Genomic DNA, 138,112 nt, shown 5'->3' with positions numbered 1-138,112 from the left:
CCACAGCCGTTTTAGGGCTGCTCTCACCATGCAAAGCCCTGGGGATCCCAGAAGGAATTTGGACCAGCTCCATTCATCCCAAAGCTGCTCCTTCAGCACCTTCACCCACCAGCATCTCCCAGACCCCCACTGCTCCATCAGCTGGGGCTGCCTGGTCCTCAGGGATCCACTGCCTGTGAGCAGCAATTAACACCCTAATCCAGGCTCAAGCCGCATCACAAGTATTAGAAGTGGGATTTTCCACATGGGATGGACGGGGGCCACGGGGCCAGGGCTCGGGCAGCACTTTCAGCAAAGCTGCTTACATGTTAAGCTTTATTAAATGAGTCAGGCTCAGTGACAGGATCTGGGGGCTCAGCACCATGAATCCAAAGCTGGTTTGTGTGGTGCGACCGCTCCTTACGGAGCAAAGCCAAGGGAGCATCTCCAGAGGCTTCCCATTGCCCTGTTGCAACACAGAACGTGATGATTGGGGTTGAAGCCATGAGGGGAGGGACTCGTGAGTGGGAATAACCCCAAAATTGAGTTGTTGGAAGCAATGAGCCCTGGAAAAGAGCTGAGCCCCAGTGGTGGCTTCAGAAAGCATCCATCAGAGGTTAGTGTGGATGGATAAAGGGGTGGATGATGGATGAATGGGTGCTATGGGTGCCATCAGTGGACAGAAAGGAGCTGATGTCTCTGGGAGATGATTCTGATACCATAGATGGATAAAGGGGTAGATGATGGATGAATGGGTTCTATAGGTACCATCAATGAACAGAAAGGAGCTGATGTCTCTGGGACACGAATCGGAGCTCAGCCCCTAATGCCCCCACCACATTGGGTGACTCTTCCACTTCAATTCCTTAACACCCCCTTGTCCCTCTGTTGCAGAGACCAGGGATGACCAAACCTTATGCCAAGGCCAAAGAGATGGCAGAGCTCGTGAGCACCCAACCCTGGGTGAGTGAAGCTTTGGGCCCCAAGGACGAGCTGAAGGCAGAGGACAACAGGCAAGGTCCTTTTGCATTGATGTCCACCGTGAACGAAGAGCACAACAGCATCGAGGAGGAAGAGGAGGAAGAGGATGATGGGGAAAAGCCCAAGAGGAGAGGACCAAAGAAGAAGAAGATGACCAAGGCGAGGCTGGAGCGGTTCAGGGCCCGGAGAGTGAAGGCCAATGCCCGGGAGCGCACACGGATGCACGGCCTCAATGATGCTCTGGACAACCTGAGGAGGGTGATGCCCTGTTATTCCAAGACCCAAAAGCTGTCCAAGATCGAGACCCTGAGGCTGGCCAGGAATTACATCTGGGCTCTGTCCGAGGTGCTGGAGACAGGGCAGACTCCCGAAGGGAAGAGCTTTGTGGAGATGCTCTGCAAGGGCTTGTCCCAGCCCACCAGTAACCTGGTGGCCGGATGCCTGCAGCTGGGACCACAGAGCCTGTTCCTGGAGAAGCATGAGGAGAAGGTCCCTCTGTGTGAATCGGCCGTCTCCAGCCATCCCTTCAGCTACCAGACCCCGGGGCTCCCAAGCCCACCCTATGGGACCATGGAAAGCCATGTGCTGCATTTAAAGCCCCCCACCTTCAAGAGCTTGGTGGATGCTTCCTTTGGGAACCATCCCTCTGAGTGCACCACTCCTCCCTATGAGGGTCCTCTGACGCCACCCCTGAGCATCAGTGGGAACTTCTCCTTGAAGCAAGATGGGTCTCCAGACCTGGATAAATCCTACCCCTTCATGGCCCACTACCCCTCGGTCAGCCTGGCCGGAGCCCATGGACATGCATCCCACTTCCAAAGCACCATGCCCCGCTACGAGATCCCCATAGACATGGCTTACGAGTCCTACCCACACCACGTAGCTGCTCCCCAGCTCAATGCCATCTTCAATGAGTAGCAAAGCAGAGGTATTCCCAAGTCCTTGCTGCAGAGGGAAGTTGTGGAGCTGGTTCTAAAATGGACACAACTGGGAGGTCACCACTATGGGGTGAGAGACTTCGGAGCATCTCTGTAGGATGTGGCTGGGAAGGCTCAGTGGTCCTCCTGTCCTATCCCAGTAGGTGCCACTGTGATGATCTCCTTCCCCCCCAGAGATGCTCATGAAGGTGGCTTCACCCTGCAGGACTTGATGCACTCCAGCACTTGGGATCATCCATTGCCAAGGCATTATGGCTCCTTTCCCTCCCTCCTTGGGGTTGTGGGTCTCACAGAGGTGGAGACAAGCCCATTCTGCCCCTCGGGATGACCAGTTCCCATTCCACATGCTCTGATGGGGCCATGGCTTTCCCATTTCAGGGAATGATCTGGACCGCTTGCAGACCAACGCGGTTGCTCCTCCTTGAAGCTTTATGATAGCTGCCACTGCACCATCCATGCTCAGTGTGGTCCAGCAGGCTCAGAGCCTCTCCATGACGGTCCCTTGACCATGCTGAGCCCCAGACCTCGCCTGTGACCTACAACCAGCATGAGATGCTCAGCACATGGATCCTGAAACCTCTTTATGGGACTCCTGATGGCTCAGAGCACAAAGATCCCGGCTGGAAGAGGAGCTCTCCCTGACCCCTTCCTCCTGCTCCACATCTCCTTATGGTTTGTAGCATCCTCCATCCTGATCCGTGTCCCGACCACATCCTGCCAATGGGAACATGTCTGTTTTCCTGGATCATTGGTGATTTCTCTGAGGGGGGTTCCATTTAGTTCCTCCCATCCCACATGGAATAGGGAGCGTGTTAAGCAGCCTCCTGCTTTCCTGGTTGGCTCCCAGGTGCGTAGCTGCCGTTAGCATTGTGGTCATGTCCCCTTTGCTCCAGGGTTATTTATTAGCCATTATTTATTTAATTTATTCTTTTCCTGCCCATTTTCCAAGGGTGAAACCAAGAATTCCACCGACTTTAAGGTCAAATCCCGTCTTTAGGATGGTCGTCGGGTGGATTTGGGGAGCCCTCCCGTTCCCAACTCATCCCTTGTATTCCCAGATGAGCAATAACTTCCAAAGCCTATGCAACTATTTTTGTCTCCAAGAAATCCCAGGCCCCTATTTTTGATGTCCCATTGGCCCAGCGGGCAGAGCTCCTTGGATTTGTATGGAGTTGGGAATTCGGAGATGATCCGAGCTCCGGAATTCCCTGCCTGGCCCCTGGGTCCCCTCCGGGCCCTGCTTCCCTTTTGTACTGAGAGCAAACGTTTATCCTTTTGTAAAGAAAGCAGATTTGGGGGTTTTAGCTTAAATAAAGTTGTGGTTTTGTTTCAAGCAGCATCGGCCCTGGGTTGGTGTCTCCTTGTCTGGGGTCTTCAGTGCGGTGCTGGTTGGGGGCTGCTTGGGGGGACCAGAGCATCCAAACCCCCATAGTGGGCTCCATCTGGGATCCCTGACCTTGGAGCTGGGCTCCATGGGCTGCTGGTGGCTGGTGCTGGCCATGGGACACAGTGGGAAGGGCTCTGCCTGTCCGGTGCCTGCATTCATGGGATGCACGTCATGAACACGCGCTCACACGCGTGTAAAGGCACATGAACACAAGCACAGACACACACGTGTTGCTGCAGCACATGGACATCCCCCACACATGGCACAGACAGGATGGTTTGGGGAGCAGGATGGGGATGTACCTATGGGGGGATGCATCTGTATGGGGATGCCCCCAAATGGGGATGCACCTGTATGGGGATGCACCTGTATGGGGATGCATGTACATGGGGATGCATCTATATGGGGATGCACCTATGTAGGTATGCACCTATATGGGGATGCACCTACATGGGGATGCACCTACATAGGGATACACCTATATGGGGATGCACCTATGTGGGGATGCATCTATGTAGGGATGCACCTATATGGGGATGCACCTACATGAAGAAGCCCCTTCCTGGGTCTGCACTTACATGGGGATGAGTCCCATCCTGCCCTGCTCTGTACCATGGGCCGGGGATTACTGCAGCCTATGGAAGACCCTTCCCACCACCTCCACACTACACCCCCATGCACCCCGGTCCTACACACCTCACACACAGAGGGGGCTGTGTGGTACCCACGCACCCCGGTCAATGTGACTCCACAGTGATGCTCGGGATGCAGTGGGACAAGGACAGCGGCTGCTGCTCACTGGTGCTGGGGCTCCAGCTGTGTCCTGGCCCCTCTCCCCCTGGTCGGTGGCCAAATCCTGCTCGGTGCCAGCTCCCCGGGGCCCGTGTGTGCCCAACAGCCGGGAATGGGCTGTTCCAGCAGCTCCAGCCCGTGCCAAGAGAGCCGGGAGGCACAGCTGGCGAGGGAATACCCCTGTGTGCGTGCATGGGGCCGGCTCCATGTGGAGGAAATCCCACATGGATCTGCAGGACACGGAGCCTGGAGCCAAGGGGATGGGCTGAGGACCCGAGGGCTCTGTGTTCCTATGGGATCAGCTTGGAAAGGAGCTTCCAGGTCTGCAAATCCAGCAATGCCAAGGCCACCACTGACCCATGGCACTGAGGCTTCCACACCAGGGCAGAGGGGGATTGGGGGGAAGGATGTAGTGCTACGTGTGGCATCCTCCTAATAGAGCCCATGCTCCTTCCTCACCTGTATATATATATGTAGGGCTGGGAAGGCTGCAGTTGGGAGCAGCTCTTCCCTGTCCTGGTTTCCAGAGCAGGGAGGGGGTTTCCAGAGCTCGGGAATTGCTGAGCCTGGTTAAAGCCTGGATTTAGAGCTGTAATTCTCCTGTTGGTGGTAATCCCATAACCCCGAGAGCTGCTGAGCTCCCAACGCGCCCAGCTCGGGAACCCTCCAGCCTTTTCCCACTAAGCCGCAGTGTCCGGCTCTTCATTCCCGACTTAATCGTCTTTGTCCCCCTTTGGGCAATGAGCTTCCCGGTCCCATAGGGGTCCCAATGGGATCAATGTGATGGCACCGTGCTTGAACCCTTGGGATGCGCCAGGATGCAGCTTGTCCGCATCAGGGGTTAAACTGGGCTTGATCAAAGCCTTTGGGGTAACCAAGCCATCATCTGCACATCCGCACCCTCAGGACCAGCCTCTTCTTTCCATGCTTCCCAGCTCCCGGACATGGATGCGTGAATGGGTAACACCTATGGATGGGGTGTCCTCATCCCTGCAGCATCCGGTATCTTCCAGTGCATCCAACCAGCATCCCACCGAGCCATGCTGCAGCACCGGAGATGGATCCTAAAGGGGTTACAAGGTACCACCATAGCCGGGTGTGCAGGAGTCAGGATTGGACCATGGGCTGTGCTCCGAGGATGCCGTATGCACCACTTCATCCTTCTGCCCCAATCCCACTCTTTGTCCTGGTCGGGAAGCCTCAGCCATCCCATTTGGCTCATATGGGATGCTCCCGAGATGTCCCTTGGATGGATCCTGGTGCTCCAGCACAATGGGATGGGAAATCCCAGGCCAACAGCAGAGCCTATGGGGACAGAACTGCTCATCCCAGAGCTACGAGCAGGGCCAGACCTCGGGAATATCATCCCCCCCTTCCCTAGGAGCCATGGGAGAGGGTGGCAGGGATTGACCACACACAGCTTGGGAATGGGGGGGATTTATCCCTCCTAATACAAGTTCAGGCCCCCCCAATGTTAATCCCCAGCAGATAAACCAACAGCGGGGAGATTTGGAGCTATTGATGGAGCCTGGCTGCTGGGGCGAGATTAGAGCTGGGCCTGGGGGCTCCAGGGTGCTTTAATCAGAATTTGAACAGGAATAATCCCATCCTTAAACCCATCCCGAAGCCAATCCCTCCCCGGCCATAAGCAGGGGGGAGCCCATTGGAGAAGGAGGCTTCCGGGGCTTGTTTCCAGCCCAAATGGTCCAGGAGATGTGAGGCCAGGGATGCTCAGGGCAGCAGCAGGATGCTGGGGGGACCGGGATGATGGGGATGGGGCATTGGGATGTCACCAAGAGGCAGGGATGGGCACTGGAAGGCAAAGTGGGAGCAGGAGCAGCCCAGCACTGAGGACTGGTCCCAGTGAAGGAGATCCAGCTTGGAACAGGCTTCCTAAGGGAAGGGATGGAGTCACCATCCCTGGAAGTGGTCCCAAACTGGGTAGCTGAGGCCTTCAGTGCCATGGGAGCCCAGCAGCAGTGCTGGGCTGTGGGCAGGATGGAGCTCAGTACTGGTCAGGATGGATCCCAGCACTGGTCAGGATGGATCCCAGCACTGGGCTGTGGGCAGGATGGATCCCAGCACTGGGCAGGATGGATCCCAGCACTGGACAGGATGGATCCCAGCACTGGGCTGTGGACAGGATGGATCCCAGCACTGGGCAGGATGGATCCCAGCACTGGGCAGGATGGATCCCAGCACTGGGCTGTGGTCAGGATGGATCCCAGCACTGGACAGGATGGATCCCAGCACTGGGCAGGATGGATCCCAGCACTGGTCAGGATGGATCCCAGCACTGGACAGGATGGATCCCAGCACTGGGCAGGATGGATCCCAACAGCCGCAGCCCCACGTGAACCGCAGACACAAAGCACCCCCAGCCTGACCCATGGGCCCCCGGGAGCATCACTGGCAGCTGGGCTGGGATCCAGCCGGGAGCAGGGGTTAATGAGGCAGCGGCCGTTATTCCATATGGACACTGTGCCGGGGGGGGGCTGGGATCGGCACGTGCCGGAGCCCGGCCTGGCGTCTGGGGGTCTGAGCCCCCTCTCGTGGGACACAAGTGCAGGGTGAGGTCATTGATGCCCCAGCCTGGAGCTGGTCCCTCCCTGCACCCCTCTTGCATCCCCCCTTTATCCCCCCACATCCCTCTTGCATCCTTTGGCATCCCTCCCTTATCCCTCCTGCATCCACCCCACATCCCTTCCACATCCCTCTTGCATCCCTCTTGCATCCCCCTTTATCCCCTCACATCCCTCCTGCATCCCTTTTGCATGCCTCCCTTATCCCTCCTGCATCCACCCCACATCCCTTCCACATCCCTCTTGCACCCCTCTTGCATCCCCCCTTTATCCCCCCACATCCCTCTTGCATCCTTTCAGCATCCCTCCCCACATCCCTCTTGCACCCCTTTTGCATCCCTCCCCTTACCCCTCCTGCATCCATCCCCCATCCCTCCCTCATCCCTTTTACATCCTTCCAGCCTCCCTCCTGCATCCCAATAGATGCTCCTGTATCCCCAAATAAACACCCCTGGGGTAACCCAGGACCCCATCGTGTCCCTTTGAGGTCTCCAGCACCCCCCAAGGCTGTGCCCATGGTATGGGGCTGGACCGCAGCTGGGTCCGGTGGCCGTTGGGCCCCTTCCCCATCCCTCTGTGCTGCCCATGGGGCCGCGGAGCAGCCAAGTGCTCCCGGCGAGGCTGGCGCAGGCTGATCCATCCATCAGGGGGGTAATGAGCTATGAAAGTGTGGATTCAATTCAAGGGATGGCGACGGAGGCAGGAGCTGCTTCCCCCTGAAAGGCTCCATCTGTGCCGCCGGCTTCCCCTTTGTGCTGCCTCAAAGAGCCCGAGCGGCACAAAGGAGGCTGCGTCCCCTGCGTGGTGCATGGGGAAAGGGGAAACTGAGGCACGGAGTGATGCTCATAGCACCCATGGGGCTCAGAGCGCTCGGGGCTGGTGGAATCCCAATGGAGATCAGGGAGGGTGGGAAAGGCCTTTAGGGTCGTTGAGTGCTGCCATGAAACTATCCCATGAAACTATCCCATGAAACCATTGCATTAAACCATCCCATAAACCATCCCATAAACCATCCCATGAAACCATCCCATGAAACCATCCCATAAACCATCCCATTAAACCATCCCATGCCGCCAGCTCGGATGTGGGATCACGGTGGATAAAGGAGGGTTTAGGGCATCTTCCCCTCTGCATCCTCATCCTCTTAGCTAAGGCAGAGCTGGGTTTCTCCTACCAGCTGTGGCCAGAGTCCCATCGGGGTAGTTAGGACCGTATCGCTTACGGAGGGGATTAGAGCCACACTCCCCAAGGCCTCTCGGATTAGGATCTAATGCAGCAGGCGCTGCCTTGTGGGGCCTCCTCATCCTCCCTCTGCAGAGGCTCTGGTGATGCTGGTACCCAGGGCCTGGGCTGTGCCAGGGGGTATCCTGGAGGGATCCCTTCAGAAAGCTCAGCTCTTTCCAAGGGTGAGACCCAGTGGGTGAGCTGGGGTAAGGAGCTGCATCCTCCCTGCATCCCTCCAGCATCCCTGTTGCATCCTGCCTGCATCCCACTTGCATCCCTCCTGCATCCCTTCAGCATCCCTCACACATCCCTCCTGCATCCCTCCTGCATCCCATTTGCATCCCTCCTGCATCCCTTCAGCATCCCTCACACATCCCTGTTGCATCTCTCCTGCATCCCTTCAGCATCCATACGTCACAGAGATGCTGCAGGGGCTGGAGCAGCTCTGCTCTGGAGCCAGGCTGAGAGCTGGGCTGGGGCAGCCTGGACAAGAGAAGGCTCCTGAAGGGGAGAGCTGAGAGCAGCTCCAGTGCCTGAAGGGGCTGCAGGAAAGCTGAAGAGGGGCTTGGGACAAGGGATGTAGGGACAGGCCAAGGGGAATGGCTTGAACCTGCCCGAGGGGTGCTGGGATACTGGCACACACGATGGGGGGGACAGGATGGGACCCATCACACCCATTCTGAGTCCATCTCAGGGCATGCCCCAACCTCCCCTCCACCCAATGAGTGTGGGGCAGCATCCCCATGAGCCCCCCCATAGCTCAGCTGTGCCAGAGACCCCCAGGCAGCCCCATGGAGGGAGGACCAGGGCCGAGCATCCCCAATGGGGATGCGCTCAGGTGGGGGACAACGTGTCCCTGTGCCCCCCTCGAGAGCCAGCCCTGTCCCCATCAGACACGGAGCTGGGGGGCCCCGGGGGCCCCGTGCTGGCAGCAGATGGCTGGAGGCAGCTTGCTGACACCTGCCCCTCCTCTCCACCCCTCTCCTTGCCCTTCCCTTTCTTCTCCGCTTGTTTTGTTCCCATTCCCAATGCTGGAAGCAGAGGGTCCCAAAGTGCTGCTCCCTTTGGCTGCTCCCTGGGAGTGGGATGGGATCCCGAGGGATGCGCTGGCCCCAGGGAGGAGCAGGAGGTGGTTGGGATGAGGGGGATGCTGTGGAGGATGCTGCAGTGGCTCTGACAGGGGGTTTGGGGTATTTGGGGTACAGGGAGCCCCATTGATGGTGATTCCTCTGCTCTGCTCCTGCCGCATGACCGGGAGCATCCTGGCATCAGGAGGCTGCTCCCTCGTGTCCAAAGTGATGCAGGGAGAGGTCCCATTGGAGCAGCAGCAATGGGGTCTCCTCAGTCCTCCCTGCTCCAAGGGGGTTCCTTTGGGATGCAAAGTGCAGGGCAGCTCCCCAGCATCACCTGAGCACTTCCAAGTGCTCCCAGCCCTAAACCCACCACCACAGCAGCATCCTGGGCCCTCTGTGAGGGTTTATCCCCATTCATCCCAGGAATGGGAGCTGGAAAAGCATCTTCCCAACAGGCAGTGAATGTGGAGCGGGCATCACCTGGGGACACCGGAGTCCTCCAGTGCAGAGCGGTTTGGTACCAAGGATGCTGGGAGCGATGGGGGCAGGAATGGGAATGGGTTGAGGGATACAGGACCAGGAGGAGGATGTGGGTCCTGTGCCAGGGCAGCCCCACAGGCAGCAGCAGCAGCCACCAGCTGCCTCTTGCTGGCTCCGGTGCTGTTGGGCTGCAGGAGGATGAAGGCTCCTGGAGCATCCTCATCCCACAGCCCCATGCAAGGCACCCAATGGCACCCACAGCGGCACGAGCCCCACGGCTCCAGGGCATGGGAGAGGAGCGATGCTCCCATTGTGGGATGGGACCATCCCCATTCCCCCTCTTTCCCATGGAGTTCCCATAAATCAAGCTCTGGCATCATCCCCCCCCCCCCTTCTCCTTCCCCTGCGGCGGGTTTGGGGGTCACCGGTGACCCCTGGCAGATGGCAGGGGGATCTCCCACCCCTTCCCAAGGAACCGACCATCTGTCAGGGAGCTCGAATCCCCCTGCTCCTGCTATGGGAGCAGCATCCGCACCCTGGGACCCTGCTGCTGGCAGCACAGACAGGAGGGGATGGAGGGGGGGCAGAGAAGTGTGTGTGTGTGGGGGGGGGGGTGCCCTGCACTCTGCCCCCCACCCCAAATCCATGGGGTGAGCAGGAGATGGGGAAGGATTATAAGGGAGAATCCCAATGCATCCAATGGGATGCAGGGATCTTGTCCCATGCGTGGAGCATCCTTCCCCTGGACCTGGGGGCAGTGGATGGGGTTGGGGCAACCTGGGGGTGTCCCCATCACATTGGCCTTCCCACTGTCCCCAAGGGGGGTTTGGGTTTGTCCCCAAGAGCATGGTGCTGAGGCAAACACCTGAGCTCTGGGTGTGGGGCTGGGGGCTCTGGGGACCCACGGACCCCAGAGAGGGAGGAGGGAGGAGGCACCCACCATAGACCCACATCTCCTTGGGATGGGCCCCAGGGAGAGGCCACCTCTGGGATGGAGACCTGGGGGACCCGGTTTGGTCCCCAAGTGGGGCAATGCAATGGGGCAGGACCCATAAGCAGCTCCCAAAGCTCAGGGTCCGCATGGAGCATCCAGATAAAGCAGGAGCAGGGTTCCTGCCTGGCAGGAGCTTCCTTTTCCCAGCGTCCTCATCCCCACATCCCATCCCAGCAGATCCATGGCAATGAGGGGCTGCTCCCTGGGAGCACCGGTGATAAACGAGGGTTTATTTCACTCCTGGATCCCACTTTGCATCCCAAACCCCTCCTGTTCCTCTGCTGCAACCAAGGGATGCAGCGCTCCATGGCACCAGGGGTTGTCTCCATCCTCCTGCTCGGCCACCGCCGCCCTGCCCAGCAGCACCAGCACTGGTCCTGTCCCCGTCCCAGTGCTGCCCAGTGCCATGGACACTGGTGTGGGGCAGCCCCTGGCTCCGGAGTGGGGCTGCAGCTGTGCCCTCCCCACAGCATCAGGGTGAGACCACGTACGCGGTGGCAATGAACTTCCTGCCATTGCCATAGGTGGACTTGGTCCAGGGGTAGGTCTGGATGCTGAGGCTGTGGCCACCCAGGCTCAGGTGACATCTGTGGGGACATGGCTTCAGTTATAGCCCTGATCCCATCCTGAGCCCCATCCACATCCCCAGGATGCTCTCAGTGACCCCACACCATCCCTGACCCCATTCACACCCTCAGGATGCTCTCAGTGACCCCACATCATCCCTGAGCCCCATTCACATCCCCAGGATGCTCTCAGTGACCCCACACCATCCCTGAGCCCCATTCACATCCCCAGGATGGTCTGGGTGACCCCACACCATCCCTGACCCCATTCACACCCCCAGGATCCTCCCGGTGCCGGATGCAGATGCTCACGGATGCCCCTGGTACTCACTCCCTGCCTGGCCTCGCGATGAAGCACAAGGTGTAGAGGCCCAGCTCGAACTCGGGGCTGCAGCCGATGAAGGCAGCCCCCACCTCCTTGTAGAAGCCATCCCAGCTGAACTGGAGCCCCAGCACATCGGGGTACGTGTCCCACTGCGGAACGGGGGGGCCAGGGCTCAGAGCCTGCCCTGGGGCAGCCAAGCCCCATGTCCCCTTCCCACTGGTGTCAGGGGCTCCAGGTAGAGCCCCCCAGCTCCATGCCTCCCTTCTGCATTGCGCTGTCATCCCATGCCCTTCCCACCCTTCCTGCCCCCCATCCCATGGAAGCAGAGGGGATGCGGCCGGTCCGGGATGCTGCCCTGCATCCCATGGCATCACTCACGGGCCCATTGAAGTTGTGGCTGAAGTAGTTGACCATTCCCTGCTTTTCCAGGAGGTAGAAACGAATCCAGTTGTGGAATCCGGATACTTTCCCCTTCTTCACCTCCCCTGGGCACATGTTTGGGATATGGGAGCATGGGGTGAGCCCCAGCCTGGTGCTGTCCAACCCCAACCCCAATCCCATTGGTGCTGGTGCTACCTGAGAAGATGTGCTCGAAGCCGCTGGAATCCTGCTCCCCATCCCCTCGGGAGTAGAGCCCGAACCACATCTCCTGCAGATCCGCAAGGAATTCCTGCTCCGACCCATAGCGATCTGTGCGGAATGGTGGGGGCAGCATTCCGGATGGGAGCCATGGGAGAAGCATCCTGACCCAGGGCTCTTCCTGATCCATCATCCCTGACCCAGTCCTATCCCTGATCCATCATCCCTGACCTCTCCCTGATCCATCCCTTTCCCAATCCTCTCCCTAATCCATCCCTTTCCCAGTCTTCTCCCTGACTCATCCCTGTCCCACTTCCCTTAGGAGCTTTACCCTGCTCCATTCCCCCCATCCTGCCATCCCTGAGACCCCACTCCCTGCTCCTCCATCCCAATCCTCCCATCCCACCTCCCACCAACAGGACCTTTCCTTTGGGACACCCAGCACCCGGACCCCCCATTCCCCTGCTCCCCACTCACTTTTGCTATGGAGGAAGGTGAAGAGTTTCTTCATGAGCTCTGTCTTCATCACTTCCCGAAGGAAGTTTTCCTGCTCCCGCAGCTCCTCCTCCGTCACCTCCTCCTCCTTCCCGGTGGATCTCCGGTAGTTATCCAGCAGTTTAATGAAGCTGGAATAGGTGGGTTTGGAGAAGAGCTTCTCATTGACGTATCCATAGAGCCTAGGAGACAGCAGAGGGGTTCAGACCAGCCCAGACCCCTCTTTGGTCCCTGGGTGGCCAATGGCCACCCCATGCGGACCACTCACGGCTGCGGGGACCGGTCCTGCTGGTCCCCAGTCTCCTCGGGGGATGCCTGGTACTGGGGGTTGATGGTGATGTCGCTCGGTTGGGCTTTGTTGTGGTCGGCCCCATAGAGCTGCTCTGAGATGTGCAGGAGCTCCTGGTCCGTGATGGAATCCCGACTCCTGGAGAAACCCTCTGGAAGAGAGATGGAAGCGCCTGGGATGTGGGATCACTGCTGGCTCCGTGGCAGGACACTGAGGTTGAGGGGGGCAGGAGGGTCCCAACCCCACACTCTGGGGCTAAAAGGAACCTTCTGTTAAGCACTGGGTGAACTGGGAAGCATCAGCCCCATCTCCCTGCTCCGTGGGGCTGGAATCGGCTCCATCTCCCATGGGTTTAGGTTCAGGGAAGCCCCATCCTCTGCTTCACCCAGCTCTGGGGAAGGGACCTCGTGGTGCTGGTGAGCAGGCAGGAGGTGCTGGCACACATGGGGTGACCCCATAGAGGTGGTTGGATCCCCCACTACTCACCATGGGTGTGAGCTGCCTCCTCGGCCCATTCTCCACCTGCACGGAGCCAAAGGAAAGGATGCTCAGGGTGATGGAGATGCAGGACCCCAACGCACATCAATACGGGAGAGCACATGGTGCTAACCAGCCCCTCTGCACCCCATGGGCCCAGAGCCCCATGTCCATCCCATGTCCATCCCATATCCAGGGATGCTCACCGGGTTGGCAGTGCCTGTAGTAATCCTCACAGCAGCTGTGGTCCCTCTCGCATTCGGGGCTGCAGTGGCACTCATCCTTCTCGTTGTAGGGCTCCTCACAGCGTCCATAGCAGGAGTCAGGGGCTGTGTACAGGGCTTTGGGGGACACAAACACCACTGTGGTCCTCAGCATGGACCAAGCCTCCTGCCCCAGCCTGCCCATGGCCTGGAGCATCCTTCCTTCCCCTCATATCCACCTCCTAGCAGAGCCTGAAGCTCCTATGTGGGGCAGTTTGGGATGCTCTGCCAGCACTGAGGGGGGTGTTGGGATGGGTGAGTCCTCAGGATGCACATTCCCCATGGACACTCCTCTTTGGACGTGGATTTCCACCACATCGGGGCCACTTCACACCAGGAAACACGTTCTTGCCTCCCCACCTTTCATTCCTGCTCCTGATTCACCTTTTTAATGCCAGGATTAGCAGGAATGCCCCAGGTCCCACCACTTCCAGGCTGGAAAAGTGCCACATTCCAAGCACCTTTATGTGTGGGATCTCCTTCCAGAGCTCTGGATGGGATGAATGTGTCACTGAGCATCTGCTGCATTACACACAGGGGCACAGCTAAAGGTGACCCTGGGCTCTGGATACGGGATGCTCCATCCTGTATCCATCATCGGGTGGGTGATGGACACGGGGCATCAAGCAAAGAGGGGCTGTAGGAGACCAGGATGTTGGGTTTGGGCTTGGGGACAGCCACATAATGTGTGTTTGGGGAAGGTGCTTTATCCTCTATGCAGCTCCTGAGGGCAGGAATGGCAGCCCAAGCACGGCTTCCTTGGCATCCCCATGCTCCAGCCAGGAAGGTGGATGGAGACACATGGAACCATGGAATGGTTTGGGTTGGAAACGACCTTAGAGGTCTTCCAGCTCCATCCCTTTCCATCGGCAGGGATGTCTCACCCCAACCCATGCACCCAACGCCTTGTCCGACCTCATCTCCCATCCCCAACCCCATGAGAGATCCCAAGGCAGCTGCAGAGGGATCCCTGCAGGAAAGGGCTCTGCTTCCCCATGCCAACCTGCAGCAACACCTCTGGTTCACCTGCCCTGAACTGCAGGAGGTGAAAGATGCCCTAAGGACAAACCCTGATGCAAGCACCGGGGCCACGTCATGTGCGTTGGCTCCAGTCCTGCTCCCATCTCACCCAAGGCCCCATCCACGTGAGGATGGGAAAGGAAGAGCCTCTTTACCCCACCAGGTAACCCAGCCCAGGCTGACTGTGCTGCAAGGACTCACTGCTGACTCCTGTGCTTCCCATCACCGCATCCTGCCTCCAAACCCACCCTATGGCAAAGGGGGTTAGGGGGAAGGGGTTGCTTGGGATGCTCCTGGAGACTGTCCCCCCTTGGTGAGTATGGAATGGTTTGGGTTGGATGGGAGCTTAAAGCTCATCCGGTTCCAACCCTCCTGCCATGGGCAGCTCCCTCCCATCCCATCCCATTCCATTGGGATTCTATGATCCCCATCCCCAGGACAACATCCCTCTCGCTCCCGAAGCGTCACTCGGGATAATTCATCCTGAATCATCCATCCAGGCTCATTTTCCAGCAGCAATCCCGGTGGGATTGTGCAAGGCAGGAACTGCCCACGTGTAAATCACTGCTGAGACATTCCAGGTGCTGGGGCACGTGTGGCAATGGGACAGGAGCCCCATGGAGCCCATGGAGCTCAGCATCACCCCATGGGTCACTTGTGGGTGCTGAGGCAATGGGGGCTGCAGGGGCATTCCCTGCTCCTCACACATGGACCATAGAGCATCCGGCCACCCAGGATGGTTGAGTTTAATGGGGCTTCCTGGGAGCTGCAGCAAAGGGATGGGGCTGGAGCAGGAGGACATGGGATCATGGAATGCTTTGGGTTGGAAGGGACCTTAAAGCTCATCCAGTTCAATGGGCAGGGATACCTCCCACTGGAGCAGGGTGCTCCAAGCCCCATCCAACCTGGCCTTGTTGGGATGGAGCATCCCAACCTTCTCCATTGAACCCATCCCAGTGTCCCAGCATCCTCACAGGGAAGAACTTCCTTATGTCCAACCTGAACTCCCCCTGTTCCAGTCTGAACCCATCACCCCTTGTCCCATCGCTCCAGTCCCTCTCCAGCATCCTTGTAACCCCTTCAGCCACTGGAAGCTGCTCTGCTCCAGCCCCAGTGTTCCCAGTCTGGCTCCTATGGGAACTGCATCCCTTCGGCCTCCTCTGGACCAGCTCCAGCTCCTCCTTGTGCTGCCGGATGCAGCTCCAAGCAGTGCCTCAGCAGAGCAGCACAGACGTGGCTCAGCTCAGCACATCCACACTCAGCCCCTGCCTGCTCCAGCCTGTTTTTCCTGCTCCGGGAAGCAAGGCCACTATTCCCATCTCATTTGCATGTCCAGCCCTCCCCAGAGCAGCTTTTGGGACCAAAGCAAACTCCTTTTCCTTCCTTCCATCCAGGATCTGACAGGGGAACAGGGGCTGTTTCCATGCACCAGCATCCCAGTGCCTCCCACTTTGGCTTCAGTGGGGAATGGACCTCGCTGCAAACACAGCCCATGGACCAACCCTAGCCAAGGGCCCATTGGAAGGCCAAATAAACTCGGGAGCAAGGAGCTATGGATGCTCTGAGCTCCCCAGGCACTTAATGGCATCCTCCACTCGCCACCCCATGGATGAGGTACCAGGATACAGCTCCCTCCTCCCGCAGTGCTGGGGATGCAGGAGGCAGAGGAAGGTGGGATTGCAGGGCAAAGGCACCCCAGGATGCAGCAGGAAGCAAGGGGTGGCCAAGGATAATCCCTTGGGACATCTCAACCCATCCTCATCATCATGGAGCTGGAGCATGAGACCATCCCTGACCCTGTCCCCGTGAAGCTCCAATGGATCCAACCCCCCCCGGAGCTCCTGGTTTCTGGCATCACCTTCTGCTTCCAGCCCATCCCCATCCTTCCCATGGGATGCTCTGGCTGCTTTTGCCCCTCTGCCAAAGCACAGCTCCATTACTCACTGCCAGCCAAGCAGCCCAGGGCTATTCCTGCCCGGACAAGGAGGATCCAGGTCTTCATTATCCCGTCGACACCAGGCTGGATGCTTGGGAGCGTCCTGGAGAGCAGGCTGGGAATGACGGTGCTCCCTGGCGCTCCCTGCTATATGTGGGTCCCCTGGAGGCACGGAGGGGAAGGAGGAGCTTGGTGTCACTGAGGCCTTCACCCAAACCCCATTATGTGCATGGCTCAATCACAGCCTTCCCACAGTGGGAGCAGGGCTGGATAATCCGGTATCCCGGTATTGCTCCATCCTGGGCTCCATCAACACCAGCAATGGCATCGCCTTCCTCGGATGCTGTTTATGGAGGCTGGAGTCCCTCATGGAGGCCTCCGGGTCCTCCAGCAGCACCGGGAGACACCAGGACACAGCTTACAGCCTATCCATAGGGATGGGATCCATAGGGATGGGATCCATGGGGATGGGATCCATAGAGATGGGATCAATGAGAATGGGATCTGTGGGGATGGGATCCACGGGGATGGGATCCATAGAGATGGGATCCAAGGGGATGGGATCAATGAGAACGGGATCTGTGGGGATGGGATCCATAGAGATGGGATCCATCGGTAGCGGGTTTTGTGGGGATCCCATTGTGGTCTCATCCAGGGGACAAGCAGGGAGATGGTCCCTACCTTGCCAGGGGCTGCTCTTCCCCATGGAGCATCCTAGGGAGCACCAATGGGAAGCTCAGCCCATGCTTGATGTGGTCACCAGGCTCTCCCCTGCCCACAGCAGGCTCAATTCAGCGCATCCCAATGGGAGACGGTCCCAGATGCTGGGTGCTGTGGGTTATCCATAAGGAAATACAGCTCCCAGTCCTATAGCACATCCTGTGTGCCACCTAAAGGTGCCTATATTGGACCAGCTCATTGCCCATCCTGCCTCCAAGAGCATCTCCAAGCTGCCTTTGGACCAGTGCTCCCTGCTTGCAAAGGGGCAGGCCCCATGGACCCATTTGTTGGGGTAGGACCACAGCTGGGACCATGCATGGGGATGGGGCTGGAAACCTCCAGCCCCATGGAGCACAAGCACCCAAACCAAAGCTTTGCACTGGGCTGGAGCTGCAGGGAACCCACATCCCACCCCATAAGTGACTGCTTGAAGCCTCCTTTAGGTGTGATGGGACCTTTATTGTCATCGACCCATTGATGTGCATGGCCTGAAGAGCAACCAATGCTCTGGTCCCGGTAGCCCTTGGGGCAAGGCTGGCGAGGGTTTGGCTTGTGGTGTCCTGGCCATGGCACAGAGCATCCCTTGTGGTGGGTCCCTTTATGGGCTGTGATGTGCCCCCAGCCCCACAGCTTCATCCAGGGCCATTGTCAAAGGGCTCCCTGTGCATCGAGATGCTCTGAGGTCCTGGCCCCCTGCATCCTCCAAAGGCATCTCCCCCTAAGCCCTGCTTGTGGGTTGGGAATGGCTGGAGCAGGTCCCCATCTCCATCATGAGGCCATCACGGCTTCCTTCCCTCCAGGCCTGATGCTGTCCCATGGCTATTCCTGCTCCCATCCATGTGGGGAAACTGAGGCACGGAGGAGGCTGCTTTAACCCCAACAGTTCTGGGGGATCGAGGTTCTTCCCCCCATGGTTCTGGGATCGCGCTGCTCCCATAGGCTGGGATGGGAGCCAGCATCTCCCATGGCACACACCAGAGGGAAGGGCAGATCCATGGGGCAGCAGGACCAGACCCTGATGGAGGCAGATGTGGTCCCTATGAAGGATGCTCCAGCATCTCCCAGTGGTACCCGCAGGATGCTCAGCAATGGGGGCATCCAGGCTCCTTCCTCCTTCCCGGCCGGAATCCAAGGCTGCTGCATGGAGAGGAGAGGGGAACGCAGCACCTCCAGTGCTCACCCCACTGCCCATGGCCCAATCCTGCCCCTTGGCCAAGCAGGAGCAGCTCTTGGCTGGCTCCAGCCCAGCCCCGTGCCCAGTGCTCCTGGGAGCAGAGCTATGGGGCTGCCCCATTGCCACATCCCTGCTCCGGCTGTGTCAGGGTTCCAGGGCTCTGGAAAGCCGCAGCAGCTCCTTCTGGCTGTCAATGGCTCTCAGGTGCTGTAGATAGGCCCAGGTAGAGACAGGGCTGCGCACGCTGAGGGACTGCTCTGAGCCTGCAGGACAGGATGGGATCAGGAATGGGATCAGGAATGGGGTCTCCCCAGTGCCCATCCATCACCTCCGCTGATCCCCATGGATCCGCATCCCATGGGGCCCTCCATCGCTTCACCCTTGCACATCCCATAGGGATCCGGGTGTCCCAGCACAGGGGGCATGGATGAACACACTTACACGTGGACATCCTGACTGCCTTGGGGTCCTCAGGCCGGTGCTGGGAGCGGGTTCGCAGTGGAGAGAGTGGAGCTGGATGTGGACAGAGAGCAGGAGCTCAGCCCCGTTCCCACTGGAGCTCAGCCCCATCCCAGCCCTCTTCCTATTGGAGCTCAGCCCCATCCTGCATGACCTCAACCCCATCCCATAGGAGCTCAGCCCCATTGTTATAGGAGCTCAGTTCTATCCTGCATGAGCTCAACCCCACCCCTTTGGAGCTCAGCCCCATTCCTATGGGAGCTCAGCCCCATTCCCAGTCCCATTCTGATAGGAGCTCAGCCCCATTCCCAGCCCCATTCCCACAGGATCCCAGCCTCATTCCCATAGGAGCTCAGCCCCATTCGTATAGGAGCTTAACCCCCTTCCCAGCCCCATTCCCACAGCAGCTCAGCCCCATTCCCAGCCCCATTCCCATAGGATGTCAGCCCCATTCCCACAGGAGCTCATCCCATCCCATCCCTCTCACCATGCGCGTTGCCGCGGCAGCGCTGCAGGACACGCAGGGTCTTGGCCATCATGTGCTGTGGGCAATGCACGAGCATCACTGGCCTGGCCTGCCCCACATCCCATCCATGGGGATGGATCCGCATCCCATCCATAGGGATGGATCCGCATCCCATCCATGGGGATGGATCCGCATCCCATCCATAGGGATGGATCCGCATCCCATCCATGGGGATGGATCCGCATCCCATCCATGGGGATGGATCCGCATCCCAAGGGATGGGTCCCCACTCACCATCTTCTCAAAGTTGATGAGGTTCTCGGCCAGCGTGTGGTTGCCCTCGTGGATGAAGGTCATGTCTGCAAAGGGGGATTGAGGGATCAGCTCTGCCTTCCTGGCGCATGGATGCATCCAAAGGGATCCCCGGCACCCATCCCGAGCCGAGGCACCCACCTTTGAGGAGAAGGGGCACAAAGGGGATGATGGGGGGGCTCAGCTTGGCGACGGCCAGGCGATAGACCCTGTGGTTCCAGGATGGATCCTGGGGATGGAGCAGGGCACAGGGAAGAGGGGAGGAAGAGGAGGGCAGTGCCTTCATGGCACCCTTGTGCCTATTGGGAAGCAGGGATAAACCCTGCTGGGAAAGGGAAGGGGGGATATGGGGAGGGATGGAGGATACAGGGCAGGAAGGGGGATACAGGGAAGGGGGAATGCAAGGTGGGAAGGAGGATATGGGATGAGAAGGGGGATACAGGGATACAGGCTTGGAAAGGGGATATGGAGTGGCAAGAAGGATATGGGATGGAATGGGGGATACAGGGTGCGAAGTGGGATATGGGGTGAGAAGGGAGATACGGGATAGGAAGGGGGATACAGGGAAGAAGGATACAGGGTTGGAAGGGGGATATGGAGTGGCAAGAAGGATATGGGATGGAAAGGGGGATATAGGATGGGAAGGGGGATACAGGGTGTGAAGTGGGATATGGGGTGGGAAGGGGGATACAGGGAAGGGGGATATGGGATGGAAAGGGGGATATGGGATGGGAAGAGGGATATGGGATGGGAAGGGGGATACAGGGAATGGGCTGCGCTCACCAGCATCCGCTCCAGCACCGAGTGCAGCTTCCGGATCTTATGGGGCAGCCTCTGTGCAGGGAGAGGGTCATGGTCACCAGCACCTGGAATTCCCAGCCCTGGAGACCCCCCAGCACCTCCCGCACCCCACATCCACCCCACAGCATCACTGTGGGTCTGCAGCATCCCCTGCATCCTGCTGCCACCCTGGGGCAGGGGGTTGGTACCCAGATGGGTCCATGGGGAAGAGCAGCTCCAGGAAACCTTGGGAAAGGCTTTGGGTAAAGGATGCAGGGATGGGACAAGAGTGACTGGGGCCAGAGGAGCTTTAGGATGGCTTCATCCCAACCCATGCTCCCGGCTGCGGGTGGGATGCTCCCAGCTGCGGGTGGGATGTTCCCGGCTGCAGGTGGGATGTTCCCAGATGCAGGTGGGATGCTCCCGGCTGCAGTTAGGATGCTCCCGGCTGCAGGTGGGATGCTCCCAGATGCAGGTGGGATGTTCCCAGATGCAGGTGGGATGTTCCCAGATGCAGGTGGGATGCTCCCGGCTGCAGTTAGGATGCTCCCGGATGCAGGTGGGATGCTCCCGGATGCAGGTGGGATGCTCCCAGATGCAGGGGGGATGCTCCCAGCTGCGGGTGGGATGCTCCCGGATGCAGTTGGGATGCTCCCGGATGCAGGTGGGATGCTCCCGGCTGCGGGTGGGATGTTCCCAGATGCAGGTGGGATGCTCCCAGATGCAGGTGGGATGCTCCCGGCTGCGGGTGGGATGCTCCCGGATGCGGGTGGGATGCTCCCGGATGCAGTTGGGATGCTCCCAGGTGCAGTTGGGATGCTCCCGGATGCAGTTGGGATGCTCCCAGGTGCAGTTGGGATGCTCCCAGATGCAGTTGGGATGTTCCCAGATGCAGGTGGGATGCTCCCGGCTGCGGGTGGGATGCTCCCGGATGCAGGTGGGATGCTCCCAGATGCAGTTGGGATGCTCCCGGATGCAGGTGGGATGCTCCCAGATGCAGGTGGGATGCTCCCAGATGCAGGTGGGATGCTCCCAGATGCAGGTGGGATGCTCCCAGATGCAGTTGGGATGCTCCCAGATGCAGGTGGGATGCTCCCAGATGCAGTTGGGATGCTCCCAGATGCAGGTGGGATGCTCCCAGATGCAGTTGGGATGCTCCCGGATGCAGGTGGGATGCTCCCGGATGCAGGTGGGATGCTCCCGGTGCCACGCACCTCCCATGTCCGCGCCAGGCGGCTGACAGCCGTGTGGCTCACACCGAACATCACCGCGAAGAAGGAGTTGAGGTTCTTCTGCTCCTTGAGGCTGCATGATAGGGGAGGGGGGGAGGTCTGGAAGGTGCCGTGGGGATGGGGTCCGTGGGGGTAGGATTCATGGGGATGGGATCCATAGGGATGGAAATCATGGGGATGGGATTCATAGGGATGGGATTCATAGGGACAGAATCCATGGGGATGGGATTCATAGGGATGGGATCCATAGGGATGGAAATCATGGGGATGGGATTCATAGGGATGGGATTCATAGGGATGGGATCCATGGGGATGGGATCCATGGGGATGGGATCCATGGGGATGGGATTCATAGGGATGGGATCCATAGGGATGGAAATCATGGGGATAGGGTCTGTGGGGATGGGATCCATGGGGATGGGATTCATAGGGATGGGATCCATAGGGATGGGATCCCTGGGGATAGGATCCATAGGGATGGGCTCCATGGGGATGGGCTCCCCAGGGCTGGGATGTGTCCGAGCACTCACTGTGCCGCCAGCTTGATGAACTTGCGCAGGAGCTGTGCTCTCCGTCCCACGTCGGAGCAGAGGCAGAGCTCAGTGACCACCCAGTGCTGCAGCTCATTGAAGCGCCGCATCACCCGCTCCAGGTTGGCCGTGGTGACCGCATGGAACCGCGGCGGGCGCGTGATGTAGTGCAGCATCTCCACCTGCAGCGGGAGCCTGAGCCCTGCAGCACCCAGGGGGTCACCTCCATCACCCCCCCCAAGGGATGGTCCTTACCTGGTGGATGCTCTTGAAGAGGCTCCAGTCGTAGTCAGTGATGTGGCTGGCGAGGTCCTTGGAGCTGATGAGGTCCAAGGTGTCTGAGGAGCCAACCTGGGGGCCCAACTGCTCGGGATGGGGGGTCTGCACACAGGGGGTGATGCTCGAGCCCTCCTGCCATGGGTACCGCAGCAGGAGAGGAGCAGCAAGGGATGGACCCCCCCAACCCGGAGCTGCTATGGGGCCAGCACAGCCCCAGACCCCACCCCAGGACCCCAGTCTGTGCTCACCAAGCTGCTGAGCTCCTCCATGCTCACAGCAAAGAGCCTCTCATTGAGCCCCAGCGCTGTGAAGACCCCGACAGCATCCAGCTGCAGCCCCACTTTGTCTATGGGGAGAGAGCAGGGAGAAAGGGCCTGATCCTGGCTGGGCACGGGATAACCCTTTCCATATGGGAACACCGGGAGCATCCCACTCACCTCCAGCCGAGTTCACCTTGACCAGGATGTGTTCCCCATCCCGGCCCAGCCGTGGGGCCAGGGACCGCAGCACATCCCGCACCGAGGCATTGATGGGCAGCACCGTGACCAGGCAGGAATGGTCGGCTCTGTAGATCTCATAGGGCACTATAGGGGGGGGGAAAGGGCTTCAGTGTCCCACCCCCGGGGGGGAACAGACCCTAATGTGGGGCACTACCTTTGTCCTGGGCTCTCAAGGCACAAGTGCTGCTCACAGTCGCCTCCTCCTGGCTCCCCATCCAGGTCACCGAGCCCTGAGCCTATGGCCAAGGTAGGGAGGATGCTGCAGCCCATCAGATGCCCTACAGGGCACCCAAAGGGCCCCAAAGCACCCCAAGGGTTTCCCCTACCTTGGGCTGGGGTGAAACACTCCCATCTCCATTCTCCAGCCTGTAGAGAGGGGGTAAAGGGGGTGTTAGAGCCCTAAAGCCTGCACTAGGGACAACTGAGTCCTGCAGGCCCCAGGATCCAGGTCAAACCAAGCCCCATGAGCATCCCCATAAGGATAACCAGGTCCTGCATCCCCCAGCATCCAGGTCACCACCAAGCCCCACAAGCATCCCTATGGGACACCCTTCCTGTCACTGGGAAACCCCAAACCTATGGACACGATGACCCAAGAGCTGCTGGCATCCCCCCAATCCGCAGTCAATGCTCTGCTGGCCATTCCCATGGGCAGTCCAACACCTCAGGCACAAGGGATGCAGCCCCAGGGCCATGGGCACCGGCTCTAAGTGTCTCTAAGCTCCAAGCCCCTTCCCTCTGGAATGGCTCCGGATGCTGTTATTCCAATGGGACTCACGCTCGGGGCCGTCGCCGTTCCGGTGCTGGCTCCTGGACCATCCCACCCAGGCGGGGGTCCTGGCTCGCCAGGTCCGCCAGGTTCTGCAGGGGGGAGATGCCCATGGTCCATATGGGGCCCTATGGAGACACCCCCATGTCCCGTCCCCCCCCACTGTGGTGCTGGTACCTGCAGCAGGGATGTGGTGCTGCGGTCGCCCTGCAGCAGCCGCCCATAGAGCAGCACCCACTGGCTCACCAGGCGCAGGATCTTGCGGCGCTTGTGCAGGGAATAGGTGGCCTTATCCTGCTCCGAGCCCTCCATTGGCTCCGCACGGAAACTGGGACCAGTCAAGGGTGCTGGGGAGCAGGCAGGGAATGCCCTTGTGTGTGGGGAGGGAGATGGGGACGTGTTTGGGATGCTGGAGCGGAGGAGCAGCTTCCAGTGGCTGAAGGGGCTATGAGGATGCTGCAGAGGGACCTGCATTGGGGCTGGAGTGATGGGACAAGGGGTGATGGGTTCAGACTGGAACAGGGGGAGCTCAGGGTGGAGATAAGGGAGAAGAGGGTGCTGGGATGCTGGAATGGGTTGAAAGGAGAAGGTTTGGATGCTCCATCCCATCAAGGCCAGGTTGGACACGGGCTTGGAGCACCTTGCTCTGGTGAATGGGTCCCTGCCTGTGAGGATTGGATGAGCTTTAAGGTCCCTTCACCCCAACCCATTCCATGATTCCATGATCGGGGTCCCGCTGGGTGAAGCAGGATGGGGCCCAGCTCCAGCACAGAAGGATACTGGTGCAGCAGAGCCCTGCAGAGCTGCGAGGTCGGCATGAACACGGTGTAGGTGAGCAGGAAATCCCCCAGCAGCGTGTCTGGAAGAGAGCAGGGCATCAGTGCCCATCCTTCCCTGTGCCCAGTGGCCCTAGGGAAGGGTCCCCACCACGGTGACCAGGCTCAAGTTCAGCTCCTAAAGGCCATGGAATGGGTTGGGGCTGCAGGATGTGGGAAGAGGCTGGAGCCAAGGAGCAGCATCCGCAGCGCATCCCGGATCCAGCTCCATTCTTTACCCACTGGGGACATCTCCTGGCTCCCTCCTGGACCAGTTTTGCTCCTCTCCAAAGGCAGGAGATGCAGGGATGCTCTCGGGCCTGGTGCTGCCTCCTTTTCCCAGCTCAATGTGGGGGTTAGGGTGGGAGGAGCAGGTTTTGGGGTTGGACACCGGGAATGAGGTGCTCCTGCTCGGTCTGGTCCCCCTCCAGCCCCATGTCCATCAAGGTGGCTTTGGGACATGGGACATGGACCCCCCCCCAACCTACCCACGGGGTCATAGAGCGTGGCATCGAGCCTCATGAACTCCAGGAGATGCTCCAGGATCTTCTCCGGTGTCCCGGCCATCACCAGGTACCTGGTGGGAAGAACCAGGGTACAGCAGGGAAGGATGCGGCACCATCGGGGACAAGCAGGGGATGCACAGGGACAAGCAGAGGATGCAGAGGGACAAGCAGAGGATGCAGAGGGACAAGCAGGGGATGCACAGGGACAAAGGATGCAGAGGGACAAGCAGGGGATGCAGAGGGACAAGCAGGGGATGCACAGGGATAAGCAGAGGATGCAGAGGGACAAGCAGGGGATGCACAGGGACAAGCAGGGGATGCAGAGGGACAAGCAGGGGATGCACAGGCACAAGCAGAGGATGCAGAGGCACAAGCAGAGATGCACAGGGATAAGCAGGGGATGCAGAGGGACAAGCAGGGGATGCACAGGGACAAGCAGGGGATGCACAGGGACAAGCAGAGGATGCAGAGGGACAAAGAGGATGCACAGTGACAAGCAGGGGATGCAGAGGCACAAGCAGGGGATGCACAGGGACAAGCAGAGGATGCAGAGGGACAAGCAGAGGATGCACAGGAGCAAGCAGGGGATGCAGAGGCACAAGCAGGGGATGCAGAGGGACAAGCAGAGATGCACAGGGACAAGCAAGGATGCAGAGGCACAAGTGGCCCCGCGGTGGCCACAAGGAGGGCTGGCACAAGCCATCACCTGCTGCTCCGTGCTGTGGCTGCCTGGCTGCTGCCAGCCTGCAGGTTCTTCTGCAGCACCAGCACCACCTTCCCGTGCTCCTTCAGGCGCATGGTGTTGGCCTCCACGTCCTGCAGAGCGGACCCAGCAGCTCTGCCCCTTCAGGCCCCCCCAGCACCCATAGGGACAGGCAGGGATGAGCCCCCCCATGCTGCCCATGGGGCTCTGCTCACCTTGAGGATGCGGTTGAAGTCCTGCTTGTCCACCCGCAGGAAGTGGCAGTTGTCCTCCCGCAGGATGATGGTGGCTGCTCGAGGAGCATCGTTCACCAGAGCCAGCTGCCCAAAGTCATCCCCCTCGTGCAGTGTGGCCACCAGGCCCTATGGGGAGGGGGGACATGCAAAGGGTGAAGGGCAGCACTTGGGGGGGGGGCAGTGACAGGATGGGGCTGGATGGGGATGGACCTACCTTGCCGTGGGTGACCACGTTCACTGAGCCCTTCCAGATGATGTACCAGGAGGTGCCTTTGTCTCCTTGGCTGAACACTGCGGGTCAAGGACAGCGGACAGAGGTTGAAGAAGGGGAGTCCCAAAGCATCCCTCAGCATCCACCTCATCCTGAGCCCTGAGCATCCCTCAGCATCCTCCTCATCCTGAGCCCCTGAGCATCCCTCAGCATCCTCCTCATCCTGAGCCCCTGAGCATCCCTCAGCATCCTCCTCATCCTGAGCCCTCGAGCATCCCTCAGCATCCTCCTCATCCTGAGCCCCTGAGCATCCCTCAGCATCCTCCTCATCCTGAGCCCTGAGCATCTCTCAGCATCCTCCCCATCCTGAGCCCTGAGCATCCCTCAGCATCCTCCTCATCCTGAGCCCTGAGCATCTCTCAGCATCCTCCCCATCCTGAGCCCTGAGCATCCCTCAGCATCCACCTCATCCTGAGCCCTGAGCATCTCTCAGCATCCTCCCCATCCTGAGCCCTGAGCATCCCTCAGCATCCTCCTCATCCTGAGCCCCTGAGCATCCCTCAGCATCCTCCTCATCCTGAGCCCCTGAGCATCCCTCAGCATCCTCCCATCCTAAGCATCCCTCATCATCATCCCCATCCTGACCCCATGCAGTGATTTCTCTGGTCCCCTTCATCCCGTGTCCACAAGGAGACATCAGGAGCACCCACACTGATGCCCAAGGCTCCAGGTGTCCCCCCCTTCAGGCTGGAGACCCTTCCTTGGGGCCCATCCAGCCCTGGGTATCCTATGGGACACACGACACTTACACACGGTGCCTGCTCTCTGGTGCGACTCGAACATCAGCACGGACGCCAGCTCCCGCTTCACCTGCAGCAAGAGGCACTTCCATTGGGATCATCCCAGCCTGGAGCTCAGCGAGGCTGGGACACACACGGGCAGGGGGACGGGATGCTCAGAGAGGGCCAGGAGAGGATGCTCGGATGGGAAGCGATGGGATGCAGGAGGAGGTGGGGACCCACACTGGGCACTCACCGAGCGGGAGAGATGAGCCACGGCTTTGATGTGGAGCAGCTCCTCAAATATGAGCTCCAGCTCATCCTCCGTGCGCTGGGCAGGCCTGGGAGGGGAGCAGGGGGGTGAGCAGCATCCATGGCCCCTCTGCAGCCACAATCCCTGACCATGCAAGGAAGGAATCCCAAGCCGCGGAAAGGATGCTCTGGTCCCCCCGTTACCCACAGGAGCTCCTTTGGTACCCAAGATCCCCATGGGATGAGCTCCATCACCTTCCACATCCCTCTACACCCCCTCGGCCACTCACGGCTTGCGCAGGGCCATGGTGAGCAGCGCATCAGGACCCAGCTGAGCCAGGAATGCCAAAGCTTCCAGCAGCTCCTCCGCATCCCGGAGCCCAGCGCCGGGATCAGGGCTCAGCTCCAGCTCAGCAAAGCGATAGAACTGGGTGTCCTTGTCCTGGAAATGCCACTCCTGCTTCACTGCGGGGGGACAGCACCCATCAGCTCATCCGGGCACCCATAGGGCACCCAATGGGTGCCATGGGGCACCTATGGGAGAGGTGCAGGAGCCTCACCGTGTGTCAGGACGCCTCCATCCACCAGGACCTGGCAGATGCCAATGGCTTGGCTGCGGCTCTGCAGGGCCAGCCCAGTGCTCAGCAGCCAATCCACCAGCTCCCGGCCAGAGCAGCACTGCCTGCAGGGCACAAAGGGCAGATCCAGCCTGGAATGGGGCTGCAGCTCCCAGCACCATGGGAACCCTGCATGGGATGGGGCAGGAGGAGCGGAGCAGCCGGAGGAGCATTTGGGGGTGTTGGACAATGGGATGCTCAGAACCCCCCTAACCCCATGTGCATCCCCCAGGGCAAGAAGCGGCTCAGGGAGGGGATCCTGCCCCTCTGCTGTGCTCTGGGGAGACCCCACTTGGATGCTGCATCCGATTGTGGTGTCCTCAAGGATATGGAGCTGCTGGAGCTGGTCCAGAGGAGGCCACGAGGATGCTCAGGGCCTGGAGCAGCTCCCATAGGAGCCAGGCTGGGAACACTGGGGCTGGAGCAGAGCAGCTTCCAGTGTCTGAAGGGGGCTACAGGGATGCTGGAGAGGGACTGGAGCAATGGGACAAGGGGTGATGGGTTCAGAGTGGGACAGGGGAAGTTCAGGTTGGAGATAAGGAAAAAGAGGGTGCTGGGATGCTGGAATGGGCTCAATGGAGAGGGTTTGGCTGCCCCATCCCTGGCAGTGTTCACAGCCAGCTTGGAACACCCTGCTCCAGTGGAAAGGGTCCCTGCCCATGGCAGGGGCTGGATCTGGATGAGCTTTAAGGTCCTTTCCAACCCAACCCATTCCATGATCCTATGTTGGGGTCCCCATCCTGGCCTGGTGCCTCCAGTACAATGGGTACCGATGCTCCTACCTGTGGTGCCGCAGGTGATGCTTGTGGTCCCGGATGAGGCCGGGCCGGGTGCTGGTGAGGTGGATGTAAAGGAGCTTCCCCGCTCGCCAGATCCTATCCGAGGATGCCTGTGGGTGGGAAGGGATCATGGGAAGCAGGATATGGGTGGTGAATCCTCGCTGTGCTGACACCTCCATGCCCCCCCACCGCCAGCATCCCGGGATCTCCATCTCCCACCCTCAGGAATGGCTGATCCCGAGGGATTGACCAGCCCAAAGGCAGGCTGAGGACTCCACAACTCATGTCCCTCTGGGTTTTCCCACCTGGGTGAGGCTGTGTCCATAGTCCAGGCTGGATTCATTATCCAAGAGTGGAGTCTGGAAAACCAAAGGGAAGAGGGTTGGTGGCAGTGTGGGCTCCTTCCTTCCTTCCTTCCTTCCTTCCTTCCTTCCTTCCTTCCTTCCTTCCTTCCTTCCTTCCTTCCTTCCTTCCTTCCTTCCTTCCTTCCTTCCTTCCTTCCTTCCTTCCTTCCTTCCTTCCTTCCTTCCTTCCTTCCTTTCCCTTCTTTCATCAAAGGACCTGTACTGATTGAAGGCTTTTGAATCCTTCATTTCCCTCCCAGCTTTTCCCTTCCAAGAGCAGCTCCTGGAATCCTGGAAGGGCTCAGGTCGGAAAACCTGGAAGCTCATCCCTGTTCCTGGGGCTGCCCAGTGGGATGAGGGCCACAGCCCTGAACAAACAGCTCTGCTGTGGTGCACACGGGCTCGTCAGACCTGTTCTGCCTGTGCTGCCCTGGCCAAGGCAGCTCCTGCGCCCTGAGCATTAACCCCAGGGCAAGGTGAGGACCATCCCTCCCTTCCTCCCTCCTCGGGTGCCTTCATCTTCATGGGGGCACCTTAAGGGGAAGGGTTCGTGGTCGCCGTTGTCCCCCCCGGTTTAATTCAGGCTCTAAAGGCTCTTGAGGTGATGGGTGCTTGGAAAGCAGCATCCTCAGGGCCACATCCGCCTGGGATCTGCTGGCTGGGACAGAAGGAGCAAGCTCATAGAGGGATGGGTGGAAGCCTCGGTTAAGGAAGTCGGGAGTCATTGGGTGCAGAAGCTCCTTTGCAGCTGAATCCAAGGACAAACCCATCCAGCTAAGGGGAAACCACATCCACCTCCGATGGATGCTGGGATGGATGCTGGGATGGATGCTGGGATGGATGCTGGGATGGGTTTGTCCTTGGATTCAGCTTACTCCAGCCCTTTCCATACCCCCAAGGCTTCCCCATCCTCTGGAGCAGCCACCGACCACACTGCAATGGGCTTAGGAGAGACGCAGGGAGCGGATGGGGCAGCGGCTCCTTAGGGATGCTCCGATGCTGTCCCCGAGCCTGGCACACGGTGACTTATTCCCTGGGCAAACGTTCCGGAGCCTCGTGACCCTCCCATGGAGCAGGAAACGTGCCGGAGATTGCAAGAGCAAATGTTTGCTCCTATTGAGGAGCATGGAGCTGCCTCCTGCTCCGGGCCCCGTACATCAGCCCCTAAGTGAGGCTTTGTCCTTGGGGCACGGAGCCAGGGGGCATGGAATGGTTTGGGTTGGAAAGGGCCTTAAAGCATCCGGTTGCAACCCGCATTATGGGCCCGATCCTGTTCCCAAGGACACCGGAGGAGCCTTGCGCAAGCCAGGGATGGGGGCTCCCTCCTGGCCTTTTCCTGGTGCTCCCATGCAGGTTCTCACTCCTGGTCCCCCCCAATCCCCCTTCCCAAAGCATCCCAGATGCCACGTGCGGAGCCGCAGGATGCTCTCCCCACCCTCACCCCCTGCCTCATTCCAAACAGCTTCCTAAGGAGTCGCCGCTTCCCATGTTCCTGCTGCGGGCGCTGGGATCCTGCCTGTCTCCAGAAATCCGGCAGCAGCAGGCAGCCGGCCAAGGCTCCTGGGCTGCTTTTGTTTGGGATCCCAAGGAAAACAACAGGAGTTATTTCAGGCTTTACGGCTCCGGAGAAAGTCCTCGCCCATCCGCAGGCTCAAAGGGCAGGGCAGTGAGCCAGGGCCTTGAGGATCCCTTGGGATCCTCCTTGGGAATGGGGCTGAGCGACTTGCCCCCCCCCCCCCGTCCCATCCAGGGATGCAGTGCAGTGGCACTTGGATGCTGGCACTGAAGCTGCTTGGGGATTCCGGGTTGTGATGTCCCACTGATGCCAGGGAATGGGAGCCTCGCAGCAGGAAAGAGCTGGGAGGGATTGTGCACTGGGATCAGGGAAGCAGGTTCCCAAGGGGGACGAGACGGAGCCAGGATGCGAGGAGGAGTTTCCAGGTGCTCCGGTGATGGGGACAAGGGACAATGGTGCTGCTGCAAGGCACAGCCAGCTCATTCCCTGCCCTTCCCCTCTGCTGTACCTATAGGAAGTGGGGAGAAATCCCCTTTCCCTGCACAGATCCATCCCAGAGCCAGGAGCCATCCCTGCCACACTGGTGCCTGCTCCCACATCCCTGCCTCCTGCCACTCCAAACCCATCCCAAAACGGAGTTCCTCAAAGTTCCAAAGAGGGAAAACGAGACAAAAACAGGGAAAACCAGAGGGAAAACGTCTCATTTGTGGTGGGAGCTGCACGGGAATGCTGACGGGGGCTGCTTCCTTCAAGGAATTCCACTGTCTTCCTTAAAGCCCTGTCTTGGGTCAAGCATGAGGGAAGGGGAAGGTTGTGATGGGGTCACATCCCAGCCCCAAAGGGACAAAAGCCCAAGGGTAGGGACCTTTAAGGCCAGGTTGGACACAGGGATTGGAGCATCCTGCTCCAGTGAAGGGGTCCCTGTCCATGGCAGGGGTTGGAGCTGAAGGAGCTTTAAGGCCTCTTCAAGCCCCAAACCAGGCTGGGGTTCTAAGACCCAGGGACCCCCAGCACCTCCAGGACCCGATGCTGAGCATCCCCCCGCTTCCAAGGGATGAATCCCTCCTATGGGAACAGCCTGAGCTTGCCCAGGCCTGGATGTGCTGCACCCGGGTACCGCAGGGAGCACACGGGGGCTGGGGGGGGGATGCTACCGGTCACCCTGCATCGAGTCTGGCTGCGGGCTCCTTGCGGGCTCCCTAACCCTAACCCTAACCCATCCCAAACCGAGCTCAAGGACAAGGGGATAGGAGGGGGGGGACCCCAAAACCCCATCTCCGGGCAGCCGAGGGGTCCCCATGCGCCTTGCACTCACCCAGCGGATGCCCTGGATGCGGGGCGAGCCGCCCCCCTCGCCCTCCAGCCGGATCTCGTAGCTGGAGCTCCGGAACAAGTGCATCTTCAACCGGTAACGGGCCCCCCCCCCGCGGCTCCACCGGCTCCAGCCCCGGTACCGTGCGCGCTGCCGGCTCCGGGCCCCCCCCCCGGTCCCACCCCCGGGGCCCCTTTAAGCGGTGGCGGTGGTTGGGGGGGGGGACGGAGCCATCGTGGCCGCGGCTCCGTTCGGGACCGGCCGGGATCGGCTCCGCCGCCGGGATGGGAGAGCTCCGCCCCCCGGAGGGCTGGGACCGGGAACGGGAGCGGGGCTGGGAACGGAACGGGAGCGGAACCGGGATCGGGACACGGCGCTCCCCAACCTCCGCACCGGGGCATCCCCCCCCCCATCTAATGGGGACCCCCCCAGTGCTAGGGATGGTGTTTGGGGGGGGACACCCATCCTGGATCCCCACCTGCGGAAGCCCCCACCCATCCCGAGCCCCACGCATCCCCCCCTGGGACCCCAGGTCCTGGGATTGGGGTGACTCCAGGAGCCCCTGTGCACCCCACAGAGACCCCAGGAATGGGGGAACCATAGGGCTGATGGGATGGGGAGAAGAGGGCCCCTTGGTGCTGGGATGTGGGGTGTGATTTGTACTGGGGAGGATGGAGGAGCAGAGCTGGAGCATGGCCCAGCAGACCTGGGAGTGCTTCTGGCTGCAGGGAGGGGGGTTCCTGCCAAAAAGGAGCTTTTCCTTTGGAAATAAACCCTGGTTTTGACTAAAAAAGTCAGATTTCAACCCATTCTTTAAAGCAGCCCCCACCCCAATGTGCCTGCTCTATTGGAGCATCCTCGATGCTCTCCTTGCTCAGGCACCCCCAAGGGTGACACCAGCCCCCCCCAGCACTGTCACTGCTTGGGGGGGTGGGAGATGGGATGTCTCAGCATGGCCTTGGGTGAATCCTTGGGCAGGAAAAGGAGGATGAGGAGAAGCTTCCTCCCATTGCCTGCCCCGAGACCTTGAGGCTGCGCTTGCGGCGAGCCGGGATCACAACAACCTCCCACATGGAATTCCAGGGCTGAGGAGTCTTGCACTGTGCTCTGGCCCTGCTGACAGCATGGCTGGAACCCAGTCATGTGTGTGGTTGTTTGCTCTCGGGTCCCCAAGACACAGGGGGGTGCAGGATCCTCCTGCTCCTTTAATGGAGCGAGTTCTGTGTTTGCAGCAGCCAATGATGCTGCTGCAGGGAGAGACCTTTGGAGCCTTCTCTGCATGCACCATCACATCCCATCCATCCCATCACATCCATCCCATCCCATCCATCCCATCCCATTCCATTCCATTCCATCCCACCTATCCCATCCTATCCCACCCCACCCATCCCATCCCACCCATCCCATTCCATCCTATCCCACCCCATCCAGGGATGTGGAGCTGCTGGAGTGAGTCCACAGGAGGCCATAGGGATGCTGTTGCTCTGGAGCCAGGCTGAGAAAGCTGGGCTGGGGCAGCCTGGACAAGAGAAGGCTCCTGAAGGGGAGACCTGAGAGCAGCTCCAGTGCCTAAAGGGGCTGCAGGAAACCTGGAGAGGGGCTTGGGATGAGGGATGCAGGGACAGGCCAAGGGGAATGGCTTGAACCATGGAATGGTTTGGGTTGGAAAGCACCTTAAGCTCACCCCGTTCCAACCCCCCTGCCATGGAATGCCAGAGCATTGCTCCCGGGTGGCATCGTGCCGGGTCACCAGCTCCGGCCATAGGGCCACGTTTCCAGCCGGCTGCACCAGCTGGTTTAGCTGGGAGCTCCTGCAATGCAACCAGAGCAGCTCTGCTCTATCTGGCTCCTTATCTCGGTGTTTAACCGGCTCCTTCCATCAGCACTTGGATAATGATTAATCTCCCGGAGCACGCTCCGGCTCCCTGGAATCCCAGCTTCCAATGGGAGCTGCTGGAGGCTTGGCAGAGGGAGGGTTTTCAGCTGCTGCTCCCAGGTATCCCACAGGGAAACTGGTACCAACGGCTCTTTGACCCCTCACATCCCACCAGTGGGATTTGGCCATCAGCGGATGGGCTGGGAGCCATGGACATCCCTTCCCAGATCCTTCAGGTTTGGTGTTGCTGGATGGGATCATGCCCATTCATGGCTGTTACCGCTCAAGTTTGGGGTGAAATGGGGTAAAACTCCCATTTCCATGGGCACAAATGGTGTGTTTCTCACCTCTCATGGTACCTCAGCCCATGCAACCCCATTGACCCCCTGATGCTCATTACACACATCACTAACTACAGGCCTGCTCTATCTCCTCCATCACCAAGGGACCATGGTGGCAGTCACCAGGAGCTGAGTCCCCAGCAGGATGTGCCTGTTCCCTAGGAAATGGGAATGTCCCCTTGGTGTGGGATGCTCCTGCTCCGTATCCATCCATCCAATGTTCCTGACCACTTCCCAGGGCTGTAAATCAGAGCAGAGCTTGCAGGGTGATGGTGTTTGATGGTGTTTGTTCCTCAGGGGTCACTGCAGCCCTGGCTCCCCATCAGCAGCAGTGTCCTGCAGTGGTGGGGCTGCAGTGGGGCAGTGTCTGTGTTTTCATGGAATCATGGAATGGGTTGGGGTGGAAGGGAACTTAAAGCTCATGCAGTTCTATGGGACAGGGACAGCTCCACTAGAGCAGGGTGCTCCAAGCCCCGTCCAGCTGGGATGGAGCATCCAAACCCTCTCCATTGAGCCCATCCCAGTGTCCACCACCTTCCTCTTCCTTATCTCCAACCTGAACTCCCCCTGTTCCACTCTGAACCCATCACCCCTTGTCCCATCACTCCAGTCCCTCTCCAGCATCCCTGTAGCCCCTTCAGCCACTGGAAGCTGCTCTGCTCCAGCCCCAGTGTTCCCAGCCTGGCTCCTATGGGAGCTGCTCCAGGCCCTGAGCATCCTCGTGGCCTCCTCTGGACCAGCTCCAGCAGCTCCATATCCAATCACTTTGTGGGCATTTCCCTGGCTGGGGCACTCGGCATTCCCAGGACGAGAGCCCAGACGTCGCCTCCAGCTTGGAGCTTTAAATAGCTGAGCACAAATAAAGGTGGCAGCAGAAGCAGCCTCTATCCTGGGGTGATGCTGAGGCCTGGGAGAAAGCAATGGATAACGGGGGGGGGGAAGCAGGAGGTGCTGCCATAGGGGTGGGCACTTCTATGGGGACCCCAAAAACCTCACCAGCCGTTTCCTAAGGTGTTTTCCCACCTTTTCCCTTGTCCCTACAAGAGCTACGAGGTCAATTTCAAGCCCCCTCCATCCTCTTGGGCCCTTCCATAAATCAAAGTGGGGCTGAAGCAGCATTCCAGGGAGGCAGGGGCCTTTTCTGTGGGAAAAGCAGCCAGGGTTGGATGTCAGCACCGAATAAAGCTCCTGAGATGCAGGATAAATCCCTTGGTAGCTCCAGGGCTGCCCTTTCCCAGTGAGGAACAGTGATTCCCAATGGATAATCCCCATGTGCCACGTGTGTTCATGGCAGCGAGGTGATGGGTTTGCATGTGCGGTGGGGTTGGGTTAGGGATCATCTAGTCCCAACCCCTTGGAGAAGGCTCCTTCAAGCAGGGTGCCTGGAGAAGCTGTGGCTGCCCCATCCCTAACGGTGCCCAAGGCCGAACCCTGATGTTCCCATTAAACCACCTCCTTTGGTGGATATCAGCAATGGGCTCTTGTGTCTTTGCACTCTTTGTGGTGCTGATGGATGCGTTTGCCTGCAGATGGTTGGAGAAATCCATCCTATTCATCATCTCTTTGGCTTCCCGGGATAAGATAACAAATCAGGCTTGCAAAGAGGATGCTGGGGGAGAGGGCTTTAAATCACAGCACTCCAATCCGGGTGGTTTATTCCTTAACGCAGCTACTTTATGCGTTCCTTTTCCTCCAGCTGTATATATTCCCACTTTATTGGCTAAGCCTTTCCTAATTTATATTGGCATTACTTTGATTAATGCTCCTTTCCCCCTGACATTATTATTCCAACACAGCTTTGCAAGTGTCTCACTTGGTGTTAAATAACCTTGGCATGCAGGCTGCATGGGATTGAAGAAGCGCTTCTGCTCCTAAGTGCATGGAATTAGCATCTCCTCTGCCATGAACACCCTCATGCTTGTCGAGGGGAAGGAAACAGCTCCAGGTGTCGTTTTAGCCATAACCGGAGCCATTTGGGAGCATGGATGGGATAGGAGCAGGAACCTGGGGCCATGGAAGTGGTGCTGCTTTCCGAGGAAGGAAGGTTCCAGTCTCTCAAGCAGTTGCATTAGCATTAGGGGAGCATGATGTGTCTTGTTCTGCTATTTCCATACCCTGTTTGCTCCTTCCAGTTCTTCCTGGAATGTGATTCCCGGATTCCCGAGGCAGGAGCTCCTCAGATCTGAAGCCAGTGATGGTTTATCAACAACCCTCCAGGAAATGATGTTTTCTCCTCCCTCTGCAGACCGAGTATCTCTAAACCTGCCCATCCCTACCCCTAACCCTAACCCATCCATCACACATGGATGTCAGCACCACTGCACCAGGATGGTCCTCCAACCTAAGGAGGAAAGCCAGCCTCCAAGGGCAGTTTTCCTTGCTGCAAACACCATCCCATCACCTCTCAGCCCAGCCACAGCTGTAATCCATTGGGAATGTTGAGCTTAAGAGGCTTTCCCTTACAAGGTGCTATTGATCCATGGAGGAGACACCAAGACAGGGATGCTGAGACACCAAATCACCGGGAGACAGGGAGATGCTGAGGGATGGCAGCATCCCATGGACCACATCCCTGAGAGCCAGCAGCAGCAAAGGGAATCACACCAGAGTCCATCGGGAGCCCATGAGGAGCTGCCTGGCTTGGGTTAAGGAAGGATTGATGGGAGAAGAAGGCAAACCAATGGCTTTTTCCCAAGGGACCATGAAACAGGAACCAGGAAGAGCTGGAACTTCCCCATTTCCTTAACTTTTCCTTCTTCCTTTTGCCTCTGAGGCTTGAACATCCATGGGGTCTAAATCCTTCTGTTTTCCTGTTCTCCCCTATACCAAACGTTCAAGGAGACAAAGCCTCAGGACCAATCCCTCCCTCTGCAGGAGGGAATGGGATGGTTCCAGGAGGATTCACCAGCCTGTTCCCAGCCCGCTGAAAACAACTCAGGCTCCCCCCATCGCGAGTGGGTTTCCTGCTTTTGTTCCCAGATCCAGGCAGGATCCAGCTTTCCCACCTCCATCGTGCAGGGAGGAGGAGGAGGAGGAGGAAGGCGATCCCGCATCCGGTCGATCCGGCTGTTTCCCAGCTCTGAAGCAGGAGGAAGAGGCAGGAGGAAGGCTCTGCTCTGGGCAACCGGCTCAATGGGTGCTGGTGGTGGAGCAAAGTGAAGATGCTATCCAGGGTTTCCCACTCGTGGCACTGCCAAGGCACTGGGAATCCCGGTTTGGGGTGGGAAGTGGAAAAGATTGGGATGCGAAACATCCAAGCTGTGGAACAGGAGTGTCTGTTCCCAGCTGAAGTGGTTCCTCCTCCTTTCCCTACTGCTCATTTCCATCTCATTGCCTTTGCCTGCCAGAAGGTTCCACCCCTTGGAGCAGGACCACACATGGCTGCTTGGGATGGGGATGTCCCAGGGTGGGGATGCTCTGGAATGGGGATGTTCTGGGATGCAGATGTTCCAGGGTGGGGATGCTCTGAGATGGGGATGTCCCAGGGTGGGGATGCTCTGGGATGGGGATGTCCCAGGGTGGGGATGCTCTGGGATGGGGATGCTCTGGGATAGGGATGTCCCAGGGTTGGGATGCTCTGGGATGATGATGTTCCCGCTGTTGTGGGCTCCTGCTAATGCAGAGCATCCACAAACTGCTTGGAGAAGGTCTCTGCTGGCTGCCAAGGGGCTGGCATCCATCCCTGGCTCCAGCTCTCCTGTGGTCAGCCAGGACACGGAGCTGGGTTTAACTCAGCCTCAGGCTGCTGGCAAGGCCAAGTGAGCAGCTCTGCAGCCAAAAGGGCATCAAAGCACCCTTGTCCAGGGCCGTCATCCTGTCCCCGTGTGCCTGGAGGATGCAGCTCCCACCCGGTCCAATGGGAGCAGGGATTTCCATGTGTTCTGGTGTGAATCTTGCTCCATCTCACTGTGTCTGCTCACTGAATCCTTACCCGCTTGTCCATGGCACTCCTGGCTAAAGGTGATGCAGGGGGTCAGGGAATTGTGGAAAACACCTCTCCAGCTCATCCCTCTGGATCCCATCCCTTCGTTCCAGCTCCCATCACACAGACCTGCTCATCTGCACACCCCCACCCCATTCCCAACACCTCCTGCAGGAATTCCATGTACCCGACAGCAACAAGCGGCGTCAGCAAGCGCCAGTCAGCAATTCCATGCTCCATTCCCTCCTCATCCCGACCTCCTGCCAATTGCCAGCAGGAATTTGGAGGCAGCTTCCATGGAGTCATCCCAGCTCTGCTGAGTCTGCCCGAACACATGGGGCTGAGAGCAAAAGGGTTTGTGGGGCAGAGCTGGAGGTAGGAACCTCCCCGAGCTGGTTGGAACAAGGGGAGCAAGGTCCAAAGGGAGCAGGGAGTCATCCAGAAGGATTTGGGGATGCAGAGTAAGGATCTAGGGAGCAGGATGAACCCTGAGGCCAACATCAGAGGTGGGCAATGGGTCTGTTCAAAGGGTGCAAGGGGGATCCGGAGGTGGGTGATGGAGACCTTGGGCTGACAACAGGGCATCAATGTGGGGAAAACCCTGGGAAGGAGTAAATGTTGCTTTGGGAAGTGGGTTGAAGTGGCCTCATGGATGTAATGGACAGAGGGGATGGAGGTGGATGTGATTTAAGGTCACTTCCAACCCGAACCATTCCATGAGCGTGGATCTTTGCAGCATCCATCCCAAGGGCCTTTGGGTGTTTTAGTGCTGTCTCAGGGCTGTGCTCAGCTTGGGATGAGTCAGGCTGGGACTCGGCATTGCTGAATCCAGACAAGCTCCAAGATGATCCATGTTTTCCCCAGTGACCGTGACCGATGCCCATTCAGCAGCTCAGGAGCGAGGAGCACATGGAATAACATGGCAAGATCCGAGGAATGCTGCTTCTCCTGCTGGGAATGCAGCCATGGACATGATGAGGCTTCATGGGTCACATCCCATGAGCTGCTCTTGAGCTGGAGGAGCCAAATCCGCAGCCACATGGCACAGCCTCAGTTAACATGGATACACGTGGATGTCCCATGAGTGTCCTCATCATCGTGTCCAGCACAAATGAGGATGCTCCACACCATCCCCATGCTCTCCCATGGTTTCTCCCTTGTTCCCCTCCACTCAGCACTCATTGCACCACATCTGGATGCCACCCAGATGAGATAGGCATCAAGGAACTTGGATGAGCTCCCAGCAACCTGCTCTACTGGAAGGTGGGTTGGAACTGGTCCCTTCAGCCCCAACCATTCCATGATTCCAGGAGTGAATCCCACCAAGACGGTTGAGGATGGAGCATTGTCCATAAGGAGAAACCAAGGAAATGGGGCCCTAAAGAAAAGTCTTGGTGTCCCCTAACAGCATCCTGAGCACCAACAAGGTTCTTGGGAAGATGGAGCCAGGCTCTCCATGGAGGTTCCCTGGAATCAGAGGCATTCACATGGGATACAGGGAGCAGCTCCATCCCTGGTGCTTTCCAAGGGAGGGAGGGAAGGGGAGATGGTGTTTTAGGGATGTCTCAGGCTGCAGGGGAAGGAGGCTGCTGCCATCTAGAGCAGAGACTCCTCTGTGTGCGCTCACAGCAGTCAGGATGCGCTTCCCCAGTGCTGGAATGATCATCTAAAGAGCCCAAACCTGGGAAGTGAGGGAAAACCCATTAGGAACCGGATTCCAGGCTCCGGGCAGAGCATCCGTCCCTGCGGCACCGCTCACAGTTGATCCAAAGGAGATCGGGATAAGCCCTTTCCTGCCTCCATCCCACAGCACATTCCCACTCTACATTCCCGAGAGCTTGGATATGGAAGAAATAGGGGAAAAGAGGGGGAAAGGGAACGGGAAAGCCATTTGGAATGAGGTGGCCCCAAAGCACAGCCCTGCAGCTGAGCAGGGAGGTGTCCCGACGTTCCATGTCCTTCGGATACCACTATGTCCCCCATGTCCCATTGTCCCCTATGTCCCCTCCATGTCCCCAAGTCCTCCCCATATCCCTGCATCCCCCCCGTGTCCAATTGTCCCCTATGTCCCCCATGCCCCCCTGTGTCCCCGTGTCCTCAAGTCCTCCCCATATCCCCCCATATCCAACTGTCCCCTATATCCTCTTATCCCCCCATGTTGCCCTGTGTCCCCGTGTCCCCTATATCCCCCCATGTCCCCTATGTGCCACTGTCCCCATATCCCCATATCCCCCATGTCTCCCCCTATATCCTCATGTCCCCCCATGTCCAATTGTCCCCTATGTCCCCCCATGTCCCATTGTCCCCATATCCCCCCATGTCCCCCCATATCCCCATATCCTCCATGTCCCTCCCGTATCTCCATGTCCCCCCATGTCCAATTGTCCCCTATGTCCCCCCATGTCCCCCCATGTCCCATTGTCCCCTATATCCCCACATCCCCCCATATCCCATTGTCCCTATATCCCCCTATCCCCCCATATCCCCCCTATATCCCCATACCCCCCATACCCTCCCCCGTCCCCCCCGCGCCCCCATCTCCCCTCCCTTCTCCCTCTCCCCGCCCCTCCCCTGTATCCTCCCGGCCGCCAGGGGGCGCCGTGGCTCGGGGGCGGGGCCGGCTGTGCTCCGATGGCGGTGAGCCGGGCGCTCGGCCTGCGCTTGGCCTACGCGGCGGCCGGGGCCGTGGCCGGGCTGTCGGTGTTCGGCTGCTGGAGCCTGGCCCCGGGGCTGAGGCAGCCGGCGACGGCCGCGGCCGGAGGCCTCTCGGGTACGGACGGGGACGGGGGGGTCTCGGGTACGGGAGGGGACGGGGGCAATGGGGGGCAATGGGGGGGCCTTGGCCTCTCGGTGCGCCGGGAGCTGGAGGGGGGTCTGTGTGGGGCTTGGAGCAGGCGGAGGGGGAAGGGGCCCGAGGCTGTGGCAGCGGTTGGAGCTGGGGGGGGGTTGGGGGCTGCTAAGGCGAGGGGGGGTGTGGGGCAGGGATATGGGGGGGTGTGGGTCAGGGATGTGGGGCAGGGATATGGGGGGGGTGGGTCAGGGATGTGGGGCAGGGATATGGGGGGGGTATGGGTCAGGGATGTGGGTCAGGGATGCTCTGCTGTGGGGGAGGCTTTCGTGGTCCATACGGGAGCAGGATTCCTTGTGCTTAGGGATAAGGTGTATTGAGAGGCATTGGGGTGCAGCTGTGGGTACTGGGGTGCAGCTGCGGGTATTGGGGTACAGCTGCGGGTATTGGGGTGCAGCTGTGGGTACTGGGGTGCAGCTGTGGGTATTGGGGTGCAGCTGTGAGTACTGGGGTGCAGCTGTGGGTACTGGGGTGCAGCTGTGGGTATTGGGGTGCAGCTGCGGGTACTGGGGTGCAGCTGTGGGTATTGGGGTACAGCTGTGGGTACTGGGGTGCAGCTGTGGGTATTGGGGTGCAGCTGTGGGTACTGGGGTGCAGCTGTGGGTACTGGGGTACAGCTGCGGGTATTGGGGTGCAGCTGTGGGTATTGGGGTACAGCTGTGGGTACTGGGGTACAGCTGCGGGTATTGGGGTACAGCTGTGGGTACTGGGGTGCTGTGGGACCCAGGAATGTGATGCTCATCCCATTGGGAAAAGGGAACGGGCGCCTGCAGGGGGTAAGCGTGCAGCTGGTGGAGCTGGAATCGTTTGGTCCTCTCCTTGCTCCCAGGGAGCTTGGTTCTGAAGTGAGAGCTAAAGGGGGAAACCTCAGCGTGGAGGAGGTTTGTGTGCTGGGATAGTGCATTGTTATCCTGGGATAGTGTGCTGTTATACTGGGATACTGCACTGTTACCCTAGGTTACTTCCCTGTTATACTGGGTTACTTCCCTGTTATCCTGGGATAACCCTGATGTGTGGTAGGAAACCCACCCCCTGTGCTGGGTGCACTGATGCCTGCAGCACACAGAGGGGTTATTTGGGCTCCTGGGTGCCTTTTGCATGCAGAAGCTTCCAGAAGTGACCCGAGAGCCTTGCAGGTTGAAGGCAGAAGAGAGCTTGGGCTGGTGAACCAGCCCCTCTGTTCCATGTTAACCCATCTCTGATGGTGCCAGCCTCCTCTGGGAGTGCTCATCCCATGGGAAGGCTGTTCCTGCTGTACCCATCACCTGGGAGGGATTGCAGCTCCGGTTGCCTTGCCTTTAGGTTGCCAGGGCTGTGTGTTCCAGGCTGTTTACCCATTGGATTTCCTGCTGACTCCTGTTGCCTTAGGAGGATGGGTCTTCCTCTGCAATCAGTTCCATCTCTTGCTTATCTTCTAGAGAGCCCTTCCTGCCATGGCTGCAGTGAGATCTGCCCTCCTGTGCTGCTTGCACTGACTTTACCCTTGCTCTGCCACATTTCCTGGCCTTTCAAGTAAGGACTTAGCTCAGGATTAAAGGGGAAACAGCCACAGAGGAGGCTGGAAGTGAAACCCTCAGTTAGGAGCCTGTGATTTAAGGTGCTGAGCCAGCTCCCTTGCCAGTCTTTCAGGTTGGTTCATCCTCCATACAATGCCTATAGGAAAAGCCACTTGTTCATCCTCAGACCGTGCCTCTGGCCATGTATACTTGGGAATCTGGGGATCACACCTTGGATGTGCTTCCTGCTTTGGAGCAGAACCACCCAGCCCAGTGCTGACCTGAGGGGCTCTGTGGCCCAATCCCAACCCCTGCAAGCCATTCCTGAGCAGCCAGCAGCTGCTTTGGTGCCTTCCCATTCGGAGCTGTTCATTGCTCTTTGTATCTTGGACCTGCTCCCTCACTGCCTCCAAGGAGCTGCTTTTCCTAAGCCAGCCACTCCAGAGGCAGTATCCAAGTAAAGAAAGCACTTGGCTGTTTTCAGGATGGATCCAGCCCTTTCCTGAGTGCTTTTCAGTGTCCTGCTGGAGCCATCTCCTCCTTTTCCAATGGAATAGCAGGAGAGGGGTTGGTTTTCCACCCACAGAGACTTTAGTGGCTGCTTCCGAGATGTCTGTGGCAAGATTCGGAGCTTGTGCTCCGTGACTGTGCCATGGAGCAGGCGTTAAAGGAGCTGAGGCACAAACTGTGCCTTACAGACACTTGAAACTGTGCAAATACCTGGTAAGTGAAGGCAAAAGCAGCTCCTTTATGCTGCAGGCAGAGATTGCCTGAAGGCTGGTAACTACATGTAGTAGAGCTATTGATGCAGATGGGTTTGTTCCCCATCCAGGCTGGAATACTGTGGCCAAAAGCCTTGTAGGTAGGGGTGAAAGCAGTTAAAAGTGCTTCGGTTTGCATAGGGAGTACTACATGTTGTTTGCTGACGGCTCGGCCCCTGTTGTCGTTAAGGAGGGAGGGAAAAGGAGAAGTTGCTCTTGGCTTGTGCTTAATGGTGATTTAATGGGAGGAGAGGATGAGTCCTGCTGGAAAATGTGATGCTGGCTCCATCTGGACCGTGGATAACAGAGGCACGGAGCAGCTCAAGCCTGTCCCCTCGTGTCTGTCCCAGCAACAGCCTCCTCCTCACACGTGTGCATCCCAATGGGTCTCCCGCCAATCCCTATGGATTCCATGTTTTCCAAGCAGCTTTGCCTGGACCTTCTCCTTTTGAACCTCCCGTTGTTTCCATCCTCCTCTGCCACCATCAACACACATTGGGAGCATTCACTGTTGTTGATGGGCTGCTTTTTGGCCTCCGTTCCTAAACACAATGTCCTGAGCTCAGCTCTGCAATGCAGCTGGGGTGAGGAGCAAGGCACGGGGGGTGCTGAGCAACCCCATTGTGTTTGCCAGGGTTGCTGTTTGCAGAAGGGGAAGGTTTGGCTTCGCTCTGCCCAGCTTTCAAAGGGGGCTCGGGGCAGTATTTACATAGGAGGGGTTTTTCCTTCCCAGGTTGCAGCTTTTGAACTCGCAGAGCTTGTTTCAAGTGGTTCCAAGGATGCCGTCAGCTTCATTTTGGGGGCTTTTCAGTCGGAATTCGTCCTCTCCAAGTACCTGTTGGCTGGAGCCAACAAACCCCCTGCTCCCTGCGCTGTTGTTCCAGATGGCCGGGGGCTGTTTCCTTTTCCTGGAGCTCTGTGTCCTCGGGATAAGCAGGGTTTGATTTCAAGGCCCCTTTCCCGTTGCTCCCCGTCGGAAATCCCTCGATTGTGTCCTCTTTGCGGCTCAGTGCAGCCCTGACGTGGGGTTTGGGATGTTGTTGGAAGCAGGAATGTCCCTGGAGCGGAGGAGAGGGTTCAGGGTTTGCCTGTTGTGTATGAATGCAAAGGAGGAGGAGGTTTAGGGGGGAAGGAAACCTGAAGCTCCTGCAGTTAATGCCTCATTGAAGGCTGGGAATGATCACCTTGCATTTCCTAGGCCGGTTAAACCGGCTTTAAACCCGGTTTGGGAGCTGTGGGGCTGAAACCTGCCCCTGGCTTTGTGTCCAACCTTTTGCTCTCCAGGTCTCCCAAAGAGCCTGGCTGTGAACTGAAACTCCTGGTGTGGTTTTCAGTGTCTCCTGTCCTTAAGGAAAGGCTTTGCTGTAAAACGGGACAATCAAATGTGTCCTCTTGGTCCATAGAGGGGAGTTTTCCTTTCCCGAGTGTCGCAGTTGCGTTCAATGGGAATCCCATGCTCCATCCCACCCTTTTCCTTAGGAGTCTGAGAGAAACGGGGGGGGTTCCTCCTCCTGTGTGAAGAAGCAGTAGCTTAAAGAGGCTTTTCCATCTCTTGCAGTGTTTGTTAGTGATAACTGTATTTAGCACATAGATTCCAACAGCTTGGGATGCCCCAGCTGCTCCCATGCCTTTGCCAGCATCCAGAGGATGCTTTTACTCCCTTTTGCAGCTCTTGCTTCCTTGATGGGCTTCAGGTGCCCCCTTGAGTATCTCCCAAGCAGGGTAAGCAATGAGGAAAGCCAGTCCTGGTGCCTGGAGCTGGAGGAGGCTCCTTCCCCTCTGCCATGGGGTGAGGCAGTTATGGGGCTGAGCTGCCTGTAAAAGGATGCCCCTAATCTGCTGTGTGAGCAGCTCTTTGTGCTTCCTCATGGGGTGAGGCAGTTAATCCAGCACCACACTTCACCAAGTGCCTTCCCTTCCAGTGCTGTGTCAGGAGCGGGGCAAAGGGCAGGATCAGGCCAGGAAGATCAATGCCCCCCCTCACGTGCTGCCTCTGCTCTCCCAATGGGGAGCTTTGGGGTGGAAGGGAAAGCAGCTGACTCAGCACTTGGACAGGATTTGTGCTGAATCATCTGGGAGGAGAAGCAGGTTCTTGTGCTGACTTAAACCCCCCAGTTCCCCATTTCTGGGGCTGGAGCAGGAGCTGGAAGGGCAGGTGCAGGCAGGGACGTGGTTGGGAGGTGCTGAGGCATCAGCTCCTCTGCTGACCCTGGGGCAGGGGTTGTGCCAAGGCACTCAGAGCAGCACAGGGTGAGCCCCAGCCCTGCCATGGGGAGCAGTGTCTGGGGCTGGGGGGTAATCCTGGGTGCCTGGAGCTGGAAAACACACTGAGCCCAAGCCATGGCCTCATTCTGCATTGTGTGCTGGGTGTCAGCACTGTACCCTTGGGCTTTCAGTGCCTTCTGAGTGCTTCTGTTGCCTTCCTGAGCCACCCTTGTGGCTATTTCAGCTCCCTTTGCTCCCTCCCAAGACACTGAAGGGGCAAACCCCATTGCCAGGTGCTCCCATCAAGCCTCCAATCCACTCTGTGTGTATTCAACTGGATCTGGAGCTGGATTCCAGCTGGGAAGGAGCTGGAAGCTGCTGGGGAGCTCAACCCTCTCCTCTATCAGCTCCTCTGTGCTCTCATGGGAAGCACTGTGCACAGTGACCCTATCCAGAACGAGAGGAGCTTGGGGCTGGCCTCACTGTTGAGCTGGATGGGCAAAGCTGGGTTTGCTTCCTTTGGCTCTGCCTCTAGGTCGAGGTAAAGCCTTCAAGGAGCTTTAGTCACACTGCGACTTCACGTGCTATAATTGGCCTTGCTGCTGCTTGTACTTGGGGTTGTGTAATGGGGAATGACAGGCAGGCTTGTGCTGGTGGGTTCTGAAGGCTTTGACAGGCTTTAAGCATGTGAACAGACAGTTCTTGCTTGGAGAGGCTCTGGTAATTGTCTTTGTGAAGTGTGGGGAAGGAGGGAGCCGGGTTTGGAACAAGAGGAGAGAAGGAGGCAGCATGTTCCTGAGGGAAATTGCTCTGGAAGAGGGATGTGGAGCTCTTGGAGCCAATCCAGAGGAGGCCATGGGGATGCTGAGGGCTGGAGCTGGGCTGGGGCACCTGGACAAGGGAAGGGGAGAGCTGAGAGCAGCTCCAGGGCCTGAAGGGGCTGCAGGGAACCTGGAGAGGGGCTTGGGATGAGGGAGGCAGGGATGGGATGAGGAGGAACAACTCCAGGTGGGAGAGGGAAGAGTTGATGGGATCTTGGGAAGTTCTTCCCCATGAGCGTGCTGGGACCATGGAAGGGGTTGAAGGGAGAAGCTGTGGCTGCCCCATCCCTGGCAGTGCTCAGGTTGGACACAGGGCTTGGAGCAGCTGCTCCAGTGGAAGGGTCCCTGCCTGTGGCAGGGGTTGGAGCTGGAGGAGCTTTAAGCTTCAACCAGGCTGGGATTCCATAAGGATTGAGGTGAAGCCCTCCCTGGGCCAGCTGTAACCAAGACCTGGACCTCAACCCTGTGCAGAAGAAGAGGGATTTATCCTGCCACTTCCCTCTCTTTGTGTGTGTGGGGGTGACCACAAATCCTTAGCGTTCCTTGCTATTCCCAGTGGGATCTGTGGGCTGTGTATTGCTGTGTATATGTATATGCTGTGTATGTGCTGCCCATACTGACTGCTCTCACTATCTGTTCGATCAGGTGTTCTGGCGCTCTGGGCCCTGATCACGCATGTGATGTATGTGCAGGATTACTGGAGGACCTGGTTAAAAGGGCTGAGGTTCTTCCTCTTCATTGGCATCCTCTTCTCAGCCCTCTCCCTGGTGGGATTCTGCACCTTCCTTGTCCTGGCCATCACCAAGCACCAGTGTAAGTGCTGCGTTGGAGCAGGAGCTGGGATGGGGTTGGAAGGACCAGAGCTGGGGGTGCTGCTGCCATCCCTCTGAGAGGTGTGAAGAGCCTGCAAGGATGCACCTGCGTTTCCCTTACCTCTTGTGATATCCCAATGACACAAGATCAGTTCTGCTACCCACCGTGTGCCTTAGGGCATCTTCTAACATAGGAGCTGCCTTGCTAGGCCTGGGCTAGAGGTTGCTGGGAGGCAGTCCTTGTTTCCCAGCTTTGTTTCCTATAGGAACTGGAATGTTCTCATTCCTATGCCAAAGGGGGTGCTCTTCACCCATAAAGCAGGTGGGTGAGGATGGTAAACTCCAAACAGGAAGCATCGGGGGGGGGGGGGGGGGGAAATGCCTTGGATGCTCGGTCAGCATCTAAAGCTATGCTGCTATAAATCCCTCCCCATTATCCAAGGAAGGTTCCAGTTAATTCCTCCTGGGGTTTGCTTGGCCATAGAGCAAAGAGCAGGCTTGGGGGGTGTTGGTTTTAGAGCCTGGCTCTTTGTTGCTTGCTGCATCTGGGCTGCGAGCCACCGAGAGCCCTGGTGATGGTGTAGTCATGGGGGGGGGACAAGCTGTGTCAGGTCATAACCCACTGAGAGCCCTTGGCTTAGCCCACATACACTCCCTACAGAGACTGGAGTGCTGCAGCCTTGTGCAAGGGCATGAAAACACTCCTATGGGGTCCTTAGAAACACACATGGAAAGGGAAAAGCCAGTCTTTCCATCACCTTCCTTGGAGACACGAAAAACTGTTTCGGGGGAAATTTGTGGGGTTTTTAGGGAAATTGAGGGTTTTTTTAGGGATATTGAGGTATTTTAGGGAAAACCCTCATCTGGGGGAGAAACAGCATCTACATGAGCTTGGTCATGTCTGGAATGCTCAGGACCGGGGCTTGGAATGAGTGGGATGTACTGAGGTTGGGGAGTGGGATGTACTGAGGTTGGGGTATCTTTGGCTCCTGGGGGCTGAGCTGGGTTCTTCCTGCACAAGGGATTTTAACCTGGATCTCTCTCCTTTTCTCTCCTAGCCCTGACTGATCCCAAAAGCTACTACCTGTCCTCTGTGTGGAGTTTCATGGCCTTGAAATGGGCCTTCCTGCTCACCCTGTATGCTCACCGCTACCGCAATGAGTTCGCGGACATCAGTATCCTCAGTGACTTCTAACACTTGGACTTCCAAAGCTTGTCTGAAGGTGCTGGAGCTTTGAGGTGCCCCCCACGAGGCAGGAGATGCTCGAGAGGCAGAGGAGGAGCTCTCCCCCCCTTCCCCTTGCTTTGTCTGTCTGCAGGAGGGGGTTTTCCCCCATTGCTTTAACTCCACCATTGCAAGCGTGGTTGATGATGTCCATCCAGCTGTGAGCTCCATGGAGTGCCTGGGTCTGGTGGGGAAGGGAGAGACTCTTTGTGCTCCATCACAGCAGGTCTCCATCCCCTCTTTGCACTGCCCTGGAGCTCTAGGTTCATACCTCATGGCTGCAGCACCCACACCTTGTCCTCATGGGTGCATCACCAGCGTGCTTCAGGTGGGTGCCCCAGCACCCTGCTGTGTGATTCCAGCTCCTTCTGCACTGCTCTGCCCTTCCAAGAGAATGGGAGAGATGGGGAGGTCCCTTTTGTGCCTCTCTTCTCACACATTGTAGGCAAGGGCAGCTCGTTGCTGTGGTCTGGGTGAGCCCAAAGGGCTGGGCCAGCAGCAGAGAAGCACCAAGGCTCTGTCAGAGATGGGCAATGCTGTTTCTGGCTGCTCCAGGATCATTTTAAAAGGGAATGTTCAGGGCATTGGGAACACTCGGGTGTGTAGCATTTGGAATGAGGTGCTTGGGTGCAAGATGTCACCCCCAGCTCTCAGATATGTGATTGTGCTTAAGGACAAAAACCTCTCTTTGCTTTGCTTTGCTTTCCTTCCTTGCCCTGTAGCAGGATGGGAGAGGGGAGGATCGTGGTGCTCAGCACCAAGGAAGGGCTCCGGAGCCAGCTTCCAGCACACCTCAGCACCACAGCCACGGATGGATTGCTCTTGTGCAGTGAGTTAGGCTTGGAAGCATCAGGCCATGAGTGCTGCATCCCTGCAGCTCAGCCCTGTGGGCCACTGCCCTGGCAGCCTAAACCCCAATGGGCTTGGTGAGCTCTTTATCCCTGTGGATTTGCTCCCTTTACATCCTCAGAGCCTGCTCCTCTGGCCCATCCAGGCTGGGCTGATGCTGGGGTGATGGTGCTGGAACTGGGAATGGTGGTTTTCAGGGAGAATTCCATAGAGGAAGGTGAGGACAGGCAGGAGAAGCCCCTTCCCTTGCAGACCAATGGGAGATGAACAAGGTGGGTGCTGGAAGTGCCCCATGGTGATGGGACCTGCTCAGGGGGTGTGACAAGAGGGGGTGAATGGAAGGCCCTGTTGGGTTGTCCTCGGGGTGTGCTCCAGCTGAGGGGTGTTTGAATCCCTCTGCACACTCACAGGCTCCATCCTCACCTTCACTGGTCCCCATTTGCCTGGGGGTGTGGGAATGGTCCAAGCCAGCTCAGTGGAGCTGTTGAGGGGATGATGGAGGTGTCAGCAGCGCATCTTGATCCTGTTCTCCTGTCTCTTGGCTAGGAGGGTCCTCAAGGAGATGGATTGGGTCAGTGGGTAAGCCAAGGGGAGCCAGGCAAAGGCTGGGATGTGAAGGGATGCCAACACTGAGGCTTTTCAGTTCTAAAGCCTCCCTCTCTGCTGCAGCCTGGATGCAGAGGGATGGGCTCAGGGATGGAGCTGCTCATCCCCCTCTGCCCAAAGCTGTGGAGCTGGTGAGTGGCTTTAGCATTGGTTGTGTCACTGAACCAGCATCACTGTGGCTGTGCTGGAAACTGGGCTCTGGTGTCCTTGGGATGCAGGATTCCCAGTGCATCCCGAAACCTCCCATCTGGCATCATGTAGCACCTCAACAGCTCCTTTCTTGGGGGAACTTGCCCTAAATCCCCTTCTCCCAGAGGGGTTTAAAGTGTATTCCTGTGGCTGTACCCTTGCCTATGAACAGCTCTTGGGATTCTCCCTTCTCCAATGGGTTAACTCTGGAATTCCAGCTGGCCTTTGGGGTCTGTAAATACATAATCTATTTTTACATGGTTTCTGCTTCCTTTGCACGCTTGCTGCTGTGGTGGGATGCTCTGGTCACGGGGGTGCGGGTCAGGAGTGTGTATCCCAGTGTCTCCTTGTACTAAACCACACTAGAACTTGTCTGTGGCACCCCAGTACGAGCAGGAATACAGTCTCTTTCTCACCAAACCTGGCTCTGGAGTGGTTTTTCCCTGTCAGGATGTGATATTCCAGCTCTTCTCCCTGGTGTGGAACACTTCATCCAGGCTGCATCCATTGGAATGTGGAGGTGTCCATCCTTGGCAGTGCTCAAGGCCAGGTTGGATGGGGCTGCTCTAGTGGAAGGTGTCCCTGCCCATGGCAAGGGCTTGGAACTGGAGGAGCTTTCAGCTCCTTTCCATCCTAAACCATTCCATGTGTTTGGATGAAGCATCAGTTTCCAAAGGGATGCAGGGAAAGAGATGTGGTATCCTATGGGCACCTTCCCTGTGGGATTTTGGGGCCCATTGGGTGCAGTGGGAGCTTGGAGCCCACCTCGGAAAGGGCAGGGTCATTCCTCTGCAAGGTGATGGGCCAAGGGGTAGTGGTACCTAAGGTGGTACCTAAGCAGCCTTAAACCTATGGAGCTGGTGCATTGGCTCTTGCCATCTCCAGGTGGGAGTAAGCATTGCCCAGCCTCCTGCTGCACTGTGAGCATCTCCTTGGTGGAGAAACCCACCATGGAGCAGCGGGTTTGGAGGAGGCCCTGCATGGAGATGCCCATTCCCACATGGAGATGCCCATTCCCACATGGAGATACTCCATCCCACATGGAGATGCCCATTCCCGCATGGAGATGCCCCATTCCTGCATGGAGATGCCCCATCCCACATGGAGATGCCCCATTCTGCATGGAGATGCCCCATCCCACATGGAGATGCCCCATCCCGCATGGAGATGCCCCATTCCTGCATGGAGATGCCCCATTCCCGCATGGAGATGCCCCATTCCTGCATGGAGATGCCCCATTCCCACATGGAGATGCCCCATCCTGCATGGAGATGCCCCATCCCACATGGAGATGCCCCATCCCACATGGAGATGCCCTATTCCCGCATTGGAAGCTGAGCAGGAAGGGGAAAGGCAAAGCAATGCCTGAAGCCATTGACCGGAGCTCACTGGGGAGCTCTGCTCCCACCCGGGGGTGCTGTGGGCTCCAGTGGGGGCTGCTGCTGGTGCAGAGCCTTCATCCCCACCCTCCCTGCACTGGGGGAGCCCTCGGGCTCCTCTCCCCATCCCAGTCCTGCCCCGTGCTGAGGCCTCACATCATCCCCATCATCTGCTTCCTGCAGCGCAGCCATGGGAACATTTGGAATGCATTTGGGAAGTGTTGGGATGGCGTCTCCCTTTGATGCCGCTCCCGCAGGAGGGATGCTGCCAAGGCCCCGTGCTGTGCTGGGGAGCACGGACCAGCTCCAAAGCCAGCTCCAACCGTGACCGCACCAGTGGCCACTGACAGCGAAGGGGCTCGGAGGGATAAGGGGGCAATAAAGGGACCCCCCATCCCAAAGCAGCTCCTTTGGCAGCAGGATGAGAGGGAGGGATGGGGGAGATGGGGCTGAGCCCCCCCCAACCACGGCCTGGAGCACCCATGGGTGCAGGGCAGGATGGAGCCAGCAGAGGGCAGCAGTGGCTCAGCCATGGCTGCGGTTGGGGCCTCAAGGAGCAGCATCTTCATCCCGCATCCTCATCACTGGGATGTGGGTCCGGAGGAGGTGCTGCGAGGGCTGGAGCCCCTCTCCACGTTAAGGTGATGGACTCGGCTCCGTCCTTCCCTACCTGCTGCTCCCCAAAGCCATGCTGATCCCAGCGCCATTCCCAGGCATTCCCATCCCCATCCAGCAGCACTTTCCTCCTGCAGATGCCCCCTTTTCACCATGACAGAGGAGCAGGAGTGTTCCTATCACTGGCACTTGGCAGCATAAGGAAGTCCTCAGGACTCAGGCAGCATCTGCTGGATCTGGCACCTACGGGGCTTGCAGAAGACCTTTGGAATGGGAACGGAGCAAAGCCAAGCTCTGTCTGCATCACACCTCTGGGACAGGGTGACAGGGTCTGGTGTGAGGTGTTCCATGGCATGGGATGAATTCAGCATCCTTTCCAACCCAAACCATTCCAAGTGCGGGTCTCCAACAGCTTTGATGGGCTCTTGGCTCATGTCTGCTGCTTGCCCCCCCCCCCGGTGGCCCTGATCCCACCTTCCTGCCTCAGGAACACTTGGATTCAAAGGGAAAACTCCAGGTTTTTTGCATTGGAGCAAATGTGCTCTCAAGATGTGGGCAGGGAGGAAGCAGCCGTTCAAAGGCTTCGGTGCTGCAGCTGGGGCTGCTCCATGTGCATCCTCAGTGCTGGGAAGGGGGGTCCATGGGTCTCGAAGTGGGATCCAAGCTGTGCTTGGGGTGTCCAGGGGCAAAGAGGCCTTCAGGCATCCTTGGTGTGACCATGGATGGGCCAAGCACTGGGAGCACAGCGCTTGGAGGGAGCAGCAGGAAGCCCAAAGGTCTGCCCTGTCCATGTTCCCTTGGGAATGTCGTCCATTCCCCCCCTCCCATCCCAATGGGTCTCATCCAGCTGGGAGCAGGATGGAGCCATGTGCTCCAATGGATGCATCCCAGCATCCGGCCCCATTCCTCAGTGTCTGGATGGGGTGGAGAGGACAGGAAAAGCTGCCTATGAGGAGCATATCCCTGCCCAAGACCTCTTTGCTGGAGCCCAAAGGTGTCCCCTTGCTCCCAATGCTGGATGGGTGCTGTCCTCATGGACATGAAGGTCATCACCTAAGTGCTGCCATGGTGATGCTCATCCCAAGGGAATTCTCACAGGCCAGCAGGAGAGATGGGTTGTGGTAAAGAAGGGGGATTAAAGCCCCCAATGGAGCTGTTGGAGCGTTGGGATACGGAGCCGGAGCTGGGATGCAGCCGCGGTGCGAGGAGGGGGTTGAGCATCACACACTGGGAATGGTTATTTTTAGGCTATGTTTGAGCTTGGAAAACAACCAAGCGAGTGAAAAGCTTCAATCTGGTTCCAATATGGAACAAGGAGCCTGAAAATGGGAAGCGGAGGAGCCGGGAAGAGCCTTGGAGACAATAGTTATGGAGGGGGTTGATGGGGAGCCAAAAGGAGCCAAGGCAAAGGGGTGAGTGATGGTCCTGGTACCAGGACCCATGTGGAGGTCCCATGGAGCTGGATGGAGGCCTCTGGTCATTTACCCATCCCTAAGGCAGGATGGAAGAGCAAAGACAAAAGGGCTTAGGGAGGCAAGAGGGGACCAGGGCAGGGTCTGCAGCCCAAAGGCACTGGAATTGGTGTCCTTCCACCCCTGCAAGCACTGGGGTGGGAGATCCTCCCCCAGATCCCGTTCACTCCAAGCTGGATGTGCCAGGATCTGCTCTCTTGGGCCTTGGTTTCTTGGCACAGTTCAGGGCATTTAAAGCCCTTTGGAGCAGGAATTACACTGGGAATCGTGAAGTGAGAGCTCCAGAGGCCTCCAGGATCAGACATTCCCTCCCCATATCCCCAGTGCTGGAAGGAGCTGCTTTGGGATGTGCACAGTTTGGGATGGGCACCACAAAGCCCACGGTGCTGATGCATCCTCCTCCTCCTCCTTGTTTTCCCACCCTGGGGAAGATGGGATCAGTGGTTGGGAAGCAGCTCCACCCGGGATGCAGGTTGGGAATACTGGGATGTCCTCCCTGCAAGAGGGCAGCAGAGGCTCACCCCATCCATGGGGCTGCATCCGGACCTCTCCATGTTGCTCAGGAGCCCATTTGGTCCCCATTGGCCCAGCTCAGGGACCCCATCCCAGCACATGGGTGCACCCCAGGATGTTGGTGGCTCTGTGGCCCCATAGCCCTGGAGGAGCTTCACCACAACCCCCTGGAAGTGGTGGCCTTGAAGCTCCTGCCCTTGCCTTTCCCTCCTTTCCATCTCCCTTTGGATGCATTAAGCCCAATAAAGCCCAACAGTTGGAGAGAAACCCAATCCTGCCCCCCCCCCCCCCCCCCCCCCCCCCCCTTTCCCAGGAGATCAAACGGGATTTTATCCAAAGGGAATTTCCTTTGGCCAAATGAGTTAAATCTGTCCCTTGCATCCGCCCGGCCCTGGGCTCTGCTTGGAGCTGACCCCCCCCTTCTCCTCACCCCCATCCCACCCATGGCTCTGTCACCCCCTGAGCTGTGCCAGGACCCGTTCCCTTTGGGGACATAGGGGATGTGAGCACCAGCATCAGGTGCTGGAGCATCCAGGCTGCTCCTCCTGCATCCTCCCAGGAGCAAGGAGGATGCTCAAGGATGCTCGGGAGGCTTCGTCCATCTGCTCCCGTGGCAGCCCCATGGATAGGGAGCAAAGTCCCTCTGGAAATGAAAGCTCCTGCCATGGAGCTCAGGAAATGGGCCTCAACCCCAGCTCCAAAGCACCAGGAACTCATTCCAGGCGCCGAGGGGAGAGTTTCCTTTCATCTGCAGCCAGGAGTTGAACCGACCCTTTCGTCTCTCCCCAGACAGGGCTTTGAAGGCTTCCAGGGTCCTCCCACATGTGCTGTGGGGCTGGGAATGGTGTCAGCTCCGGGAGGGAGCAGAGGGTGGAAAACAGCAATGGGAGAGATGTGTTCTTCCCTTTGGGAGATGCCCCAATGGGGTGAGCTGGGGGGCTCATTGCACCGGGTGGTTGTGAGGAGCAGGGGACATCCATGGGGCATCCATCCCATTGGGATGCCGGTGGCTTGGAGCTGAAAGGGGTTTTCCATAGGCAGTTTAAAGGGGTTTGGAGCTCTTTGGGATGGAGACAGAGCCGCTGGTCCTTCTTTACCAGGCTTGGGGCTTGGTGGGTCTGCCCCTTTGTTGGTAACAGCCCAGGGAATGGTGCTGGAGGGGGATACTGAAGGGTCTGGGGGTGACCAAGGGCCCCATCCTGTCCTCTCTCATCCCACCCCAGTGCTGGTTGCTCCTAATGGTGCTCTGCCGAGCATGGACCTGTGGGAAGTGACCTGCTGGGAATGGGATTTACTCCAAGGTGCCTGTGCTTGGAGTGGTCCCCCTCAAATGAATGTGGATGCTCAATGCAGATGGAGACAATCACATTGGCTGATCCAGGACCCCTTCCTCCTGCATCCCATGGCATGAAGGGAGGTGATGCAGGGAACTGAGTCACACACACAGAGCTCAGTTGGCTTTGGGCTGTGCATCATCATCATCTGCTCTGTGCTTCTGTGGCCCTATCCACAGCTGCTATGGAACGGGTGTGCTCCATCACATCCCTTTGTGCTTCCCGGGATGGGACCAGCCTGGATAAAACCCCACATTTCCCCCCCTGTTTTCACTCCCATCCCAGTTCCTGAAGCTGGATCCCTGCTGGGTTCCCTGTGAGCAGGAGCACAAGGGACTGGAACACTTTGGTACCTCCTTCCATCATGGAAAGATGCTCTCAGGCATGGTTCTCCCAGGGCAAACCCAGCTGTGCCCTTCCAACACCTCCTTGAAGAGATGTGAAAGCAGAAACCATGTTGAGAGCCAGCTTTTGGCTTCCTTGGGATATCAGGATCATGGAAGGGAAAGGGAAGGGATGGCAATGGGACAGCAAAGTGCATGGTAGATAGAGGGGAAAGGGTGGATGAGGCAGCTGTGGATGTGTGGGAATGGACTTAGAGCTGCAAGAGGTTGGATGCTCTTGTGGATGTGGAACCACAAGTTGGATGCTGGAAGAGCTGAGCCTGAACCGGAGGGATGGGCACAGGGTGACGCACAGATGAGACATTCCAAGGGTCAGGAAAAGGCAGGGATGGGTTTGGATGGAGCAGATTGTGAAATCAGAGGGACTGGGTTTCCTCTGGTGAGCTCCAGACACAGCTTCTGTGGGGTCCATGGGTGCAGGGGAGGCTCTGAGGCCTTTGCAGGGGGATGGGAACGTCTGCACCTTCAGAGGGCATTGAGCCATGGAAAGCCCTTGGAGCAGACGTTTGCTTTCCCTTCCCCACCGCAGGGACTGCAGCATCTCCTGGATGTGACTCAGCTGCTGATGGGGAGATGCTTCCTGCTCCTCCAGCCGGAGCCATGGATCCCTGCTCCAGCTGACAGTGAGTCACTGACCCCAGGCCTTGGGATGCTGCTCATGGCCTGGAGCACAAGAGAAGGCTCAGGGGGGACCTGATGGCTCCTGATGCAGGACAGGAGGATGGAGCCAGGAGGGGCTGGGCTCTGCTCCCAAAGGATGGGACAAGAGGAACCGGCCTCAAGCTGCACCAGGGCAGGTTTAGATGGAGCTGAGGAACAATTCCTGCCCCAGAGGGTGCTCAGCATTGGAACAGGCTGCCCAGGGCAGGGCTGGCATCACCATCCCTGCTGGTGCTCACACACCGTGTACCCCTCAGTGCCATGGGGTAGTGGTGGCCTCGGAATGGTTGGAACTGATGAGCTCAGAGGCCTTTTCCAGCCTGGATTCTGTGATTACCTGGGTAGCTCCATGCCCTACATGGGCCTTGTAAAGTGCTGGGTCCCTTGGAGGACAAAGCCGGAGTAAATGGGAACAGAACCATTTGTGCTGCTCTTCATCACCAGCAGCAAAGCAGGTCCAGGAGAAGGGGGGGAACTGATGCACAGCCAAGGGCAGAGCCTGGTCCCTCCAGCCACAGCTCCGGAGCCTGGAGCAGGGCTCATCCCGGCTGCTCTCCCCAGGGATGAGCCCATCCCGAGCCCCGGCTCCAGCCGCACCAGGGCTGGGGCTGGGAATGCAGCGGGTTGTGGGGAGGCTCTTGGCAGCAGGGACCACAAGATGGATTTTGCTCCTTTGATGGCCAGATGGAAACAGATGGGGAGGAAAAGGGGGGGGGGGAGAAATCCCAGTGCAGCTTTCACATGGAGGAATTAACTGGAACAGGATGGTCGGCAGCGAGGGGTGGTGGTTGGCATCCGCAGGCGGCACTGGGGTGTCCCTTCATCCCTCCCTGCATCCCTCAGTCCCTCCATCTCTGTCACTCCATCTTTGTCCTTCATCTCTTCCTTCCTCCCTCCTTCCAACCTTTTTTCCTTTCCTCCTTCCCTTCCCTCCCTGCTTCCATCCCTCCATCTCCCTATCCCTCCATCTCCCTATCCCTCTATCCCTTCATCCCTCCTTTCATCCCTCCCTCCACTGCTCCATCCCTGCATCCCTGCCTCCCTCCCTCCCTGCCTCCATCCCTCCCCATCCCTTCATCCCTCCATCCCTGCATCTCTCCCTCCCTCCATCCCTCCATCCCTCCCCATCCCTTCATCCCTCCATCCCTGCATCTCTCCCTCCCTCCATCCCTCCATCCCTCCCTCCATCCCTTCCTTCATCCCACCCTCCCTCCCTCCCACCCCCCATCCCACTCCTCCTCTCCAAAGCAGCCACAAATCACCCCAGAAAAGCCCCCACCTCCCACCCTCACCAGTAACACCAGTGCCAGCCCCTTCACTACACGCGTGTGTGTGCAGGGGGGGGGGGGGAACATCTTTTATTCCTTAAGGAGCTCCGCGAGTTCCAGGCCCATGAGGTCACTTGGACAAGGAAATGATTCCCGAGCCCATCCATCACCGCTGCGGGCGCAGGGATCAAAGGCCCCCGCAGTGCTCCAGCTCCCATTGCCAGCCGAGGCCCTGCGCGGTGCCCCCCCCCGGCCCGGAGCCCGCATTCCCTGCGGTTGCCGCAGCAACCACACGCTGCAGCGGATGCTCCGCATTCCTCTTCGCACCACACATGTTTCCACTCCGGTAACTGGAAAAACCTGGGAAGGCGAAGCCGCTTCCCCAGCCTCCAGCCGCTGTTCCCGGCTCCTTTCATGTGCGGTCTCCTCCTTTGCCGTTGTCAAGAGGCAGCAAAGAGCCTCGTTGGGCCCTTTCGAACAAAGGAGGGGAGGTTGCAACAGAAAAAGCCCGAATTAAAGCCCCTTTGCCTCGGGTTTGGTGCCCAGGGATGCTCCGGTTCTTGCCCATGCCGGTGATGGGATGGGCAGCACCAGGCTCGCACATGGAACGTGTTATCCCAGCTCTGCAGCTCTGTTGTACCAGGGTTCAACCCATTCCAAAGGATGGAGCCTCCTGTCCCCTTCCCAAACCTGTGCTAGAGGAGCACCAGCTGCATTCCAAGCTCTTCTCCCATGGGCATCAATGCAGAGACCCCATCTAACCCCTAAGACCTGAAGAGCATCTTCAGGCTCAGAGACAGAACTGGGCTCAGGCTGACCAAGATGTGGTTTAAGGGGAAGCCTCAGCCCCTTTCCTTTAGAATCCTTGTCTCCCACCTCAGCCCCATGGAACAGCTTCCATCTGAGGAGCTTCTGGGATGCTCTGGTGAGCCTCAGCCCTGTGCTTCCCGTTCTCCTTGCTGTGTCCCCATGTTTGGTGGTGTCCTCACCTTCTTTCCACTATTCCCTTCTTCCCACTGGCCCCACAGGAGCCCTGGGGCTCAAATCAGACCCAAGCAATGGGGACATATCCTGCCTAACCCCAAAATCACTGCTCAGGAAAGATGGATGTGAGGGTGGCGGATGATGGGGATGGAGGCAGATGAATTCCGATCTTCCATCTGGTTGCTCCTTAGGGAATCAAGGTTGCTTTTTGCTTTCAATGTGCATGGTTAAGGTCTGAATCCTTCACTCTGTCAAGACAAGGGCTATAAACGCCCAACCAGCTGCAAAAGCCACGTTATTGATGCTGGTTTGGGAACGTGTGACTTTCCCATGAAATCTCCATATTTTATATTCTTCCCCCAAAAAAAACCCACAAAACAAATCCACTGAAAGAAATGGAAACATTTAAAGGAAAAAAATGCATTTTTTGCTATGAAACAGCCAAATCTGGGGGAAAAAAAAGCCTTTTGGGGTGTTGAGCTGATCCTTCCTGCACATCAAACTCCTTGTGCTCCCCCTCTGCTCAAGGCTATCAGCACCATCCCCAGCTTCACTTCCATGGCCAAAGCCGTGCTCAGGTGCAATTCAACTGAGCTATTCCTAGAGGAAAAAGCTAAAGGAAAATGAGACAAAAAAGGGGTAAAAAGGAAGGAAAACAAGAAAAAAGATGAACAAGAACAGAAAGGCAAAGCACGAGGCCTGGGCCTCAGCTGGTGTTAACTGGCAGCTCCCCAGGCCTTGGCAGTGCTGAGCAGGATCAGAGGGCTCTGGATCCAGCCCAAATCCTGCTCTCCCTGGGGGAGTTTTCCCTCTTGCCTTTGTTCCCCCCCAGCCCCTGGGATCCATTGTCTGCCCACAGCAGCAGCATCTGATGCTCGGCACTGCTGTGACCGAATGGGCTGAGCTGATGCTCCGAAGTCACCGGGTTCCATCCCCATCACTCCCAGTATCGACCTGTTTCTGGGCATCTTCTCTCAAACCATGGGGTCAGGGAATGGTTTGGGTTGGGAAGGGCTTAAAGCTCCTCCAGCTCCAACCCCGTGCCATGGGCAGGGATGCCTTCCACTGGAGCAGCTGCTCCAAGCCCATCCTTGAGCATCCCAGCATCACTGGGAAAGGGGCTGAAGTGATTTATATGAGGTTCCCTTTCACTTGGTCCCGTCCCCCCCAGCATGAAGGATGCTCAAGAGAAGCCCATGGAGGGATGTGGAAACATATTCCTTGAAACAGAGAAAAGCACCTTCAGGATACATGCATCCCAGTGGAGCAGCAACACCCGGATGGGTGCGATTAGGGAGGCAAAGGGTTGGAAAGGGGTTTTCCTGGGAGCACGGATGGACAACAGGATGTGTCACAAGGTTACCTGTGCATGGCAGGTCTATGGAGCAGGTTTTTAAGGAGCTGAGCTCAAACTGGGGCTTTTCCTACTGGAAAAACAACAGTTGGCCAAGCCCCTTTGCTCTTATTGAGCCCTAGTGCTAAAGGGCTGAGGGCATCTTCCTCCTCCTCCTCCTCCTCCTCCTCCTCCTCCTCCTCCTCCTTTGAGCAGAGGTGACTGCAGTACAACAGCATCGGTTATTCAGGATGAAGACAGCACAAGAGGAGGATGCTCATTCACCACAGGCAGCAAGACCATAGGGAAAGGTTGTTGCCTTTCCAAGGACTCTCTCCTGCAGCCTCCGGTCTTGCTCAGCCTGAGCTGCTGCATCCATGGCATTCCCACCTGGGGATGGGCACAGGATCCCACTGTGGTTCAGTGCAGGCTCCTCGCTGGAGGAGCAGCCCTGTCACTACAGGATGGTCTGTGTAGTTGGTATAAGAAGGAGCTACATCACCTGTTTCTATAGGCAGGAGGTGTCAATGCAACAACTGCTGGTTTTGGGGTGATTTTCGTTATTTTGATGAATTCCTGCGACTCTTTGAAACTGTCTTGTTCCCATAACGTCCCTTTGCGCTCCCATGAGGCAGAGCAAGGGCAATGGAGCTCTGCTGAGGATGAATCCCAATATCCCCTTGGAGCATCTTGCCAGGACTTCAATGGCCCCTAAAGAGGCTCAAAGAGGGTGAGAGTTTCTGATGAGCCTGATGAGCAGAGACCGCTTGGATTAGGTCAAGGAGAAGAAACACCTTGGAGAGGGAGATGGGAAGGTTCGAAGGGCTCCCAAAGGTGTAGGAGCATTTTGGGCATGGGAGGATGATGGGCACCAATGGGCTCCAGTTCCGTGTGCTGATTCTACTGGTGGAATCCTACTGTAGACTGCTAGAAATGAAGGAAGAGAGATGGATGGATGGATGGATGGATGGATGGATTGGTGGATGGATGGATGGATGGATGGATAGATGAATGAATGGATGGGTGAATAGATGGATGAATGGATGGATGGGTGGATGGATGGATGAATGAATGAACAGAGGGATGAATGAATGAACAGATGGATGAATGGATGGATGGATGAATGGATGGATGGATGGATGAATGGATGGATGGATGGATGAATGGATGAATGGATGGATGAATGAACAGATGGATGAATGGATGGATGAATGGATGAATGGATGGATGAATGGATGCAAACTCAAGTTCATTTTGAATCCTACCATTTCTCAAGAGCAGAACAGATTCCTGTCACTGTTGCTCCTTCCTTTGGATCCATAGAAAATCTGTATCCATGGCTTCACATCTCCGCTTGGATCTCTCATAGAGAAAAGTCTTCTACTCCCAAGTGAACACTCTCTGTCTGGCTTCAACAGGGTCAACTGGGCTTAGAAATGAGCAGCCTGGACCTCAAAGACATCTCCGGTGCTGTCCATGCTGGTGCTCACACCAGCAGCGGCCATGTCCCTGCCATGCGGGCAGCAGGCAGGAGCATCTGTGCCGCAGGGCCTGGGGGCGTCGGTGGAGGAGGGAAGGAGGAAATCTGGAACCCATAAGCTCCAGTGCTGTTTGCATTACCTTGCATTGGTCTGTGCCTGGTCCGCCCCCCGTCCTCCTCACCCTATCAGCAAGAGCCATTCCCCAAAGTTATCCGGACGCCTTCCTCCCCGTAGCCCAAAGGAGAAACCAACGGAGCTCCTTGGAGGGCTTGGATGCTCCAGGCCACCATTCCCATGTCCCACCGCACCCCCTGAGCATGAAGGAGGAGAACCCATACCCGGGGTCCCCCGAGGGCAGCGCGGACGAGGACGAGGGCGAGCGGGCGCCCAGGAAATGCCCCCGCAAGCGTGGGCCGGGGGGCGAGGAGCCGCAGGGCAAGCGGGGCAAGCGCAGCCCCGCGCCGCAGCCGCCGGAGGATGCCCATGCCCAGCGTGTCATTGCCAACGTGCGCGAGCGCCAGCGAACCCAGTCCCTCAATGATGCCTTCGCTGAGCTGCGTAAGATCATCCCCACTCTGCCCTCGGATAAGCTGAGCAAGATCCAGACCCTCAAGTTGGCCGCGCGTTACATTGACTTCCTGTGCCAGGTGCTGCAGAGCGATGAGCTGGACCACAAGGTCGCCAGCTGCAACTTCCTGGCCCACGAGAGGCTCAGCTATGCCTTCTCCGTCTGGAGGATGGAAGGGGCTTGGTCCATGTCCGCGTCCCACTGAGCCGGGGTAGGTATCCCCCCTCCGCGCATCTCCCGGCCCCCTCCTCGGCTCCACGTGCAAGTGATTTGCTTTAACAAACCCCAGATGCCACCAAAGGAGGTGGATTCCCAACCTCGCTGGGGCTGTGACTGAGCCCATTGGGATGGGTCTGGGCTGGGGCAGGTTGGTGGCAGCTTTAAAACCAGGTCTGATTTACCCCCTTACATTAACCCCTGTGAACCAGCAGACACCCTCCTGAATGGCCTTGGGGCACAGCACGAGTGAGAGCAGCCACCCCAGAGCCATCATTCACTCAGCAGCCATTCCCTGAAGCCATTGGGTGGCCCTGGGGGCTCCAGACCTCCAGGCTTCCTCCTGTCCCTGTCCTAACGTGCTGCGGATAAGGTGGGATCCATAATCCCTTTGGATCTGGAGGTATCCCACACTGCAGGGAAGGGAACATTGAGGGAGGGTACCCAGCAGCATCGGAGCATCCTCTTAGCACTGGCAAAGCTGCTGAGAGGAGAGGGGAACGATTCCATTTGGGCTGGGACAAAGAGGGAGCCAGGTTGGATACGTGCTGATGTTTCCTGCTCAAAGCTCTATGGGACACATCATGGGAGCTCAGCCCAGCTCCCTGCTGGGCCCTAACTGGGATCAGGGCTTCTGGCTTTGCTTGGGCACCCCTGCCTCGTGTCACCCCAGGGGTAAGGGGCCACCGGCTTCCCTTGGGAAGCCAAATGCAAGAGGGTTCCTGCTGCTTCTTGCACCCATCACTAAGGAATGTCCATGAGAGGCCCTTTTCTTGCTCTTTTCTGCCAGGGCCATTACTCCTCTTATTGCAGTCCCAGCCCCATGCAGGGACCCTTGTACCTGACGCAGGCAGAAGCATCCCATTTAAAACACAAGAGAGTCCAGACCCTACTTTAAGCAGGACAGGGACTGGTGCGATGCTGCAGCCTGATGGGAGCCCATCAGCACCAGCAGCCGTGCTGAGCTCCCAGTGCCTTTAGGGTTCAACTGGGAGAAGCCACAATGCAAAGGGAATCTGCTCAGTCACGTATTGAAAAGGGGTTCTGAGACCTAATACACCATAGGAACCCCTGCAATGCGGCCCAAGTGATGCACAAGCAATGGGGGACCATCTGCCACGACCATGAGCATCAGTGGCCCTCCTACCACTGGCTTTGGCCACTGGGCAGCCCTGAATTTGAGGCCATCCGGTAAAGATGCTGCCCAGCTCCAATGGGATTTGCCCTTAAGGATGCGCCATGTTTAACCTCAGTTCCCTGCAAGCCTTGCTGAGATCAATTCCAGCCAACAGGAAAACCATCACTTGCCTAAAGCCGTGTATTTGGGGCAGATCTGGCTGTGGAAGAATGGCTTTGCTGGACACAGGCTCCCCTTCCCCTTTGGAGCAGCGAGGACCACAGTGTGTGCTTGCTCCTTCCCACTTGAAGCTGCCGGGATGCTGAGCCCCTATCCCCCCTTTATCCTCCCATCCTCGCAGCCCTGTGGGTTCATGGCTGTTTGGGGGGGTTGGGATGCTCATTGCATGGTCCCCATCACCTCCAGACACCCGTTCCTGCTCCCGGTTGTGTGTATGGGCTGGTGTTCCGCTCTGCATCCATCACTGACTGTTAGACCTGTGTATTTGAGCTGAGTGCTTGACAGGAACGGTGTTTCCTTGATAAACAGGGGGATTAAAGACCCTTCATGATCTTCAAGCCCTCAATGCTAAATGAAACAGCCTCCCTGGTTAAACCCCTCCTGCTGCTCCATCATTCCTGGTTAACATCCATCCCAAGTGGCTCCAGTGCTCACCCGGAGCATCCTTTGGCTGCATTGCTCATAACCTGCTTCATGCTGCAGTGTTTGGGTACCAACTGCAAACCCCACTTGGGATGGGGGTAAAGGGAGAAGGATTTGCTCAGCAAAGGAGGGAACAGCCCCAGGGAAGCGATGCTGGAGCTGGGGAGGCTGTGAGTGGATTAACCCAGCGCTCGCAATGGGGCTGTAACTCCTAATGCAAAGCAGCAAACGATGTCCTGGTCTCCATTGGAGCTCAGCCTATTAAATATCAAAGGGTGCGGGACGGGATGTGGATGTGCCCTTGTTAAACAGGAGACAGCATCAGGAATAGCAGGATTGAGCCCTCAGGGAAGGGAAAGCAGCGTTTGAAGTCCCCCAAGTGCTGGGGTTGAGCACATTCAAGTGGTTCCTTTTGCTGCTGGAGAGGAGGAAATGAGGTGGGGGAGCCTGGGAGGGGGATATTCCTTGTCCTTCATTTGTCTCCCTGGATTTATGGCCCTGCTCGTGCTGCCCTCGCTCCACTGGATCCTGAAAGACCTTGGATAAATCTTCCCTTTGGGGCCTGTTGCTCTCGCTCTGAGTCTTGGTTTGCCTGTATCCGTAGGCCTGTATCCGTACGCCTGTATCTGTATGCCTGTATCTGTATGCCTGTATCCGCACGCCTGTATCCATAGGCCTGTATCCGTACTCCTGTATCCGTACGCCTGTATCTGTATGCCTGTATCCACACGCCTGTATCCGTACGCCTGTATCTGTATGCCTGTATCCATAGGCCTGTATCCGTACGCCTGTATCCGTACTCCTGTATCCGTACGCCTGTATCCGCACGCCTGTATCTGTACGCCTGTATCTGTACTCCTGTATCCGCACGCCTGTATCCTCACATCTGTATCCTTATGGCTGTATCCGTACGCCTGTATCTGTATGCCTGTATCCGTACGCCTGTATCCATAGGCCTGTATCCGTACGCCTGTATCTGTATGCCTGTATCCGCACGCCTGTATCCATACGCCTGTATCCGTACGCCTGTATCCGTACGCCTGTATCCGCACGCCTGTATCCGTACGCCTGTATCCGTATGCCTGTATCCGTACGCCTGTATCCGTACTCCTGTATCTGTACGCCTGTATCTGTATGCCTGTATCCGTACGCCTGTATCTGTACTCCTGTATCTGTACTCCTGTATCCGTACGCCTGTATCCGTACGCCTGTATCTGTATGCCTGTATCCGTATGGCTGTATCCGTATGCCTGTATCCGTACGTCTGTATCCGTACGCCTGTATCCGTACACACGTCTCCTTGCACGCTGCTGCAGCACGAGGGGATTGAAGGTGCTGGGGCAGAGCCCCCTCCCCACATCAGATCTGCTCTCACCATGCACTGAGAGCGGCGGCTCCTCCAGATCCCTCCGCAGGGAATCAGGTCCCATGGGATGCGCTTCCTTCCCATCCCACACCTTTCAAAGCATCACGAAGTGGGTCCAGTCACTCACTACTGGTTAAACTGGTCCAGGTGGTCCCAGACCTCTGTGCGGGGGCAAACCAGGCTCCAGACTCCCTTAGCTGGGTCCAATGGGTGAGGAGCTGAGCTCCAGCTTTCACTTTTGGTTTGAATTCCCAGCCAAGATGATGGCCACATCCCGGGAATTCTTGGTTTCCATTGGGGTCAAGGCCTGTGAAATCCCACCTGACCTCTGCTCCCATCCTCATGCTCTGGCAGGATGCTCCTGGGATTGAGCGGGTTCAGAGGCCCCATGGTGCCTCCAAAGGCTGTTGTCTCCCTCCACAAGCACATGGAGGATGAGCAGGTAGAGGAGATGCTTGGTGCCTTGAAGGCTCCAGCTCTGTGCCCATAGGAGCAGCCCTAGGTGAGGGATGCAGGCCATGGGTAAGGATGCAGGACCAGATGGGGTTGGGGATGCTCATTCCAACCCCACCAGCTCATGGAGTGCTCCCATAGGACACCCGAGCTGCTGCACAGGGACAAGGGGTGGCATCACCATGCTGTGCTGAGCTTCCCAGAGCAGGGAGAGCCACTGGGATCCATCCATCCTGCTCCGAGTCCCTTGGCACAGGGACACGGCAAAGGGGCCACTGTGCATTTCACCAGCAGAAATCCCCTTTTCCCATCACAAACTTCCACTTTTCCATTAAAAGAAGGAAAAACTCACCCTGCACATGGGGACCAGGCTCATCTCCATCAAACTGGGATCCAGTTCCAGAGCCAGCCCTTGGGAGCATGAGCCCATCTGCTGGTTGATGATCCCGGATCTCAGCCCAGGGAATGCCTTTGAAACGAGCCCGTATTTCACTGCTGAGTGGCATGGGAATGCATCCGGGAGCTGAGGGGGATCAAAGGGGATGCATTCAGATGGGGTTCGTGTGTCATTGCCTTCCATGGGGGATGCACCTGAGCTGAGCTTAGGATGCTGATGCAGGAGGGAGCGAATGGTGGCATCGAGGTCAGTTGCAGCTCTCCAGCTCCATGTCCATCCATCCCCAAGCCCTGCACACTCAGAGCAGGGCTGGTTCCCTCTGGAAACAAGGCTGTTCCATGAGGATTATTCAGTTTCCTATGGGGTCAGGATGCTTGTGCCGATGCTTCCCACAAAGCATCCCTGTTTGCTTACCTGATGCCCCAGTGGATGTGCACCGAAGGCCTTCGGGACCACAATCCCAAAGGATCAGTGCTGGGACACGTCAGGCTGTGGGGATGCAGGCAAGGTGGGCAAGGGCTGCATTACCTCAGCCAGTGCCCAGCACTGACTTACTGGAGGCTTTGATTTATTCCCCTCCAGGCTCCTCTATGGAGCATCCAAGGTCTCGGCTGCTGCACAGGGAAAAGCAGGAGGCAAAGCTTGGGGGGGTGGAATGAAAGCAGGACCTGAGGGTGATGGGGAGGAAGCTCCTGTCCCTGCTCCCCAGCCCCTGGCTCCAGGCTGGCGTCCGGCAGCGGCTCCATAGGGAACAGTTCATTATGGGATGACTCCTGTTCTCCCTGTGCTTCCCTTCTCCTGCCTCGCTGTGCCCACAGGGAAGCAGTGATTTGAGCTCAGGTGCTGGGACCTTTCCCAACGTGTCCCATGCAAATCCCTGCACGAAGGCTCAGGAGCTGAATGCGGCTTGAGCCTGGCTTTGGGAAGCCTGCCTGGCTGTGCCGAGCCAATCCCGGTGCCTTGGCAGCTCAGCTGACCCTGCTTGTCTCCCTTTAGGTCTCACACCTCAATGGAAACAGCAGCCCCAGGCACCCAGCACCCCACCAGTGACCACAGCATCCTGCAGAGAGCAGAATGGGAACCTCTTCCCATCCCACCAACCCCTTCCAAACCTCAGGGCTGGGAAAGAGGGACCCGATCCCAGAGCCAGGCTCTGGAATGAGCTGTTTGGATGCTGAGTATGGAACTCTTCATGGTGCCATTTACTCCTGGCTCACAGGGAAGAACTGAGTTATCTCCTCCTGCTTCCCAAGAAGCTGATGCTCCCGGATCAACAGGCTCCATCCTCCCCATATCCCCCTGCAGCTGCCTCCTGCCAGCACCAGGCAGGACAACTCCTCTCAGGATGATGATGATGATGATGATGGTGATGGGAAGGGCTTGAACCCTCCCTCACTGGCCTGGTCCTCACTGCTCCATAGAGCCCCTCACATGGATGTGAGATGCCACATCCCAAGGCTGGAGCATGGCTCCATGGGTGATGTCCACGTTGCTCCTGCTCCGAAGCTCTCCACCATAAGGACACTGTGGTTTGTGGGGCTGCCTGGCATGGAGTGGATTTGGGGTCTGCTGACCCCTGCTATGAACCCCAGGGCTCCCGATGCCCCATGGATGGGGCTCAGCATCATCATGGAGGGTGATGGAGGGGCTTTGGGGCTTCCCAACAAGGAGCCCCTCTTCCCAAGGAGCTGAATGTGCTCAGGGAAGGGACCTTTAGACATGGACATTTGCTTCCTCCCCCCCACCCCTGCCATCAAATGGGCTTTAAAAGCCAAGGGGAAACACGTGTGGAAGTGGAGGCTCCAGCTTCCAACATGACTTTGTAATAAAAGGCTAAAATCTCCTTTTCTCACTGCTATTTTAAGTACCACAGTGTTGGGTCCTGGGGTTTTTCCTTGAATTTGCCTTATTTCCAAGTGGGGAAAGTCTCAGCCCTGAGGAAGGAACCATCTGAACCCAGGTCTTGGCTTTTCATCTCTGTTCACACTCATGATGCTGTTATGGGGGCGGAAGGTGCTTAGGGCAAGGAGCTAGGGATGCTCTGGCTCTTAACATCTTCATTTGTCCTGGGGACAAAGCCCCAGTAAACCCCATTCCCAAGGGATGGGTGCCCCAGTGCGACATTGGGTGTCCCACAGCATCCTTAGGGACATGAGGCCAACAAACCCTCCACCAGCTTGGAAATGTGGGTGACTTGGGGAACCTGGTACCCATTTTGGAGGTCCCATGGTCCGTTCACAGTGGGGTGGAGGATGCTCATCTGGGATGCATGGGGAAGGCCATAGGGATGCTGTAGGGGATTGTTCCTTGCTGGAGCTGGAGGAGATCCCACCATTGGCTTCATGGTGGGAAGCTGGTGAGGTCCTAACCAGGCAGTGGGAGCATCCCCATGGCAGGACCTGCACCCATAGGACTCAGCAGCCTCCCTTGCTCAGTGGATACCCCCCTATGGGATGTTTAGGGGTTATCTGGGGACAAGAAGGTGCCACCCTATGGGGGGTGGGACCCTTCCCGTCAAGCACATACTCACATGAACCCCCCCATGCCACCACTGCATTGCTTGGTGGGGTTCAAACCTTCCCATCACCCCCCTTGGGCAGGAGACCCCAGGATGGGGGGGCAGCACCTACAGCTGAGGAGACCCAGAGAGGTTTTGGGGTGCTGTTAACCCCATGGGCTGAACGCCTCTCTCCTGCCCAGAAAGAGGGTGCCAGGAGCAGGATGAGGATGGAGGCAGCCATGGGGAGGGTACCAGCAGTACCCAGGCCAGAAGGGACTCATCCCCCCCCCCAGCCCCTGCTCTGCTTCATCCTCCCAAGGTCCTTTTGCTCCTTCTTTCTTTCTCCTCCCTTGTTCCTCATAGAAATCCCCTCCCTGAGCCTGCAGAGGGACCTGGCCACATCCGGAGCTCTCGGTGCCCCATCCATCCCCTCCCTAAGCCCCATTGCACCCAGCGCCCTAAGCCCTTGGGACACAGGGAATGACACAGGGAAGGTTCTTGGGGTAAGGAGCCACACGATGCCCTGGTCCAGGAGATGGGAAGAAGGCAAATTGAGGTGGACACCTCATTGTGGAGGGGCCTGACCCTGCCTCTGTCACCCCAAGGGGACTGCCCCATCCCTGGCCAGGCTGGATGGGCCTTGGAGTGAGCTGCTCTGGTGAAAGGGGTCACTGCCCATGGCAGGGGCTTGGAGACAGATGAGCTTTAAGGTCCCTCCCAACCCATCCCATTCCATTCCATGGTAACAGGTAACTGAGCTGGAGGAGCCCAGGGTGGGCTCAGGGGGTGACTGGCCTGGGCTGCCCCTGCTTTAGGGACCACAGAGGGATCGCTCCACATTGACACCAACCCTCAGGTCAGCAGGATGCAGCCAAGGGCTCAAGCCACCTGGGGAGCACCCACACGAAGAGGTGTCTGCTCCTGAAACACCCGTGGACAGAAGAGCAGGGAAGGTTCACGTTAGCACACGTCAATTGTATAATAGTGCAAATCAGAGCCCCAGCACCAGAGGGGTCCTGCTCTGGTTAGTGGTTAGGATGAGCCAGAGGTGCAATCCTGGGCACTGCACACACCCCAGCCCTTGCTCTGCCCCAGCTGCAGGGCCTGGGCGCATCGTCCGCAGCTCTCCAACCCCTCCTCGTGCAGCACAAGCCCGTGCCCCACATCTGCATCCACCATGGGCCTGCAGGAGGAAGGGCAGCCAGGAAACCCTCATGAGAAGACACAGAGCCTGTCCCTCCCGAGCTAAACAGGGCTGCTTCTCAAGGGCATCACTGCCAGGCCCAGGTGCAGTCCCAAAGGTGGCTCTGAGCACCCACAGCACGGCCACAGCACCCATCCCAACGCCCACCCCCTTCCCCAAGGGGGAGGAAGATGCCAGAAGGCCGGAGGGATGGAGGCATCTCACACACAGCCCCGGCAGGGATTCAGGTCCCGAGGGCTGGGGCCTGTTTGCAGGTCCATGTCTGCAAGGCTGTGCCGTGCAGAGGGAGTCTGGGGTTCTCCAGTGGTCCCCAGCAGGAGGACGTCTTCCAGGTGGCTGCAGGAGCATCCCTGATGGGGCTCTGCAGCCAAAGGTCCAGGCCATTGGGGCGAGGAGGACGTGGTGGCCGGGAAGCCAGGAGTGAAGAGCGAGCGCTTGGGCTCAGCAGAGTCCAGCCACGTCCTGGAAGCAGGGGAGCAGAGAACATCACCGCTCATCACTGGTTCATGGGCTCTTCCTCCTCCATCGGCTCCTCCTGGGGCCTGGAACAGGACACGGGGATGAGGAGGAGACTCGTGTGACACAGCAGCAGCAAGGGGACAGCTTCTGGAGGTGGCCACCAAGCCTTGCCAGTGAGTCCTGCGCCACTGGGACCCACAGAGGGGATGAGACGAGTGGGGGCTCCTGAAAGGAGGTGACCATTCCCCCACCCCTCTATCCTTCAAGGAAGGGAACAGGATTTGGTCTCATTTGCACCTTGGTTGGGAAGAGCCCAACACTGAATCTCCCAGGAGCCAACCCAGGTCCTGCAGGACCTCAACCCTCCACTGATGCTGAACGTTGGGGTCCTATCTGCTGGGATGGGAGGGCTGCAGGACCAGAGCTCTTGGAGGGGAGGTCAGTTATAACATCTGTGTCCCACAGCCTGCTTAAAGCCAGCACTGTCCTGAGCCCCCAGAAGCTCACGGGGCTGTAGGACACGGCCCTTCTCTGCTGCCACCCCTATTAGAGCACAGCTTGCACCCAGGGGCACCCACATCTCCCAGGGTCGGTTGAGAGCATCACCTCTTCTCCACCATCACGGCCACCGAGAGGGAAGCCAAGGCTGTGACTGTCTCCACCTCTTCTGCCTCGTGGTGCTGTGCCTCCAGGAAGGAGCAGCCCAGCTTGGAGGCAAAGCGCTGCAGAGCCACCCAGTATTTACCTGCAGGACAAGCACCATCAGGGTAAGGGGGGCCCAGGTCTCCCATGGGGCATCACCCTCCCATGAGGATGAAGGGCTCCATGGGGGTCTTTTCTGCCACGTGTCCCCTTGGAGAGGGGGGGAAACAGTGACTCCTGCCCCTTGCACAGAGCCCAGCCCTGGGACACTCACTCTGGACCTGGAGCACAGCTTCCAAGGAGCGCACAGCATTGGGGTTGGGTTTCTGCCTCATGCTTTCCTCTGGGAGAGGATCCAGCTGCCCGAGGAAGACACGAGAGGGTCAGGAGGAAGAAGCCGTGCCCAGGGCTGGACTCACAGAGCCAGGACAGCCCTCAGCCCCCACCTCATTGCCCAGCAAGGCTGACACACAGGCCTCGGATGCGTCGCAGATGGCTGTAAGGTCATGGCCACCTTCTAGAGCGAGGACGATGGCTCCACCTGCCAGGCTCATCAGCTGCTTTGTCATGTAGCCAAAACCTGCAGGAGGAGCCCAAGAAACAGGGTGTCAGCCCCCAAAGTGCTGGAGCCCTGCCCCTTGATGCTGATACAACCCCAAAGCTCCCTGCAGAGCTGCCCCCCGCCTCCACTGTGGTCCCAGCCTGGGTGGGCAGGGGGCACATCCTGCCCTGAGCCTGTGGTGCTGTTCCCAGCTCCTTACATTTAGCAGAGACTTTGTAGCCACCCAGGGGGGGTGGGTGGCCATCGGCTGCATCGAAGCCAGCAGAGACCAGCACCACATCGGGTGAGAACTCATGTGCAATCGGCATCACCACTGTCCTGTGGGTACAGACAAGCACAGGGGGTTGAAGTGTGGGCTCAGCCTGACACGGAGCACGAGAGATGAGCAGACACAAGGAACTACCTGAACGCAGCCAGATACTCAGGGTCACCCATGGGGGGGTCGAGCCCCCCAGTCCAGGCCACGTTGACGTTAAATCCCTCCCCAGGGCCAGCACCAACCTGGGAGAGAGCAAAGGCAGCAGTGAAGCTCTGGGTGAGGCCTGCAGGGATGCTGGGTGAGGCAGGGATGCTGGGGCAGCCAAGTGGGTGATCCAGGCAGGATGAGGCATCAATGGGAAAGGCAATGCCATAGAACTGCCCCCTGCTCTGGCCCACCAGGGCCCTGCCCTCCTGGTTGTCACCTCAGCCCCCAGCTCGGCCATCCCCAGTGCTCTGTACCTCATCAGCAGCCCCACTACCAGGGAAGAAGTTGCCGTCATCGTGACGATGCAAAGAGATGTAGAGAACGTCAGGGTCTCTGTAGAAGATCTGCTGGGTCCCATTGCCGTGGTGAACATCCTGCAGGGAGAAAAAGGTTGGCAGAAGCTCCTCTTTGCAGCCTTGAGGGTGGCCCAATAGCTTAAGAGAGCTAAAAGTGACTGGGAACCCCATCCCCAGGATCTGCTCCTGCTTCCCCATCCTATGGGTGGCTCCCAGCCACACTCCCCACAAGAGGAGGTTTTGCTGCTCTCTGCTCCAGCTCCAAAGGAGATGCCCTGGGGAGGAGCAGGGACATGCAGGGGCACTCACCCAGTCCACAATGAGGATCTTGCTGAGCTTCCCTTTCTGCTGCAGCTGCCTCGCAGCAATGGCCACTGAGTTGAAGAAGCAGAATCCCCTGGAAAGAGGGAGTTGGAGCTGGTTAATGCCTCCTGAGCATCCTTCCCTCCTGGCCCACAAAGGATGGGCTCACGCTCCCCTCTCCCTCTGGCCAGGAGATGGATGGGGCTCAGTCTGGAGTGACTTTGAGCCAAGGAGCTGGTTTTGGGGGCTTCCCTGCAGCTTGGGAAGGGGCCCTTACATGGCAGTGGAAGGATCCGCATGATGTCCTGGTGGCCTCACCACAGCAAAGCCATTCTGGGGACAGAACAAAGGCAAGGTGCTCAGAGCTGCTGCTCCCAGTGGCACACTGGGTGCCCGCCACACTCTTGGTGGCTGGTCCATCCAGGGATGGAGCCCACAGCAGCACAAGGCTATGAGCTGCTGGCCATGGGGTGATGGGACCTCCACATGAAGCCAACCTACCTTGAGCTCCCTGGTGGCCACCTTGAAGGCCAGCTCGGTGACGCTGCCTGCAGCCCAGCGAGCAGCATTGGAGGAATGCAGCTCGTTCCAGATGGTGTCACTGTCCACCTGGAAGCAAGAGCATCAGTGAGATGGGGTGGAGGGGAGCTCAGAACAGGAGCAAGGTCTCTGCCAGCTGCCCTGCTTGGGGCCAGGGTTGAGGCTCTGTATAAGCTGGAGGGGATGGTGGAGCTGGACCAGCTCACACGCAATGGGGCAAGCTCCAGGCTGGCAGCTCCTCTGCCTGCTGTCAGCCCCAGCTCGGCTCCATGCAGAGCATCTCCCCCTGCACCCGGGGGCTGGAAGAAGTGACTGAGAAAACGCTCTTTACCTTCTTTATCTTATTGTATTGTTTAAGCAAACATGTTGGTTTGATCAGCATCACGTCAAGGGCTGAGCCAGAGCCGGAAAACCCAATGTCTCTTCTGATCAACGCCATGTGTGCAACTCAAAGGCTCCCCAATGCCCATGGAGAGGGGCAGCTCCAGCCCCCCCCCGCCTTCGGGGCACAGTGGGGAGCAGGGAGGGGGAGGCAGAGCAGGGAAAGTAGATGCAAACGGGGCTGAGAAGAGCTGGTGCCCAGCAGCGGGGGCAAGGAGAGGAGGAGAACCAGAAGAGGCAGCAGGAAGGCATGGAGTGAGACCCTTCCTGAAAGAGAGAGAAGGACAGAGACAGAGAGAGGAAGAGAGGAGAACGCAGTGAATGGAGAGAAACCAGGCAAGCTGTGAAAGGAGAGGCCACGGAGGTGACTGGAGAGAAGTGGGGAGCTGCTGTCCCCAGGACACTGCTCCCCTTCCTCAATGGAGACCATGGCTTGTGGCTTTCCCCAGCCATTCCCACCAGCTCAATCCCTTCTGGCACCCCAGGCTCTTCCAAACGGCTGGGATGGGCTTTTAGATGCTGTGGCCTCCAGAGTAAGGAGGTGTTAAAGGACCCCTTGCAGGGGTGGGATGCTCAGGACCATCCCAAGGACACAGGAAGCTCTGACACAACAACCACAGATCCCACCTGAGGCTGCCCAATGGCTTTGGGAGCCCCCTCTCCACTCCAACCCTCAGCGGGGACAGAAGCACCCCATCCAAACCCAGCCAGAGCAGAGATGGAGCACTTACCCCCACCCCTCCACAGGGCAGCATGACAAACATCCTCTGGGACAGGATCCCTGTGGAGAGAGGGGACAGCGAGGCCTTCAGAGCTGGGAATGCTGCGGGCCAGCGAGGCTGGAGCTCCAGGGAAGCTGCCTGGTGCCATTGGAGGGCAGGGAGGGCAGAGGCTGTGGATGTGGATGATGTGGATGGGCACTCACCGGCCAGCTTCCCGTTGTCCAGTTTGAGGCGGTTGAGGGGGTTGGTGCCATAGAGGAAGACGTGGCGCTCGGTGTGGACACACTGCAGCTCCTCCAGCGTGGCCTTGCGGCCCCGCAGGCACTGCAAGCACACAGGGGCTGGGACCAGGCTGCTCCAGTGGGAGATCCCAGCTCTCCCACCCGAGCTCTGAGGATGGAGGTATCCCAGCTACACCAGGGTGAGGTTTCCAACAAGTGGAACCCACACTGATGTTCCCAGAGTTGCCAAAACCCCCATTTTCCATAGGGATCAACCCCTCTCCCTGCACCCAGCTTCCAGCAGAGCACACTCCTGCTGCCAGCCGAAGTGTTCATCAGGGACCGGAGCGATGGGACAAGGGGTGATGGGTTTACACTGACAATGGGAAGCTCAGGCTGCAGATAAGGATAACCTCCAGGTTATATGGAGATAAAGTTATATGGAGGTAAGGATAACCTCCAACCTCAGGTTGGAGATGATATAACCCTCTTCCCTGTGAGGGTGCTGAGGCGCTGGCACAGGGTGCCCAGAGAAGCTGTGGCTGCTCCATCCCTGGCAGTGCTCAAGGCCAGGTTGGACACAGGGGCTTGGAGCAGCTGCTCCAGTGGAAGGGGTCCCTGCCTGTGGCAGGGGTTGGAACTGGATGATCTTAAAGTCCTTTCCATCCCAAATCACTCTATGATTCCATGGTCACACCAATATGCTCCAGTTTGGCCCTGCCAGTGATGGGTGAGCCCAATACCTCTGGATAATGGTGGTGAACAGGCTGAGAAGATGTGGGAGGGAAAGGGATGGAGGTGGGAGCAGGATATGCCCCATCACCCCCATAACATGAGAGCTCACATCAGCATCCCCATCCCGCATGGGCTCCAGCTCCCACCCTGCTGCTGGTGCTCACCTCACACTGGCTGCGCAGGCCCCTCTCCTGCAGACGGGACCAGATGCTCTGGATCCTGCCTGCGTGCTCCGGGTGGTTGCTGTTGTCTCCACAGGAGCACTGGTGTTTGAGCATCACCGAGTCATAAACCAGCCCTGCAAGGCACAAGGAGAGCTGCAGGCACCAGACTGGACCAGCCTTGGTGGGAGTGACCCAAAATCAGCTCCTTTTAGGAGACCCAAAACGATTTGGTTTGACTGGAACCTCCCTCAGACCATAGGAGCCTCTGTCCCAATGTGCTCGAAGCAAATCCTGCTTTGGATGTGTAAGAGAGCTGATCCTTGCCAGGACCACTGGACCAGGCCAGCACTCAAGGGGCCAGATGGGCAAATCCTGCCTGGAAAAGCCACCTTAGACAAGGAGAAGGGGATCCCTGTGGCTTCCCTGCTCTTCCTGCAGCCAGGCAGAGCATCCCAAGCATTTATGAGTGGGAGTGAGCAGGACTGATGCTAAGCTGCCCCTGAGCATCCTCACCTCCCTCCCAGCTCATCCCAGCCCCTGCTGTGATGGTGACAGCCCCACACAGGGGCTGCTGATACCTGTGGTGAAGTGAGGCTTGGGTGGCTGCTCCTGCACAGGCAGGGCCAGTGCCTTGGATGCCGTGTCCTGGGCAGGAAGGGAGATGGTGGCGGTGGCAGGAGATGACTGGGCCCTGGAGAGGGGCCTGTGCCCCGTGTGGATGGTGGGGACCATGGGGGTGTCAGCCAAGGGCTGGCGCTTGAGGAGCTGCTGCTGCACCCGCTGGTAGGAATCCCACAGGTAGGCCTGCTGGAGAGAGGGGTTGGTGAGCATCCAGGGCAAGGCACAACCAGAGCAGCATCACTCGGCATGGGGAAGGGAGCCCTGCACTGGGCACCCTCCCTGGCTCTGGGTACAACCATGCTGGGGAGGCTTGGAGAGGGGCTGGGACACATCCCATGGCAGGGAGTTGGAACGGGAGGAGCCTCAAGCTCCCTTCCAACCCAATCCATTCCATGATCTGCTGCTCCCTGCTGGAGAGCAGCCCTGCTGCAAGGCACAGCAACGTGGGGATGATGCTCAGCCTGCAGGCACCCCAAGTGACCGCAGCTCTCGTCCCCATCCTACCAGGGCTCAGGGAAGGGGCAGATGTGGTGCCTGTGGCCTCACTCACACATCAGCCCTTCCTGGAGGTGGCTCTGGGGGTCTGAGCTGCCTGCAGCCCTCTCAGCCCTCCAGCCCTTGGGTACCTGCTGCAGGACAAGCTCCTCCTGAGGCTGCAGCATCTTCTGTGTCCTCTCAGGCTCCTTGCCGCTGGTGCCGGGCCGTGCAGGCTCCACACGTGTCCTCACTGCCTCACTGCTCTCAGCCTCGGGCAGTGCCCCCTCGGCCTCCATGTCCTCCGAGGAGGGGATCTGCCGCAGCCGGGGCTTCTCGCTGGACTTGACCATGCGCTGCATGGGGTGACAGGGAGCTCAGGGAGGTGGCAGGGAAGCCACGGAGGTCATGGGGGGGGGACAGGACATCAGGGGAGGAGCATGGTGCATGTGGGAGGCAAGGAAGCTGCACGGGTACCCTCAGCTTGCTGCGGTGAGGATGGGCCAGGCAGCATCTCGCATGTGAGATGTGTTTCAGAGCAGCCTGAGGAGAAGGACTTGGGGGTGTTGGGTGAGGAGAAGCTCCCCATGACTCAGCTTCAGCCCAGAACACCCCCCTGTGCTGGGCTGCAGCCCCACAGCGTGAGCAGCAGCTCAGGGAGGGGATTCTCTCCCCACTTGCAGCACTGTGTGCAGTGCTGGTGTGCTCAATGTAAGGACATGGAGCTGGTGGAGCAAGGCCAGAGGAGACCATGAGGATGCTCAGGAGCTGGAGCAGCTCCCATAGGAGCCAGGCTGAGAACATTGGGGCTGGAGCAGAGCAGCTGCGTGGGGAGCTCAGAGCAGCTTCCAGTGGCTGAAGTGGGCTACAAGGATGCTGCAGAGGGACCTGCATCAGGGACTGGAGCAATGGGACATGGGGTGATGGGTTCAGACTGGAACAGGGGGAGCTCAGCTTGGAGATAAGGAAGCTCTTCCCTGTGAGGGTGCTGAGGCGCTGGCACAGGGTGCCCAGAGCAGCTGTGGCTGCCCCATCCCTGGCAGTGCTCAAGGCCAGGTTGGACACAGGGGCTTGGAGCAGCTGCTCCAGTGGAAGGGGTCCCTGGAGCTGGATTGGAGCTGGAGGAGCTTTAAGGTCTCTTCCAACCCAAACCACTCTATTGTTCTGTGCTTGGCTATGGCTTGGCCCCGGACCTCTCCCACTCCCCACCCAGCAGGTAGTGATGGTGTCCTGCACCCTTCCAGCATCAATCCCATTGCCTCCAGGACTCACCTTGCCCAGCTGCGTCTGCTGCTTGAGCCTCTCCAGGAAGTGGGTGTGATGCTGCTGGTACACCAGCTGCTGCTGGATGGCCTTGGGGTTCTGGGGCAGGGGCTCCGAGCGGGTCCTGCCCAGTGGTTTATGGTGGCCTGGGAGTGACAGGCGCTCTGCAGAGATGAGCGAGGGGGTGAAGGAGAAGGGCACTGTCCCCAGGCCTGGCACTGGAGGGGAGACGAAGGAGAGCTGAGGGTAGCATCCTGCAGAGCTGTCTGCACACCATGGCAAGCAGCACCATGGTCTGGACCCATAGAGACTGCCTCCAGACAGCCCTAAAGATGATGGTGACCCAGCTGGGGAGCCCAGTGTCTGGTAGGCATGGGCTGTGCCTTTATGGTGCACCTCCTTCCATCCCCATTGTTTTGGCATCAGGGTTCTGGGACAGGATCTCAGTCAGCCTCCCCCTCAATGGGAGAAGCTTCCTTCACTGCTGGTATCACAGAGCAGGGAGAGATGGAGCCAGGAACCAGCACAAAGGAACCAATTCTCTTTCTGCTACAGTTCAGAGTGGGGCCACAGCCAAGAGGTCAGAGCTGCCCTGCTCTAGGCAGGGTCTCTATGAAATCTATTGGCACAAGAGCATAGGAAGAGGTGGGAAAGACCCCTTGGAGGGGATGAACAGGTCCACACCAGCCCAGGCAGGGCAAGGGGCAAGAGCCAAAGCTGTAGCTCCCTGCACTGTCAAGGCCACAGTGCATGCAGGACTCTGGTTTCACCCACAGCAAGGACACGCTGCTGCTTAGACAGAACCAGGTCAACATCTTCCATTCCTCAGCCCCATCTCAATGCACAGCAATGGGCAATCAAGGCCACTGGGCTTTCCCAGCACCCAAACCCCTGCCTGCCCTCAGGGTCACTGCCAGCACTGCCACAGCCTCAGTGCCTGTCACCTACCTGCCACCAGTGGAGTGTGGGTGACCGAGGGCTCGAGGATGATGACAGGCTGGAGCCGAGAGGACAAGGGGCTCCCAGCCTCGTGCTGCTCCAAACCAGCTGGGATGAACACGGGCGAGTGTGTGCCGGCCAGGACAGGTCCATTCAACACGGGCACCCGGTGGGCCAGGCTGGAGAGGGGCCGGCGATCTGCCTCTCCCTGCACAGAGGAGGAGGATGGGGTTAGCATCCCACAGGATATGGTGTGAGGAGGGGACAGCACATCCTCACTGTGCCCATGGTGTTTGGGAATACTCAGAGCTAGCACATCCCAGCAACCCCAGGCCCACAGGAATGGGGTTTCCCCTGCCCCCTTAGGACCCTCTGCCCAGTTCTGAGGTCACCTACAAGCTGGCTACCTACCCTGGCGCTAGTGGTGGCCGGCAATCCCAGCGTGATGGCCGGAAGGGAGGCTGCACTCTGCAGGGCAAACTGGGCCAGGGAGCTCTCCTGCATCATCAGGCGCTGGGCCAGGGGTGTCTGCACCAAACACAAGTCATTAGTGCCCTGCTCTAACAGTGCCAGAGCTCAGGGTGGGACAAGCAGCTTGAGCACGGGCAGCAGCAAAAGGGGCTGAGCCCCATTTGCCTGGGGCAGTGCTATTAAACCACAGCAAAACTCAGCCCCTTTGAAGGACCTGATGCCTTCTCATAGAAGTAACTAGGATGGAAAAGACCTTCAAGATCATCCAGTCCAACCATTCCCAGCACTGCCAAGGCCATCACTAACCCATAGCACTGAGGGCCCTATCTCCACAGTGTGTGAACACTTGCAGGGATGGTGATGCCAGCCCTGCCCTGGGCAGCCTGTTCCAATGCCTGAGCACCCCATGGGGCAGGAATTGTTCCTCAGCTCCATCTAAACCTGCCCTGGTGCAGCTTGAGGCCGGTTCCCCTTGTCCCATCCCTTGGGAGCAGAGCCCCTCCTGGCTCCATCCTCCTGCAGGCACTTGTAGGGAGCCATCAGCGGCACAGTGTGGGGGCACAATCCCTGCCCTGGTGCTGAGCCAGGCCAGGATGCTGGAGGCTTCCTGCCTGCCTGGGCACAAGCTGCTCACGTTCAGCTCCATCAGTCAGCAGAGAAACAAGCAATGACCCTTCCAGGGGTTGGGAAGCCCCAGCCTGTGGCTCTGGCTGCTGGAACTCACCTCGTGGGCCATGCTGGAGGCAGCAGGGAGGGCTCCGTGCTCGGCAGGGAGGCTGTCATTGGGAGAGCTGCAGCCGGACACGGGGGTGCTGCTACTGCTCGGGGAGGAGTCTGCATGGAAGAGCAACAGGGGTGACGGGTAAAGCACCCAGAGAGGGCTGCACAGCTCCTTCATCACCCTCCCTCTGCCACCACCCTCCTTGGGTGGTATCTCCCTTTGGCACATGGAAGCTCCAAGGCACAAGGAGGAATCCTGACCAGCCATGTTTGTTCAAAGCCTTGGACCCTTCCAGTCTGTAAGTTCACCCTGGGCCTGAAAAGCAGCAGGGTTCAGCTGCAGGAACAGTCCTTTCCTTGCTCATCTATCCCTGTGCCACCATAGAATCATGGAATGGTCTGGGTTGGAAGGGACCTTAAAGCTCATCCAGTTTGAAGCCCCTGCCATGGGCAGAGACACCTTCCACTGGAGCAGCTGCTCCAAGCCCCATCCAGCCTGGCCTTGAACACTGCCAGGGATGGGGCGGCCACAGTTTCTTCCTTATCTCCAAGCTGAACTTGCCCTGTTCCAGTTTGAACCCATCACCCCTTGTCCTGTCACTCCAGTTCCTGATGCAGGTCCCTCTCCAGCATCCTTGCAGTCCCCTTCAGGCACTGGAAGCTTCTCTGAGGTCTCCACACAGCTCCTCTGCTCCAGGCTGGACAGCCCCAATGTTCTCAGCCTGGCTCCATACAGGAGCTGCTGAACCCCTGAGCATCCTCCCTTAGCATCCTCTGTTATGGCAGAGAGCTCCCTCCATGTGCCCTGGCACCAGTAACACACCAAGCCCTGGGCACAGAGCCCCCGAGCAGATGTGACACAGGATCCTGGGCACACCATAGCTGCTCCAGCCTGACCCCAAGAGGCCTCCAAACCCCCCTGAGCTATCAGCATCCACATGCAGGCCTCACCAATGGCCTCGGGTGGCCGCCTCTTGAGCGATGGGGGAGCGCTCTCCTTCCGCGTCAGGGGGTTCTTGCGTCGGTCAAGGCACTTCCTGGGCTTGCAGCGCACCTTCAGGTTGGGCTCAGATGCTGTGAGCACACAAGGAGGTTGGTGCCAGCCCCACTGCTGATGGGGCACGGTGAGGGTGGCTTTGTGGGGCCAGGACACACTGGTTCTTAGCTCCAGCCAGCCCTGCAAGGAGGCTGCGAGGGAGATGCTGTTATCACCAAGGTCTTACCTGTCTTCCGCAGTGGGAAATGCTCAGGGGGGTCAAGGGAAGTGCTGGGAACAGGAGGCAGGAAGGTGCTGAGCACAGGAGGGGAAGGGCCCTCAGGATCCAGAGGCTCCAGAGACCTACAGGGAAAAGGCACCTTATTAGGGACCGTTCCCAACTGGCAGCCGCATGCTTCCCATGCTGTGGCCTTCAGTGCAAGAGTGGCCCACGGGACATGGCCCTTCCCATGCATGTGCCAGTGGACACAAAGGCTTGACCTGTCCATTACCACAGGCACCTACAGCAGGGCTCCAGCTGCTGGTTTTGCCTTGCCTTGGGACAAAAGCTTTACCTGTATGGCATGGCTGAAGGGTTGGGGTTGCTGGTCCTCTCCAGAGCTGCCTGCTGCTTCTTCAGGATGACCTCAGCCAGCTTCTGCTTCACCACTGTGCTGGCCACAGCACCTGCAGAAGCACCAGCAGTGACCACACGGGGCTGAGAGCCAACACAGAGCACTTGAAAGGATCCCATGCAGTTTGAGGCTCCTTACAAGAGGGATGCTCCATGGGTCTGTGCCAGCATTCAGCACCTCTGAGCCCAGGTACATTGATTTATAGAGCCCCAGCCTGGTTTGGGTTGAAGGGACCTTAAAGCTCCTCCAGTTCCAACCCCTGCCATGGGCAGGGACCCCTTCCACTGGAGCAGCTGCTCCAAGCCCCTGTGTCCAACCTGGCCTTGAGCACTGCCAGGGATGGGGCAGCCACAGCTTCTCTGGGCACCCTGTGCCAGTGTCCCACCATCCTTCTAGTTAACATCCTGTGATTTCCATGGTTAACTCTCAGTCTCCATCAAGGGGCTGTGTGCAGCATTCCCAGGAGAGGCATGGAAAGGGCAGGCACTATGTTATCAGCATCACAATGAGCCCCATCAAACCCCGACAGAGGAGCGAGGTGGGAGCTAAGGGGATACAGCAGCATCCTAATGGAGCTCAGAAGGTGCACATGGACACTGGGATGGGCGCAGTGCATCTGATGGATGCTGCAGCTGCATGTTTGGGCTGTGCAGAGCTCTGCACATCGCACAGCTCAGAGGGACCAGCACTAGATGGCGCAGGGAGACCGCAGCAGGACACATTCTGCTCACCAACCTCCCCCTTCTGCTACTGATGCTCCAGGCTGGGGCTTGCAAGGTCAAGCGGCCACTTCACACCCTGCTCAGTGCAGCCACAAGCACCATCAGCTGGGGGAGCATCGTTGCAGTGGTTAACACAACGTTAGCATGGAGCTGTGACCCCCAGGCTGGCATCACTAGGAGGGATATGAGGGACAAGCACCAGCCAGGCCACAGCCCCAAAACCTTCTTGCCAACTGCTAAGGGCACATTGCTGGCATCACTGCTTGCTGCTCAGGGCAGGACTTCCCCATGGACACTGTGTTGTCCTCTTGGCCCCAGGCAGGCACAGAGCAGGGCTCAGTTTGATGCACAGGACAGAGATGCTCCATGACGTGAATGCTACACACACCTTTAGACCAAGAGAGGCCAGAGCTTGGCCTGGACAAGGGTAGAACCATCTGCTGAGCCCTCTCCTAAGAGCCCCTCTGATCCCACTCCCTCTGTGAGCTGATCTGCCTGCATTAGGGGACATGGATCCTCAGGCAGGGATGTGGTACCGGCTGCCAGCACACACACAGGGGCTCTTACTTCTCTTGCTCTTGTCCTTGTTGAGGATCTGCCGCAGCTCCTGCTCCTGCTGCCCAGGCTCAGCTTCACGGTGTGGGGACTCCATGGTCACCTGGGAGAGAAGAGGGACATCATCCCAATGCAGACCAAAGCCTTCTGGTCCCCTCCCCAAGCCCAAGGCACGACGACACGGTGATGGAGCACATCTGAACCACTCAGTTAGGGGAACCTGGTGGGCAGAGCATGGTCAAGTTGATTCATCACAGCAAACAGATGCAGCTTTGTCTCTAGAGATGCTCTCCCCAAGGACATGGTAGAACTCAAACCAGTCTGGTTCCACTTGCTGGTGTTTTGGCTTACCTGTAGCTAGGGCATGTTGTGATAGGAGAAATTCAAGTTATGGTTGACTAAAAAGGAAGGAAAACCCCTAAAAAACCTATTACACAAGTCTCAGAAGTTTGGATCTTGGTGCTTTCCAGAGATGAGTTTTCCAAGATGATCCCATAGGGAGGTCAGAAGGCACAAATGCCTCCAAGCACCGAGAGCTGTGGCAGCAGCATCTCAAACTCTCTGTGTGTGGACCATGCTGGTGCTCAGGCTCAGCAAGATTCCCACAGACAAGGTTACTGGGACCAGTGAGCCCATGCCATGCACTGACAGGGGTGTGAGAGAAGCAGGTGAGCCTTTAGTCCAGAGAAGAGGGGGTCCAACTGCATCTTCCACCACCCAAAGGGGGGTACAGAGCGGATGGAACCTGGCTCCCCCGAGGGGCACAGCAAAAGGATGAGCAGCAAGAGTACAGAGCATGAAGGAAATCCCACCTGGATATATGGAACTGATTCCTGCCACGAGCACTGGGATGCGGCCTCCACAACCTGCCCTACCAGAGGACCCCTCCAAGCTAAGTCCTGCTGTCAGGCTGGGACAGTGCAAGTGTCCCGGGTGGCACCATGGAATTCCAGTGAACACTTCCCAGCACAGCACAGGAGCTGCCTTTGTGGCAGGGAGCCAGCGGTGGGCAAGCACAGGGGCAGCTCCCAGGCACCGAGCATCCTGTCCAGCCGCTCTGGCTCCTGCCCCAGCACACGTGGCTGGCAGCTGAGAGCATTGCCCTGCTTCACACATCCCAGGAGGCCCCAGCTTTGGCAGGACAGGGATTTGGCCTGCAAGGAAGACGTGAAACCCACCCCACCTGACTCCCAAAGCAGCCTCCTTGCACCAGAGAGGTCTCCGGGCTGGCTCTAAAGCACCGCAGCCTCTCCAGCTCAGGGGAACAGCAGGAATTCACCTGGGAAGGATATTTTAGGGCTGAGATTTCCAGCTTCTTCCTCTTAATCCCTGCCAGGGCTTGGCCCAAGCCAGCCCCAGCGCAGGGCACTGCAGGCAGGCACACACAGCACCATGAGCTACGTGCTTGGGGGGGGCAAAGTGACTGCACCCAAGTGCCAAACCCTCCCCCAGTCCTTGCATGCTCCTACCCTGACGTGCTGGTGGGCGAGCTGCTCCACTTGCTGCTGGTGCAGGCTGGCGAGGAAGAGCTGGTGCTGGAGCTGCTGCGTGTGCTTCAGGGCCAGCAAAGTGGTGTCAGAGCCAGGCTTGACCACGCGCTGCCCGATGCGCAGGTCCATGGGGACGGTCTGGGGCACCCGTGGGGAGGTGCACGGGCTCACAGCAGCTGTGGAGACACAAAGAGACCTGCTCAGTCCATGCAGGAAGCACCGGGATAGGGCTCGGCTATATCCTGATGTGTTGCCATTGGGAAGGGTTTGCCACATGCAAGAGCCTCCTGGGCAACCGATCCTGTCAGTGATAGAAGGTGCTGCAGGCATCTCTGCTGACACCACAGCTGAGCAATGCTTTGCCTGTGGCATCCCACAGCCCAAACACAGCCATGGGCATTGCAGCTGGAAACAGGCAGGAATTCAGCATTAAAGGACACTAAGGGGGATGCTCTTGGATGCAGGAGCAGGGTCACTGCAGCTCGAGGGCTGGTTGTGTTCCAACAGCAGTGTAGCACACCTTGTGCTGCTCAAATCCCAACCTCAACAGCATCAGCAGAAATCTCTGCAGGTTCCTACCCCATAATAGAGCATCTGCACAGGGGGAAACCCAGCAAACTCCTACCCTGGCCCATGCCAAGGTGCAAGGGGAAGGAGAATGAGTGTATTCATCCAAGGAAGGCACCAGGACTATAAATAACCACATCCTGTGCAGCCCAGGCAGGAAAATCCCCTCTGGTCCAGGGCAAACACTTCTCTGAGCAGCTCAACATCCCCAACCTCAGCCCATGCCACAGAAGGAGCTGGTATTCCCAGGAAACCCCAGCACAGGCTTGACTCCATTCTCTGCATCCCTGATAACTGCCTGGGACTTAACTCATCCCTCATGGGTTCTAATTGCTACTCACTGCCTGCCCCATGTATCCAGCATGATGTGGAGCTCAAGGGACAGTAACAACCACAGCCTGACCCCCATGAGCTCCCCTGCTCCGTTATCACCCAGGCCCATGGCTGGACATGGTGTGATGCCATGAGATGGGCAGGATGAGCCCCACCGCTCCCTCTGGATTCAGGTACAGCAAAAGCACTTTTAAACTGCAACTTCATGAGCAAACAAGAGCCCCAGTGATGTGACCCCATGCAAGAAGCCCCTGACCTTCTCTCAGCCCCCTCAGCACCTGCAGGAAGCCAAGCAGGGCTCCCCAAAGGAGGAGCATCCCAACAGGTCTCCTTGCAGCAGGGTGCCAGCCCCAGCACCCTGGGAGGCCGTTCCCTGCGTGCTGCTCCATGGACCTCCCACCCAAAGGGCCTCCCAGCTCGCAGCACATCAGTGTTGAAGGATGCAAGATAAGCTGGGCTGTCACCTCCTGCTTCCCAGCTCAGGTGTGTTCCCACCTCCCAGGGAGGAGGAGGATGCCGGAGGGATGGGTGCTGGTGCAGCCCCCTCAGGGATGCAGGCTGATGATGCTGGAGCAGGGCATGTGCAGCGCTACCCGATGTACTGAGCTGCTGGCAGCCAGACAAGGACAGAGTGTAACAGGGATGGGAAAGAGGGAATTCTGACAGCTCCCGGCCCAGCCAAATCCCTGCCACGTGATGCTGTCTATCTGCAGGAACTTGCAGCCATCCCTCAGTCCCCTCCAGCCAAATGTCACCGTCCTGCTGTATCCTACAAAGGGGCAGGAGATGGGAATTGCTGCCAGGGGAGCATTGGCATCAGGCTCAGCTTGGAGACACTGAAAGGGCTGCTTAGGGTCCTTGTGCAGAGGGGAAAGGGGGGGTATGAGGAGGAAGGGACCAGCCACATCCTCCTGTCACAACCTCTCTCTGCTTGGGATGCTAAAGATGCCCATGCGGAGCTCCCACAAGGCAAAGCTCAGCAGCAGCAGCCTTATCCTCACCTCCCCATCAGCAGCATCCTCAGGCTCAGCACCTCCAGGGGATAAAGAGGGGGAAGAAGGTCTTGGAGGCAAAGGAGGGGCTACAACAGGCACGGACACGGCCACGGACAGCGGCAGAGCTGGTGGGGAACACACTGGTGGGAATCTCTCTACCTCATCTGCTTTAAATCCAAGCTCCGAAGTGGGAGGGAACGTGTGTGCTGGGAGGGACTGGGAGGACGGGCAGGCCAGCGGCCAGCAGCCAGCAAAACAACTCCTCAGCACTCAGCCCAAGCCAGGAAAAAGGCTGTCGAGCATCCCCAGGGCCAAGAGGCACCGGAGCCAGAGATGAGGCTGCGTGGACCCTCCTCCTGCACCGGCTCCCCCGTGGCACAGGGAACATCCCCGCTCGGATGGGGACATTGCAGCACCTTTATCAGGTGGGAAAAGGAAGGATGAGATGGGAAAAGGAAGGATGAGATGGGAAAACAGGGATTGAAGGAGCACAGACTGGTGTGAAGCACCTTGGGGTGCTCCAGCCGGAGCCTCGACCACTGTCCCCATGCTGGCAACCCTATGGCACATGTGGTACCTTGCGCACGGCAGCTTCCCAGGGATGCTCCACATCCCTCCTGCTCCAGGCTGGGCTCCAGCAGCTCAGGACCCCTCTGCACAGGCCTTGCTGTGCTGGGAGCTGTTTGTTTCAGCCATGACCTCCTGCTGCAGCTTGAATTCATTTGGGGTTTCATGCCGGGCCCTGCGCCAAGCGTTACAGTAAACAACTCCCCTCCACTGCTCACACATGATTCAGGGGGCAGGCAGCCAGGCCAGCAGCTCCTCCTCTTCCCCTCACCCAAAGGAGGCCAAAACCACGGCCCTATGGTGGCTCCTGGGGGGTCTGCCCCATTCCCCAACCACCCCAGGTCCTGCTGGTCCCTAATAGACCCTTGCAAGCCCAAATGGGGTGAGATTGGGATGCTCCACTGACCCCCTGCATCACCAGGGGGCTGAATCCATCACCCAACCCCTCACCTGCGTGGCCTGAGTGATGGAGCAGGGGGAAGCAAACCAGGAGCAGGGAAGAGGTGGAAGGATTCCAGGCCAGGCTCCAGCTCCTCTCTTGCCTTCCATTCCCAGGAACATCCATATGGGAAGGCTGGAGCCGATGGCAGAGCCGTCCCCACACAAGGCTCAGCAGCCACCACGTCACCAGCAGGACAAATGGCTTTGCACATGAGCCCATTACAGCACAGCAAAACTCAGCCCCTTTCAGACCTGGTGCCTTCTCATCATCAAATCAGAGCCCTTTAAGCTCATCCAGTCCAACCATTCCAAGGCCACCACTGCCCCATGGCACTGAGGGTTACACAGTGTGTGAACACTTGCAGGGATGGTGATGCCAGCCCTGCCCTGGGCAGCCTGTTCCAATGCCTGAGCACCCTGTGGGGCAGGAATTGTTCCTCAGCTCCATCTAAACCTGCCCTGGTGCAGCCTGAGGCCATTTCCTCTTGTCCCATCCCTTGGGAGCAGAGCCCCTCCTGGCTCCATCCTCCTGTCCTGCATCAGGAGCCATCAGGTCCCCCTTAAACCTGCTCTTTCCCATACTAACCCCCTCCCGGTCCCTCAGCCACTCCTCATTGTGCTCCAGGCCCTGCACCAGCTCCATTGCCCTCCTGGAACATGGCAGAAACCATAACCCATAACCATGGCAGAAACCCTAACCCTAACCCATTGCACAAACCCGGGCAGGTAGAAGCAGCGGCAGCAGCTCCACCCTTCCTCTATGGGAAGGGGAGATTGCAACAGAGCTCGAGCAGCTTCCGAGCAGCTCCAGAGGAGCAGAGGCTCAGCCCGTGCCTGGGAATGCCTTGGGCAGCGGGATGAGCATGAATGCAAGCTCTGTGCTCAGCACCCAGGGGTTACCAGCATTTTCCAGGCCGTCGGCACGATGCAGCCCGAGCGCTCCAAGGGGCCACGTGCTCGCTGGGAAGGTGGGAAGGACATGGAGCAACTGTGGACAAGGGATGGGATCCCCAGTACAACAGCAAGGAGCATCTCGGGCTCCTCTGCAGCTCCTGGCTGGGGTGGAAGCTGGTGGCAGCATTTCCCTGCCTGGTGCTGGTGAATCCCTGCTCATGCTGATGCTCTCAGACACAGACATTCCCCCCCCAAAACCAGCATGGAAATCTGTGCTCCGGCATTTCCTGCTGCGTTTGAAGAGGCACAAGGAGCCGTCAGCAAAGAGCTGCACTTTCTAAGAGGCAAATAAAGCACGGAGCAAACAAAGCAGGGCAGGCACATGATGAAGGAGCAAAGCAGTCGCATCCCAGCTACGCCTTTCTGTGCAGCCGTGCCATGCACCAGCGCTGCCAAGCCAGCCAAGAGCTTTGTCTGAGCCCAAACGGAGCTCAAGGCAGGGGGTTTTCTTCAAAACCATTTCCCATCTTCTGCTGATTAGCTGTGAAAGGTTCAGAGTTCAGCCGGGTTGAAGAATGCATGTGATTAAAAACATTCCTCTTTAATAAAAGGAAAAGGTCTTCAGCAGAGCCAGGCACAAGGAGCAAGAATTAGCTGGAGGGAATGTGTTCAAATTGAAACCACTTAACGAAGAAACCACACGAAAAGGACTATGTTGAAATAACATTCGGATCACAAAGGCAGAACTCGAGAAATAGGAAATCCCGGAGTCGGGTACCTCACACAACCTCACCCTGGGATGCAGGCACCGGGATGCTGGTTTCATCCGGGGACCAAACGTTATGCCCCCCTTCAAGAGAAGCAAAGCATCACCCCAGCACCTCTCCCCAGCTACAGCAGCAGCAGGGCCACAGGCACTGCTCTATGGGGATAGGAGGGATGCTGCTCCAGATGGAACGTGCCCCTCCGCTCTCCCTACCTATAGCCGCTCATGTGTCCCTGGGGCTTCCTCGCAGGTCCTGGTGAACCCTGAGGGTTTGGGGCATCTTCCTCCTGCCTTGCCTTGCTGCTGAGGAGCCCCCATGTGCTGGGGATGCAGCTGCAGGGATGCAGCTGCAGGGATGCGGCTGCAGGGATGCAGCTCCAGGGATGCGGATGCAGGGATGCAGCTGCAGGGATGCGGCTACAGGGATGGCAGCTCCAGGGATGCAGCTCCAAGGATGCAGCTCCAAGGATGCAGCTGCAGGGATGCAGCTCCGGGGATGCAGCTGCAGGGATGGCAGCTGCAGGGATGGCAGCTCCAGGGATGCAGCTGCAGGAATGGCAGCTCCAGGGATGCAGCTGCAGGGATGCAGCTCCAGGGATGCAGCTCCAGGGATGCAGCTGCAGGGATGCAGCTCCAGGGATGCAGCTGCAGGAATGGCAGCTCCAGGGATGCAGCTGCAGGGATGGCAGCTCCAGGGATGCAGCTCCAGGGATGCAGCTCCAGGGAAAGCCCTGCACTGCTGCAGCGGTTCCCAAGCAGAGCAGTACACAGTGTCCCGCGTGAGCCATAGGAGAACAGATGCTGCTGAGGGAAGATGTCATGTTTGGAGCAGTCGGCTGCCAAATAGTGATAACTCTTTCTGGAGCGTGTTAACTGGGAGTTTCAAGAGCTTTATGAATTGGCCAGATGGGGGTGGATCCATCTCCTCCCTACCAGACCTCACATTCCTGCTCTCAGACAAGAAGAGGCTGAGGCTTCTCCAGGAGAAGCCCCCATGAGTTTTTCCACAAGGATAAAATCCTGTTTTATTTTCTACTCGGCTTCTTGCAAACGTTCTTGTGCAGAACCTTTCCAGAAGGGAACTGGAGACAGAGGATGATGATGAAGCTCATTGGAGCTGCACCTGCATCCCCAACTCCTTCCCGCAGCCCAAGTCATGGACCGGGATTAAAAGCAACCCACCTGGAACCACCCAGACTGCACACATACACCTGTGAGGAGAGCACGTTAGTTCGGGGTTTCAAACACGTTATCTATGGGTTTCAAGGCCATCCATCAGGAAATCCTCTGTCTGAGCCTGCAGATGAGATCCACATCAGGCCTCGGGAAGCAGATCAGGGCCAGATACTTCCCCCTCATTACTCTCCCTGGTTATTTGTGGCTCGTGACCTTTGAGTCAGACATTGAAGAGCCCTCCCTGGAATTCTCTCCCCACAAATGTGTGTTGTTCCAGCTCGAAACTCATGACTCCAGGACCCAAAAATCTCACAGTGCACTGGAACACGGATGCTTTGTACCTGGATCTGCTGTGGAACACGCTGTGTTCCAAGCCACCCTCTGATATCAGCATTCCCACCCAGGCTCATGGGACCATGCTATTCCCACAGCATCCATCAAGAGCTGAAGGCAGGACTCCGTTGCCAAAGGAAGAGGTGTAGTGAACCCTTCAGGACTAAATGAAACACTCATGGATGTGGTCCAGCTGCATCCACAGGGGAAATGTGGGTGCTTGTGCTCTCCATCAACAGCAAGCCCCTTCCTCGCTGCTATGTGAGGGCCCTGGATGCTGCCCCTCTCCCAGGGATGAGTTTTAAAGCCTTCAAAGCACCAACGATGGTGGAAATGGAGGCAAAACCTGCAGAGCAAAAGCTGGGGCCAGGCTGCAAGTCTAAACTTGAGATCATCTGGTCCCAGGGACACACAGAAGCCACAGAAAGAGCTGGGTACAGGCAGGACTGAATCACGCCATAACTGCTTATGACCCCAGTGTAAAGCATCCCCATCCCTGCTGGCTGTTCCTCAGCCCTGCCCTGGGGTATGGCACCACGAGCCAGGCCTCCATGGGTGTGCTCGAGCACATCTGACGCAAGGAAGTGAATGAAACAGTGCTCTGAGCTATTTCTCTGTAGAAGGATCGGGTCCCCAACCACAGTCCGAGCGTGGGCAACACGAGGTGCAAGGTGGGACCAAAGAGCTCATCTCCTGCAACCGCAGGCGGGCCATGGGATGGGAGGGACAGCAAATGGGCTCCATCCATCCTCTGGCACAGCTGGAAACCTCTGGCAGTCATTTCCTGCCTGTCGCATCCTCCCACCCCCACGGATTGAAAGCCCCAATCCCAAATAGCAGCACAAGGCCCATGGGAGGATGCAGGGCGGAGGAGTACAAGGTATCCCAAGGAAACCTCACAACCATCGTTTCCTCTGAAACAGAGGGAAATTCATGGCCAAAGGGAAGCCAGGGCTGCCTGGTGGTGCCTCGGGCTCCCCACAACAGCACAGGCAGCTTCTGCTCATGGAAACACCCAGATCCAGGGAAAACCTCCCCTCCCAGAAGGGAAACATCCCCCATAGCACAGCCAACCCCATTGCGTTCATTCCTCACCTGGTTGCACAGCCTGGACGGGGTCCATTGGCTGATCCCTGCCTGGGAGCCCCCAGCAGCCCCACACATCCTGCTCTCTGGAATCACACGCTGCAGAGGCAGTGCTGGTCCTCCCCTGAAGCCTCTCTCTGCAGCAGGGTGACGTTGAGCTCCACCACTCCTCCTGCCCCAGCAGCCCTGCCAACGCACCCCGCATAGGGGCTGCTACACATCCTCGCCTCCCATGTCCTCTCCTTATGGACTCGGCTGCAGCCGGAGAAGGGATCAGGGTTGGTGCTGTGCTCCTGAAGCCTTAAACAGTGCCAAGGCCTGAAGGCAAAGATGGCTGTGGATGATAGACGGCATCTCCAGACAAGCAAGTACCCCCGCTCAGCTGGAACTGGAGCAGCCTGGTGCCTTCTACCAGCCCCATCTTCTCCCCCAAGCAGGCAACAGCCCCGTCTAAAGCCTCGGCATCATCTCCCTGCCTACAGCCAACACAGATCTATGGAGAGAGGCTTTGGCACCAATCCTGGCAGGATCAGCTCCTCCAAGCCTCTGTTCTCCAAGCAGGTCCATGCCAACAGAGGCATAGCCATGGAGCAGCCCCACGGCTGCAGTGGGGATGTGAGTGAGCACCCTCCGGGTGCAGGAGGCCCTCGTCTCCCCGCACCCGCATGCATTACATCAGCAGGAGAGGATGCTGCCTCCGTGCCAAGGGAAGCAGAGGAGACAGAGATCAAACGATTAGAGACCAACCTCTCCTCAATTACCAGCCCTTTGCATAAGCGGAGGAGAACGTTCCCAACCGGTTTGGACAGCACCACAAAGGGCTCGGCAGCACCTCTGCCCTGCACCGGAGCCAATGCACAGGGGTCCTGGCTGCTGTCCTGGTGCCTTCTCACCATTGAATCATAGACCTTTATGTTCATCCAGTTCAACCATTCCCAGCACTGCCAAGGCCACCCCTAACCCATGGCACTGAGGGCTACACGGTGTGTGAGCACTTGCAGGGATGGTGATGCCAGCCCTGCCCTGGGCAGCCTGTTCCAATGCCTGAGCACCCCATGGGGCAGGAATTGTTCCTCAGCTCCATCTAAACCTGCCCTGGTGCAGCCTGAGGCCATTTCCTCTTGTCCCATCCCTTGTTCCTTGGGAGCAGAGCCCCTCCTGGCTCCATCCTCCTGACAGGCAGTTGGAGGGAGCCATCAGGTCACCAGTGCCCAGTGCAGGGGCACAATCCTTGCCCTGGCCCTGCTGCCACACTGGTGCTGATACAGGAAGGATGCTGGGGGCTTCCTGCCTGTCTGGGCACAAGCTGCTCAAATTCAGCTCCATCAATCCAGGTGCTTTCCTATGAGCAGCTTTCCAAAGGCTCCCAGCAATTCCCTAAGCTCAGAGCACTGCATGGGGTTGTTATGGCCCCAGTGCAGGACCCAGTCCCTTGCTTTGTTGCACTTCAAACCTCCCCTCCATGGCACAGAGAACCTCAAAGGGCAAGCACGGAGCGATGCCTCCATCCACTTGCCTCAAACCTACCCCTGCACTGCCCTTTGTGGCCTGCACAGGGTCACCATGGCCCAGGGGCTGCTGTCCCCAGTGCTACAGCTCAGCCTACAGTGACTGTAATTGCTGTGTGCAACTGCAGCAAGAGCCCAGCTTGACTCATGAGCCTGCAGGGAAGAGCTCCGGGCTCCCAAGCGCTGTCTTGCTTGATGTGGAAGTGCTGAGACAAAAGGCTTGGGCTCCCACAATACCCACTTCTCAGTGAGTGACTCCTCAAGGGGACCTGCCCATTAATTGGAGCCTCTCTGCGTGCTGCAGAGGAGGAAATCCCTTTGGCAAACGCTGGCCAAGGGCCAAGGCTGGGCTGGGAGCACATTCAGGCATGGAGAGAAAACTGAACCCAGCAAACCCAAGATGCTCAGGCCCACAATGCAGAGAGCAGAACAAGGAAGCTGGAGAGACACCGGCAGCCCTGGCTCTATGGCAATCGGGAGCATCCCAGGGAAAGAGATGCAGCATTCCCTGTGTGGATCTGCAGACGGCTCCAGCACCACCAGCAAGGGCACAACTGGAGCTCCCCGCGAGCCTTGCTCCAGTGGTGACCATCAGGTGCTGGGCAGACCCAGCTTTGCCCTGGGAGGTCAGGGATGAGCACATGGGGGTCCCCAACCACAGCCCACCCATCCCAACATCCCCTCCAGGCAGCACTGGAGATCACCAGCTTGCAGAGTGGAGATGGGGGGGTTTAGGTGAGAGTTATTTATGACAGAGGAAGGAAGCTGCAGCGTTTTCAGTTTCCTGCCCCAATACACTTTGATATCCTCCACTCTCTGGCACTGCCTCCCATACCTGGGTGCTCCTGAAGAAGCCAGGAGCCTTTGGCTTAAACTAGCACCTCTGCAGCTGGGCAAGGCACTGGCACCAAATCCTTACTACAGAGCAGGCTGAACCTGCCTGGAGCCAACAGCTCCTTCTGCCACCCCATGGGGACACCAGTGACATTCTGGGTTAGCACTGGTGCGTGCAAGCAGCTGGGGGCAAGGCTGAGAAGAGATCCATGATGCTGAAGCCAAGGAATGCCGCGAAGGCTGGAAAAGGAACAGCATGGCCAAGGCATCAGGGTGAAGAAGTGCAAGGACCCTGTGTCCTACATGGAGCCAGGGCCTGCCTGGGGAAAAGCAGGAGCAAACAGCAGTGGGAAGCATTGGAGGAGGAGGAGGAGAAGCCTCGGAGGAGGACACAGCTCCTGCTGACGGCTGCAGAACGCGGGTGCCCCAAGGCAGCCAAAGAGCCTGGTGGGGATGGAGGGTGCGGTGGGGTGTGTGCTCTGCATGCATGGAGCAACACTGCCCTGGGTGTTTAACCCACACGGAGGGTGAATCCCGAGCTGGGCTGCACAAGCATGGTGGGGAAGGGAGGAAATCAGTACCAAACACGAGCCCAGTGCAGCAGCGTTAACCTCACACACTGAGGAATCGGTGCATGTGGTGGGTTTGAGCTGTTGGTACCTTCCCAGGATGAGACCCAGTGTGAAGGCAGCAGAAGCACATCCCATCCAGGACCCGCTGGGTCTTCTGGCAATGAAACAGGCTGGGCGCACACCATGGAGATGAACCGGACCCAGCTGTGGATGAAGGGATGCTCAAGGTGCATCCAGCACAAACCCACCTTTATAAGAGCCCTGCAATGTCTGCAAGGGCACATCCACCTACAGAGATCGGGTTGGAAAGGACCTTAAACTCATACACTTCCAACCTCCTGACTGGGTTTCAATTTAAACCCATTATGTGGCATGGGGTGAGCAGCACCAGTGCTGGAGAGAGGCCTCAGCTCTCTGCCCGCACCCCACAGAGCTGCACCCCACAGCCCGCTTGTTCTCACGGGCAAGTAGGAACCTTGGCAGAGCCCTCACTTGCTGGCAGCCAGCCCCAGCACATTCATTAAATGCAATTAAGGCAGAGTGGGTATTCCCCCCCCCCTTCCCTGCCCCTTTGGGGGATATTGCTTATAGACAAAACAAACAGGGAGGCTTTGCGTGGGCCCGGGCAGGTGGTTGGCACTCGAGTCCTATGAGGCAGGTGGAAACACCAAGGTCTTTGTTGGGGAAGCAAAAGCCACAGTGGAGCAGAGGTTGGGCCATGGGTCCTGCTCCCACATGTGCCCACTGCAGGGTGGGAGCTGCTGGAGACAAACACAAACCCCTCTCTGCTTTGTAAATGGGGACATGAAGAACACAACCCATGGAGCAAGGCCAGAGGAGGCCACGAGGATGCTCAGGGGCTGGAGCAGCTCCCATAGGAGCCAGGCTGGGAACATTGGGGCTGGAGCAGAGCAGCTGCGTGGAGACCTCAGAGCAGCTGAAGGGGGTACAAGGATGCTGCAGAGGGACCTGCATCAGGGGCTGCAGGGACAGGACAAGGGGTGATGCCTTCAGATTGGAACAGGGGAAGTTTGGGTTGGAGATAAGGGAGAAGAAGATGCTGGGACACTGGAATGGGCTCAATGGAGGAGGTTTGGATGCCCCATCCCTGGCAGTGCTCAAGGCCAGGTTGGATGCGGCTTGGAACAAGCTGTTCTAGTGGAAGGTGTCCCTGCCCATGGCCTTGGGGTTGGAACTGGAGGAGCTTTAAGGTCCCTTCCAACCCAACCCATTCCAGGATTCTGCCCCATCCTGAAGTGTTATCTTATTGCCTCAGCTCCCCCAGCATTATTTCTAAGCTGGTTTACAGAAGAATTGCTCCTCTGCTGTGCTCTCCACACTCACAGCATCCCTACAACACCAACACTATCGAGGAGGAAGGAGACAACAGAGCAGCGCATCTCCTCCTCCATCCACACAGCCTCTCCTGCCTCATGTACCCCACTGCAGGACAACCAACGCCAACACACACAATGGGACATGTGTGAGCAAAACATCAGGAAGGTTTAATCCATGAAGGACACTGCTGAGGTCACTACCCTGACCCCAGGGATTAATGGCTCTTTCCCAAGCCAGATCAGTGGCATTCTCACTAACACAAAGAGCTGGCTCCGACGGCTGCCAAGTATTGCTCCATCACCCTGGTGCTGCTGGACACCTCCTGTCAGCAGCGAAATCCTGGAGCTCCTGGTATTCCTGGCAGGTTGTGCAGGCTGGCCCTGACCCTGGGCTCTGTCAGAGTGCTCAAGAGCTCCAAGGCAGGGTATGGAGGGTGTCCCTGAGGAATGGCACATGGGTACCACGGATGCTGTTTGCGGACAGAATCATCACGCTGCATCCCAGTTCCACCTGGGACAAGCAAAGGAAATAAGCCAGCAGGATCCTTAAAGCTTTGTGCTTCCCTATGGAAAAGTCAGCAGTGCTGCTACATCCTGGGGCTGTCTCAGCTGTGTCACTCCCCCATGCAGCCGAGCCCCCAGAGATGTGTCATGGGCCAGTTCTCCACCTCTGAATGATGGGAGAGGTGTGGCCATGCTCCCACCAAGATCTGGGCTTCAAATGGTTTACTGGTGCTAAAGGGATTTAAGCCAGAGCAAATTAAGATCATTTTCCATCTCAATTCACTCTGCTTTCACTTCCTGGCACGTGGGAGCCCAGAGGAGCCTCAGCTTTGCATGGCCATGGGCAATGGGAGCTGTGCAAGAACACAGGAAGGACTTTGCAGCTTTTCTTTGTCATCATCAGAGCTTTTTCCACAAATGAAGAACTAAACACATAACTAAAAGAAGCCAGAACCCCTTTTCATAGCCACATTTCTCCATCACATTCCCATTCCTTTTCTTGTAATGCTTCCAGAGGCACCTGGAACTGTGCACCTCCACACACAGGTCCCCAGCAGGACACAGCTCTTGGGGCATCCAGAACATTAGGATCCCTCTTTGCTTCCCAAAATACCTTCCATGAAGTGCCAACAACCTCACTCCACCACTCGAATAAGGGATGTGGAGGCAGCAGCATCTCCCCCAGCACTGCTGAGCACCACAAGCCCATGTCCACGTTGCAGAAGCATCTCCTCCAGTGGAGCTCCAAGGCTCAGCCCTCACAGGAGGCCAGGCCTGAGCCCACTGGCTGCCAGCAGGGACATGGGAGGAGATCAGCAATGTGCAGAGGAGGGGAGAGCTCAGGAGCATCTCAGGCCAAGGAGCATCCCCCCCTTGACCCGGGCCGTGCTTCGAAGAGCAGCGATAGCACCTATTGCACAAGTGCCAGCAAGAGAAAGCCTCTCCCCTCCCCTTCCCCACCCACCCCACATCCCTTTGAGGCAAAAAGGAAGAAGGCTGGAAACATCCTTCCTCTGCTCCGGACAATGCGATGGAAATAGCAAGGGAGGAGCAGCGCGGCTCCGTGAGGATGAGGATGAGGAGCTGCGCGCGGCTCCCGGCTTCCTGCCATTGTCCCGAGCCCCGTGCAGCTGCACACCCGGGATCCCAAAGCCAAAAGCACCCCTTGGTCCCATAGGATCGGCCCCAGGATGCAAACCGGTCTGTAGGGGGTAGCCACAGGCACAGACTCCACCTTCACCAGGACCCCAAAGCACAACAGCCAGGTCTCAGATTCAATCCAAACCCCTCTGGTTTGGTCACTGTCCTCACTCAATGCTTTCCAGCTCCAAAGGAAGCCTTGCTACAGGGATGTGGATAACACCATCCCTATGGAACAGGGAGAGGGGGGCAGCTGGATGCTCCATCCCTGCTCTAGCTCCCAACAGGTAAAAGGAGTTCACACATTCCTTTGTGTTTTCCCCTTTAGAGGTAAAAGCCACCAGTGACCTACTGAGCTTTGCTTCCTTGCTCCCATCCATCATCCCTGCTGACTCCAGAGGGAGGGGAGACCTCAGCCTGATCCTGACAGGGAAGATTTCTCCAAATCCCTCTGGTTTTGGCTTAAATCTGCCGTGGGAACACGGTGATTGCTCCGCATGGGCTTGCAGATGGGCTGGAAACCAGCGTCTGTGCAGTAAGATCAACCACCACGATAAACCCGCTCCTAAAACCAGTGGGATTTTCCACTGCAGGGATAAAGAAAAGCCCAAGCAAACAACAAGAGGGCAGAAGACGCATCCGTGGACCCAGCCTGGAGGGTGAAACGAAGCCCCCAGGGAGCACGATCCACCCTAAATCCCTATTTTGAGCTCCAAAGGGGAGGTGCAGGCTCCTCCAGCACACACGTCAGCAGGGACCAACGCAAGCCCTGACGGCAGCTCGAGCAGAGATGTGGCAGAAGGACCAGTCCAAGCCATGAATCAGTCCCCAGAGTTGGGCTTGCACCTCCAGTCGGTGCCAGGTCTGTTATTCACCTCTTGCTTTCGGAGGGCTTTGCAGGTTATTGCTTGCAGCCCTTTTTCATGCTCAAGGTGGGGACAGAAACTGTCTTAGGAGAAAAGGGGAAGAAAATACATCTATATAAAGGGCTTGAGATGCTTTTAGGGCCTGAGCTGGGATTTCAAGACTGGCACCACCTAAATGAGCATCACGGGGACAGAGGCAGACCCACGGTGTCTCCCATCACCTCCGCAGCCTTGAAGGGCCACAGCAGGGAGAGAAACAAGAGGAAAAGGAGGACGGAGGATTCCACACATCCCAGCTCCATCCCATCACCCCCCAGCCCTGTGCCCCAGAGCACAGGCTCCACTGAGCCCATTGGAGCAGGGAGACCAACGCTTGGCCTCTCGTTACCTGCCAGAATGGGGGGCCAGGCACCCCCAAAGCTGCTGGAGCCGCTGGCGTCGCTCCCGAGGTCCGGCAGCGCTCCGAGCGGAGCTGCTCTGCTCCCTGAAGATTCCCAAGTGCATTTTGGCCCCGCTGAGGTGGTTAAAAATAGAAAGCATCAGTATTATTGTCCTGCAAGCAAATATAGAACCATTACATCCTCCCTGCTAAAAAAGCTGTGCGGCACAGACTTGTCCTACTGGAGGCGCATCGGAAAGCTCCATTTCTGGAGCATGGAATGTGGGAAGTTAGCACAAGATCCATGAGAATCTGCTAAACGGACGCAGTGCAGCATTAAACACCAGTGGTAAACTTGCCTTCCCCCTCCTCTCCTCGCTTCCCTGGGGTGTTTTCCAGGCTGTCACGCATCTGCCTGCGCTGGCCTCCGGGAAGGGAGCACAGGCTTTGCACGACACTCCCACTGCAGAACATACTGCCCCGGTGCTGCCCTCGCAGATGGGAAAGGAGCAGGATCCAGTTTGGGAGTGGTCTTGTCACCGTACTCACTTAACGCTTTCCAGCTCTAGAGGAGGCTGTGCCGCAGGGATGTGGGTAACAGCATCCCTATGGAACAGGGAGAGGGGGCAGCCGGATGCTCCATCCCTGCTCTAGTTCCCAGCAGGTGAAAGGAGTTCACACACTCCTTTGAGCTTCCCCCTAAAGGGAAAAGCCACCAGTGACCTACTGAGCTTCCCTGTCCCTGCTTCCCTGCTGCCATCCATCACCCCTGCTGACTCCGGAGGGAGGGGGGGGCCTCAGCCTGATCCTCATTCTTGGAAAGGGAAGGTCTCTGCACAAGCACAGCCTCTGGTGTTTGTGCTAACACACTGGCCTGCTCCCACCCAGCTGGGACCGGGCTCCCGAGCCAATTCCGTTGCTCAGATCACCACACGGGAGATGAGGAATGTGTGGGGTCACTTCCAGCTCCAGGCAGGAGCCCTGACTTCTGCAAAACCCATGGGCAAGGGGATGTCTGTCCTTGAGCAGCTCCCTGGAGAGACGCACTGAACACAGACATGTGCCCCCAGGACCCCCCATCCAGCACCAAGCAGCTCACAGGCACTGACCCCAACCACAGGCATCGCTTCAGGAATCACTCAGCTCCCAAACCAGCTTCCAGGCTCGATGGAGCAGGAGAACCCCCCAGGAGGGCCTGGGAGGAGGCTGGGCTGGAGAGGTCCCATCACCATCCCCAAGGCACAGCAACCATCACCACTAAGGCAGCGGGGCCGTAACCGGAGCCCTACAGACGCAGCCTAAACCAAACACAACTCCCTTCACCCCCCTCTTCTCCCCAAAACAAAACCCACACCCAGAAACAGAAGGAAAGCAGGCAGGAAAAACCCAGCCGTAACTCAACAACTATTCCAAGCGTTTCCATCCCCACGAGGAGGGAATGCAGAATGCTCTGCCCTCGGCCACATCCCTCCCCAGCAGCCCCGAGCTGCCCAGTGCCCCTGGGTGATGCTGTGCTGGTGGTGCTAGGGGGGGGGGATCCTTCCCATTCAATACCGTGCACATCTCACCTGGTATTTCAGCACACCAAGGCAATGCCAGATTTCTCTGTGCTGAGCCAATGTGCTTGGAAATGCATGACGACTGCAGCAGTTTAATTGGAAACACAGCCTGGGTGTTGCAATCCCAGGAATGACTCCAATTGCAGGAACAAATGTTTTCATCTCTAACTGGGAGCAGTCACCCAAGTGGAAGGGAGCATTCCTGTTGCTGTAGCTCACCCCTCCCCTGGTGTGAGGGTGGTGGGAAGATGTTGCATCCCCCCCTGATCCAGCACCTGCATCACCAGGGAGCTGCTGCAGGGATTCCTTATGCTCCCAACTGGCATCAGAGAGGGACAGCCCAAAGTTTCCCTACATTGATCTCCTTTTGCAGCTCTGTGGTGTTCCTGATGGGGTCTGCAGCCCTGCAAGAGGTGGGGGAGCAGGAGGGGACATGGGGGTCCCCCATATTGCAAGTCATCAGCTCCCAAAGGATGGCAATGGGGTGAGTGGAGCCTCTTGTGATCAGTGGGCAAGGTCCTGCTGTGACTTCATGCACATCACAAGGACATCTCCAAGTCTTACACCAGTGCTTTCCCAAAAGGCCACTGCCCCTACCCATAACCTCAGGAGCAGCAGCTCTGCTGCTGGTGCAACAAGGCAGGAGAGATGCCCCATTCACTGCACAGCTTCTCCTATACTCACACATGGAAACTGAAGAGTCCCAGACTGCTCTGCTGAAGGACATGGGGCTTCAGGAGCTCAAGGTTCTATTTCTGTGCCCACAATACTTGGAAGTGACTCTTCTGCTCTACCTCCAACAGCCTGGATCACTACATCACCTCAGCAGTGCTGGAGAAGATGCTGATGCCCAAAGTCAAGCCCAGGAGAAAGATCCAATTCCCCCAGTGGAGGGCCTGGACTGAACTTGAAGATAAACCCCCATTAGACCATTCGCTCCATCTAGTGGCAAGCCATTCCCAGGCTTTCGTGTTATCCCCCCCCTTCTGCAGCATCAACTCTGCCTTTCCAGGAGTTCCAACATCCCTTTGCTCAGCCCTGCTTGCTGCCAACCTCCCAGGGTCTCTTAGGTGGTCCCTCTGCAGCCATTGCCCCTCTTGACCTTCTCCCTTTGCTACCAAAGCTCTTCCACAGCTCAGCAGCAGCTTCCCAAGCTCCCAAAGCTTATGGTGATAAGGGAAGGAGACAAGCTGGTCTATCCAGAGCCCTGGCAGGGAAGATTGCTCCTGTATCCCACTGCAACCCAAGAACGACTGTGTGGGACAGGCTGTGGAGATGCTGCGCCTGTTTCAGCTGCAGACAGACATGGAGCAACAGGGGGAATTCCTGCTGTGGTGAAGGGCACTGGGAGCATTGGGGCTGTGGAGCTAACAGTGAGCACAGGGAGATGGAGGCTGTGATTTCAGCTGGATAAGGAGCATTTGCATCTCCCCAGGTAAAGCAGCTCCTACAAGGCCTGGTTTCTGCCAGCTTCACCTCCTCTCCCAGCTGCTCTCAGCCTTGCCAGAGCTGAGCCTGATGCAGGAGCTGCACAAACCCTTCCTGCACTGCTCCAGACTTCAACCCATCACCTCCAGCCCCAAAACCAATCCCCTTCTTAGTCTCTGCCTCATAGAGCTCCTTTTGTCATAGAATCATAAGGGACCTTAAAGCTCCTCCAGTTCCAACCCCTGCCAAGGGCAGGGACACCTTCCATCAAAGCAGGCTGCTCCAAGCCCCATCCAACCTGCCTTCTCCGCATGGAAGCCCCAGCTCCCAGCCACACTTTCGGGTTGTGACTATTCCCTGCCATAAAGTTCCTTATTCAGGAAAATAAGACTTTCTATGCATGGAGGGGCTGCAAGCTCCTCTCCTCACTAAGACATCACCATTCCCTGCTCATGACATTGTGTGGTGCTGCTCGCTGCTCTCACCCCCGTCTCCTGCTTCCCATATCAGCTGCCTTCCAGGCAAGGCAATTCCAGCACATTCTTCAATTGAGATTCTTGAAGACAACGTGGCAAATGACTTCCTAAAACAGGGATCTGCTGGGAATTCACTGTGACCAAACCCTCGCCTCAAAGTCACGTAGTTCATGGTCCTTCTGCCATTAATTCAGACATGCTGACAAAATAAACCCACCGGGTTTTGTAATGAGATGCCCGAGATGCTCATCCCAAAGCCTGCTGAGAGATCTTTATTTGGGGCATCCCTATCTCTCTGACCAGAAGAGCTCTATGCTAATGCCAAGTACATCAGAAAAGCAACCAGCATGTAATGAGGAACCTCTCTTCTCACTGGGATGCTGCTCAGTGGGCCAGCCATGGCAAAGCCTCATCTCCTTCCAAGGGCATGAATGCACAAGGGTGGCTGCGAGAAGCCAGAAGCCACCTGGGCAGAGGGCAAAGCCATTGGGGTTTGCAAGGCTCTCCTCCAGCAAGCAGCACTGCAGGGAGGCCATGCAGCTTTGTGCAGATGCAGCACACACCCCAGGCCGAGCCCACAAATCCTTCGGCACGTTTGGTGCGTCCCACCTCCAGATGTGCCAGCACCACATCCTACACCCTGCTCCCCTCCCAGGCTTCTCCCCAGACACACCTGCACTCGCTTGGCACGTCCGTGCCAGCATCCCAGCCTCTCCAGCAGGGAAGCAGCCAAGCGCTATCACTTGTTCCCATCGCTGTCTCAGGCTACCAAGCACTCTGGGCTGCTGCAGAAGAGCGAGTGAACCTCCACCCAAGCAGCACAGTTACTCATGAGCCAGCCAGACCCAACAAGCCATCCAGCCCCGACAGCAAGGTCCCACCGAGGGAAAGAAACCCAAAAGTGCTCCCAGTTCCTTGATCCTGACAGCTCTTTCAAGGGTTCGTCATCGTCACTGGTACAAACCCACACCTCAAAACACAAACACAAAAGGCAGCCAGTAAAACACAGAGTGAACCACAACCGAGACTGGGAGATCTTTGCCAGGGAAGGAGCAGACTCCAGACGCGTCTCCAGGGCCTCCCTTCTGCTGTGATCTGACACCAGAAGAGATCAGATGTGGCATTACAAGACTGCTCACAGAAGATGGACGGGGCCAACACAGAAACCACAAGCTAACCTCTGCTTCCAGCACAGCATGGTTGTGGTCCATCAGCCAAAGGAGCTGATGCTCTGAGTCTCCTCTGCTGAGATAAGCAGCCTGAGCTTCATCATCGTCAATCCCTGCAAGGCACATCCTACCTTTTGGTAGTTCTGAGTCTGAAGTAGGCAGCACAGTGCTAGCCCCAGCATTAAGATCACTCAAGAGTCATGAATTACAGAGGTGATGGCATCTCCTTACTCCTGCTTGACCCTTCTTAGCCTCACTCAAGAAGCACAGACCCAGTGGAGCCTTCAACCCTGCTCACAGCCACCACAGCACTGCCCGAGCAGGACCAGCATCATCTCCCTGCTCACAGCTCAGCTCCTGCTCGTGGATGCGGATGCTGTTGATCCACAAGTCAAACCTCAGCACAGCATTCCTCAAGCTGCTCTTCAGCCCACAACTGGGGATGCACTGGAGCAAGCCCTCTCGGTGAGACATGGAACCACCGCCCCTGCTTGGTTAGAACCAAGTCTTTAATCAGAGTAACTATGGGGTGACTGGAGCATCACCAAGAGCCCCTCCAGTTATCATGGTATGAGGGTCTCTTTCTGCACTGCCTTTACCTGTGACTGTTGAGCATCTCCAAACCACATCAGAGATGAGCAGAGGGGCTCCTTCGGGTTGTCCATAAACTGCAGTTGCGCACTCGCACTGTTGCATTTCACAAGTCTCACACTGTAATAGCTGTTGGCCTGTGTCCTGCTTAAACCACAGCAGCCTGTTGGTTCCCCTGCTCCTGAAACAGCACAACTTGCACCAAAACATGGTTTTACATGGCCTTCATTGTTGGTTTGCCATTAAACTTCAGCTCGGAGATACTGCAGGATGTGCTGGGAGGTGGCTGCAGCAGCACACACAGGGCTGAACGTCACCACAACTCCCCCTTATCTCAGCTGGGATTATGGGATGATGCCCTAAAGATTTCCCAGCCAGTCCTGAAAACTCTGGAGTCTGGCTCCAGGGAAAGATCCGAATCCAGCAGCTCCAGCTGGGATGCAGCTGCCAGCATCGACACTTCAGTGCAGGTGGCTGAGCTGGCTGCAGAGACACCAGCAGTAATCCCCTCATGGACATCCCAAATGGTCTTAAACCCAGTTCATGCTGCTCCTGAGAGTCAAGTGGAACCCAACCAACCTCCCTTCACAAATACAAGTTGAAACCCCTCATGAAGCATTCCCAGTGCAATGGTTTCATGTGGGACCATTTCACAACTTCCTCAAGATACAAGGAGCCTAACAAAACCCCTCCTGAAGCTTAAAGGAGCTTTCTAAAGCTCTGTGCTGCACATGAAGGTTACCAGAGAGCTATTGGAAAAGGAAATCCCCAGCTTGAAGATGACAGCATCCTCCAGGCACACAAATCCTGGGGTCTAACAGCACTTTGGGGGCTGAGCAGAAAGATGCTCTGAGCATCTCTGAAAGCTGCAGCCAGTTGAAGCTGCAGATGACACCAAACTCCTCCTGTTCTGCATCCCTGAGCATCCCATCTGGGGGCACCGCACATGATTTTCTAGGACACAAACCAGGTCCAGTGCTGGTGTGGGGGGTGCTGAGCACCCACCTGGCTCTGCTGGGCACCCTGGGAGGACAGGCACAGCCGCACGATGGCTGTTTGCTAGTGCAGGACTCGGGTGTTTGCCTTCCTGGGTGTTTATCTCCGGGCTGTGTCTGCACACAAACTTATCTCTGAGGGGAAGGGTGCGCTGCTCCTGCACACACTGTTATCCCGAGGGATGTGGGACTTCCTCCAAGGTGAATGCTGTGTGGACAAGCTCACCTGCAGGCCCACAGCTTGGTACCGGCGCTGGGCTCAGCTCCTCTTGTCCCTCCTGCTCCTGTCCCCAGCTCAGCCCAGTCCCTTTTGCACCAGCCAAGGGGGTGGCACTGAGAAATGCAGCAGTTTTGGAAGAGAGAAGGAGACAAAGGAAGGGCAGAGCAGGGAGAATGGAAGGAGGAGGACTCCTAACAGAGGAGCACTGATCCCATCTGGACCTGTTTGGGGTCTCCCCACAACCTCTCTTCACACAATGACCTCAGGAAGAGACTGATTTCTATATAAACACCTCAGCTCCCACCATCTCCCCCAGCTCTCCAAGGCACAACTCAGCCATTCCTGATGTTCATCCAACGTGGTGGCCAAACCCTCCCAGCACCTCCTCACCACTGGACCTGTCCTGGTGCAGAGGGGAGGTTTACCTGCTGCAGTCCAAAGCCATCACCAACAAACAAGTTGCCCTCACATCACCTCAGCATCATTTGGAAACCTCCATTTCAGTCTCCTGTGTGCGCTTCATGGGATCCAGCCCTACCAGATATGCTCTGTGGCCCCCCCAGTACCCCTCTATCACCCCATGCCTTTCCCAGTCACCCAGAACAAGCTCTGCTGGAGGCTCCTGCAGCACAGCGGGGTGAAGGATCACTCCAAGCTTCCCAGACAGTGCTCTCAGTGCCCAGGGATGCTTTTATTCCAAGACCAGGATACTGAGTCATGGGCAGCCCCCCCCACAGCCTGCCCTTGACCAGGCTGCTGGGGTGTGTGTTAGTGCTTGTCTTACCCAAGCTCCATCTCCAGGCTCCCTGGGCACACTCGACCCTCTCCCTGGGCACTGAACCTGCTGGCAAGAGGACACTGGGAAGCTCCTCTGGAATGGCTCCTGAGCTCTCTATTCATTGCCTCAGATCTACCTGGTCCCCTCGGATTTGCCCAAGAGCTCCTGGCCTCTTGCCATCCCCAAGCTCAGCTGTGGGAAACCTCAGCTCTGGAAACTCTGCACTGAGTGATGCAACGTGGGAGACATTCGGCATCCAAAGCTGTTTTGAAGGGGGCGAGTTGGATTCAGCAGCCTGGTTTAGGAACTGACCCTTGATGCAGATGCAGGCTCCAGGAGCTGTAACCCTACCTCCCTTCCTCTCCCTCCCCCTCAACCCCGGTCCCTTTGCTCACCCGGTTCCTGCAGTTCCTGGCCCTGGGCTCCGATGCGTTGCACAGCTTCCTCCGCCACCATCTGGGCTCCATTTAGGGGAGCTGATGTTTTTCACAGGGCTGTAATCTAAACTTTGGGATGGAGTTTACATCTCGCATACCAGCGTCTCCCCACTGAGCCTGGCCACGCAGGACGGGCAGCACAGCGGCCACTGGGAATGGGGCTGGAAATCAGGGATCCCTGTGCTCAAATCACCTCTAGATCCTATAGCAAGGCACTGACCCTGCCATGGAGAGCCCAACAAGCTGGGAATCAGGTCAGCATCCCATGGGAGCCCAGGGAGGCGGCAGATGGGAGTCAAAGCCCTAAATCAGGGTTATCCTGGCTCCATCTCTAGCAGCAGGAAATTCTCCTGATTTTTTGGCCTTAAAGCCTACCCTTATCTCTATGCAGACACTGCAGAGCCTTTGAGAAGGGTCAGATCCTGCAGGCAGTGATAGAGGTTGCTCTTTGGAGTGGGGCTTCCTTTGAGGAGGCAGGGAACGGTCACCAAAAGCCATTGGGAGCAGGTGAGCATCCAGCAGAGCATCACAAGCCTCCCACTGCTCTGCCTGACCTGCTCTTGCTGCAGCCTGTACCACTGAGGTGAAACACGTTGGATGCTTCAGGCAGCAAGAATGGTGCCCCCAGGAGCACTCCAGTGCACCCAGTTAGACTGGGCTACTACCAGACTGCTCTCCATCCTTGTGGGCTCCTGCTCCAGTGTGTATTAACCAGGCATCACAATGCACAAAGAGGCTTTAGCATGGAGCTGCTCAGAGCTCTCCTTCCCCACACCATCAGCATCTCCTATCTCATAGAATGGTTTGGATTGGAAAGGACCTTCAAGTTCATCCAATTCCAACCCCCTGCCACAGGCAGGGACACCTCATATCCACCGATGGCAGAGCCAACCAGGATGATGGACCCAACACAGCTCCACAGGGTTCCTGACCCAGCTCCAAGCAGGCAACAACCCCCCCCATGGGATGCCAGAGCAGCAAACCAATGGGGACAGCACCCAGAGCACCCAGGCTGCGTGCAGGGCCCCACCATGGAAGTGCACATGGAAGAAAAGGCAGCTGAAAAGCCAGACAGCACAGGCAAGGTGCTGCATCCGCACAGGGCTGGCAGACAGCTCCTCCACCAGCTCTCCAGACAGCAGTTATTTATGGCCAGGCACAGCACCACCCTGCAGCCAACCCGCTCTGCCAAGGGGCACAACAGCATCTGCAGGAGCTCTGAGCCGGGCTCTAGGGCTGCTCCGAGCACTGGGAGCACTGGTACAGCAGCCCCCCAGCCCCAGCATGTCTGCAGCAGCCGAGCCGTCCTCCAGCCGCATGCAGAGGGATGGCTCTGCTCTCCTGCTGGGCTCCATCCCAGCGCTCCCCCAGGCTCAGCCAAACCCCAAAACTAATGTTTTTGTACTCGGACTTTTGAGGCAGGATTTAGTCATTTGTGGACACGAGGGCTTGGCAGGACTGCGCTGCCTCCACTTACCTACTCCAGTGAGCGCCTGTTTACCATGGCAATGGAAGGAGAGAGAGAAGATCTGTGATTGAATCCAGGGGATTTGGTCCTGCTCCCTTTATGCAGCTGATGAGGAAGGGTGGGGGACACACACTCAGCATCCGTGCAGGCCCATTATGGCCAGGGATGGACCCACCACACAGGACAAGGCGCTGCAATACAAAGCACCTCCGACAGCTCCGCAATGAGCTGCTTGGATAAAGCCTGCAGGGACTTTTGCCCCGTCTGTGGCTAATGGCTAAAGAATCAGCTGCAGCAGAGGAGCCAAACCCTCTGTGAGTACACTTGCTTTAAAGAGGCAGAGTGGCTGAGAGCTGCTCTGTCATACTAGAAAAGCAGGTTCCAGCCCCAGCTTTGGAAGGCTTGTACAAGCCCTGTTTGCTCACTGGGGCACTCAGAGTCTGCCTCACATGGGCAGAGACCAGAAGTCAAGCAGTAATCGGGACAGGGTGGCAAGAAGCTGAGGGCATCCATGGATTTGGCCCCAAACTGCCCCAGCCAAGTGCCTTGGCCATAAGAGCAAACCCAGCTCCAGGCAGGCACCAAGAAGGCAGGAGAAGACCTTGCTGACAACTCATGATCCACCATACACACCACAAGAGCTACAAGCCCAGCTCTGAGCAGCCTCTGGATCTCCTATAGAGGAGTCCAAGTGCTAAGCCTGCTTGCATTCAGGAGCCAGGGTCTGCTTTAATCCCCTGATTCTTGTTAGCGAGTCAACAGCAAGGTTTGCCCATGCTACCATGCGAAGAATAGATCATCTTCACCTCTCAATGCCTGGCCCACCAGCAAGGATGGACTTTGGTCTTGTGAGTGTGTCCTCAATGCCTTACAGCACCAAATCCCTTTCTTGGTCTCAACACACAGCCTCGGGTGTGGGATGAGACAAACCTGGAAGGCAGCTTAGGAACGCATGGAGGAAGCTCCACCAACACCTCCAGTCTGCAGGAGCGCAGAGCATCCCAACCACAGAGCCCAAACCTGGGCTCATGGGCAGGATCTGCAGCACGCATCCTCTGGAGAACTGGAATAAAGGGGAACTGCAAGAGGCTCTGAGGGGTTTCCCATCACTGCATCCCATGCCTAAGCCTGCTGCTGGCTCCGATGAGCTCTGAGGACCAGGGGACAGGAGCAGCACACCAGCACTGCCTCCAAAGCACTGAACACAGCAGATCTGTGGGGGAGCTCTTTGTTATGGTTAGGCTGGTTGTCCAAAGAGGATAACCAGAGTCTAAGCTAAAGCACCAAAGATGAGGATGGGGAGAGAGGGGAGAGAAAACTGCCCCATTCATCCCAGCAAAACACAGCCCCTGGTGCGACTCCTGCCCTAGTGTCAGGTGGAAACTTCTCCTGCACGAGCCCAAAGCTTATCTGCTGCTCCCCTCCCTTCTCCCACATTTCTGCTCTGAAACCAACCCATGCTGCTTATCTACAGACCCTGCCCTTGGACCAGCAGAGCCACACCAGGGCTCCTGCAGGGCTGCCACTCCACTGTGTCCCTTTGCTTAAGGGGATGGCAGCAGCTCGCTGCTCAAACACTGCCTTCAAAGCTTGTCCACTACATGGACACCCCCACCCCATGATGTGCTTCCCACCACGATGCTCTACAGCCAGAATATGTGCTTTCATATGATGATCAAACCCCTCACAGCATCCCAACGGCTCTGCTCCCAAGGAACAAGGGATGGGACAAGAGGAACCGGCCTCAAGCTGCACCAGGGCAGGTTTAGATGGAGCTGAGGAACAATTCCTGCCCCACAGGGTGCTCAGGCATTGGAACAGGCTGCCCAGGGCAGGGCTGGCATCACCATCCCTGCAAGTGTTCACACCCCCTCAGTACCATGGGGTAGTGGTGGCCTTGGCAGGGCTGGGAATGGTTGGACTTAATGGACTTGAAGGTCTTTTCCAACCTGGTTGCTTCCAGGATTCCAAAAGCTGAATTTCCTCAGGAACCTCTAAGCAAAGCTGGTGCAGACCAAGCCTTCAAGGAAAGGGAGTTATTCCAGAGCTGTGCTTTGGAACCAAGCCTGGGCTAGAGCTCTGCAAGGCACCCACAGGAGTTCAGTGGGGCAGTGCAGGGATCAGCAGCACAAACCCATTCAGCCCAGGCCATGGCAGGAGCAGTTTCTGCCCAAGGAGCCCCTGTGCCCTCCAGGCAGGCTCCGTGCAGAGGCTGCACAGCTGTCCTGAGTTTGAAAGACAGCTCAGGCTCAACTGCTTCCTTCAGTGTAAGCCTTGACTCGCTCTTGCTTACCCAAAAGGAGCCAGCAGCTGCTCAGGCGAAAGCTGGGCTGGCTCCCAAGCGCAGACAAAGGCTCTGGGTTTAAGGAGGAACTGATTGTTCAAGAAGCAATCCTAGAAGAGGGAGGGAGCTCAGCGAGGGAGGAAGAGGAAGCCAGAGAGCACCTAAAAATAACCCTCAAAAAGCAGCCAGGCCCAGGACAAAGGCCTCGTCCGCACGTGACCGGTACCCGCAGCGTAGGCAGGATGCGAGCTCCGTACACAACACTCCCTCCCCAGCAACCCCACGTCCCAAGCAGCCCCGCAGCACACAGCAAAAGCCACGGCCAGCACCTTTTGTCCTCAGGATGGGCTTGTTCCTGCTGTGCCATAAATCCCTGAGGTGCAGGATGATGCTCCTACCCATATCCTAATGCCAGAGTGCTGTGCCCTGATCCACTCTGGGGCTGAAACCCACCTAACACAAGCACAACTTCAACAATAGTTTGCAAAGGAGTCTGGAAAACTCCCAAAACACACTCAAAATAGCTAAGTCCTGGTGAAGGACTCAGAGATGCTTCTGCATCCATCCAGGCAGCACCTTCAGCAGATCCGAGCAAGAGCTGGTGGGTAAATGGGGAGTTGGCAGTGAAACAGCCAGAAAAGGCAGAGAGGGAACAGATGAGCCTGTCCTGCGTGTGCTGGTGCAACTGGGACTGAAGCTGTTTGCTCCCCTCCTGTGGCTACAAGGCTTCAGACAGCTCCAGAGCAGGGACTCTGCATACAGGCGATCTAAACCTGCCCCAGTGGTACCTGCATCCACCAGGCACAGGTCAGAGCTGCAGTTCAAGCCCACGCACAAACCACTGTCTGTGGACAGAAGGATGCTCCCCCGGAGCCACCCAAGGAATCACAGCCATGCAAAGGAGGAAAAGTCCCTGCGGGATGGGAAAGGCACTTACAGGATGGGCTGAACATCAGCACTGCAGCAGGTACCTTCCGCCTCGGTGCAACACCAGCCAGTTCTGCTCCCGGGAAGCCACCGCTCCGCATCCCACATTCACTTCTGCTTCACTCCTGCCATGCAGGCACGCATCTGACCATCGGTGCAGCAGTAAGGGGCATCTGATAAGGCTGCTCTCTGACAAGGCTGCTCCTAGATGGGGCAGATGCAAGAGGCCACTGAGCAGCCTCTCACGTCCTGAGTCATCCCGGCTCCTCCGGAGTTAATCCCAGCTCCAGCAACTCCTATTTCATCCTCACATCCATGCGGCTCTCTCTTTGAACCCGTGAGTGTGAGGCTGCTGAGTCGGGCTCTGCCCAAACTGTCCCTTCAAAGCTGCCGTGCAACACAGGCAGAACTCCTGCATGACTTAGGGTTGAGTCTTTACCCTACGGTCCTTGAACTCATGACTACTGAGGAAGGCGGCTTGCTCAGCTAACCAGCAAGCTAAGAATAGAGACCTTGAAGTGAAACCTACTGGGATTGGCAGCTATTTTGAGTGCACTCAGCCGGCGAGGGAGCGTGACATAAGAGGATATAAAGAGGAAACTGCACAACAACTCTCACCTCACCACGAAAGATTGGGGCAACAGAAGGTAGAGCCACTGTGTGTGCTTTTGAGGCAGAGCAAACGCTGTGAGGAATCCTCCAGGCCATCCCCATGATGTTTTGCCAGCTCATTCATCAAATCCAAAGCCACAGCATCTATGTTTGGAGCAGGCAGGTTGTCTTGGGCCCAGCAGCAGCATCTCCAGGACCATCTGAACTGCACAACCAGAGCCCAAGGTGCAGCAGCTCAGTGTGGCCATCACTTCTCCCTACATGGGAGCAGAACATGTGGAGCAGAACGTGTTGCCACAGGTTCAACCTGCCCAGGCACCTCCATAGAGCTCCGTGCCAGAGAGCCTGCCTCAAAGGGAGCCAACACAGCCAAAGCAACCAAAGCACCCCCAAACCCCAAACCTTGGCTGTGCTTTCTAACCTCAAGCAGACCCTCGCAGCTCTTCAGCCTTAGAAGTGATTGTGTCCAGTCACCAGATGGGTTTAGGAAAGGTCTGGTCTTGGTTAGCAGCCAACATTAAGATTAATATAGGGAAATCTAAATCTTGGAGCGTGGTTGATTTCAACCCTTGGATACTGAGAAAACAAACATACAAGCCATGGTTTCCAGAAGTCAAACCCACCATCTGAAACCAGTCCCTGCAGCAGTTCTCTGCTGGGTCATAGCATGTCCATCCCATCATTTGAATACAGTATATCCTCAAACCCAAGAACTGTCTTTTCCACTGGTTGCTGGACAGGAGGATGTCCTAAGCAGGGATTGAGAGTCCACAGCACTAAGCAACTGAATTCCCCACAGCCACCAGCTTTGTCTGATACAAAACCATCCACAGAGCATCAAGGGACCAGGGCACCTCCACTTCCAGTCATCACCCAGACACCAACTGCTTATTAAGGCCTCTGTATTAACCCCCAGTTTCAGAGGCTGACCACACTGAATGAAGATCACAAGCCACACATCTGCTTCATGCTGCAGTTCAATTCAAAGCGGCGTGAGGCAGCGCTGCTGGTCCTGCCTGCCCCATGCCACAGGGACCCACACCAAACCCAGCCTCCCTGGGCTGTCCCTCTGCATGGGGAACCCCTTTCCTGAGCCACTGCCACCTCTGCTGTGTTCTGCAGTTGTGCTGTGGGGATGGAAGTGCCACCGAGGATGAGGAGGATCCAGCGCATCCAGGTGCTCCACGGTCTGCCCTCCACATCCCTGCAACAGCAAGGAGCCATGTGCTGGTCCCTGCCACAACCCTGGGACAGGAGCCAGAGGGCCAAGCCCACATGGATGGCACAAAGGACATGTGGGAATGTGATTCCCGTCTCAGATAGAGCCTCTCTGCTGCGAATATTCCCACCCTGCAGCCACTGGGAGGTAACACTGGAAAGCAGCCGCTTTCCCCAGCCTCTGAAGTGTTGCTGAAGGCAGCAGACATGAAGAAAAGAGTCTATGGCAGGAAGAGTCTCTTTTCACTCAGTAGTTGAACCCCGGGGCTACGTATGGAAACCTCCTCTGCAACTTCAGTGCATCAAGCCCTGAGCAAACCTGGAGGATTTACATACCCTTGAAGTTGAAGGTACTCCCAAAGGCAGAAATTCCCAGAGCAACCCTCCCGTTGTGCTGGCTTCAGGGACTGCAGGATGCTCTCCATGTTTTCTGTGCTGCCCTAGGCTTTGCTCTTACACAACAGCAGCATTTGGAACAGCAGCCTCAGCATCAGCACTGCTTTCCCCTCCCTTGCGTAAGAGATCCTCCTTCCGGGAAGGCTCAAGAACATCCCCAGGAGAACTGCTCCCAGTGGGATGTCCTAACTCCTTCCTGCAGCATCAGCGAAGCCACTTCTCCCTGCAGGCTGCCTCCATGCCCTTCTTCCACCCGCTGTGGAAGGTGAATTCCAAGGCACTTCCAGGACCACAGGATGCTCCAGAGGTTCCCTGGACACGTTGCTCCATGACCCACGTGAGAGGCTGATATCCTTCAGGCTACAACTGGAACACAAAATGGATCAGGACACCTTCCTATGTCATTTCACACTCCTTGCAGAGGGGGAATTGCAGGAGAACTGGGTCTACTCAAATAAAAGGTGGAGAAATGGAACAAAAGAGGCAAAGAAGGAGACAAGTGGGAAAGCAGATGGACGAGAAGTCCAGGATCACCTAACGTGACCCAGTGAATCAGTACAGATGAGAGCAATCCTGTCAAGTAACCTAAATGCCCCAGGAAGTCCTACCTGCTTATTTCATCTCCATAACATCAAATGAGTCATTGCTAAAATAAGCAAAGGTCTGGGTCTTGGTGTGAGGGATTACTTCAGAGCAGCAGTGCTTTTTGGATCCTGCATTACACACCACGATGCACAAACAGACCAATAAAAGCAATCAGCTTTCAGTGCCAGAAGCTTGGAGCCACACAGGGTAGGCAGTGACTCCTGCTCCTGTCCCACTCATGGACACTGGAGGATGCTCCAGGCAGGCACCACTGCTGGGGACACATGGAAAACATCTCCATTGAGAGAAATGAGTCTCTTCTGGGGATGAATATGAGATACCCTCAGCATCCAGCTCCTTCCCCAGCTATTTACCTCCATCCTGAAAGGAGAAGGTAGTGAGGTGGGGTGGATCTGCTCCCAAGACACAAGGATGGGACAAGAGGAAACGGCCTCAAGCTGCACCAGGGCAGGTTTAGATGGAGCTGAGGAACAATTCCTGCCCCAAAGGATGCTCAGGCATTGGAACAGGCTGCCCAGGGCAGGGCTGGCATCACCATCCCTGCAAGTGTTCTCACACCCTCAGTGCCATGGGTTAGGGGTGGCCTTGGCAGTGCTGGGAATGGTTGGACTGGATGAGCTTAAAGGTCTTTTCCAACTTGGTTCACTCTATGATCCTGCTATTCCCTGCCTTTAGCACCCACCTCTCCAGCACGGAGCCTCTGTCCCCCTGAGCACACGTGGTCATTCATTCACAGTGGCACAGGGAGGCCATGGGGTGAGGGTGACTGTTCCAGACCAGCAGCAGCTCTTGTTTTGCACTGATGTGAGCAGTATTTGGATCCAACTGTGCAATGCAACCCTGTGGAAGAGCTAATTCCCCTGCTGGCACTGCTCCTGGATACAAACCCCTCGTGGGATGAAGCCCAAAGTATCCACCCATGGGGGAGCAGTGTAGTTTGTTGCTGTGCTGAGGTGCAAAGAGCAAGCTAGCCAGACACTGGGGAACACTGCAGCCTCAGGGACACCTGCATAATTCTTGTATTGACAATAACACCAACAGAACAAGAGCATCATCCACCACTCTTAGCCTTGAACATGGACTGAGCTTCTAGGATGAAGGGTGTGATGTGTTAAAGCATCAGAGTGTAAGAGATGGCCAGGCTGGACAGGGCTTGGAGCAGCTGCTCCAGTGGAAGGGGTCCCTGCCCTTGGAACTGGATGAGCTTTAAGGTCCCTTCAACTCAAACCATTCCATGATTCTATCTCACTCCAGCCCTTCCATCTCCGTGTCTCCACTTCGGACATTCCCTCCTTGCTGAGGACCTCTCTGTGTGACAGCACTGCACTGACTCAGTGCTCTTTCCTCAGCATCCTCAGGTATTGCCCAACAGGGATCACAGAGACACGGACACACGGCACTCACTGCAACTCTGCCACCTCATCGACTCACTTATGGGCCCTTGTGCATCATGCTGAGCATTCACCGCCCTCAGCCCCACTGTGCCAAGGGCTGATGTGCCCTGGCACAAATCCCTCCTCCAAGGTGAGGCTGGGGAACTTCCAACGTCAGTTCAAGAAGCACTTGGGCTCCATTTGCTATTTATAGTTGGACAACTGGGACAATGCCACCCAAGCATAGCAGCTTCGCTTGCTCTGGCTAAACTCAAAGCCAGACGACTGAATCCTGCACAACACACAGCAGCCTAAATTCAGCACACATTCATTCGGTGTTAGCAACTGCTGCTATATCTGGAAGACAGTTTCAAGAGAAGGCAGAGAGAAAACAAATCCTTTGTCTGCATTCTGCAGGACAGAGCTGCTCTCCTCAACTTCACCAGTTCTCCTGCTAACAAGTTAATATTAACAGCATTAGTAACTCACACTGCAACCCCATCACCCTCTGGATGCCTCCAGAGCTCTTGAAAGCCTCATGACTCCATCCCATCATGCAGCAAAGGTCCCAGCTCAGACCTCCTGTGACTGACAGAGGTGTCCCCAACATACTCTGGGCCCAGCCCTGCTCTTTGGGTAAGGCAGTTGAGCCTGCAGACCAGCAACAAACCCCATGTGTAGCAGCACCAGCAAAGGCAGGAGAACAGCAGAGCCATGCAGTGAGGTGCAGGCAGGAGGGGCTGGCAGTGCTTTTAGGGCAGCCAGGGCAGCAGATGAGAGCCCATGCAGGGCTCTCAAAGCCTCGGTCACAGAGCACTGCTCAAGTCTGCCACCAGCCCACCCAGCTGCAAGCAGCCTGTTCAAGCTCAGCCTAGCCAGGACACGCTCCTCTGGCTCCTCTGTCATCTCCCCCCTGTTACCAACGTCACACAAGTCAGCAGAGAAGCTGCTCGTAGGAAGCTGGCAAAGCCTGGAGTGGGGACGGCCACATTCCTGCCTTCAGGGAGCATAGCAAGGGGATGAGACGCAGGCATCGGGAAGGACTCAGCAGCTCAGACTGACTCACATCCCATCCCTCTGCACAAGAGAGGAGCTACGGGGCTGGAAGGAGGTCAGAAGGGAAGAAATCAGAGCAGACACTGAGGTCCTGATGGCTGAATCGAGACTGAAGAGGAGACCCACAGCCCTCCTCTATGAGAGGCAGGCAGCGGGGCTGACGGAGCAGTGCCAACACACTTGTTTGTTTTCTCCCCTCCCCAAGGCTCCAGCTGTTCCCAACACGGAGCAGGATCTCACAGGCACCCTGGGAAAGCACTGGAACCATTATGGTCCTGTGTTTGAACAGGAAAAGGCCTGAATATCTGAGCCACAGACTCCAGAAACACCATTTTCCATCATTTTTCTCCAGCAGTTTCTAAATGGCCAGGGGCTTTGCAGCATGGGTTTCCACATCCCAAAAGCTGCTCCTATCCCAGGCTCCCACACTGGGAGAACTGTTTGGCTTAAGCCATGTATCCCAAAGCCATTGGAGTGGCCACTCACATCCCTAGGTATCAAAAGTCCTTAGCAACCAAGCTCTGCTCCCAGCACCAGGTATAACCTGGATCTTCAGAGCCCAGTGAAGGGTGACCACAGAACCCAGGATTCCCCATCTCTGCCAGAGGCACTGGGCAATTCCAGACCCCAAAATCTCCTGAGGACACCAAGTTTATCATGTTTCCATCCAGATACATCACCGGTCGCACTGAAAGAGCTCTACCCGATGAAAGTCATGGGACCCAGCACCAAGCCAGAGCAGGAGCCTCTCCCTGCCCTGGGGACATTCCAGCCTGAGCTTCAGCAGGATCCAACAAAGCCACTTAAACTGCAGGGAAAGCCACACTCACCTGCACCCATCCACACTCACCTCCATCCTCCTCTGCTGTCCCAGGACAAGACAGACACTCACAGACAGCCCTGACACTGTGACTCGGCCATTCCCAAATGGCATGTCCAGAAGGTTCAGGACCATTCAGGACAGGGCTAACCTCATTGCCATCCCACCCTCTTACGCCTGTCGAGCTTCCAGCCTCGCTGCAAGTGCTTCTGCTGCCATTTTGATGCTCCCACTTCCTGCTCACATCAGGCAGCTGAGTAGGAAGTGCTGAAATCCTCTGATCCCCACTGCAAACCAGGAAGCATCAGTGATCTCCTGAGAATGGATCCCATTTCCAGGCTGAAATCCCTGCAAACACCTGGTCAGGGGTATGGCATCCAGACCCCACAGCACAGGGCCCACCCTCCCCATCCTGCTGGTGTGAAACCCAGAGCAGGAGCCACTTACAGAGCATCCAGGTGGGCAAAACCAGCCCAAATCCTCAGGCGTTGCCTTCCTCTCCCATGACAAGCCTCTCCCGCACACCCACCACTGAGCCGGGCCCAGCGCATCTCAACACCGCCTCTGCAAGAGCCTCCCAACATCCCATTACTCAGCAGAGCCTCCCGACACGGCCAAACCCTGGATAATACCTTTCCCATGGAAAAGGGTTGGGGGAAGATCTGCTTTCTGGGATCCTGGATGCCTCACAGAGCTGGGGGCTGCTTTGGCTCCATGTCTGGTCTCTCTTCGGGGTACTGGGGGTATTGAGAGCTCCTCACATCCTGTCCCAGCACAGGGATCCGGAGGGAAAGGGGGATTTTCAATACAGCCAAGGAGGAGGCAGCCCAGCAGAGCTGCTGCTGTCGCTCCTCTGCCCCTAAAGCTTTGCTGCCTGCAGAAGGGAAAGGTGATCAAAGCATCCCAGCAATCAACAGGCTTGGGCTGAGCTCAGCTAAACCCATGCAAGGTGGGTGCAGGTCTGCAGGCATCACCCAGCCCCATGAGCCTGAAGCTCTGGAAGCCACCGTCACCCAGTGCTACCCCAGCACCGGCCCAGGCTCTCTGCTCTGGGCAGGACATGCACTGTGGTGTTCTATATAGCCCAGCACGGGAGTGACAGCACTGCCAGCACCTCAGCATCGATATGGGGTGTACCACCTCCTGCACCTCAACATCGATATGGGGTGCACCACCTCTTGCACCTCAGCATCGATATGGGGTGCACCACCTCTTGCACCTCAACAATGATATGGGGTGCACCAGCACCTGCACCTCAGCATCAATATGGGGTGCACCACCTCCTGCACCTCAGCATCAATATGGGGTGCATCACCTTCTGCACCTCAACATCGATATGGGGTGCACCAGCACCTGCACCTCAGCATCAATATGGGGTGCACCAGTACCACCACCAGCACCTCAGCATCAATATGGATGCACCAGCACCACCACCAGCACCTCAGCATCGATACCGGGCTGGCTGCAGCCCCGCCGGCACCAGGGCTCCATCAGCCGCCGGGCTCCAACAAACCCCCCCCGGGAACGGGACCCCAGCCCAGGCCGCAGGGGGGGCTCAGGGACCCCGCTGAGCGCAGGGCCCGGGTCCAGGCCGCCCCTCCCCGGGAGCCTGCCCAGCGCCAGGGCCGGGGCTGCCCCGGGGGTGTGCGGGGAACGGGGCCGGGCCTGGCCCCGGGGTCCCGGCCCTGCGGAGGCCTCGAGGGTCCCGGCCCCGCACCCCCCTCCCCGCGGTGGAAGCGCCCACGGTGCCTACCTGGGGCCGGCGGCCGGGACCAAGGCGAGGCCGGAGCGGGGGGGGGAGCGACCCCGGCCGGGCCGGGCTCCGGGGGGGCCTCGGCTCCACCTGCGCCGCCGCCGCCGCACCGGAACCGGGCGGGGAGGGGAGGAGCAGACCGGGACAGGCCACGCCCCCCGGAGAGCCCCGCCCACGGCCCCGCCCCGCGCAGCCGCCGACGGCACCGCCCCCCCCGTGGGATGGGACCGGGGCTGAACCGGGGGGGGGGGAGCGGGGGGGGCACCGGGACCAGAACGGGACCGGAACCGGGATCCTGAATATGGGATCCTGAATATGGGATCCTGAACCTGGGATCCTGCACCCGGGATCCTGAACTTGGGATCCTGAACCCGGGATCCTGAACCTGAGATCCTGAACCTGGGATCCTGCACCCGGGATCCTGAACCTGGGATCCTGAACATGGGATCCTGAATATGGGATCCTGAACCTGAGATCCTGAACCCTGGATCCTGAACATGGGATCCTGATCCTGGGATCCTGAACCCGGGATCCTGAACCTGAGATCCTGAACCCGGGATCCTGAACATGGGATCCTAAATATGGGATCCTGAACCCGGGATCCTGAACATGGGATCCTGAACCTGGGATCCTGAACCCTGGATCCTGAACCTGGGATCCTGAACCTGAGATCCTGAACCCGGGATCCTGAACATGGGATCCTGAACTTGGGATCCTGGGATCCTGAACATGGGATCCTGCACCCGGGATCCTGAATATGGGATCCTGAACCCGGGATCCTGAACCCAGGATCCTGAACCTGGGATCCTGAACCCGGGATCCTGAACCTGGGATCCTGAACCTGGGATCCTGCACCTGGGATCCTGAACCCGGGATCCTGCACAGATTTATCCCTTTTCCCCTCTTTCTTCCCTTCTGAGATAGAACTGGGGATGCTTGGGAAGGTTTGAGGCCATCCCAACAAGCAGGTGGGCAAGATGCTAACTCAGGTACTTGATGCCTTGCTTTACTTGCTGATGTGTGATATGGGAGCAGCAATTCCCACCCTGCATTGGAAAACACTCAGCTGGGTTGGGAGGGAGGCGCTGAGTGATGCTTTGGGAATCCAGGCACAGAGCAGTGGGATCAGTTGGGTCTTTGGGATGCATCCTGGGCACTAACATCTCTCAGGGTCTAAGCTATACAAGTGAAGGAAGAGCAGGTCCTGGCCCTGCTGATCAAGTGTTGACCCACTCATGGTGCACCTTTGGCTCTAGTTGCATCCCACTGGATGAGCTCAACATTTCAGCTTCTTGACTTTCATTCACTACACATAAATCCCCTTCAGATTTAAATGCAAAGAAGCGTGCGGACACTCTGCATAGAGGAACTCTATAATAAACCTGGTTTCTCCTTCACCAGCCCTTCTCTTGCACCGTTTTGGGTCCACCCCATGGAACCAGCTGGGACTTGGGCTCTGAGGAGCATCAGGGACCTCCCAGCAGAAGCTCTCAAGGGGCTGCCATGAGCCAACCCATTTCCCCACGAGCCCCATTCTCTGACTGTGTTTTTAACTGAACAATGAACTTGGCAGCCTGAGAGCTTTGTTTTAAATAGGCCCTTCTTGAATCAGAGCGACAAAAATACCTTCACCCTCCTGCTGCCGAGCGCGAAACCACAGCACGGGAAAGAGGAACCGAGGGCTTGAAAACACAACAGCGTTTATAGCATCCCAGAAAGGTTTGGGTTGGAAAGAACCTTAAGATCATCCAGTTCCAACCTCCTGCCACAGGCAGGGATACCTTCCACTGGAGCAGGTTGCTCCAAACCCCATCCAACCTGGCCTTGAACACTGCCAGGGATGGGGCATCCAGACCTTCTCTGGGCACCCTGTGACAGTGTCCCAGCGCCCTTAAAGGGAAAAACTTCCTTAGATCCAACCTGAACTCCCCCTGTTCCAGTCTGAACCCATCACCCCATGTCCCATCGCTCCAGTCCCTGATGCAGGTCCTTCCTCAGCATCCCTGTAGCCCCTGAGGTCTCCACGCAGCTTCCCCGCTCCAGCCCCAGTGTTCCCAGCCTGGCTCCTATGGGAGCTGCTCCAACCCCTGCGCATCCTCGTGGCCTCCCCTGGCCTCGCTCCAGCAGCTCCATGTCCTCGGGACGAGAACCAACCTGGTTCCCCCCCGCCCCTGCACCGCTCCCGGTCGGCAGCCGCTTTCCTCTGCGGCGCTCGTGGGGCTTTGGGACGGCCCCAGGAGAGACAAAAACACGGGCCTGAAAAACAGGAAAATGTGATTGTAAAACCACAACAATGGGCAGGGGAAGGGGCCGGGGCCGCACTGCCGAGCTCCGCGTTCGGAGCTGCCTCCGGCTCCGCTCCGCGCCCCCTCCCGACTCCCGGAGCCAACGCGCTTCGCCATCACCCCCGGTTTGAGCGTTCGCAGGAGGATCTGGAGGCTCTGAGGGGAGCTGATGGGGTCCTCAGGCTGAGGACACTGGGGCTGGGGCAGAGGAGCTGCGTGGAGAGCTCAGAGCAGTGTCTGAAGGGGGCACAAGGATGCTGGAGAGGGACCTGCATCAGGGACTGGAGCGATGGGACAAGGGGTGATGGGTTCAGAGTGGAACAGGGGGAGCTCAGGTTGGAGATAAGGAAGAAGAGGGTGCTGGGATGCTGGAATTGGCTCAATGGAGAAGGTTTGGATGCCCCATCCCTGGCAGTGTTCAAGGCCAGGTTGGACAAAGGGGCTTGGAGCAGCTGCTCCAGTGGAAGGGGTCCCTGCCCTGGCAGGGGTTGGAACTGGATGATCTTAAGGTCCTTTCTGACACAAACCATTCTATGCTCTCAGCTCAACTTATACAGGAGTTTCTACGTATTTCAGCCTTTTAAATACAGCTTTAAAGCAGCTCTGATCCGCCAAACACATGAAAACCCATCGCATGTCTACAACTGCTACAGTTCCTCCTTGCCTTTTTCATTAGAGGAGCTCAGGTCGAACAGTTTCACACAAAAGGGCTGTAGACGTTGATGGCTGTTTGCAAATGTCACCCCCTGAGTGCCTGGAAACTGTTTATTTCCCTTTAAAATGCCCAGAGGGTTTGTAGGCAGATAAAGAAATAATAGCCGGTAAATCTGTGTTTTCCTAAACACCAGGAGAATGAACAAAAGCTTCTGGGCACTGCTCTGAGCTGCTGGAATCATTGGCATCAGCAGCTGGAACCCCTCAATCTCCTTGGCCATCAGTCCAAATGGGACCAGAGGGTTCCCCAGCAAACAGGGCTCTGGGTGGCTCATGGGGTTTCTCCTCTCCAAGCCTTTTAGGTGCATGAAGCACATCAGGTCACAGTAAAAACGGTTGCATCTCATCTTAAAGGTCTTCCGAGGCAGTCTGAGCACAGGAAGCATCCGGCTTCAACTTAAACTTGGCAGCAACTGCTGAAAGAGAAGCAGCAGTTTCTTAACCTAGGCCAGGCAGTTGAGATTTCCCTATCAAGGTGGAAACATTGATCTGGAGGCAGCAGCTTGCCATAGGGTGGCTGATAGAAAACAACCAAACGGACCTCAGAGGGTGACTTTCCATGCACACACCAGTGACAACCCACGTGTGACATCCATGGGCAGAGCAGCTCCAAAATAACCCAGATGACTCATGCCCCGGAAAAGCAGTTTTCTTCTGCCATTGACTTTAAAGTGATGCTCAGGTGAAGGCATCTCAAGGTAGGTGAGATGAATTCATGCCTTCAGGAAAGTCCCACTGCCAGATCTATGTGCTTGGCTCCTCCAAAGCCTGACAGCCCTCTGAAGGCACAAGGATGGGCCCCAGCTCTGGCATCTGCCCTTGAAGGAGGGTGGTAAAACATCACAGGACATCAGTGAAGATTCAGAGTCCTGAGCTGTAATGAGAGGCTGAAAGCGTTGTGTGCATCCAGGGGAAGGTTATGGGATGGATGAGCCATGATCAGAGGTATTTGCAAGGGGCAATATCTCTCAGTGCAGAAGGATCTTTCCCATCCAACAGTAGAGCAAGACCCAAATGAATATAGACAGATTTCAGGGAAGATTAAGGCGCATTTAAAGGGTGATAGAACCCAGCCAGGGGCAAGGAACAGTTCAATACCTGCTTACTATGAATAAGGATGCAGAGCTCACACAAGCACTCCAGTCCCAGCACATGCACACCATGAGGCTGGACTGAGCTAGAGAGGGAGGACTCATGTGTTTTAAGGCTTCATTACAGCAACCTCATTGTCCCCTTCCTGGACAGGGTCTACCTGAAGGCTCAGTCTCCAGACATAGCAAAGCAGCCAAGCCACCAGACAAGGCGGGTCTGGAGGGGAAGGTGGGTTCCTGCCTCCCAAAAAGGCTCAGAAAGCACATCAGGAACAACGTGCTAGTAAATCTTTCCACCCAGCGAGTGATGAGCTCAGCTCCTTGGTGCTGGTTCCTCGGCCAACCCATCAGCATCGCACATGGGCGACGTGGAAAGGATTGTGTCATGCTCAGGGCTCACTGAGAGACTGGGAAAGGCAGGAGCTGGATACCCTGATGGTCAGGGAGGTGGCTGGGAGGAGGATCACAGCATAATTCAAGTGGGAAGGGGCTTCTGGAGGTCTCTACTCCAGTCTCCTGCTTGAAGCATGGAAACTGATGGGATCAGAGTAGGTTGCTTGGGGCTCAAGGAGGGAGACTGCACAGCCTATTCCAGTGCCTGTTTGTCCTCATAAGGAAGAAGATCCTCCCCATAGGCAGCCAGAACCTTTCTTACTTCAATCCATGCTCGTTGCTCCTCCGTGGCTGCAGTTACCCAAAGCATCACTACTCTGACTGAGAGCAGTCACTCTCTGCAGCATAACCTGCTCTGAGGATGAGTGTCTCACCTGCAGGACCCGAGGCTTTCGCAGTGCCACCAAGTGGACACAGCCACGTACAAAGATGCTCTTGCAGCTTGCTGGGAAGCAGAGCTCACGGTCCAGGCCAGGGAACATGAAGTGCCTGCTCCAGGATGAGCTCAGAGAGGCAAACAAACCTCTTCAGCTTTGAGCCAGGGTCCGTTCCCTCTCCAGCTCCTCTTGCTGAGAGCTGGAGGTTTCTTCTCCTTTCCTAAAGAACCATCCCCCAAAAAAGGAGCAGAAAATCCTCCCCATGCCCATTCCCATTTCAAACACACCCTGTTCTTTCCCTCCCAGCCTTTTCTGCTGCAATTGTCCATGATGGATATGAACATTTCCAATAGGAACCATCAAGCCTGAGGTTTCATGAGCACCCCTTCAGCACAGTCACCCCATTACGTGGCTGCTGCCCTCCTGTGAGCTATGAGCAGTTGTAGCCTTGTTGGCTGTTATCAGGTGCTGTTTCAACAGCATCCCATCATGTGCTGGGCTCAGTTTCCCTTAGATCTGTGTCCTCTCCCTCTCCTTTCACTATCCCCTTCAAAGCCAGGAGATGAAGTGCTTGAAACGCAGTTGTGCTACCAAGAGCAGCCATCCAAAGTCACCTCAGGTGCCTACAGATCATGAGGTGTAGCTTTAAGGGTCCCTATGCTTTTAAAGCACCAGTGTTTTGCTGTTTGTACCAGCCAGGGCACCCTGAGCATGTGCTCAGTTTCCTCTATAGGCCAGAGAACCAAAACCAATTGGGTTTAGCTGGAAATTCCCAGGTGGGAGCATTACACTGGACTCAGCACTTTTGAGGCAGAGCAAAACACACCCAATTCTTCCATCACAGCTTCTCTCCTCCCAGCCTGCACGTTTCTATCTTGATGCAGTTTCCCAACCTATTCACTGAAAGAGAGCAAAGAAGCACCAAGAGGATGCAAAAGAAGAGCTATGATAAGATGGAGAAAGCAGAGAGATGCTCCCCATGTCCTGGCTCCAGTCACTCAGTCCAGGGTGCTGCAAGGTGAATATTGGTGTAGGGAGGAAAGTCCTTCATGTAATGTAAGCAGATGGTGCAGGTATTGCATACAGAGCTGGAGCCTCAGGTGAGCTCATGTCCATGCTGTGGGTCACACAACAACAGTGCCCACAGCACAGCCCACACAGGAGGGCATTGAGGATCACCAATGAGAACTTCATGCTTTGAAGATGCAAACCATTGAGTGAGCATCCAGCCTGGAAGCTGGAGAGCTCTGGCATCCCACAGGAGCCACTGCTGCTTTCTACCATGCTGCACCAACTCAGTGCCTTCCCCACCTGAAAGAGGGGAGGTTTCCCCACACAACAGGAGATTGGCACTGAGGAATTGCTGACAGTGACCATGAGCAAGAACTGCCTGCCCTGCCAGCCATTCCCTTCCTGGCTAATGAGAGCCCCTCTATTAAGCCCTTTGCTCATCCATGAAAGCATCTCCCAGGCGCTTGAAACACAGGAGGCTGGTACCAGTGGATGGGATGGAGATGCTGACCTGGGGCTATCCAGGCAGGAGCAGTCAGGAATAACACACAAATCCAGGTCAGCTGGGCTAGAATCCCAAATTCCCTGCGTGCTCCTGGGCAGGGGAGGGTCTGGATCACAATGAACCTGACCGTGCTTCCTGACAGACCCTACCCAGGCTCTTGAGCAGGCTGGCAGCTCCCTCACAGCTGTAAACAAGATGCAAACACAAGCTTTGGCAACCAGCTGGAGCCTCCTCTTCTCCATAGATTCATTCCCTCCCATCTCCACATCTCCTCATCCTCCCAAGCAGGGAATGCCTAAAACCACCCCCAATCACCACGACACGACAAGAGACATTCAGCAAAGAGCAGAGGATAAAGCAAGCCCGATGAGGCACAAAAGATGGGTTGAGAGCATCCCGCAGGGGATGAGGGTACCTTTGTTGTCAGTGCTCATCTGTGCCCTCAGAGCTGCTGCTGCCCCGTAGCTTCGTGTCTCTCTTTCACCCCAATGCACCTGAGAGCCCCAAGGCAGAGCAGCTCTTTAGTGTGGTCTGCGCCGTGTGAGCTGCTCTCCAGCTCTCTCCTCGCTGCAGTTTCCATGCTTGGTTTCAGAATGACGACCTCTGATGCGGTGCTGCTCTCACACAAGTGGGTTTCTCGCGCATCCTTTCAGTTCGTGCTCACACCCAGCTGGGGCCAACCGGTTTCAAAACAAAATGAAGCTGCCACAAGCTCCTGGGACTCCATCAACCCCTTGCAAACACTCGGGGCTCTGGCAGAAAATGGCCTGTCTCCATGAACCGGCATCACTGGGGTACCCGGCCAATGGAGATCCCAGGGGCAGATGCAGCAGGATGCCTGGGTTTGTGTCTGGGTGGACACAATGGGAGCAGCTTCAGAGCTACCCAGGAAGGGGAAAAACATTCCTTCCTTTGGGAATTAACACCCTAAAGCTCAGATTTCCACATGGCAGCAGCATCCATGTGAATGGAGGGATAGTCCCGACTGAGACAGAGACTGGATAATGGGCCAAAAGATGCCCAAGTGTAACAGGCTTGCTGAAGGGTACTGGGGGAGGCACTAAGGAAGCAGGAATTGCCCCAACCCTCCACCCAGCATCTCAGAGCACCAATATCCTGCTCGCTGTGCTTGGCAGCCTGCCCCTCCAGTGCAGTATTTACTGGTTGTCTCTGCAGCCATCCCTTATGGGCTGCAGCTCAGGTTCTGCACTGGTTGAGAGCAGATGGAGCCTGGTCTTCCACAGAGCAAATGAAGCTCTGGACACGGGTGGCTCTAAGAAGGAGGCCGAGAACAAGAGGGCAAGTTCACAAATGAGCATCATTCAGAATGGCTGGAGGCAAAGAACCTGGCCTGGTTCTTCTGCTGGGAAGGCTCCGTCAATGTGGAAGTCTCTATTCCCCCCCTATGCTGGAGCAAATTAGATTTCTCCCTATAATTGCCCTTCTGTTCCCAAACTGCTAATGTGTGCTCTTAGGATAAATGACTTTCAGTTTAGGTGAAAGGCAAATGGCAAATCAGGAGAGAGCCCAAGTGCAGTTTGCACGAGGCAAAAGACTTCTCCATCTCCCCTGCCATGAAATGAATTGACTCCCACTAAGCAATAGCTCTCACCGAGGAAGGACCTCAGGTCTGGAAGTGGTCCCAGGGCCATTAAATCCAGGGCTTGAACTAAGGAACATGGTATGGAATTGTCCCCAGCAGTCCACCATCCACATCCCCACTCCTGGAGCATCCCTGCTGTGGTATTTACTGCTGAACAGCAAAAGCCACCAGCTATAACCCCGTGCATGAAGAAGGAGAAACCGAGGGCACTGGCAGCATCAGAACCACTGTTGGTTTGAAGGGGGGATAGCAAGAAGTAGCCAGGCAAAGCTTTGTAAGACCCAAATCCAACATTGCCTCTGGGAAAAGCTGGGGGATGAATCTCATGATAACCTGACGAGCCCTGTGATGACAATGAGCCACATCATCTTCCTTCCCTTCACACCATCAAGGTGTTGAGCATATGAGAGACTGGTAAAAGGGCAGATGCTCCCCAACAGAGAAAGGTTTTAAGAAATATGGGGTCAAATTATCTTCTTATGCAATACTCCTGCAACTTATAAAACCTAAAGCTGCAGGACATGAATCAACCACCAACTGCCTGGGGTTAAAGAGAAACTTCCTCTCATAGCAATCTATTGCACAAGTGCCTTGTAACGGGAGCTCCTGCCTTCTGATACCTCTGTTAGGAAGAGGTTGGATGGACCATAGGGCTCTTGGGATGGGTCTTTATCCTCTTTTCTGTGCCCTTTTGCTCTCATCCATCTTCTCGTCTGTCCTCAAGCTGGTGAGCACTGAGGAGGTGCAAAGCCAGCAGCTCACTGCCTCATATTGGGGCTACCACAATGCGCAGCTCAGGCTGAGGTTTGTCTCAACACCATCATGGCCTTATTTTCTGAGCCCTGCTCTGAGGTCCAAGGACTTCATCATCTTCCTCTTCCTGAGATCCAGCTCAGGAATGAGTGAACCCTGTTGAGTCTTCTTCACGTGCAATCTGCTCCTAACAACCACTGGGCTGATGCCTCACAGAGGCTGCTCCTGCTTCACTTCCCATCCTCCATGGCCTCCCCTAGCCCATCACCTGTGAGGGTGCCGGGACACTGGGATGGGTTCAATGGAGAAGGTCTGGCTGCTCCATCCCATCAAAGCCAGGTTGGACACAGGGGCTTGGAGCACCCTGCTCCAGTGGAAGGGGTCCCTGGCTTGGAACTGGATGAGCTTTAAGGTCCCTTCCAACCCATCCCATCCCATGATTCAATGATATTACACCATAACCCGGTGTTCCAGCTGCCTGATGCCTGCCGCTCCCCAGTGCCATGGGATACGTGACCACACGGTGCCGGTGTTGCCGCGCTGTTTGCGGGGCTGGGGGTATTTTTAGCCGGTGACGCTCGGGGTATTTCGCTTCAGGATGTCCGGACTGAGCTTCTTTCTGGGAATCCCATGTTCTCTAATTGTAAACAGCCCCATTCAGTCGCTCACAGGCGCGAGAGGCCCCGACTTGTCAGGTGTGAGTCAAACAGGAAGCCGCTGCCGTGCACCCGTGGTGGTAGCCAGGAAGAAGTGCCCTTAGGACCTGGCCCCACAGCTCAAGCCCGTTTGCCATGAAGCTGTGATGGTTGGGATGCTGCCCATCTCCTCCTCCACATCCACCTTTATTTGGGTGCTGCTTAAGCCACCCCCCTATGAAAACAACAAGGTTTTGGGGTAATTTTGAAGCCCCAGAGCAACCTTTACAAACGAGGATGTTGTAAAGTATCTATACATGGCAGGGACGTGAGTCACCCCCAGCATCCATAGGGACTCATAGGGAAAGGTTCCCTGGCACGGAGCAGTGGCATAGGTGAAGCAGGGGATGTGCACGCATGTGCCCATCTCTTATCTGACTCATTTCAGTGTCACAGGGGAAACCCTGGCCCTGATAAACAGCTCCTGCTCCCTGCCTCCGCATCCACTAACTGAAATCTGGAGGCTATTTTTAACCCCAAAACACCCCCCGGCAGCGGGGGGGGCCCGCAGTGGCTCAGCATCACATCCCCGTTCTGCCTCATGCTCTTGTGCACCGGGGTAATGGGACCGCAGCATTGGCAAGTCATCAAGCAAAGTGAGACCAAAACAAGGCACACAGGCACTTTCCATGCTCAGCACCGTGGTCCAGGATGGGGTATGCAAAGCCAAAAGGCTCCAACGTGTTGTTTTCCACTGAAGGAATGAGCTGTTTAACCTGCTCAGAGCCACTGTTTTCCTAGAAGCATGGAATGGGTTGGGGTGGAAGGGACCTTAAAGCTCATCCAGTTCCAACCCCTGCCATGGGCAGGGACATCTCACACTAGGGTTGCTCTCCCATTGCAGCCACAGATGCTCAGCCCCTATCTGGAAACAGCAAGAGAAGCAGCATTATCCTTTCCCAGCCAACCTGGGAGCAGGGAGGGCAGGGGGAACACAAACCATGCCACAGCCTGAGCTTTGCACCCAAAGTGATGCTCAGCATGCATCACCCGAAGTGATGCCCAAGTGAGGATGTGGGGCTGGCCCTGCCATGGAAGGGAAGCTGAAGCCAGGGCTGGAAAAGGTGTTCCCAGGAGCTCTTTGTGCTCCTGCAGGGCGAGGGAGCGGATCCAGCCGGGCTCTGTGGGCAGAGCAGGACACCTCGTGCTTCCCCTGGCCTGGCTTTGGAGAATCCAGGGGTAAAGCTTCCAGCCCCCCTTAGGGAAACACCTCCGCTCCCAAACACTGTGGGAGAGAGGAGAGAATCTGGTTGTAATTCCTGCCCAAACAAAGGCAGCCTTTAACAGCAGCATCCCATCCCTGCCACAGGACAGCACCTGATGTTTCCCTTCCCAAGCCCCCACAGCGCCTGCGAGGGCTTTGGAAATCATCAATTCTGGGGCAGTTTTTTATGGCTTTAGGGAAGTTTTTGGGGCCAAGGCTCCCAAATGCCTTTACTTTGTCCCTGTGCATCACAGCCACCCCCCTCACCAAAGGTCCCATTCAGCCTGGCCTTGAACACTGCCAGGGATGGGGCAGCCACAGCTTCTCTGGGCACCCTGTGCCAGTGCCTCAGCACCCTCACAGGGAACAGCTTCTGCCTCAGAGCTCATCTCAGTCTCCCCTCTGGCAGGTTAAAGCCATTCCCCTTGGCCTGTCCCTGCATCCCTTGTCCCAAGTCCCTCTCCAGGTTTCCTGCAGCCCCTTTAGGCACTGGAGCTGCTCTCAGCTCTTCCCTGCAGACCATCCTCTGCTTTCTGCCTCCTGCCCAGGCACAACTGCTTCCCATTACCTCTTGTCTGGGTCACTTCAAACCCGAGCAGAAAGCTCAGAAACAGCCCAGGAGACATAAATCAGCCTCCAAACCCCAAGAAATCGGTCCCCGTTTGCCCATCAGAGGCTCCAGCAGGGAGCCCCACACCAGGCAGCCCATGATGAGGGTGAGTTGTGCTCCTGCCCCCCGGCCCTGCGGTTCCTGCTTGGGCTCTTTCTGCTCGGCTGCAGAGATGTGCTATAAACCCTTCATTTCCTGACACACATGGGATGAGGCCAAGGGGTCATGTTTTGGACAACCTGGGTTTTCCATGGCAACCGGCAATGATGTCAGCGACGGGCAATGATCAGGAGGGGCCTGGGGGATGGAGAGCTCTCCAGGAACAAGGCAGGAGGGGAGGCTGGGATGGTTGGGACACAGAGGGCTGCAGAGGAGCAGCCCCGGCCGTGTTTTCCTTGGATAGACCCAAGCACAAACCATGCCTGAACTGCTGGGTGATGGAGCCTGGCGCTGTGGCTATGGAGAGACCATCCTGCCCTCTCCTTCCTCCAGCTCCCATCCCTCTGCGCATCCCTCGGGCTCTCATCCCTGTGTGGCACAACAGCCCCAAGCAGCCGCTCTTGTGCAGCCTCCGAGCATCCTCACTGCCATGCACAGGCATTCGCAGCATTAATCCCTCCCACCCTTCGCCTCGGGGGCTGAGCTGCTCCGCTCCCCCTTCCCCTTCCCCTGCCATCGCTCTCCCTGCTTTGTTCCTTGCAGCTGGCTCTTCCCATCGCAAATTCCCTCCCTGCAGGGGAGCCCCTTTATGACACCAACAGAATGGAAGCCTCGGGCAGTTGGAGAGCCCTCCTGCAGCCGTGTCCGTCTGTCTGGCCGGGCTCCCCAGGGCTGGAGGCATCCGACACTGCGGGGCTGGGTGTGCACAGCGGTGAAGCCCTATCGGGGTTAGCTCCTAACACGAGTCAAAACATCCCCGTGTTTGCCAAGGCACCACTCTGCTGCCTGTCTGTCCCTGCCCATGGCAGCGGGTTGGAACTGGATGACCTTAAGGGCCTTTCCAATCCAAACCATTCCATGATAGAAATGCCTAAGTGTGTCTTTTCCAACCCAGAAACACCTATGGAGTGTGAAGCATCTCCTCAAACCCCATCCCTGCTGCTTTGGAGGGCTGGCCTGGACACATGGTTGTAATTAAGGAGATACAGCTCCCAGGATCTGAAATAGGACTACAAGGATGCTGCAGAGACACCTTCATCAGGGACTGGAGCAATGGGACAAGGAGTAATAGGCTCAGACTGAAACAGAGGAAGTTCAGGTTGGACCTAAGGCAGAAGCTCTTCCCTGTGAGGGTGCTGAGGCGCTGGCACAGGGTGCCCATGGAAGCTGTGGCTGCCCCATCCCTAGCACTGCTCAAGGCCAGGTTGAACAGAGCCTTGGGCAACATGGTCTAGTGTGAGGCATCCCTACCCATGGTGTGGAGTTGGAACTGGATGATCTTAAGGCCCTTTCCAACCCCAAATATTCCATGATTCTATGATTTCAGCCTAACTGGAGCCAATCTCAGCAATGAGCATCACCCGGCGCACTCAGCCCATGGCGCGTTGGTTCAGGACTGTCCCTGCGCATCCTTCCTATGGAGCCCACTTACAGAGGGGAGGGGAAGGGAAAAAGGAGGAAAATGGAGAGAAAACAAAAGCCCTCCGAAAAAAGCCCTTCCAAAAGTGGTGCCTGAAAAGGGAGCACTCAGCAGTGAGGTTTCCTGCGCAGTGAGAGTTGGCCAGCGAGCGAACAGGAAATCACTGCTTCCTGCCTGCAGAGGAAGCGCCTATCTAATGCCTGTGATCAAAAACAAACAGCACTTCGATTAAACAAACAAAGGACCTCAAACTTCAACAGCTTCGCAGCCTGGGGCAGCTCCAGCCGCAGGGAAACGCGGCCAAAAATAAGAAGCTTGTAACCTTGAAAAGGGCCCTCGTGCTCTGCCCCTCGCAGGGATGCTGCTCACGATGCATGGGGGGAAAGCAGAAGGGATTGGGCAACCTCTTGGCCATCCCAGGACCCAAACACCCTCACTGCAAGAGAGACATTGAGGGGCTGGAGTGGGGCCAGAGAAGGGCAATGGGGCTGGTGCAGGGCCTGGAGCACAAGGGATGGGGAAGGGCTGAGGGAGCTGGGGGGTTTAGGCTGGAGGAGAAAAGGCTCAGGGGGGACCTGATCACTCACTGATAGGAGGATGGAGCCAGGAGGGGCTGGGCTCTGCTCCCAAGGGATGGGACAAGAGGAACCGGCCTCAAGCTGCACCAGGGCAGGTTTAGATGGAGCTGAGGAACAATTCCTGCCCCAGAGGGTGCTCAGGCATTGGAACAGGCTGCCCAGGGCAGGGCTGGCATCACCATCCCTGCAAGTGCTCACACACACTCAGTGCCATGGGTCAGAGGTGGCCTTGGCAGTGCTGGGAATGGTCAGACTTGGTCTTGAAGCTCTTTTCCAACCTGGCTGATTCTATTCTATGAATGGAAGTGGAAGATGTGGCCTCCAGCAATGCCCCCAACCCCTGGGTTTGCTGAAGGACCACAGCTCACAGCCAGAGCTGCATCTGAGCTCAGCCCCACACATCCCCAGCGCTGCAGGAACCCCACCTTCATTAAAACCCTCCTGCTCCAGCCCTATGGCTCTGAAGAAGAGGTTGAGAAGCATTTGCCCAAGGACAACAGCAAGAGCCCAGTGCCTTCAAACCCTCCACAAGAGATGGGAACCCACCTCCCATGTGGGGCTGTTTAAGGCACTAAACTGGCAGACAGCTCCTTCCTCCTGCCCAAGGCCCATTGCAGATACCTGTGGCTGCATATGTGGCTTCAAGCCAGGTCCCTGTGTCTGGTCTCTCCTTGGCTTGTCTCAGTTTTGGTTGGAGATTCAGTTTCACGTACAGGGATGTTTCCTTTCTGATCTGCTACAGAGATTATCGCTTTTCTTGGTTCTAATGCAGATTCACTTGTCTTAAACATAATGAATTCAGGAAATGGGAAGAAGGGTCTTTTCTTACTACATCTGAGCAGGAGCTACAGTCCCTGGACTATAAATCATTCCTACGACTGCACAGCAATACGATCTCAAGCCTGTTTCAGGGTTTCACCTCCAGTAAAGGGGCCAGAGGATGCTAAGGGGTGTGAAAAGCCCAGGAATCTCACAATGGGTTTCCAACGTGCTGAAGCCCTTTTGTCTGGATAAATCACAGCAAAGAGATTGATCTGAAAGGTCAGCAGGACCCAACAGCCACGTCCTCCCTATCCCATGTCCTGGCAGTGATGGGATCTGCCTCTGTGCCAGGAGAAGCAGGCTCTGCTGCAGTGTTCATCACGAGTGACAGGGTCTGGGTCTCACCCAAGAAGTGACCAAACCCAAACATGTTCTGTTTACCCAATTTAGAGCACAGACACAAAGAGATGGAGGAAATGGGTTTGCTCCAAACTTGAAGCCTCGGGATACATCCAACATGAAACCCATTCCTGGAAAGCCATATTCCCTACAAAGCCATGCTCTGTCCCCAAAACCCAGGATGAGCCCTCTCCTCTGCCTGCCTTCAGGTCCTCCAGCCTTGTCCAGCCAGCCCAGGGTCCTGCAGGCTGCACATTGCTCATTCCACACATGGCCGGTGCTCTGGGCATTCCCAAAGCCAGGCCGGCTGGAAAACCTCCTCTCCCAGCATGAGAGCGAGCACAGAAAGAAAGGAACAAAGAGGCTGGAGCTGTGCTGGGACTCGGGGTTTGAAAGGGAGCAAATGCTTTTCTTCATCCCACTGAGCGCCCTGGTGAGCAATGGTTCAAGGATAAAGGATGGGGAGCAGTTACCAGGGAGGAGAAGGCTGGGGGGAGAGAAAGAGAGGCTAAAGCAGACTGAACCCCAGTGTTCCCTGCCTGTTGGCCTGCTGGGGACAAGCAGAAGCCACAGACCGGCAGCCCAGGGCTGCAGCAGCACCAGAGAGGACCGGGTACCCATCCCCATCTCCTCTTATCCCATCCCCATTGTGGGGTGCAAGCTGCAGCACCTCAGGTCCTGACACAGTGGAATGGTTTGGGTTGGAAAGCACCTTAAGCTCGTCCAGTTCCAACCCCTGCCATGGGCATCACCTTCTAGTAGAGCTCGGGGTGGGTTTCACAGCCCCATACACAGCAGAGCACAGGGATATTATTCTTATATTCTTATAGATCCAGCTACAGGCTGAAGAAATAACTATTCCAGAGCCACCGATAGCCCCACAATGGGCTTGGACAGCAAATTTCAAGGATGGAGGGATGTGTGTGGCCACAAGGGTCTTCCTGTGTGGCCACCACAAAGAACCTCATTATTTAGCAGTTTGATGGTGATATTATAACCATCAGGTAGAGCCTGAATGCCTGCAGCTCAGGCAAGATGGGAATTGCCTCCTCTGCCTGGTTTTGGGGGGAAGAAAACCTGTTTCCTGCCATTATAGCTGCTCCCTTGGCTTTATTTGCTTTTAAAGTAAACTTCCTGATGAATTAACCAAGCCCAATTAATACAGGTTTAATGTGCATCATCCTCCTGATGCAAACACAATGTATGGCTGTGTCTGAGAAGGAGATATACCAAAGAGAGAGTGTCACTGCAATAAGGTCACAGCTGGGTACCCAGCACTGTGTACCATGAGCGTGGCCAAGCACACCATGCCACCTCCATCCCAATACACCAACTGGTCCAGGTGGCTGTTTCCAAGCTCTTTGCCCGCAGAGCAGCCCCAGGCTCAGCTTCACCAAGGGAATAGAGCCGTAAAGCCAGGATGGTGAGTACCAAAGTCTGATAGTCCATTGAGAACATCAAGTGTTTGATGGTACAGTGAGTGTGTACAGAGCAGCACTGCCATCCCACCCTCCTTTGCCCAGTCCACCCACTTGCCTGCTGGTGTGACACTGGGGCTGTCAGAGGGAATGGCTGATGCTGCGGGTGGCAACAACCCCTGTGCCTTGCCAGACCATCCCAACAAGGAGAATACGTGATGGCCAAGAGCCAGGACATGATCAGACTACAAGGAAAGTCCTTTCTGGGTGTTTGCCCTCTGAACGCTCATCTAAGCCTCTTGAACAACATCTGGTCCTTCCTAGTGCAGGATTGCAGCCCTGGCCTGGCAGGTGAGAGGGTTGCTGATGCTGTTCCATCCCTTGCTGGAAAATACATGCAACATCCCTGGAAAGTTGATTGCTAACATGGAACTGCAGGCCAATTTCCTCATTGTGCAAGTGCCAAGAACCCGGAGGAGCTCCTGGAGGCTGCTATGGAGGGGGCTATGGGCACAGAGATGGGGAAGACTTGCAGTGCTGGATGTGGCAATAAAGTTCTCCTCTCCACTTGAAAACCAAGAGGACACAATTATGCCTCTGAAAAGCCCCATTAATTTGAAGGTCCCATCTACATTTCTATTAACACATGTCAGCTCCTGCTGGAGAAATGCCTGTCCCAGGCAGTAACACAACAGCTTTGGAGGCTTCCTCCTGCCGCAGACCTGAGGTCTGTTCAGTATCAAGCCTGGAGATGCTCATTTCACCTCCCTCATTCTGCTACTTTAAAGCCCGATTCTATCCAGCTCCTTCAACTCAGCCAGTGGGATGGAAGGTGAATGTGACAGCTTCCCTTGAGTCAGTAGGCTCTGATCCTCCTGGAGTAATCCTACTCATGGCCATCCCTGAGGACAGCTCCAAGTCTGCTTTCAGAGATAGCAGAATGCTGCCCAGAGCTGTTGGATGTAATCAATGTCCCTGGCTAAGAGCAAATGGCACAAACACAGCTGTGCTGGGATGGAGGGGAAACACCATCTAGACCAAAAATGGGGCTTTATAGAGGAAAAACTCAAAGCTTTATCTACCTACCCTACTCTGCCCTGCCACAGAACAGACCACACAGGCTCACACACAGGATGGCTTTGGCACAAGCCACACGTTCTGCAGGTCTCTGAGAACACTTCCAGCCATGTTTTGGAATCATGGAATGGTTTGGGTTGGAAAGAACCTTGAGATCATCCAGTTCCAACCTCCTGCCATGGGGGGATTCCACTAGAGCAGGGTGCTCCAAGCCCCATCCATCCTGGCCTTGAACACTGCCAGGGATGGGGCAGCCACAGCTTCCATGGGCACCTGTGCCAGTGTCCCACTAACCTCAGAGGGAAGAACTTCCTTAGATCCAACCTAAGCTGTGAATGCCCCAGATTCTGTGGTTCTCTAGACATGCAGCATTTCCCATCTGCTGAAGGACATCTACCACTGTCCCACCGCTGCTCCTGTAGCACTGCAGGCTCCCACACCACCACCATGCATCCGTCCCCTGTACCACATCACCACCGGTTTTCTCCCAGTTGCCGACTAATATGGAGGTAGGGGATGCACTGGATGTTATTGTGCAGCTACAGGATCTGGTACAAGTGAAAGAGGGGGGTATTTGGCCTCTGACAGAGCCATGGTCCCTGCTCCTTTGCTCCCTTTGTCCCCTGGGCACTGCAAGCAAAGCAAGTTTGGTGGTGGCAAAGAGCGGGGTGGTTACAGCAGGGAGACCATTGGAGATTCCCCACACAGGGAATGCAAACACCATCCAAGGAAGATTCCATAAGGGAAGCACATTTCAGCTGCTGGCAAAGGCCTGACACAGAGAGCAGTGGGGAAGCACCAGAGCTGGTTTGGTGCACAGGGAATGGAGCAAGTGTCCTGGGGAGCTGCTCCTGAGGAGGAGCTGGCAGGTTTGCAATGGGCTTTATTTTAGTGGCCTGCAATCCCTTGGGAAGATCTTAAATAAGATTCCTTTGGGATCGGCCTGCTTGCCTGGGAATCAGCTACAGTTTCCTGGGAGAGTGGGACTGGAAACCCGCCTTGGAAAGTGCACATTAGGGAGCAGCTTCATCGCTCATCCCGAATTCCCCTCGCTAACAAACACCACACTGCTGCTGAGACCTCCTGTACTTTGCCTCCTGCTTTCTTTATGTGCGCATGAAACAATCTACATAGATCCCTTGGGCAAAACCAGACCCCAGAGAACACCTTCCAACAGCACACACCGCATCTCTGCCTGCTTCCTGCCGGCCCCAGCACGGACACAGCGGCTGCAACCCACCGATGCCCTGCTCCGAGCAGCAATTCCCAGTGCTCCAGCACATCTCTCCCTTCTCCATGTAACCTCAGACTGGACAAATCCTGTTGAAGGCAAGAGAGCAGAACCACCACAGGGAGGTCCCCAGCATCCACACAGCACAGCGAAGCCAAGCACCATGAGGGTGTCTCCCACCCGGTGCCATTCCAAGCTCCTCCCGTTAGTGTCCCCCCTGGCCTGCAGAGCCCCGCAGGAGGATCCCCCTCCCGCAGCTCAGCTCGGATCGCTCCTGATTGCATCACATTTGTTTTCCTTTGCCTTTGGGCTCAGGATTCCTCCCACCTTGCGGAGCGCTGGGGGTTTGCCCACTCTCACAACGGGAGCCAAATCCGGGTGGCAAAACCTTCCCCAGCGGGGACAGCATCGGATGGGGAGAGGTTTAACGCTTACAGCATCCGTCCTTGTGCTACACAAAAGCTCCGCAGCCGGACGCGAGCACCCACCGGGAGCGGCCCCGTTGGCGGATGCGGTGATCACGGTTACTAACAGGCTACTCACCCTGGCTTTGTCCTTGCATCCAGAGGAATTAAAGCCCTTGGAGAGGAGGTCTCATTGTTCAAGAGGTGCTTAACGGGAGGCAGCTGTTTGCTTTATATCTCAAGATTCACTAAAGATCAGGAAGAGAGAGAGAGAAAGCGAGGGGACGGCGAAAGGGGAGGGACTGAGAGACGGGCCCAGAGGCCGTATAGAATGACAATGGAAGGAAATGCTTTATCAAACCTAGAAAGCCAACCCTGCCCTGGGAACACGGAGGGAGAAAGGGGGGGAAAGAAACACTTGCAGAAGGAAAGCGAGTTGAGCTGCCCCGAGTTCCTCCCTTGGCAGAGCCCTCCTCCTCCTCCAGCCCCTTTTCCCAGCATAGGGAAAGCCGTCGGGCTCCAAGGCTTCTTTTGCATGGAACAGACAAGGGGGAAAAGCTGCAGTTCTTGTGAAAACACAAATAAATTCAAGAATCCAACAAGCAAACTCCTGCCCGGGAATGGGGATGGGAATGGGAATGGGAATGTGACGCTCTTCCCCCTCCCCCGGCTCCAGCCTTCCAAGTTTCTATGAGTCAAACGTTTGCAATGTGTTACCGAAATGTTACCAAGCTGGAATGCAGCATCCAGAGGGGTGAGCTCATAAAACCTTGTGTTTGTTGGCTGGGGGAAAGTGTCACCGGCAGAGAATTCGCTGCTGCTTCTTCTCCCTTTTGTTTATCCCAACTCCTCATTCCCCAGCCCCGGGGTTCATGGTTGTGCAATGCTGACACCCGGTGCGGGTGGCATTAACCCAGAGCTCCCTGTCCCAAATGGAATGGGAAACTGCACTGTTAAGCCAGAGAGCAAGGGAAGAAGTCACTCTGACAGACATAGGGCCTGGAGGGAGTTCAGTTGTACAAGGACAGAGCTCAGCATCCAATGCGCTGCTTA

The 138,112-nt window shown here is 57.1% G+C and overlaps 6 protein-coding genes across 21 annotated transcripts; 3 read left to right on the top strand and 3 right to left on the bottom strand.

Annotated features, from left to right (window-relative positions):
• The first annotated feature begins 882 nt into the window (after positions 1 to 882).
• Positions 883 to 1,878, top strand: NEUROD4 (neuronal differentiation 4). Its single transcript, XM_005140285.3, has one exon. It carries the CDS (start codon positions 883 to 885, stop codon positions 1,876 to 1,878), a length of 996 nt encoding a protein of 331 aa, XP_005140342.2.
• An 8,761-nt stretch (positions 1,879 to 10,639) lies between these two features.
• On the bottom strand, positions 10,640 to 16,526 carry ENDOU (endonuclease, poly(U) specific). The gene is made up of 9 exons (XM_034071584.1): positions 16,389 to 16,526; positions 13,368 to 13,502; positions 13,171 to 13,206; positions 12,664 to 12,835; positions 12,378 to 12,577; positions 11,898 to 12,011; positions 11,700 to 11,806; positions 11,328 to 11,470; positions 10,640 to 11,017 (listed from the first exon to the last, which is right to left on the bottom strand). Exons 1-9 carry the CDS (start codon positions 16,444 to 16,446, stop codon positions 10,903 to 10,905), a joined length of 1,080 nt encoding a protein of 359 aa, XP_033927475.1. The 5' UTR covers positions 16,447 to 16,526; the 3' UTR covers positions 10,640 to 10,902.
• Positions 16,527 to 17,538: 1,012 nt separating this feature from the next.
• Positions 17,539 to 31,943, bottom strand: RAPGEF3 (Rap guanine nucleotide exchange factor 3). 6 transcript variants are annotated; one of them, XM_034071424.1, is made up of 27 exons: positions 31,675 to 31,942; positions 28,805 to 28,858; positions 28,503 to 28,609; positions 27,664 to 27,785; positions 27,394 to 27,568; positions 27,108 to 27,192; positions 26,882 to 26,942; positions 26,076 to 26,152; positions 25,841 to 25,987; positions 25,629 to 25,738; positions 24,905 to 24,993; positions 24,382 to 24,460; positions 23,779 to 23,929; positions 23,611 to 23,693; positions 23,159 to 23,198; positions 22,987 to 23,068; positions 22,770 to 22,916; positions 22,581 to 22,678; positions 22,309 to 22,434; positions 22,054 to 22,235; positions 21,506 to 21,596; positions 20,295 to 20,345; positions 19,653 to 19,740; positions 19,494 to 19,558; positions 19,221 to 19,275; positions 18,716 to 18,787; positions 17,539 to 18,537 (listed from the first exon to the last, which is right to left on the bottom strand). In XM_034071424.1, the coding sequence occupies exons 1-27, from the start codon at positions 31,756 to 31,758 to the stop codon at positions 18,419 to 18,421; spliced, it is 2,640 nt and encodes an 879-aa protein (XP_033927315.1). In that variant the 5' UTR covers positions 31,759 to 31,942; the 3' UTR covers positions 17,539 to 18,418. The 6 variants fall into 6 exon arrangements, 5 of the variants coding, with proteins under 5 accessions (XP_033927315.1, XP_033927314.1, XP_033927317.1 ...); XM_034071423.1 differs by lacking the exon at positions 19,653 to 19,740 and having other exon boundaries at positions 19,494 to 19,652; positions 31,675 to 31,943; XM_034071426.1 differs by lacking the exon at positions 19,653 to 19,740 and having other exon boundaries at positions 19,494 to 19,652; positions 23,611 to 23,729; positions 23,848 to 23,929; positions 31,675 to 31,943.
• Positions 31,944 to 40,430: 8,487 nt separating this feature from the next.
• On the top strand, positions 40,431 to 50,042 carry SLC48A1 (solute carrier family 48 member 1). Of its 2 annotated transcripts, none has more exons than XM_034071469.1 (3): positions 40,431 to 40,580; positions 46,587 to 46,754; positions 47,812 to 50,042. In XM_034071469.1, the coding sequence occupies exons 1-3, from the start codon at positions 40,442 to 40,444 to the stop codon at positions 47,946 to 47,948; spliced, it is 444 nt and encodes a 147-aa protein (XP_033927360.1). In that variant the 5' UTR covers positions 40,431 to 40,441; the 3' UTR covers positions 47,949 to 50,042. The 2 variants fall into 2 exon arrangements, with proteins under 2 accessions (XP_033927360.1, XP_033927359.1); XM_034071468.1 differs by having other exon boundaries at positions 40,431 to 40,607.
• Positions 50,043 to 61,307: 11,265 nt separating this feature from the next.
• LOC101878595 (twist-related protein 2-like) lies at positions 61,308 to 67,671 on the top strand. The gene is made up of 2 exons (XM_034071360.1): positions 61,308 to 61,844; positions 66,842 to 67,671. Exon 1 carries the CDS (start codon positions 61,383 to 61,385, stop codon positions 61,836 to 61,838), a length of 456 nt encoding a protein of 151 aa, XP_033927251.1. The 5' UTR covers positions 61,308 to 61,382; the 3' UTR covers positions 61,839 to 61,844; positions 66,842 to 67,671.
• A 1,639-nt stretch (positions 67,672 to 69,310) lies between these two features.
• Positions 69,311 to 137,464, bottom strand: HDAC7 (histone deacetylase 7). 10 transcript variants are annotated; one of them, XM_034071462.1, is made up of 25 exons: positions 137,199 to 137,464; positions 83,886 to 84,082; positions 82,429 to 82,519; positions 81,080 to 81,191; positions 80,752 to 80,867; positions 80,480 to 80,602; positions 79,533 to 79,642; positions 78,749 to 78,865; positions 78,347 to 78,545; positions 77,408 to 77,616; positions 76,288 to 76,491; positions 75,619 to 75,847; positions 75,041 to 75,174; positions 74,124 to 74,244; positions 73,930 to 73,979; positions 72,779 to 72,886; positions 72,555 to 72,610; positions 72,284 to 72,371; positions 71,933 to 72,052; positions 71,616 to 71,713; positions 71,412 to 71,530; positions 71,097 to 71,230; positions 70,925 to 71,009; positions 70,615 to 70,753; positions 69,311 to 70,091 (listed from the first exon to the last, which is right to left on the bottom strand). In XM_034071462.1, exons 1-25 carry the CDS (start codon positions 137,215 to 137,217, stop codon positions 70,046 to 70,048), a joined length of 3,024 nt encoding a protein of 1,007 aa, XP_033927353.1. In that variant the 5' UTR covers positions 137,218 to 137,464; the 3' UTR covers positions 69,311 to 70,045. The 10 variants fall into 10 exon arrangements, with proteins under 10 accessions (XP_033927353.1, XP_033927354.1, XP_033927357.1 ...); XM_034071463.1 differs by lacking the exon at positions 137,199 to 137,464 and adding an exon at positions 118,371 to 118,465; XM_034071466.1 differs by lacking the exon at positions 137,199 to 137,464 and adding an exon at positions 112,703 to 112,749.
• Between the last annotated feature and the right edge of the window lie 648 nt (positions 137,465 to 138,112).

This window comes from Melopsittacus undulatus, chromosome 21 (genome assembly GCF_012275295.1).
Source record: "Melopsittacus undulatus isolate bMelUnd1 chromosome 21, bMelUnd1.mat.Z, whole genome shotgun sequence".
Lineage (NCBI taxonomy): Eukaryota > Metazoa > Chordata > Aves > Psittaciformes > Psittaculidae > Melopsittacus > Melopsittacus undulatus.
The sequence above is the reverse complement of the archived record's forward strand: the minus strand, read 5'-3'. Positions and strand labels throughout refer to the sequence as shown.

Bases quoted from the DNA above. Each gene is read 5' to 3' on its own strand.
- NEUROD4 (XM_005140285.3), top strand. From the start codon at position 883: ATGACCAAACCTTATGCCAAGGCCAAAGAGATGGCAGAGCTCGTGAGC.
- ENDOU (XM_034071584.1), bottom strand. From the start codon at position 16,446: ATGAAGACCTGGATCCTCCTTGTCCGGGCAGGAATAGCCCTGGGCTGC. The intron at 13,503-16,388 runs GTGAGTAATGGA...TGTCCCCCAAAG, and splicing joins CCTGGGCTGCTTGGCTGGCA to CCCTGTACACAGCCCCTGAC. The intron at 11,807-11,897 runs GTAGCACCAGCA...ACATGTGCCCAG, and splicing joins CTTCGAGCACATCTTCTCAG to GGGAGGTGAAGAAGGGGAAA.
- RAPGEF3 (XM_034071423.1), bottom strand. From the start codon at position 31,758: ATGCACTTGTTCCGGAGCTCCAGCTACGAGATCCGGCTGGAGGGCGAG. The intron at 27,569-27,663 runs GTGAGGCTCCTG...GTCCCCCCGCAG, and splicing joins TGGAGGCGTCCTGACACACG to TGAAGCAGGAGTGGCATTTC. The intron at 24,461-24,904 runs GTAGGTTGGGGG...GCTCTCTTCCAG, and splicing joins CACGCTCTATGACCCCGTGG to ACACGCTGCTGGGGGATTTC.
- SLC48A1 (XM_034071468.1), top strand. From the start codon at position 40,442: ATGGCGGTGAGCCGGGCGCTCGGCCTGCGCTTGGCCTACGCGGCGGCC. The intron at 40,608-46,586 runs GTACGGGAGGGG...CTGTTCGATCAG, and splicing joins CGGGGACGGGGGGGTCTCGG to GTGTTCTGGCGCTCTGGGCC. The intron at 46,755-47,811 runs GTAAGTGCTGCG...TTTCTCTCCTAG, and splicing joins GGCCATCACCAAGCACCAGT to CCCTGACTGATCCCAAAAGC.
- LOC101878595 (XM_034071360.1), top strand. From the start codon at position 61,383: ATGAAGGAGGAGAACCCATACCCGGGGTCCCCCGAGGGCAGCGCGGAC.
- HDAC7 (XM_034071457.1), bottom strand. From the start codon at position 91,269: ATGCGGGGTGCGTTGGCAGGGCTGCTGGGGCAGGAGGAGTGGTGGAGC. The intron at 82,520-83,885 runs GTAGGAGCATGC...CTTCTCTCCCAG, and splicing joins TCGCCCACCAGCACGTCAGG to GTGACCATGGAGTCCCCACA. The intron at 78,866-79,532 runs GTGAGTTCCAGC...TGTTTGGTGCAG, and splicing joins CCTCCAGCATGGCCCACGAG to ACACCCCTGGCCCAGCGCCT.